This window comes from Mytilus californianus, unplaced genomic scaffold, assembly GCF_021869535.1.
Source record: "Mytilus californianus isolate M0D057914Y unplaced genomic scaffold, xbMytCali1.0.p SCAF_3, whole genome shotgun sequence".
NCBI classification, from domain to species: domain Eukaryota; kingdom Metazoa; phylum Mollusca; class Bivalvia; order Mytilida; family Mytilidae; genus Mytilus; species Mytilus californianus.
In genome coordinates, this window is record NW_026262679.1 from 44,705,673 (window position 1) to 44,849,851 (window position 144,179).

The 144,179-nt window shown below is 33.1% G+C and overlaps 1 protein-coding gene and 2 long non-coding RNA genes across 3 annotated transcripts; 2 read left to right on the forward strand and 1 right to left on the reverse strand.

Annotated features, from left to right (window-relative positions):
- Positions 1–30,123: 30,123 nt before the first annotated feature.
- Positions 30,124–35,280, reverse strand: LOC127734660 (uncharacterized). The gene is made up of 3 exons (XR_007997691.1): positions 34,976–35,280; positions 31,354–31,441; positions 30,124–30,352 (listed from the first exon to the last, which is right to left on the reverse strand). It is a non-coding gene; the product is annotated as an uncharacterized LOC127734660 (long non-coding RNA).
- Positions 35,281–40,324: 5,044 nt separating this feature from the next.
- Positions 40,325–48,239, forward strand: LOC127734659 (uncharacterized). The gene is made up of 3 exons (XR_007997690.1): positions 40,325–40,430; positions 46,958–47,063; positions 47,599–48,239. It is a non-coding gene; the product is annotated as an uncharacterized LOC127734659 (long non-coding RNA).
- Positions 48,240–54,106: 5,867 nt separating this feature from the next.
- Positions 54,107–74,677, forward strand: LOC127734657 (hydroxylysine kinase-like). The gene is made up of 6 exons (XM_052244650.1): positions 54,107–54,149; positions 65,749–66,054; positions 68,090–68,212; positions 70,250–70,380; positions 71,126–71,306; positions 74,186–74,677. Exons 2-6 carry the CDS (start codon positions 65,769–65,771, stop codon positions 74,656–74,658), a joined length of 1,194 nt encoding a protein of 397 aa, XP_052100610.1. The 5' UTR covers positions 54,107–54,149; positions 65,749–65,768; the 3' UTR covers positions 74,659–74,677.
- Positions 74,678–144,179: the final 69,502 nt, after the last annotated feature.

Below are 144,179 nucleotides of genomic sequence, written 5' to 3' on the forward strand. Positions count from 1 at the left end.
TTGGAATAATGAATTGAAGGACCTGTTCAAACTATCTTAGGTTCAAAGGTGATCATCGCAGGAAACTAACATTGAAAATGGAATTTAAGACGGCAGGAAAAACATTCGACAAGACACAGAGACAGGAAGAACGAAAATTCATGAAGGAACGTAGAGAAAAGATACAGACGCTGAATACATCGAACCCTAAAGAATTCTGGAATGAGATCAGGAAATTAGGACCTGGAAGGAAAAATACAATCATCGATAGCGTAGTGATGGATGATGGAACTTATTCTAACGACCCGAATGTAATCAGAGAAGAATACTCGGAACTATTCTCCGAAAACACTACAAACGTCGATAATGAGTTCATGGAGAGAATTAAGGCAATGAACAGTCAATGGGAGCTAGAATTCGAACAATTGCGAGTAAATGTAGACGATAATGAATCTCAACACATAAGTAGCATGGACGATGAGATTACGATAGAAGAAACAAAGCGTGCGATTCGAAGAGCGAAAAACGAGAAAGCTGTAGGACAACATTACGAATGAAATAATAAAGAACGATAAACTGCTAACGGTCCTACATCGCCTCTATCACACTTGTTTCACGCATGGAATAGTTCCGGACTACTGGGCCAAGAGTATCATTCATCCGCTGTTAAAGAAGGGAAAAGACTATAGAGATCCGTTAGGATATCGATGTATTAGCCTCATCTCAACAATAGCGAAAACGTACAGCAATATTCTTAACACTCGACTTCTTGAATATCTAGAGGACAATAGTTTGCTCAGCGAGGAACAGAATGGATTCCGGAAACTCCGATCATGCTTGGACCATATTTACAGTTTGTGCACTATTCTCCGAAATCGAAAACTGGCGAATAAAGACACTTTCCTTTGTTTCATCGATTTTCAAAAGGCGTTCGACTCCGTAGATCACAACCTACATTTTCACAAACTTTTGTCGATTGGAATTCATGGAAATATGTACAAGGCGATCAAGTCAACTTATGAAAAGCTTCAAGCAGCGATACGCTTAAACGGATCTCTAACAGACTGGTTTTCAGTAGAAGCAGGCGTCCGTCAAGGTGACAATATAGCACCAACCCTGTTCGCAGTGTTTGTTGACGATCTAGTGACGGAAATAAACCGCATTGGTAAAGGAATTAGCATTGGAATAGATTCATTAAGCTGTCTTCTCTACGCCGACGACATTGTACTGATCTCAGATACAGTAGATGGATTACAATCATTACTTCATTGTGTAACCGATTGGTCAAAGACATGGCGACTTAAAGTGAATACGGACAAAACGAAGATAATGCACGTGCGGAAAGCTTCTAAACCTGAGACTGATTACGCGCTCCAGCTAAACAATATGACTCTTGAAACAGTCTCGAAATACAGATATCTTGGACTTGTAATTAATGAACATTTGGATTATAAGGAAACAACAAACGAACTAGTTTTCAGTGGAAGCCGATCATTAGGTTCACTTGTGTCGAAATACTATGCAATGGATGGAATGGAAATATACGAAGATTTTTGACTCGACAGTTTTACCTATACTAGAGTATGGATCCGGTGTGTGGGGTCATAAATGTTACGATTCATTAGAAAGACTATAATATAGAGCTATACGTACCTTTCTCGGTGTAAGTCTTACAACGCCGATAACCGCAATCACAGGCGATATGGGATGGTATCCGATTCATCATAGAATTCAAGTCAATATTGTGCGTCTTTATTGTAGACTAGTTAAATTACCTGACACTAGAATATATCGTAAAGTATTCTTGTGGGATCAAAATATCTCTACCAGATATCGTGACACTTGGTTCAATCACGCAAAGAAACTGTTTGATTCATGCGGACTCAACGATGTACTTTTTCTAGAGAACCAACACATTGTAACGCCATACTTAGTCGATTCTGTGAAAATGCATTTAGAAGACGAACATAAACAATCTTGGTTAGACAATATTCAGCAAATGGCTAAACTTTTATGAAGATGTTAAAAATATTTACACCTTTTCAATTATAATGTTCTATATATTTGCTAGATAAAAAGAAGACAAAATTTAAACATTAATGTCATATTTGGTTTTATTGAAAAATCTCTAGTTGATGCCGTGTAACAAATGAAAGGGGACACACACTTTCATCCTTATATCACTTAGGGAATACAAGTACATGTACTTGCGTTGTTGTAGTAATAATAATAAGATTTATACTCTGGATTCATAGCAAACTTAAAATCCCTGTGATAATAAAATGCTTTCTTTCAAATTGTTTTTCATCAAATAATTCAAAGCCTATATGACACTAATCATCATTAAATTTCAAATTACTTTCCAAGGGCTTTTTCCTTACGTGTACAATTGGATAATATTTTCTAAGATATTTGTGACTTTCATCCTAATAATATCAAATATGTGTGACTTTTCTCGCATCATACATGTATATCATATATGGACACATTTTTTCCCGTTAATTCTCTGAATTTACTGAACAGTATTTTAAAAGAAATATTTCTTCTCTGCTACACGTTTTTGCATTTAAAACTCACATAATTTTTGGTTGAGAAATATCGGGTAACAAATAATAATAGGTTATTATAATTTATTATTTCTATAGAATTTGTAAAGATTAAAGAAAAAAATTAGAAGATGCACCTTAAATACTGTATTTTGAGTTCGATATATATATCTTGACTTGTCAATTCAATTCAATACTTTATTTACACTCAGCAAGGACGTATAACTAACATTATACGTCCTTGCACTCAGACACAAACTATGTGTTACATGAGGACAATACAATAAATGACAAATAGACAGGAAAATAGTAACAAAATTATACTATTAAAAGATCATAGAACTTATATATAATGTACATGTATCTTACTATATGAGAGTAGAAAGTTTCTTGATAAATATAGATAAATTATGCAAAAGCTGACAATGACATAAGGACAACATCTTTTGCATTTTCAGTACAGACGGGTATGTTGTATAATAATTCGGTATATTTTTTTCCGAAGTTCAATAATAGAAGTATTATTACATGCGTATAAATAATGATATTCAGCACCAACACATTCATTACATAAGGGACATATACGATCGGTTCTGGCGATGTTGTACCATCTGCCAGTTTCCAAATGAATTTTGAGATTGCATGTCCTCAGTTTCGAAATCCAGATTCTTTTATCCTCTGGAAGACGAAGTAAATAATTTTCAAGACCAAGCTGAGTTTTAAACAACTTATAATATTCGTCACGAGACGAATTATCAATATTACTAAACCACTTTTGAAGAAACTGGTCCTGAAGAATCTGTTTTATTACAGGTTTTATAGTTAAATAATCAATGTATTGGTTGAAAAACATATAACCTAATCCTGAGTTTTCAAATATAGATTTCACAAATGACACCCATTTAAATTTACAAATATCATCGCTATGTAATTTAAAAATAAGCTTATACATAGAGTTACTAAGTTTGTTTTCATTTTTAGCCATTCTACTCCAAAACTATCATACTCTTAATTTTACTTTTATTTCTAATGGAAACCTTCCTAGTTCTCCATATACCATACAATTTTTCTGATCCATACAATAATATAGGTTCTACAAGATTATCAGACAATTTTAGTTGTAAATCAATGGGTAAATGTAAATTTCTAATCTTTGTTTATGCAGCAAAAAGTGCTTTTTGCGATTGTTCCACAAGTTTTTTCTTTACACAAACAAATGACCCATTATAATTTAGCAAAAGACCAAGGTATATGTATAGCTATCTAAAATTTCAAGAGATGTACCATTAAGTTTAAAATCAAAATCAATTCTTGCTTTACTTTTTCTAAAAATCATCACTTTAGTTTTACCAATATTCACACTAAGTTTCCACATAGTACAATAATTTTCAAAAACTTTGAGAGCATTTTGCATTTCATCATAATTATCAGCAAAAATTATAGTGTCAACTGTATACAACAAAACAAAAATTTCTAAAAATACATGTAATTCATTATAACAGTTTTCTTTAATTAATTCTAGAGGCAAGACATTAAGATATCTGAAGTAGTCTTCTAAGTCATTTAAGAATATGGAAAACAAAAAAAGGGGAAAGTTTTTCACCCTGACGAACTCTAATCATACACGGGAAAAAAATCTGATCTCGTATTATTGTATTGAACACACGATTAAATATTATATTAGTATACATGTTATATATAACTTTGAAACATTTTCCTTTTATCTGGGGGGCATCTCATTCCATCATCACATCACAGTCACGTCTCGGTGCTTACAGCTGAAAGGACGTGCTGGATCAGCTCCTGATTACCCGTTGGCTACAACATGTTACGCTGCCCAGATGGTTCAACGACAAACTAGCTTATGATGTTACCTTACAAGTAGACCCGCGTTAGCGACACTCTGAAACCCATTGTGGATGGGTGAGTGTCACATGCTGCCCAGACGTCCGAGGGCTATGTGTATTTAGCTTCGTGCAGGTTGCAGTCATCTACTACAGAGTCAATGATTCATCTACCAACAACACATCGTCGTGGTTAGCGGGCTGCCCAGCTGATTAACCTGGCCATGAAAACAGCCGTTGTAGAGTATCGACTGTAAAGAAACAACAAAATAGTAAACAAACCAAAAACAACTCAGCAAAACCAAGATGGCGACCTATCAAAATGGCGTCTTCCACCTGTTCCTGACCCACTGCAGAAAATATTTTAATGCTCACCAAACGCCTTCGGGCACCGAACCGACCGTGCGAGGGATGTACATCCAGTCAAGGTCGTTAAACACTTCCAGTTAGTTTTATCTGGGTCTTTTTTTCACTTTGAAAATGATATGAGCCAGTCCATGCGAAAAGGTACAAAAAGTCCTTTTGATAAACTTTACAGGAAACGTTGTTAAAGTTCGTTAAAATATTTTTGAAAAAAGATTTTATCCGAAAACATTTATATTAATGTAAACATTCATAAACATGTCAAGTCTGTCCTGAATTTGTCAAATAAAACCGTTGCCCACTTTGATTGCACTGATATCTGTATTGTAAGCGAGAGACTTATCCCCACTGCTACCGTTGAAAAAAAGGGTAGGTTGGGGTGGTAATAGCTTAACGTAAAGGTTTAATCATGGTTCAACTTTATTCTAGTAGCTTTTATCAAGCCGAAGATCAATTTTATTCCAAACGGACGTCACTTTTCAGCAAGGTTTACTGTCGAGCGGGAGAAGTCAAGAGATGACAATATTCTATACTCAAGTCAACCCTTTGGGTTTGAACAAAAAAGGGGATAAGGGTAAATATTGATGATACAACAACCCAACGACACAGACAATCAAGACATTTAGAGTCAACATGTAGTCTTTTATAATGGAGAGATCCCTATACAGAATATCAAGCTCAAAACCGCTTCATGTATAAATAAATTAATTTAATATTATCTATCGTTAAAGATATCCCAACAGGCACAGAAATGTTTTGTATGGTTGAAAAGTTTTACCATTTCATTTTTTAATATCGATCAGTGGAAATCATAAAAGGTACATGTAATAAAAACTTTTTTTGTTTTTGCTCCTTAATGCCACTTGCTTAGTGGAGGAACCGCAAGTACAAATGTTGACGTCTTTGGTTTGACCCAGCCGGGGTTCGAACCCACGACCTCCCGCACTAGAAGCAAAAACACTATCACGAGAAATCCGAAGCGGTCAGAAGAATACAATATCATACCAAAAAGCTAAAGTGCAATAAACAATTCAATCTCATAGAACTCGCCCTTTTACTTAAGCCAGCAAAAAGTATTTAACCTATTGATATCATTGAAAACTTCACTTTAGTATCGATGGTCGACTTCAGAGTAGATTTCATGGACCAACGCTTTCTGCACACTAAGAACTCTTGCAGCAATTCTTTGAGGGATCCGTATGTGGCCAGCTGTTGAAAGGCTAAATTTCTGTCCTTTTCCAATATACCCTCATTTTCCAGTGGCATTCCAAATTTCATGTCAAACCTCACAGTCGACCTTCCATTTTTGCTATTGCAGGGCCTACCTATTGTATTTATAACTAGTGTGTTCTCGTTATGAACTTACAGGAAATATTTGCCACAGGACGTTAAACAAACAAAATAAATCTAACAACTTCATAAATAATTCCTTGTAAACAGTATACACGAAGACAAGATATTGTTCAATGCTATAAAGTAATATTTCCATGTGTATCATTCGATAATTATGGAAACTAAACGACCTTTTTTCAGTTATCTCTTTGAAAACCACTACATGAATTTTTTTTCTTTCGTTCTTAGATCTACTGTTTTATCACGGTCTATCATATATGATTGTGTCAATTTATTATAGAACTAAGGCATGTAAGAATAGATTTTTTAAGGGGTGATTGCTTAGTTAAGACGTGTAAAGGAAATGACGGATGACTAAAATAAAAGTGTTTATTTTCATGTAATATATTGTATTTCAATTTAAGAACGATTGTCAGTCTTACCAAAATATCTCATCTTTACCAGTTTTGTGTGAGCCACTAAAACCTACATTACTTGGTTCTAAATATATTACATTTAGGACTTTTCAATACAATTTTATTCATTGAAGTTAACAGGCACAGTTTTGAATTAAAACTAACAAACAAAACAATATTTATTAATCAATCGGACTGGACAAGAGAACATTTATTATTTTGCATTTGCATGTCACGTAGTATAGGCAAGGAACATAATTAAATCCAAAATGAACATTTATCTGACAATACATGATTGTAACAGGATGCTGTTACGAAGTCTCCCAAACGAAGCTCCCATAATTCGTAATTCCCAGGGTCGCCTGACATTGGACAAAGTCCAGTAAAGTTATATGCATTAGTGATGCCTGGGGACTAACCCTGTATATCATTCAAATCATCTTGGCATGACAAACCAGAATATATATGGTTTAGGGGTGGGGATCTCGACCATTTACAAGATACTAGAACATTGGGGGTGGGGGGAACCCCTGGGGACTGACCGTATACGTCATTCAAATGTTCGAGACATGATGAACAGGAAGTATATGGTTTAGGGGTGGGGATCTCTACCATTTACAAGATATTAGAACTTTCTCAAATGACAGGGGGTCGGGATGACCCCTGGGGACTAACCCTGTATATCATTCAAACCATCTTGGTATGACAAACCAGAATATATATGGTTTAGGGGTGGGGATCTTGACCACTTACAAGATATTAGAACTTTCTTAAATGGCAGGGGGTGGGGGTGACCCCTGGGGACTAACCCTGTATATCATTCAAACCATCTTTGCATGACAAACCAGAATATAAATGGTTTAGGGGTGGAGATCTTGACCACTTACAAGATATTAGAACTTTCTTAAATGGCAGGGGGTGGGGGTGACCCCTGGGGACTAACCCTGTATTTCATTTGATGTACTTTATCATGACAAACCAGAATATATATGGTTTAGGGGTGGGGATCTCGACCATTTACAAGATATTAGAACTTTCTAAAATGGCAGGGGGTCGGGATGACCCCTGGGGACTAACCCTGTATATCATTCAAACCATCTTGGTATGACAAACCAGAATATATATGGTTTAGGGGTGGGGATCTTGACCACTTATAAGATATTAGAACTTTCTTAAATGGCAGGGGGTGGGGGTGACCCCTGGGGACTAACCCTGTATTTCATTTGATGTGCTTTATCATGACAAACCAGAATATTTATGGTTTAGGGTTGGGGATCTCGGCAATTTACAAGATATTAGAATTTTCTCAAATGGCAGGGGGTCGGGATGACCCCTGGGGACTAACCCTGTATATCATTCAAACCAGCTTGGTATGACAAACCAGAATACATATGGTTTAGGGGTGGGGATTTTGACCACTTATAAAGATATTAGAACTTTCTCAAATGGCAGGGGGTGGGGTGACCCCTGGGAACTAACCCTGTATTTCATTTGATGTGCGTTATCATGACAAACCAGAATATATATGGTTTAGGGATGGGGATCTCTACCATTTACAAAATATTAGAACTTTTTCAAATGGCAGGGGGTCGGGATGACCCCTGGGGACTAACCCTGTATATCATTCAAACCATCTTGGTATGACAAATCAGAATATATATGGTTTAGGGGTGGGGATCTTGACCACTTATAAGATATTAGAACTTTCTTAAATGGCAGGGGGTGGGGGTGACCCCTGGGAGACTAACCCTGTATTTCATTTGATGTGCTTTATCATGACAAACCAGAATATATATGGTTTAGGGGTGGGGATCTCGACCATTTACAAGATATTAGAACTTTCTTTAATGGCAGGGGGTGGGGTGACCCCTGGGTACTAACCCTGTATTTCATTTAATGTACTTTATCATTTAGAACATTTTCAATTAAAAAAATTGTGTCTATCACAAACGGTTTTCAATTTAGAATCATTTGAAAATTTTTAAAAATAAAATCCCATAGGGTTCTATAATAAAACCCTCCTTTCTTTTTGCCCCTCAAAGTACCCCTTTATAAACCCCATTGCACAAACAAAACCCTGACTGCACCACTAGACATGTTAGTCTAACATATTGTGAAACCCTAAGTTAATCTGACAAGCGGTTTTGGAGAACGGGTGCGGACAAGTTCAAATTTAAAAGCGGCGGAAGAAGAAGAAGAAGAAGAAGAAGAAGAAGAAGAAGAAGAAGAAGAAGAAGAAGAAGAAGAAGAAGAAAAAAAAAAAAAATAATAATAATAAGAACTGAGCAAAACCAATAAGTCTTCCCAAACTTCGTTTGGGAGACTTAAATATTCTCAAAGATCCTAAGCATCTAGGTCTGTTTGATTAGAAGTTGTGATAAGATCTGTTTAAATAATTATTTAATTGTTGGAGGAAATTTACTAACTGTTTTCGTATGGTCTGGTCTTTATATGATTTCAAGATCGTAAATAACATGTATGAAATATTTGCCACTAAACGTTCAGGAAATATCAATAAAACAAATTCCATGCATGAAACGGAAATTACCGAAAATAGCCATTGGATATATTACATTAACGACAACTTTATATGATATTAAAATATCATGCATTTTGTCTAGTACGATTCACCAATTAGAATGAAATAATAATGATTTGATAAAAGTAAATCATTTCGGAATCGTTATGATATATATGAGCCTACAAGCCAACAATATAAGCTAAACAGTTTGTATTGTCTTAATATCTTTCCTATTGATTTGTGATGCTCGATATTCTAGACCACACAAACTAATGCATTGACAATCATAACAGTATTGTAAACGTTTGAAGTGCATGATGTAATTTTTATGGTATTATGTTCAATCAAATACAGAAACACTGGGACAAGCGAACCATAAATATATTTTGTAAAATACCAACAAAACTAAAAAAAAAACCGTCTTAGAGGACACAACTATCCAAATTTTATCCTTTGGGAGAAAAAAAAAATCCTATATGACAAATTTTATCCTAAGGTAGAACAAAAAATCCTACAGGACAAAATTTATCCTAAAGGAGAGGAAACAAATCCTATGGGAGAGAAAAACATCCCACAGGACAAAACAAATCCCTTAGGAAAAAAAATAATCCGAAGGGACATTTGTTTCTCAGAAAAAAGTCTTTCATGATAATCCTATAGGATAAAAAAAATCCCATCGGATTTAACACTTTTTTTGAAAATCCTACAGGATTTTAAATCCCGTAGGATATTAATTTTATCCCATAGGAGATAAATTCTCCTATAGGATAAAAAAAAATCCTGCAGGATATTACAAATATCCTATGGGATTATGACTTTATCCTATAGGATTTCTGAAAATCCTGTAGGATTTTAAAAAATCCTATGGGAGAAAATAATATCCTACAGGATTTTGTCACTGTTTTCACTCCAGTTGCCGAACCAGGCGAGCCACACCAAAAAATGTTTTGTATTGTTTTACCTATCCCCAGAGGTACATTATTGCCAAATTTAATGATTCTACCGTTACAAAAAGTGTGGTTCCAATTTGCACTCATGAGAAGTGCAAATTAATCCAAAAAAATGTTTACTGTAAAATCAGATAAATGAACACTTCTCGCATCATTTATTTCTTTCCGAAATATATAGTCCATTTATTATCGACTTAAACGTTTAAGGGACTGGTCATTTGTAACCTGAAGGGGGGGGGGGAATTAAGGGGGGCATGCAATTTTTCAATACTTCAAACTTCAAATGGGGGGGGGCATCGAAAAAAATTTACAAGATTTTAGCAATTCTGTATTTCAAACATGCAAAAATAGAGTTAATTTGATGAATACTCTAAATCAGATCTGATTGTTCAACAGAAGTGTCTAACACTTGATTCAGATATCATATTTATAATTATAGTATTATTATTTTGGTTTTAAACTTCATTTCAATGTTAAATATTTTATTCATTTTAGTCATGACCATTTTCTCATTGTTTGTTGGACATGAAGAATGACAATAATAGGGAATAATAGTTTGATGTCTTTGAGATTTTGTGGGTTTTTCGCAAAGTTTTTTTATATCATACCCTTTTCCATATAATAAAAACAATGATAATATTAATAGTTGTTTCCTTACATGATTAATCGCAAAACTCATAATTGAGCACATATTTGAATGGTTCAAGATGATATATAGGAGTCAAGGATGGCATTTTTGGTATGTCTTATTATAACATGAATAATTTTCCTTACTTGAAGCTTTATTTCCAATACTGATGCACTATTTTATTGAATAATAATAATAGAAATAGAAATTGTATGCATGTATGTTTTGTTGTAAAAAAAATTGTAAGGGGTTCCGCGGAACCCTGTGTCTCGCCTACGATTGCTCCTGTCAGTGTAAAAGTGTAATGTTGGTTTAAAAAGTGAGTCCATTTATCAAAATACAGAATGTTAAGAAAGATTCAAACGTTCTCTTTAGATGCTATTTCTTGGTCTTGAAGATTAGCTTCTGTCCAAGTTTTATAACAATCCATGAAGGTTAACAAACTTAACATGTCAAAAAAAAATCAATCCCAGACTGTCAGTAAATGTAAACTGTAAAACAAGTTGCTTTCTTTAAAAAAAGAAAGCAATACGTGAACCTAAGCCCGCTGACTGGTCACCAAAAGATTGTTGCTGAATTTGTGTTTGCTTTTGAATTGAAATGATTGACTGTGAATAGAAGAAGATACTGATGAAGTTAAAACTATCTTTATTAAAAATATGTAATAGTGTGTACGTTCTTGCACAAGTCAGTTGAAAGCAATGTTGGATAGGTGTGAATAGAAAAGTGTATATACAGCTACTATTTGAATATACATTTTAAAGCTTGACTATTTCATTTATTACTTGGGATTGTACATCATTTTTTTATAATCCTATTGCAAATCCCAGCTTCTACAAACCGGATGTATAATGCAAATTGCACAAACCAATCTCAATATAAATATAAGCACTCAGTTTGCTTTATAATCTGGATGCATTTATTTTATCTATCATCTTTATATTTTGTTTCCTGCATGGATGTCTTCATATTCTCAACTCGTTATTGAACTTGTCTGTACTCATGGTAGATGTTGTACAGATAGATTTAAAGTCCATTTTCCATGTTATGTGAAACCCTGTGGCATGCAACTTATAAGAAGGTTTCGTATATTTTTCTTGATAGTAACACACCAGCTTCATTTTGACCTCTTATATAGAGACTTATTTTGGTCTCATAAAACATCTCAAATTTTAAGGATTTCCTGATTTTACTTAAATCAATCCAAATATTCTACAGGGAAACTTGGTTTTGAAGAATATCTTTTTTTCAGAAGTTTTATGAATACCTGAACATACTCTCAAAAGAACCAATTTATATAAAAAGACATGTAGATATAAAAAGATACCAGGATTAACATGTTGTACGTCAGACGTAAGTTTAGCCTACAAAGAATCATCAGTGAAGCTCGAATAAAAATAGTAAAAAAGGCCAAATAAAGTACGACGTTAAGTAATCTATTCCTTGGGTAGACAATTTTTGGCTTTTCGAAAATGTCAAAGTTTATAAAAGGACAGGGACTCAAAAAAGAAAACAAAAGAGAAACAGCTAGAGGTAAGAATACCGTAAGCAATGATGACCGTGCTTGAAAGTCACATGGCAAGCTCTTATTGCCGTGTTCTGAATTTATATAAGAAAAGCGAAAATTCGCATTCGCGAGTGAAATTAATATTTATGCATGAACGTGGTATTTTTGCGCAAGAAATAGTAAATTGAAAGCATACGCACTTATACTCTGGATAAAAATACGCATTTGAGTCATCGCATATATCAATCTAATAGTTGAATTCGGATGTCAAACTACCTCAAGTGTTTTGACTTCGGATTCATTGACATTTATCCGGAATTTTTGTGAACGCAAACCGATAGTGTGCGTGTGAACAGGGTGGTGTATAATGTGAATAAATCGAGACGTGTAAGATAGCTGACCAACACAATGAATACAATTTTCAAACCGTACCATAGTACAAATATTTAGATGCTATAAGGTTGAACTAATAAAAGAAAAAAAAATAATTAACATTATGATAATTTTAATTAAATTTTGTTATGATTATTGTAAAATATTATTTACGTTTTTTGTGAGATGCAAGGATTTAAAATCCTTATGAATTGAAACCACGCAAGTATTTTTTCATTCACGACCGTTTAAAATTCAGATATTTAGCTAACTTTGAGCACGCATCCCTGCTCATTGGTACTCATACGTTACATATAATTTTCATAAATGTAATGACTGATCAAACCTGTGAGACATAATGCACGTATACATTTCAATTTTAATTATATTCTATAATTATTAGGAATAAATTCAGTCTCAGTTTTACCTTAACAATGAATATTCTCTTAGTCTGGTAGTATCTATTAATTAAATTAGATATTTTTTTACAGAAAAATTCTTTTGTTTGATTATCTTTCTGCATTCCGACCACTGTGTTTCCGACCTTAGATAAATATTGTTAACATAAATATCGTTTTCTTAATTTTCTTCATTCTTTCCGACATTTTCTCATGCTATAATTGAAATACTTAATATCAAATGATGAACGTTCAGAAATAATCAGTTTATTCTGGGTCATTGTATATCAATAAACTATTCCCAGGTTTATTAAATACAACACACAAAACGCGTAGAGGGACCGTCTGAAAGCATGAATTATATAATTACATTATCATTATACTTGATATTTAATAAATATTCACATTATTTTGTCAAAAGGCAAATAGGTTCTAACATATAAATGATTTTTAGAATGCAACCTAGTCTTTATTGTTTTACTTTCAAATCTACAAATGAACCGTTTGCCGGATTGTTGAAATATACATTGTCACGTTGTAGCTTATCCATAGAGGAACTGTATCAAAAACATAAATAACTACCTGTAAAAAAGATGGAAAATTTTCGAGACGTTCCGAGGATATCGAGTGGCCCATAGACACTTCCAAAACTCGCCAATATATAAGCGTGAACCCCTCAGGGGGTTCACGCAAAAAGTCCATCTTTCAGAAAAATACTGAAAATGAAAATATATTTTCAAAAGTGTGCTTCAGACATTATCTCTTAATCATAAAAAAGTTTCATAAAATTCTTTGAAGGTTTGACAAAGTATTTGATGTGACAAACTTTAACCCCAGACTGTATCCATTTGTTAAATGTAAAAAAACTAAGTCCATTTATCAGTATAATACGAAAAAATGAAAATAAATATTTTCAAAATTTGGCTCTGGATACTGTATTTTGGTCATGAACAAGCTTTTGTCTAAATTTCATTGACTTCCATGAAGGTTTGACAAAGTTATTGATGACACAAAAACTTTAACCTTAGACTGAATATGAATGTTAACTGTAAAAAAAACTAAGTCCATTTATCAGTAAAATACGGAAAAATGAAAATACATATTTTCAAAATTTTGCTCTGGATACTGTATTTTAGTCATAAATAAGCTTCTGTCCAAATTTCATCTAATTCCATGTAGGTTTGACAAAGTTATTGATGTCCAAAAAACCTTTAACAACAGACTGAACCTAAATGTTGACGCTGCCGACGCCGACGAAGAAATCTAGGATCGCTATGTCTTGCTTTTGCGAAACAAAATTCGCATGCTCGACAAAAAATTAAAAGTATTGAAACGTGTTTTGGGGAGGGGATGAAATTTTAATGTCTTTGGAAGGAGGTCTTGAATTTATTTTCCTTCTTCAAGGTCGGGACTTAAAAAGATAAGAGAAATTCAGATGTTTTCCCCCTCGGCTTTTACGGTAAGAGGATTTGAAACTGGATTTGATATAAGGAGCGTGGTGATACATTTTATCGAAATATGTAGAGAAAATCACACAAAATGCATATATACTCTTGATTATAAAGGATTACGAACTAACAATCTGATAGCGAGTTTATTACTCCAGTGACCGAGTCTGAAAAAAATTTACAAGATTTTAGCAATTCTGTATTTCAAACATGCAAAAATAGAGTTAATTTGATGAATACTCTAAATCAGTATCTGATTGTTCAACAGAAGTGTCTAACACTTGATTCAGATATCATATTTATAATTATAGTATTATTATTTTGGTTTTAAACTTCATTTCAATGTTAAATATTTTATTCATTTTAGTCATGACCATTTTCTCATTGTTTGTTGGACATGAAGAATGATAATAATAGGGAATAATAGTTTGCTGTCTTTCAGATTTTGTGGGTTTTTCGCAAAGTTTTTTTTATATCATACCCTTTTCCATATAATAAAAACAATGATAATATTAATAGTTGTTTCCTTACATGATTAATCGCAAAACTCATAATTGAGCACATATTTGAATGGTTCAAGATGATATATAGGAGTCAAGGATGGCATTTTTGGTATGTCTTATTATAACATGAATAATTTTCCTTACTTGAAGCTTTATTTCCAATACTGATGCACTATTTTATTGAATAATAATAATAGAAATAGAAATTGTATGCATGTATGTTTTGTTGTAAAAAAAATTGTAAGGGGTTCCGCGGAACCCTGTGTCTCGCCTACGATTGCTGCTGTCAGTGTAAAAGTGTAATGTTGGTTTAAAAAGTGAGTCCATTTATCAAAATACAGAATGTTAAGAAAGATTCAAGCGTTCTCTTTAGATGCTATTTCTTGGTCTTGAAGATTAGCTTCTGTCCAAGTTTTATAACAATCCATGAAGGTTAACAAACTTAACATGTCAAAAAAATCAATCCCAGACTGTCAGTAAATGTAAACTGTAAAACAAGTTGCTTTCTTTAAAAAAAGAAAGCAATACGTGAACCTAAGACCGCTGACTGGTCACCAAAAGATTGTTGCTGAATTTTTGTTTGCCTTTGAATTTAAATAATTGACTGTGAATAGAAGAAGATACTGATGAAGTTAAAACTATCTTTATTAAAAATATGTAATAGCGTTCGTTCTTGCACAAGTCAGTTGAAAGCAATGTTGGATAGGTGTGAATAGAAAAGTGTATATACAGCTACTATTTGAATATACATTTTAAAGCTTGACTATTTCATTTATTACTTGGGATTGTACATCATTTTTTTATAATCCTATTGCAAATCCCAGCTTCTACAAACCGGATGTATAATGCAAATTGCACAAACCAATCTCAATATAAATTTAAGCACTCAGTTTGCTTTATAATCTGGATGCATTTATTTTATCTATCATCTTTATATTTTGTTTCCTGCATGGATGTCTTCATATTCTCAACTCGTTATTGAACTTGTCTGTACTCATGGTAGATGTTGTACAGATAGATTTAAAGTCCATTTTCCATGTTATGTGAAACCCTGTGGCATGCAACTTATATAAGAAGGTTTCGTATATTTTTCTTGATAGTAACACACCAGCTTCATTTTGACCTCTTATATAGAGACTTATTTTGGTCTCATAAAACATCTCAAATTTTAAGGATTTCCTGATTTTACTTAAATCAATCCAAATATTCTACAGGGAAACTTGGTTTTGAAGAATATCTTATTTTCAGAAGTTTTATGAATACCTGAACATACTCTCAAAAGAACCAATTTATATAAAAAGACATGTAGATATAAAAAGATACCAGGATTAACATGTTGTACGTCAGACGCAAGTTTAGTCTACAAAGAATCATCAGTGACGCTCGAATAAAAATAGTTAAAAAGGCCAAATAAAGTACGACGTTTCAGTAATCTATTCCTTGGGTAGAAAATTTTTGGCTTTTCGAAAATGTCAAAGTTTATAAAAGGACAGTGACTCAAAAAAGAAAACAAAAGAGAAACAGCTAGAGGTAAGAATACCGTAAGCAATGATGACCGTGCTTGAAAGTCACATGGCAAGCTCTTATTGCCGTGTTCTGAATTTAGATAAGAAAAGCGAAAATTCGCATTCGCGAGTGAAATTAGTATTTATGCAGAACGTGGTATTTTTGGTCAAGAAATAGTAAATTGAAAGCATACGCACTTATACTCTGGATAAAAATACGCATTTGAGTCATCGCATATATCAATCTAATAGTTGAATTCGGATGTCAAACTACCTCAAGTGTTTTGACTTCGGATTCATTGACATTTATCCGGAATTTTTGTGAACGCAAACCGATAGTGTGCATGTGAACAGGATGATGTATAATGTGAATAAATCGAGACGTGTAAGATAGCTGACCAACACAATGAATACAATTTTCAAACCGTACCATAGTACAAATATTTAGATGCTATAAGGTTGAACTAATAAAAGAAAAAAAAATAATTAACATTATGATAATTTTAATTAAATTTTGTTATTACTATATATATATATAAAAATATTAATTTTCGCGAACCATTTAGGTCACGGAAATTCCATTTTTTGCCATCAGTAAGGAGAGTTGTACAAATAATGTGAATACACAAAACCCCGATCCAATTCATCTTTTGCTAAAAATATTTATCATTTTCTGTTTTATATCTCCTAACATGATTCCATTTTTCTCTTATTTCGATTAAAATATGCCAAAACCTACAGTAAAAATAGATGTATGCCCCAAATAAACATTCCCCGATTGGTTGAACTACTATGGCGTCAATGTAAAGCAACGCAAGCCTCGATGTAAAGCACACGCTTCCCAAGAGTAAGGAGAGTTGTACAAATAATGTGAATTCACAGACCCACGATCCAATTTATCTTTTGCTAAAAGTGTTCATCATTTTCGGTTTTGTATCAACCAACAACATTCCATTTTTCTATAATCCCGATTTAAACATGTCGAAACCTGCAGTAAAAATAGATGCATGTCCCAAGTAAACATTCCCCGATTGGTTGAAAAGCTGTGGCCTTGATCTAAAGAAACGCAAGCACACGCAAAAATTTCCGTTGATATGTTGAACTTCGACGTCAAGCATTAAGAGTAAGAATATATTTCGCGCCATAACAAGAAAATAATCTGTCACCAAATAAGTTTATCAGCATCTTTCTCAAATTTTCCAACAGAAAATAGCGTTAATTATAGAGAAATTTTGGTGAGTATTACTAATTAATGTTAAGGTTCTCCAGAGGTGGTTCTCTACACCTTCTTGGCGGTCAATGTAATCCCATTTATCAATTATCCCCGATGGCGATGACACCCAGTCAATTTGTGTCATGAGTGAAAATCTTATCTATTTGATGAAATAACTTCTTCATTAACTGTACATGCAAAGTTTTGAAGTTTTTGATAACCGTGTACATTCCCATTACATGTCCGCAAGATAAATGGGTTATGCATTTGTGAATTGTGCAAGTACAGTAATATTGTGTAATAATAATGGTGGAGGATAAAAATTGTGACGGTCAGTGCGTGATCACGTGACATTATTATTTGTAAACAAACGGGCTCCCCATGTAACACGTGTCGGAACTATCCATACAAGGTGCAATCAATCTTATATTTCACTATTTGATGATATTTCTGTGTCTGTTTGTAGGTTTTGCAGATCAGATGTCATAGTGTAGTTTCATAGACAAAAATATACCATGATTGTTCCTGTTCAGTAGTTGTGAATTTTTTTTATAGAATTAGAAGGTAAGTCTACATAGGACGTTGCGCACGATGTTGGTACTACTTAGCGTTACACGACGTTCCGCATAATGAAGCGATTTCGACGATTTCAAAGAACGTTTCAAGCGTTCAAGCTTATAATTGATGAGGTCAATTTACTGTTGTGAATTTGGTAACCGATTTCGGTTTGTCTGAAAATGCATAGTTTAACAAATAAAACTCAAAGTGGTCGTACACATATTTTTTTTAATGAATATTCATTTATAGGAGTTGTCAGTCTTTCCAGGCCATAATTGATCATTTTACTTTTGGCAGCAGTTCGCATTAATGAATCATACATTAATTTCCAAATTTATATAGATTTCTTTTTAATATAAATTAAGATTTTGAATTTATTTTCCCTTTTTATTGCATGTTTATACATACTCCTTTTGTTGCATTTCTTTCCGTTTCCGTTTCCTTTCTATATTTTATCATTTCCCGATGCTTTCTTTATCGCAAAATTTCTAGGTAGTTAAACATTTTGGATTCATGTTTTTCTCATTTCCGTATTTTTGTGGCATTATGCATATCCTTTGTTTTGTTATAATTGCCAGCAATGGTTTTTCTCTATTTTATTTTATTAACAAAAAAAATATGCATGTTGCTTTTGATGATTTAAAACTTGCAGATAGGCAACGTTCCTTGAATAAAACAAAGGTCATGAATGTGCTGAAAAAAAACTAAGATCTCGATATTTTTTTATATCAATCTCATTTGGTCAACATTTGAATTTAAACTTAAACTTTTCCTTTATCATGCATTGGTTATATCATAACTTATATTTTTATTTTCATTCGAATTAAACTGGAAACAAATAATTATGATATAAAATTAAAAACCCGAGCATGACATCAATTACGTTTTGCGAACGTTGGGACAAAACGGCTATACTTTTTGAAACGATCTAAAAATCTTGTTGCCTATCGAAAAAATGTTAAACACTATATTGTTTAAAAAGAAAAAGAAAAAAACTTTTACCGCCAAGTTTTATTTTCTGTGATCTAACTATGCTTATTTGATATGCAGCCGGTTAAAACCTCACTTGTAAAGAAAATACAGCGTTTTTTTTCGTTGGGACAAGATGGCTATACTTTTTGAAGTCATTGCAATAGAAACTATACGCATGGTTTCCGGCAAAAAAATATCATGAACCAGGAGAAAAGTAAAAAAACTTTCAAAATATCATAAATATTTTTCCTCTCAGCTTTTCCAATCTCACGATATAAATGCACAAACCCGATATATGCTTACCTTACATATGCTTGGACATTTTTCAGACCGTTTTCAAAAATAACATTTTCCGGTTTACGGTTTCAGTGATATTGATTTTGCTTTAACACGCGAATAACAATAACAATAGCAATACTCTTGTGAAGTTTTACGATGATCAAAAAAAAAATACCGTAGGAAAGAAACGGAACTCCGATCTTTTGCACACAAAATGTAACGTTGGACATTACGTTTTTGCGTAAAAATGGGATGATTAAGTGTTATAATTCTTGATATTTTAAATTTCGGTTCCTTTTTTTCTTTATTTTCAAGTCTAATGTAATAAACTCAACCAGAAATCACTATATTTTTATCGAACTGACCAGTCTACGTATTTATGTTCATGCTAATCTATAGCAAAATGGAATTCGTACCAACATCGTGCGCAACGTCATAAGTCATTATTTAAATTAAGTCTGAAAAAAATGACAACTCTCTGTGTAATTTTTCCCCAATTTTTGAAACATGCATAATTTAAAGAGCATTTGCTTCCCTTGAACCCTCTCCCCTACAAATTGCCTAAAACTCATACTCATAGTCCGATATTACTCTGATGTCCAACATCTGTTTTTGCGATTCCGGCATTTTAACTCTTTATTTTCAAATTGAACACACTCAGCCATTCAGCTTATTTGCATCATAAATGAACGAGGTGTTAGATTATGTTTTTTTTGGCTATTGAATAAGGGTCATTTTCATAAATCAGCTCTCATAATGCATTGCAAATTACTTTTTCTGTTGGTCATGTCACAATCTTTTAAAGTTAAAGTAAAAATGCCAGTATTGATGTGTCAATGTGAAAACTGTCCAAATATGAGAAAATAGCAGGTGGCAGGTCGATTAAATTTACTTAAATGAAGAGAAAAATAACTAATTGAGGCTCGATTTATAAAGATTATGTTTTCCTATTGAATAAGGGTCATTTGCATAAATCAGTTCCCATAATGTTGGTCATGTGACATTCTTATAAAGTGAAAGTTAAAATGAGGGTGGTAATGGGAGTACCTTCATGACGAATAACGGTAAAAAATCTTGCCAAATGACGTTAACGGTAATTTTTGGTGCATGATGATAAAATGAAGACTTTCTTCAAGACGATAAAAACGGTAATTTTTGGTGCATGACGATAAAATGAAGACTTTCTTCAAGACGATAAAAAAATCGACAGATTTTGACGAATCACGTTAATTTTTTGCCAAAAATAACGGTAACGATAATTATTTGAGACCTCTGACGAATTAAGATAAGGATATGTTGACGAATCACGGTAAAATGTTAACATATTTGACGCTAACGGTAGCCGAAAATGACCGTTAGACGCCTGACGGTAAAGGGCATTCATACCCTCTAACATGTCCGTATTGATGGCAGAGGCGGATTTAGGGGGGGGGCAGGGGGGCGGGCCCCCACTTTTGTGGGGAAAATTTGGTTGATTATATAGGGAATCACTGAAGCATGACTGGAGCAGGCCCCCTCTTAGGCAGTCAGTGGGCCCCCTCTTATGAAAATTTCTGGATCCGACACTGGATGGGTCAATGTGAAAACTGTCCAAATATGAGGAGATAACGGGTGGCAGGTTGATCAAACTTACTTAAATGAAGAGAAAAATGAATAAATTGAGGCTTAATTTATATGGATCCAGTCGCCTCCAGAAGCAACGAAGCAGCACATCCACTTTGGACGGGCAAATATCATCTATCTGATATGGGACCAGCTGAAGTCCCACTGCCCTAGCTGATGTCGCAAAACAGTCGTTGGAGGTTAGAGTAATCTCCGACTACAAGACTCAATTCCAATGACAAAAATGCCCTAATCTTAAATTGAAAGCATTGGAAAAGTAAACTGTAAATTATAATTTTGACAATGACCACAATTTGTTTTAGTTCAATGTACATGTAATAATATGCGGGATAATACATGAACTTAATATTGCTTCAAGGTTATACAGGTTTGTCAATGTAAATATAAAATAATTTGTTTGCTAACTTAGGGAGCTACCATTTGATTTTTAGGGGGGGGGGGGGGGGGGGTCTAGGATGAAATTTGAAAAAAAGGCAGGATGGGGCAATATGAAAAAAAAGGCAGGATGACAATTTATGTAAAAACAAGTCGGGATAAACTAATAGAAAAAAAGGCAGGACAAAAAAGAGTGAAAAATAAAAAGGCAGGACAGATTACATCTCGAACTAAAAAAAAAAAGGCAGGACAAAATTTTTCATCCTAGCCCTCCCTTATAGTGTTTCCTTCAGAGGGTGTTGGCCTGGAATGGTACCCTGCAGTTTTCATACGCCTGTTCATGAGAAATATTATGGTATGCCTTTGTCCGTCTGTCTGCCCGCCCTTATCTGTCTGTTTCTAGCATGTTGTTCACTAACTCAGTAATATTTTCACCAATTTGCATGAAACTCTGGTGAATTGATTATATCTACTGACGTGAACTCCCTTTTAGATTTTTAGGGATTTTATAATATACATTTTCAAAATGTGAGGTTTTATTCATTAAAAAAGGGGGATTTTCATGTTAACGCCCATTAACTCTAAAAATGCTTTGTTCACTAACTCTTCAACGCTTTCACCAATTTGCATGAAACTGTTGTGAATTGATTATTTTATAAATTTTAGGTTTCCCGTTTCAGAGTTATATGGGATTATATTCATGTATTGATGTGAGCTCCCTTTAGATAGTTTTGGAATTTTAGAATTTACATTATCCAGTTACAATGTAAGGGGTTTTATTCATTCAAAAAGGGGGATTTCCATGTTTTCGGACATTAACTCGAAAATGCTTTAAGCACTTGTCATTTGTCATGAAACTTTGGTTAATTGTTTATATATATCTATTGATGCAAGCTACCTTTCAATTTAATAAATTGTGGAATTTTATTCATATAAAAGGATGGCTTTCCCAGTTTGCAGATCAAATTCAAAAGTTTGTACTTGCACTTCTCTGGCATGTTTCAGTAAATGTGTAAATTATAACTGACATAACTAACTTTGACAATGACCACATATTTTTAAGTTCAATGTACATGAAATATACAAGGTAATGCATGTAGACTCGATACTGCTGCAAGGTTATACAGGGTTGTCAATGATAAAAAAAAAAATTTGTTTGCCAACTTAGTGTTTCCTTAAGAAGGTTTTGGTGTGGTATGACACCCTGTCATTTTTATACGCCCGTTTACGAGACGTACTATTGTATACCGTTGTCCGTCTGTCTGTCCGTCGTCAACATGTCGGACATTAACTCAAAACCGCTTTAACTAATTTGCATAAAACTTTGGTGAATTGTTTATATCTATTGACATGAGCTCCCTTTCGTTTTTTATAAATTTTAGATTTTACGTTTCTGACTAAAATTAGGTGGAGGTATGTTGACATAATCTTTCATTCAGTTTAATTGAAGTCTGGAGCTGGCATGTCAGTTAACTGCTAGTAGTCTGTTGTTATTTATGTATTATTGTCATTTTGTTTATTTTCTTTGGTTACATCTTCTGACATCAGACTCGGACTTCTCTTGAACTGAATTTTAATGTGCGTATTGTTATGCGTTTACTTTTCTACATTGGCTAGAGGTATAGGGGGAGGGTTGAGATCTCATAAACATGTTTAACCCCGCCGCATTTTTGCGCCTGTCCCAAGTCAGGAGCCTCTAGCCTTTGTTAGTCTTGTATTATTTTAAATTTTAGTTTCTTGTGTACAATTTGGAGTTTAGTATGGCGTTCATTATCACTGAACTAGTATATATATTTGTTTAGGGGCCAGCTGAAGGACGCCTCCGGTTGCGGGAATTTCTCGCTGCATTGAAGACCTGTTGGTGGCCTTCTGCTGTTGTCTGTTCTGTAGTCTGGTTGTTGTCTCTTTGACACATTCCCCATTTCCATTCTCAATTTTATCTTATTTCTGACACAGGGGTACTCAACCTATATCAATTTGTGCATGAAGCGATTGATAGTTGCTAGATACTGAATAATTTTACCACAATTTTTTTTAACCAGTGTATATACTTAAAATATGTTAATAAAGTTCATGTCTTTTTCAGGACTTCTGATCCAACCATGTAGTATGGCATGTTTGTGAGATATGGTTTTGAACAGTAGGATGTTCATGAAGGACCTGTAGTACAAAGTATATCACTGGATTGAGCTCATTGTCTAAGTGTATTATTAAAGTGCTTTGCTTTGAGCTCAGTTCATTGTTATGCAATTCATTCTTTGTGAAATAAAGATTTGACAGACAACTCTCATGTACAAGGAATTGTCAAAGTAGTATCCATTCTATGTACAATGTAAGTAATAGGGAGATAAAAGCATTTTATTTAGATTTGAACCAAACATTTTTTGTCCATTACCCAAACTGAAAAAAAAAAGCACAAATTCACCAAACAATGCTACTGGCGCTACTAGCAATATGATGCTAGGTTCTTTTGTTTCACTTTATTTTTATGCCCCCGCCGTAGCGGAGGGGGCATTACGTACGTATGTCCCAAAATTGGTTTCCGTTCTCTAACTTTAGTTTGCCTCAACCAAATGTTATGAAACTTATACACAATGCTTATTACCACAAAACACAGATCAAGTTTGAATTAAGTGGCGTCACTTAAACCGTTCTTGAGTTATGCTCCTTTATAAATGGAAAAATTACTAAATTTTTATTTTCTTCTAAATATCAAGTAATTTCAAAATTGGAGTTATCTTCCTTTGTCCATGATTATAGTTGAATCAACTACAATCAATGCTTTATACAATGCAATGTTTAATTTTGACTTCCACTGATAAAATACAGATCAAGTTGAATTTGGGTAGGGTCACTTTAACCATTATTGAGTTATGCCCCTTTATAAATCGAAAGATTGCTAAATTTTTAGTTTCCATTCTGTAACTTAAGTTTGCCCCAACCAAACATTATGAAACCTATACACAATATTCATTACCACAAAACTAAGATCAAGTACAAATTTTTTGTTTCCGTTTTCTAACTTTAGTTTGCCACAACCAAATGTTATGAAACTTATACACAATGCTTATTACTACATAATACAGATTAAGTACGAAATTTGGTGGCGACACTTTTACCATTCTTGAGTTATATCCCTTTATAAACATAAAAATTGCTGAATTTTTCGTTTCCGTTCTCTATCTTTAGTTTGTTTCAACCAAATGTTATAAAACTTATACACAACCGTTCTAGAGTTATGCGTGTTTACAAATAGAAAAATTGCTGAATTTTGAGTTTCTGTCCTCTTCTTAAGTTAGCCTCAACCAAATGTTATGAGACTTACACACAATGCTTATTACCACAAAACTCAGATCAAGTTCAAATTTGGGTAGCGTCACTTTTACCGTTTTTCAGTTATGTCCCTTTATAACTATATGATATGCAAGCGGGGGCATCATCTGTGTCCACATGTGGACACTATCCACATTGTTTTACATCTGTACTGCCTACTGGCGACTCAGTCCTGAGTGTAAATGGTCATTCAGTATGTTAAGAAAAAGACCAAAATTTATAAGGCCTATCTGGCCTAATTGATTTCTAAAATATATTTCATTGTACATGTTCAACATTTATCATTCATTTGTTTATTTCTTAATTTGTGTGAATTAACAGTAAATGCTAATTACTACACTTTCATACCATAACAAAACTGCCTTACTGTATTGGTATCACTTATATTTGTATCCATATAACAAAAAAAACTGAAAAGAGAATACTTTTGCAATAGCTTTTTCATATTGAATACTAAAACTTTTTAGATATTTAGACATATTAAGTAGATGTTTATAATATCCACCTGACATTTTATCATATGACTTCTGTAGTTAGTTATGAGTCTTTGAAGCATGCTCACAAAGGTTCTTTTGTTGATATCATTTTCATACTGGTCAAAACTTTTTTTTGCTTTGACCAGCTTTGGAGGATATATTTTCAAAGAATTATTAAAAAATAACACAGAAATTCACTTTCTAGCTCATCTAGCCCCAATCATCATGTCAGGCATTGTCATTACTAAAAAACATTAAATGTCTTCTAAACTGAGAAACAATTTCCACATTTAACCGAAATCTTTTACTTATGATACTGACAATCCCCCACAAAGTAATATAAATAGAACCATACAAATAGTAAGCAAATACATGTTCTCAGATACCATCTCCCATATAAAAAAAATCACATTAAGAAAAAAATGAACCTATTATGTGTTCCTCTCCTAGCTACAAAATGTATCCAAAATCAAAGATGTGGAACATATATATATTCTATCATAATCATTTGGTAATTAATGCAATTAGTATCTCTTCCATGCCCGTGTTGAACATAAAAAACTAAATATTACATAAACAACACCCCTAATGCTCATGTTGGTTGTCATTGTGCAACACAGTTAATACATAGAAAACATAAAACATAGAACTCCTTTTGTCATATAAAACACTGTCAAACATCCAATCATACTATCCACACTGATCTGTGTCCACACTTGTGATTATTGTAAAATATTAATTACGTTTTTTGTGAGATGCAAGGATTTAAAATCCTTATGAATTGAAACCACGCAAGTATTTTTTCATTCACGACCGTTTAAAATTCAGATATTTAGCTAACTTTGAGCACGCATCCCTGCTCATTGGTACTCATACGTTACATATAATTTTCATAAATGTAATGACTGATCAAACCTGTGAGACATAATGCACGTATACATTACAATTTTAATTATATTCTATAATTATTAGGAATAAATTCAGTCTCAGTTTTACCTTAACAATGAATATTCTCTTAGTATGGTAGTATCTATTAATTAAATTAGATATTTTTTTACAGAAAAATTCTTTTGTTTGATTATCTTTCTGCATTCCGACCACTATGTTTCCGACCTTAGATAAATATTGTTAACATAAATATCGTTTACTTAATTTTCTTCATTCTTTCCGACATTTTCTCATGCTATAATTGAAATAATTAATATCAAATATCAAATGATGAACGTTCGGAAATAATCAGTTTATTCTGGGTCATTGTATATCAATAAACTATTCCCAGGTTTATTAAATACAACACACACAACGCGTAGAGGGACCGTCTGAAAGCATGAATTATATAATTACATTATCATTATACTTGATATTTAATAAATATTCACATTATTTTGTCAAAAGGCAAATAGGTTCTAACATATAAATGATTTTTAGAATGCAACCTAGTCTTTATTGTTTTACTTTCAAATCTACAAATGAACCGTTTGCCGGATTGTTGAAATATACATTGTCACGTTGTAGCCTATCCATAGAGGAACCGTATCAAAAACATAAATAACTACCTGTAAAAAAGATGGAAAATTTTCGAGACGTTCCGAGGATATCGAGTGGCCCATAGACACTTCCAAAACTCGCCAATATATAAGCGTGAACCCCTCAGGGGGTTCACGCAAAAAGTCCATCTTTCAGAAAAATACTGAAAATGAAAATATATTTTCAAAAGTGTGCTTCAGACATTATCTCTTAATCATAAAAAAGTTTCATAAAATTCTTTGAAGGTTTGACAAAGTATTTGATGTGACAAACTTTAACCCCAGACTGTATCCATTTGTTAAATGTAAAAAAACTAAGTCCATTTATCAGTATAGAACGATAAAATGAAAATAAATATTTTCAAAATTTGGCTCTGGATACTGTATTTTGGTCATGAACAAGCTTTTGTCCAAATTTCATTGACTTCCATGAAGGTTTAACAAAGATATTGATGACACAAAAACTTTAACCTTAGACTGAATATGAATGTTAACTGTAAAAAAAACTAAGTCCATTTATCAGTAAAATACGGAAAAATGAAAATAAATATTTTCAAAATTTTGCTCTGGATACTGTATTTTAGTCATAAATAAGCTTCTGTCCAAATTTCATCCAATTCCATGTAGGTTTGACAAAGTTATTGATTTCCAAAAAAACTTTAACAACAGACTGAACCTAAATGTTCACGCCGCCGACGCCGACGAAGAAATATAGGATCGCTATGTCTTGCTTTTGCGAAACAAAATTCGCATGCTCGACAAAAAATTAAAAGTATTGAAACGTGTTGGGGGGAGGGGGTGAAATTTTAATGTCTTTGGAAGGAGGTCTTGAATTTATTTTCCTTCTTCAAGGTCGGGACTTAAAAAAATAAGAGAAATTCAGATGTTTCCCCCTCGGCTTTTACGGTAAGAGGATTTGAAACTGGATTTGATATAAGGAGCGTGGTGATACATTTTATCGAAATATGTAGAGAAAATCACACAAAATGCATATATACTCTTGATTATAAAGGATTACGAACTAACAGTCTGATAGCGAGTTTATTACTCTAGTGACCGAGTCTGAAAAGCTTCAAGATGACCCCCCTCTTGGTATGAGTTTACCACCTTATTATATTGCATAGACGTTGGGAGAGGTCGTTCACTTATTAAAGTTGAATACCAAATACATTTTTCAAGTAAAAGAGAAGCGGAAAATACCAAAAGGAGTAGAAAACAAACTGACAACGCCATCGCAAAAAAAGAACAAACAACCAAAAGACAAACAACATTCTACAAAACAAAACATAGAAAACCAAACACTGAACAACACCAACCCCATAAAAAAACCGTTATGATCTCAGAAGCTAAGAAGGACACCCGTCGTGTTGCTTATGTCGGTATATCACATTCGAGGAAAAGAGGATTGGAATGTGGTTACGACAATTGGAACATATCCGTCGTCATCTGTGGGACAGATATTCCATAACGGTCAACCAACTCGAGATGGCGTCCGTAAAATTTTCGAAAGGATGCCATCAACTTCACCACTTGGAAGCCTTGCTTTTATAGCTTCCTTTTTAAAGAATTCATCAAGATGGTCCTACTGCATTACTTGTAGGCAAAACAATTGGAAATTCAAACCATGTAAGTCATGTACTACATTTTATGCATGGATGCGGGGTATTTTATTTTATTCTACAGGCTAAACAGTTATACATGATATAAACAGATGTTTCAGTTAAAGAAAAGAAAAGAAAAAAAAATCGAAACTGGAAGTCTTTGTTGTGGTTTTAGAAATTAATAATTAGAACACAAATAAAGAGTTGCGACTCATTTCACCAAAACATTTTACAATTAATTTTGATCCCCTAAAATGTTCAAAAAAATATATTTCTTCAAATATTATTATGATTTTTTTTAAAGTTATCATCATAGTGCTATTATTAAAATAAATTAGAATCATTGTTTTAATGTAAAAGACGAACGAATGCGTTCAATAGAAGATAAACATAACTTACTAGGATTGTCCTAAGAACATTCTGATAAGGACAGGGCTTTCCGACTAAAGTCCAACCAGAGACAAAGGAAACACTTTGTTGTAACGAATACAAAGTAAGACATTCGTTTACAAGAGAAAGTGTCGAAATAGGTTCATAGTCATGCGCTGCAAAAATTACAGAGCTACTTAACGTGGTACAATACCGAGGGGGAACGTTCAGAACAGTCTCCGGGACAAGTTTGCACTTCCGCTGAGTGCAAAAGTTGTCACCTTAATTTTTGGAGTTAAGTCAAAATGAAGTTGATAACTTGGTTGGTATTGGTTCCCTGATATTTGTCCTAAAATATTTTGGCTCTAGCACCACTGTTGAAAAAGTTATGCCCCTTTTTTCAACAATTTCCTCAGAGGAAAAGTAGTTTTCCTCAAGGGAAATCAAATTTCCCTAAAGGAAAATGATTTTTCCTTAAGGGAAATTGTATTTTCCTCAAGGGAAAAAGATTTCCCTTAGGGAATTTGCTGCATTAATATTTCCTTTGAGGAAATTCTATTTCCTGTGAGGAAATTTGCGGCTTCAAATTTTCCTTTGAGGAAATTTTATTTCCTCTGAGGAAATTTGAGGCTTCAAATTTTCCTCTGAGGAAATTTGCAGCTTCAAATTTTCCTTGGAGGAAATACTTTTTCCTGTGAGGAAATTTTGTCAACTGCAATTTCCTTTGAGGAAATATTTAACAAACACTTTTCCTTGAGGGAAAATTCAATACCACAAATTTCCTCTAAGGAAAACATTGTTCTCCAAATTTCCTCTAAGGAAATTTCTGTACATCAACTTTCCCTGTAGGAAATGCTTTCTCCTATTTTTACTCATTGTAAATTTCTTCACTATACAAACAGTATGAACATAATGTTTACAAGACTTAATAAATGATACAAATGATATTTAAACTTTAATAAATTTTTGACTCAAAATTATCATGGCATACAAAAACAATATAGTGAGTCTGACTGTTTAGGTCAAGGTATTGTACATACTTTATATGACTTTAACTTTGATTTTTAAAATATTTTTTGTAGCAAAGTATTCTGTTTTCTTTGTTATTGTTTCAATTGTATACATTAATAAGCAACCATTTTGAATGTCATACCATTTGTGGAGTTCTTAAGAATGCGTTCATATTTGCAAATTAAATAATAAAATAAACACTTTTCTTGTAAATTTTAATTTTCCTCTGTTTCAGCTGCTGTGTACAGTTATTCAATTCACTACGTAAAAGTTCATAACATAAATTATTCCATTCACTAAACAATTTCCTTCAATTCTTAGAGAAAACATTTTTGCAATTTGTTCTTCGAAGATCTTCTTCAGTATATTTGATATGAGGGAGCGATGTAAATGAGTGGATAAAGCTGGTGTTCCTTTCAACAACAAAATACTATTTTTTTCTTCATTTCTCCCTTCTTTCGACGAATATATATAATATGTTGTTGCATTTATACAATTGTGTTTTTCTGCATCTATGATAGAACTCCATTTTGTTTATAGCCATTATCATGTGATTATGATGAAATTTCCTATTTCTTTTTTGCAGGAAAGCACACATTCCATTTCACATTAATCCAATTAGCGCACCATGTAGATAGATATCAAATTTCAGTTTCCTCTTCAGTATTGACCTATTGATCATGAAAACCAAGATGTCTGATCACCTATAAATACACAAAATAAACAAATAAAATGTTATAAATGGAGAGAGAAACAGCAATAAAAAAGCTTATTTTGTTATGTTATGAACATTTTAAGAATATTTCCTTTCTTACTTGCATGACTTGTGAGTTCTCTTAATTCCGTGCTTTTTGTCTATGGGTTTTTATATTACCCCGGTAGTTGATTTTGTGCATTTTATCAATCTTTCGAGTTGAGGCAATTGCAACGGTTATTTTTACAGTTTGTTCTTTATATGTTGAGCTGTTAAACCACTGTCCAAGGTTAAGGTAGGGTTGAGTGCTCACAAACCTGATTTTTTTTATTACATGTATTAGTTTTTATTGATTTTTAACTAGCTGTCAGTAGCTGTGAGTACTAACAGATCTTTGTGTCTTTTCATTAAGAGAAAGGTATAAATTTCCTGCTTAGTCCGGACTGTTTATTTTTTTGCAGGAAATCTACAGGTACGTCATTTGTTGTCTGGTGAAGAGTTGTCTTATTGGCAATCATGCCACATCTTCTTATTTTTATATAACCTTGCCATATTCTGATTGTGCCTGTCCCAAGTTCGGAGCCTGTAGTTTATTCTGACACTCAAATTTAGTGGTTGTAGTTGTTTCATATCTGTCATATTTATTTTTTTTTAATTTGTTTTGTTATAAACTAGGCAATTAGTTCTACAGTTGGGATTATTTCAATTTTTCGTCTGAGGGCCTTTTATAGCTGACTACTTTGACAATAGGGTATGGACTTTCTCATTATTGAAGGCCGTCACTGGCCTATAATTGCTTTCTTAGAGCCATGATCAATAGTTTTCATATTTAATATGCCACATCTTTTTATTTTTATAATAATCATGATAATCATCTTTCAAGGGCAATAACTTTTATAAAAGTGGCCTTATGAGTCTTATCGAGCATCACTGATAAGTGTTTTGTAGACGAAACGCGCGTCTGGTGTAAATACAAAATTTAATCCTGGTATCTATGATGAGTTTACTTACCATTTAGGTTTTGTTGACTTCTGCAAATTTTAAATTGCCTATCATTTCTGCTGTTTATAATTTCTCTGCATCTTCTATAGTTCTTGTCCTACACATAAAAAGAGTAAAAATTATTATTTAATGACATCTTGCATCAATAATTATTTTTCTGTTTAATGTATATATCAATACGTGTTTAATAAAAAGCTGTACCATGAGTGCTTGATAAGCTTGTTGCCCTTTTAGCTTGGGTTTATGCTTTAAATGAATTTTAATGATCAACTACATTATAGAAAAACTCTGAGCACTGCGCAACTAAGACCCCCCCCCCCCCCCTACAAAAAACAAAACTACAGGCTCTAAAGAGCCTGTGTCGCTCACCTGACTCTATTTGGGTTTTTGAAATCATATAAAAAAGATAAAAATCATAACAGATACTTTAATAATGATTGAGGCCATATTTGGTTTAATATTGTCCTACTCCGCTGGCGGCCGTCTTGGATGATGCATCAGCTACAGAGTAACAACACTTGGTCAACACCTCATAAGGAACATTCATGCTATGTTTGGTTTCATTCCATTCAGTGGTTCTCTAAAAGAAGACATTTGTATGTATTTCCTATAGGGTCCTATCTTAAACTAAGTCCCCCACTGCCGGCCATCTTGGATGATAGATCGGCAACAAAGTAACAACTCTTGGTCAGCACCTCATAAGGAATTCAGTGGTTCTCTAGAAGTTCAGAATGTAAAAAGTTAACAACGGCAATGGACGACGACGGACGCCAAGTGATGAGAAAAGCTCACTTGGCCTTTCGAGCCAGATGAGCTAATAAACTGCTTCGCTAAGCGCAGCTGGATACGCCCGCAGAGGTCCAACCCTGACAGTTGAGGCAAAAATGGACACAATATTCAAGCTTGATACAGGTCTGAATTTGGATTGTAATCAAATATTTGACATATTAAAGGTTTCTGAATAAATGTAGTCAAAGAACTTGAAATTGGTTATATGAATTGAATTTATATTCAATTAAAGATTTCTTGCTGTTGTGCAATACACTGTGCTGTTGCGCAATACTAAGTTAATCTGTTGTCAGACTATAAACAAATAAAGTTCAATTTCTTCTCAATGTCATATTTGAAATTTATGAAAATCAGTACGGAGATTACATCAATAGCTATAAATAATTCATGATAGTTTCATGAGAACTGATGAAAGCATTTTTGAGTTAATGTAGAAAAAATGGAAAATCCCCCCCTTTTTTAATGAATAAAACCCTATAACTCAGAAATATAAAATCTGAAATTTATAAAATTCTAAAGGGACCTTACATCAACAGATATAAACAATTCACCAAAGTTTCATGAGAACTGCTGAAAGCATTTTTTAGTTATTGTCTGAAAACTGGAAAATCCCCCTTTTTTTTTTAATAATACCCTGTAACTTGGAAATGTAAAATCTAAAATTCATAAAAATCAAAAGGGAGCTCATGTCAATAGATATGAACAATTCACCAAAATTTCTTGCAAGTTGGTGAAAGCATTCTTGAGTTATTGTTGGAAAACTGGAAAATCCCCCCCTTTTTTAATGAATAAAACCCCAAAACTCGGAAACGGTAAATCTGAAATTTATAAAAAATGAAAGGGAGCTCACGTCAATAGATATAAACAATTCAATAAAGTTTCATGCATATTGGTTAAAGCGTTTTTGAGTTAATGTCCGACATGTTGACGACGGACGGACGGACAGACGGTCAACGGTATACCATAATACGTCCTGTAAACGGGCGTATAAAAAAGGACATGCACACAGAGTGGTATTCATTGAAACAAAACATGAAAATAATTTGGCTCCATTTTAAGGGATATTGCAAGTGTATATACATTTTGTAAGTTTAAGGCCGTGATTTTTGAACAAATACAATTCTAAAACCTTCCAAAGTGTGAAAATGGACAATTTTAAACAATTTTCCAACAACTAAAATTCCATTACTCTGCATCTTATATAAAAATAAATAGGGGATGATACTCCGGCTTGCATATCATATAAAGTTATAAAGGAAGATAACTGAAGAACGGTAAAATTTATACTACTAAAATTATAACTTGATCTGATTTTGTGATAAAAAATATTGCGTTAAAGTTTAATAAAATTTGGTTGAGGCAAACTTAATTTAGAGGACGGAAACGTAAAATTCATCATTTTTTCCATCTGTAAAGGACATAACTCTAGAACAGACTGAGTCAGTAAAAGTGACACCACCAAAATTCAAACTGTTTTTTGTGGTAATAAGCATTGTGTGCAAGTTTCATAACATTTGGTTGAGGCAAACTAAAGTTAAAGATAGAGAGCCGGAAACCAAAAATTCAGCAATTTTTCCATTTGTAAAGGGGCATAACTCTAGAACGGTAACACTGACACCACCAAAATTCACACTTGATCTGAGTATTGTGGTAATAAGCTTTTGTAAAAGTTTTATAACATTTGGTTGAGGCAAACTAAATTAGAGAACAAAAACCAATGACTTTGGGACAGACGGACAGACGGACAGACGGTCAAGGGTTGACCCACTATCAAATGACTATGGGTCATAAAAATGTAAAGGGAGTTTATGTCAATATATAAAATCAATTCACCAAAGTTTCATAAAAATTGGTGAAAGCATTCTTGAGACTATCCAACGTCTCAATATACAATAAAAACTTAAATCAGATTTTTTTTTTTAAATTGAAAGGGAAATTATCATGATTATGTTAATTGGCAATATTAATAAATGCATGCAACAATTTCTGAAATTTACAGTATATAGGCTTTTAACCCCACCATATTTTTGCACCTGTCCCAAGTCAGGAGCCTATATGTGGCATTTGTCAGTTTTGTATGATTTTTAATTTTAGTTTCTTTTATATATTTCGGAGTTTAGTATGACGTCCATTATCACTGAACTAGTATACATTTTTGTTAAGGAGCCAGCTGAAGCACGCCTCAGGCTGTGGGATTTTCTCGCTGCATTGAAGTCACATTGGTGACCGACTGTTATCTGCTCTTTGGGCAGGTTGTTGTCTCTCTGACACATTCCCCATTTCTATTTTCAATTCTATTTTAAATTCAATTATAAATGTTAGGCTTCTTGTTGATTTGTTTTACATTTGTCATTTCGAGGCCTTTTATTATATTTACAGCTTTCTATATGCATAGGTGCTTGAGGACAGGATCCTGTTTTGCTCATTGTTGATGGTCGTACGGTTATCTATAGCTCAGCGAGGCAACATCACAACTGTTTCCAAGTTTGTGAAGTCAGAGGACTATATTCATCTTTCCGACTTTCAGATCATTTGTTGATTTTTCATGAATATGTACCATTCCAATATGAAATAGCTAAATCATGTATATATCTTAAAAAAAACCTTTAAACTAGGATACTCATTTGGGGAACTAATGATTTGTTGGTTTTTCCCTAGTCCAAATAATTATGACGTCTGGCAAGGCTATTTTTTTTTCTGGGACGCCTAAATAGCCTTGCAAGACGTCATAATTATTTGGACTAGGTTTTCCCCGCGATCGACATCGTCCTGTGGACGAAACGAGTTTGGCGCATTAACAAAAAGATCATGTCTGTAGTGACAAGTTAGTGTGTGTGCTTACCAATATTTGAATTTTATGAGCCTTCTTTTTGAATATTTTTTTCATTTTTTGGTACAATACTGACGTCGAGTGCTGTTGTTGTTGTGCTGTTTATTTTTTACAAAAGCGATCAAGTAATGCAGGGGAAGGAAACTTACTTAAAAGACCAAAATGAGTCGCAACTAATGGTACATAAATATTTTACTATGCAGTCAGTATCCTGATATACATGTATATACTCTTAGACTCATTTCACAGAAAAATCGTACAAGTGAAAATACTCGTTAGTCATGAACATTTTAGATCACTTAAAATTTAGATTTTATAACTTAAAAATTACGAAAGATGATAATTTGTCAAATAAGCCCTTGTAACCAGGTGCTGCATTTTTTAGCACGTGTCAAAAAACAGTTAAAAGTGCCGGGATCTGACAGAGCTTTCAAGAGCTATTTCTGTTACTGTGAGTTTATTATATATTTATCACAAAAAGCTAATGCTAATTTCTTTTCATTTAATATGGGTCTATATGAAGCCCCCCACCCCTCCTCCAGCTTATCTGATTAATTTACGATCACTCTGAGTAAAGAAAGTAAGTCACAATTGCTTATATAAGGTATTTTAAATTCTGGTTGATAGTTGTCTCATCACCAATCATACTACATCTCCTTATTTTTTTTACAATAAAGCTATATTTAGATGCGGTATAGTGAGTGATGAATGTGTAAACATGCAGCATGCTTGTAAATAATTGTTAAAATACAGCACAAAAGATGCATAATATATCAAACTCGAGTCAACGCCATGTCAAAAACTAAAAAAACAACGACCAAATGACAAATAGTCTATAAAAACAACTATAGCATACCAAAATATATAATTTGTAAAGACTTGCATGCAAATAGGCCTATACAGTAGCTCTATGTTCTTATAGATCTCATAACATTACGATTAAAAGTCAGATTATGTGTGTGTAAGTTTCAACGAGACACGTCCTAATCAGGTAAAATCCAAAATAACAATTTACAAATTCAGATCTACTGCCTGTTGTATATTGCTTACATGATTGCATATTGCCAAACGAATAAATATGTCTGGTACGGGATGGCGGCTTCGAAGCGGAGACAAAAAGACCCAGATAAATGAAAGTGTACTGAGAATTTTTGTTGTGGAGAATTTTTTTTTAAAGAACTAGATTCATATCTCAGAATTTGAATATAGCATCTCGTTTTCTTTAGATAAATTGTTAGCTATTACTGACTATAGTAATTATACCCCCTTATAAGTATTCGCAAAACATGAAGTTAATGATCAATGAATATGAAAACATTTTATAAAGTATAAATATTGGTAAACGGACAGCAAGTCATAGGACTATTATAGTTCGAATAAATTAGTTTACAATAACTGTTGAAAGGTTATGAGAAAAAACTCTGGATGAATTTATTTTTATTAGAATGATTTATTTTACAGTAAAGGCTTCATATTTTTAATCAGTTATTTGTAAAAGAAAGGTGACATGTTTAACACCATGGAGCCAGTTAATTAACAAATTACTGATGGATTTTTTTCTTTACAATCATTGATCATTATTAATATTTGAGAATAACTTTTGTTTACAATTCGTTTTCATAAATAATGGTTCAAGAAAAAAACTTTTTGAAAATTAGTCTGTTAGTTTCCAAAGAAAAAAATATCTTAAAAACTGAACTGTGAGTTTTCAATCGTTACGTTTTGTTATACGTTTTTAGTGTTAATCTCAGCAAAGACAAATTTGGTGATAAAAATCGATTTGTTGGTCTTTAAAAAAAAACATACGTCATAATGTAATCTTCATCTGGAGATATTCATTCCCTACTGTAAAATATTGAGTTTTTGGTTGATTAATGTCGGGTGTGTCTGACGTACCGAATAATATATGATAGGTACATGTAGGTCTTGTAATTGAAACCGCCCGTGATACGGTCGGAAAATTTCGACTGCCAACGAAAAAGGATGGACAGAAAATTGGCCTAATACCAGGCTACTTATAGTCCACTTGAAGAGTTGTTGCAAGGATTCAGCGTCCCCATTCGGACGTGTCTGAGCACAACCCAATGGACGATCCACTATCATTACTGCTAAGGATTTATTGCCGGTCAGAAGAAGACCTGTAACGACGCTATTTCTATAGTTACTCTAGTTCGCTAACGAATTCGCTTCTTGTTCCATTGAATATACAGGAAAGAGTTATCTAATATATATGTATATATATATATATATATATATATATACACGTCTAAATTGAAAACAACGTTCAAACCTATGATTGCGTTGGATAAAAACCGCAATTTTTATACGTGTGCATGTAAAACAAATTTCTTGGTAGAGGGGTCTAAATACAGCACAAACAACATTTTCCAAAAGACCAAAAAGTGAAAAAGTATATTTTAACAAAACGCATTTGACTAACAGATCGAACAACTAATGTTCTTAAACCCTGCTGACTGCCATTGGCTATTGCCAAATAAATTGATCACCAGATGTAAAAAATGGATCTTACATATTAATCAAATACCAAACAGAAAACAATAAACTTACGGAAAAGATGGTATACCGCAAACATGAGGTGCAAAAATTTGTACACCATATCAGGATTTCGACATTTAATGTCTCTTCAGTGATGTTAGGGATCGAAACGGTATTTGGAAGGCCATATAATATATATAGGGGAAAAAAATAAGACTGAAAATGCACCAAATATTTATATTCAATATGAATATTCACATTTTGTCTATTACAACAACAAGTTGTTCAAAAATTGTTGTAATAGACAAAATGTGAATATTCATATTGAATATAAATATTTGGTGCATTTTAAGCCTTATTTTTTTCCCTATTTTATGCACAGCATGGACAAAATTTAAAACTTTTTAATATATATATATATTTTTCTTGAACTACTATAAATAAAGTAGTTCATTTTAAAATGTATTCTTTAAAGGTTAAGAAAACAATAAGTTAAAATAGCTGGTACATACATGGCTTCATGGCTAATACCAAAAAGGTATAGCCAATTTCCCGTTTATTTTTTTTTCGTTGTTTGGTTCACATGTTCAAATTTAATAAATTGATGAATTTAATAATTTATTGATATCCTAAATCTTTGTTAATATATTTACTTCGGTAGAAAAGAAAGTGAATCTTCTCATCGGGACTTTAATTAATCTGCATATCTATTATCTATTTTGGGATTGAAAAAAATATCTTTAAAAAATGCGGTTTCGAGCCTATTTCTTCATTTTAATTTGGTTACACGTTCAGCAATAACTGATACAAATATGATATATTACCAATGATAAGGCCATATATTTGAAGCTGTTCAAAATTTTGTACATTATAGCTGGGACTATTATACTAAAAAAATAGTTAGTATAATAGTCCCAGATTATAGGTACGTGTATCAGATTGGACATTTTTTTTTATTGTTCTATATAAATAATCTTACTATAAGTTATCTCAGGTCTAAACAAAATGTTACTATGAGTTTTCTAATGAGTTTGGTTTGATAATTTTTTGTTTAATTCAGTTAAAAGTTTGCTTTTTTTACACGAGAAGGTCTGCTTAAAAGTTTATGATGATCTCTTTTTTTTTCAGCATAACAAACGGATACTCTTTAATGTACACTAGGTGGACTTTCCTCTATTCCGATGAAGGCAGTGCACGTCTTTCATTTAAAAGATTAAATCGTTGTTTTGCAACAGACGGCGGCACATCGGGCATTGACTTACCATTTTATAATTTGTAACAATTATGATTAACCATATATTTATGAGTTATAACAAAATTATTTTTTATACATCTTTATTTAAGATGATCGAGATTTGAGAATGATATGAAAATAATAAAATATATATTACAAAAAAAAAAGTTATCTCAGGTCTAGTTATCTAGTATAAAATATATTCACTGGAAATAAGCCCTTTAAAACACAAATCCCCGTTTACTCATTACGAAGTTTATTTGCTAGTGTTTTTTTAATCTTTTTTTTTAATGATTTTATTATATTATCTTTTTTGTGAAAATTTTGAGTGGTTGAACATGAAATGGACACCGATGCTACAAAGAAAATTTGTTTAATGTCATCTGTTGCAATATATACTAAGTATTACACGTGGACAGGATGTTCCCCAGAAAATTAAGGTATTCAAAATAAGTTATACACACCCCAAGGGTACACGCCACTGTCATATGGAAAATTACTGGGTCACCAGTAAACTGGTAATCAGCCATGCAACTAATCAGTTGACTGACCATGCAACTACAATTTAAAAAGTTTGTCGTTAGATCAAAATGAAATATTTATTTTAATTTAAAATTGAAGAACTAAAAGGATTTATCATAATTATGAAAGGAAATAATTCAACAAAATCGGATTATTTCCCAAAAGATTATATATGTTTTAAATTTTTTCCGGGGAAAATAGAAAACTGTATCAGAGACATATATATATAAAGGGTCCCATCAAGGATTTTATAGAAATCCTTGGTCTCATGAAATGGATCTCACACAGACATGCATAATTGAAATTTATACATTGATTGATTCTATGATTTCTTGAGAAATCAGAAGCGAAATATAACAAATATTTAGTTTTGATATTAAATTAAATTTACTTTTCCTCGCTATAATTCATTTGACATAACATTGAAGTGCACTCTCCCCCTCTTCAAGAATTGTATATTTATAAATCCTCGTCCTTTTTAAAATTACCACACTCTTTGTGATTACCGTTATGCTATTATGCTAACAGTAATTAACCCAGGACTTGATTTACATGTAATATCAGGGGCGATTCTAGCCAGGATAAAGGGGGTCTTAAAAAAAGACTCTTAATACATAGGCAGATCCAGGGGGGGGGGGGACGGGGCTGGCCCCCCCCCTTTGGTGGGAAAAATTTGGTTGATTATACAGTGAATCACTGAAGCATGACTGGAGCGGGTCCCCCTTAGATCAGTCATCCCCCCCCCCCCCCTTACAAAAAGTTCTGGATCCGCCACTGAAATATATGTCTCCATTAAATCAGAGACATATATGTCTCTGATTAAATGCAATGATCGTTCACAAAAAGGGGAATCAAACCCCCGGATCCCATCCCCCTTCGATCCGCCACTGATTGTGAATATAAAATATATAATTGTTACTTTTAAAAAAGTGATAGACTAGTACTAGCTCCGAGCACCTGTTTTGGGATATATACAGCTAATTAACCGTGAATAACTGCGAGATAATGAATAACACGTTGATAATTGTCTATTCTCTGCTAATTAATGTACCTGCAATTCACCCTGATTCATTTGTGAGACCACCGACACTAATAATATTACCTCAAAGTTAGTGGTTCTCCGTTACTGGGAACTTCATATCGGATCCGATCAATTTATTGGTTCCATTCCCCCTAGTAATAATGATCCATTTGCAGTGACGATGACAATCAAAGGTATACTCATTACTGTTGATTTTGCATGATAACATACATGTTATGTCAACTCACTTCTCCTTCCTACGGCATCAGAGAGAGAAAAAAAAGCCTTGCAATGCGTCATAATTATTTGGACTACTTCCATATGACTTTAAAAAAAACCAAACAATAGTTTATTTCACTGATTGTAGGTACGGAAAGTGATTTTTTTAAAATCAACTGATCTAAGAAAACTGTACCTCATTTTAAAGGCATTGTAAAGACATTTTCAAAACAGTTTAACTTTTATCAATACACATAATAACAACGAAGAAATAGCAAATTTTCAAAATGGTAATTTTTTACTCTTCTAGAAAAACTGTTTCCTCTCCTTAAAAAATAATAAAATAAATTTTTTTTAACATTTGGGTTATAGATTTGTTTATATTGCTTCTTTTACATCTTGTTAGTCAATTTCAATCCTCTATGTTAAGTTTTTTGGTTAAAATAGAAGCATAAAGCATGAAAATGTCAACCACTCTCATGAAATTCTATCGTCCAAAGTCACTTAAGATGACGATACCTTTATATATTCCTTTCTTCAGAACATCAGTCGGTATATTGAAAATGTAAAGTAAAACTTTAAAAACATTTGAATGTAAAGAAACAAAATATAAATGTGAATATTACCCTTTATATACAAATGATAGTCATGATAGTTATAGAATGTTCCTTTTCATTAACATTATTCTTATTCTTATATAACATGTATAGTGAATGCTTATAAATAAAAATAAACAACTACCTTCCAAAAATTATACTACAGGTCTAAAATACCTGTTGCACTGAAAAACAATGAAAATAAATATAACATTATTTTTATTTGAGAAATTTAAAAAAAAAATAATTATGTCAGATCACTGTAAATACTTGTATGTACAAAAGTAAAGTAAATTCATATCTGTATATCAGTTACAATATTTATACAGTGAAATCTGTAAACCAATCTCATTCACGACTGAAGTTCAAAATGCATTGAATCTGAGATGAAGGGACTTCAGAACATGGTTTCCGGTTTGGTTTAGACTAGTTTCACTGTATCAAGCATTAGTTGTTAGTAAGACTTTAGCTTCCCAGATATAATATAATTATTATTTCAGGATACATGTATATATTAAATTGCATGGTGTTCGCTAGTGTTTTTTTTTTCTCGACATGAAATTACTTCAATACTGATCAATACAGAAAGTGGTAAGCTCCAAGGTAAAACTTGATTAGTTCATGTATTCCTATACATGATCATGCTGAAATCATATTAAAAAATTGCACTTCCGGTGCAACTACAAGCAAAACGAATCTTGAACATGGTTTGAGACCTACCATTTCCGGTATTATCTCAAGTTTTTTGGCTCGATAATCCTCTAACAGTCTGTATGTGTAGATAGCTGTAGTTTACGTTACGTTCCCTTATTTAATTATACCCGTGTATTTAGAACATATATGTGGGGAAAATTTCAACAACTCAGTTATTGTGATCACACACACACACAAAAATATGTATACAAAAAATAATATCTTTATAGAGTGTACTGTTAAATACAGTCTGAAAAACCACATTATTCAGTATCCTTACTATCTCGTGTGCAATGGCAAATGGTTAAACTATCTTTAAATCGCAATAAATTGACTTTATAATGCAAAAAAAAAACTATTACGCTGATTTCCAATCAAAACTAAACCAAAAGTTGTCCATGCAAGGGAAATAACTATATAAACAAAAAGGAGGGTTATTTATAAAAATTAATTTTGATATGAACACAGCTATCTAGATTTATTTATTGGACATAATTATTTAATTAATACATTAAACTTAATAAAAAAAAAGTACATTTTATGGCTGTATAACGTTCCCTTGTATTTTTTTGAAACAAATGTAACTTTCAAACCCTTGTTTGTACCTCAAATATTTCATCGTATTCCCGAAAATTATAATATACAGAATCATGAATATTCATATGATATCTATCAAAAGCAATCAGAACCTTGTGAGACTTAACAAGTTAATAGAAGGCCGTAATCGGAGGTCATCCAAAGATTTTATTTTTACACACATCTGGGAACAATTATTTTGGGTAATTTGGAGTTATCTCCCATTGGTTTGCCATACCTACTGATTGAGATTGGACTGACGAGACATTTCAGCATGTGAAATCTTAATTGTTAGTCCAAGTACACAGTTATCATCCATTGATTTTCATTTTTTACAAAAAGATTTCCTAGTGTGGACCATGTATTACTTTAAAATTTATTTATTTATATTTTTTATGCATAAAAAGTAAGTACAATGAAGTAAGGGGATGAAATTATTTTATTTTAGTTTGAGAATCACTCATACTTCTTGTATGATGTCACCTTAGCCTACAAATTACCAAAAAGAAACACTTTTTTATTTCCTCTAGCTTATGTGTATGCCTTTTCATATACATGTAAAAATGTGTTACTGCCTATATATTGACCTTAAATGTTGTTCAGTCTTCCATGGCCTAATGGGACCTTGTTCTACTCATGTGGTATGCTATAAGCAGATAAGTAACTTTCTTTCCTTTTGAAATACAAATAATTTTTTAAATATACATGAAGAATTTTTATATTAGCCGCTTCCCCCCCCCCCCCCCCCCCCCCCCCTTAATTTTGAAATCTCTAATTTTAGGCATAGGCTCATATAAATTCGATTTTTGAAGAATTGAAATAAATCTGAGACAGCAAATGAGTATTGAGCTGCTTTACATTAAAATACATTATGTACATACATGTGACATACACAATTATATATAAATAGTTATAAAGACATTTAAAAAGCAATTTTTTGCAATATTTAAATTATGTAGGCCCAAATTTTGATAGTTAAACGTTAAACTTTAAACGGCAAAAAATTATCACCCAAAGTTCAAACTTATAGTCTTTAATGTATATATGCTATTGCCATGAAACTAGGTAAACTGTCTTATAATTCTCTAATCTTAGTTCATGCCAAGTTTGATTAAAATTAGTATTTCTACTCTATTAGGTCTCTAGTGTGGATATAGTGTATAACTTGCAAATTATTTTCATACTCCTTCCAAATTTATTGCGGATGAATAACATTTTTACCAGATATTCGGAATCCTCTGGTTTTATCCATGCAGTGCCATTAAAAAATTTTCCCGCAAACCCCTACTTTTCTTTTCATATTTTTATTACATAGTTTAAAAAGCCATATTTGAAAATCTTATAAAATCCTTGTTATTTTTCCATAGCTTTTGAAAGAAAAAGGTGCCAGTGTTAAGTGTATGAAAAATCTAGAGAGAATCACTTCCCGCCAAATTTTTAATGGCTTATATCTTAAAAACAAGCACACGGACCCTTCATTTTTTCTGTTTTTTTAGTTCCTTTATTCATATTCTTTTAAAAAGCTTGTTATTTTGAAACGGAGTAGCGAACATCCTTAAGGCCAAACAAAAATATATGTCTGTTTACGGTTACCCGACCGACCATCCTTTTGAGCGCCGACCCTAAGTCATTTTATTTCCGTCGTAAAAGCAAAAATTAACTGAACTCGTGTCAAAAATGTGTTGCCAATAATATAAATCAATTGCCTGATACATCCCAATGTTCACAATCATGAATATGACAGCTGTTATAAGGAAATTCGTGACTCATGTGATGAAATAAACACTTTGCCGCCATTTTTTCCCCAACCAATAACCAAGGGAAATAATCCAATCATTAAAATAACGGGTAAAATTGGCCAAGGATCAACTCAGACCACGACAAGACAAAACGGCATGCAAAAAATAAAATGAAAAAATAAAATAAAATGGAAATACCGACCTACCTAGCCTTTTTTTAAAATAAGTATGTAACCTTAAACAGAGATATATTTTGGGGCCTAAGTAGTGATTTGGTATAGTTTGAAAAAGTCAAATATTAGTATGTCTGTGAAGTTGTCAAACTAAATTAAAGACCCTTTGAACATAAAATTGTCCATATTTTGAGTTATAGCTTATAGATTTTTCTATTATGTTAATATGTCCTGTCCCAAAAGTAGTACACTACACTGTTAAAATCTCTTTTGGATAGAGCCAGCGCAATTTTTTAAATTTGCCTTTTTGCTCATTGTTCCGAAGGAACAGTGCGATTTTGCCATCACTTGGCGTCCGTCGTCGTCTGTCGTTGTTTTTCGTCAACCATTGGCGTCCGTCGGGTGTAAACTATTTCATACATCTTCTCCTCTACTGAACCAATTCCTACCAAACTTAAGCTGAATGATCTTTAGGGTATTTACAATAAAGTTTGTGTTTTGTTACATGGTTGTCATGGCTAAATATGAACATAGGGGTAAATGCAGTTTTTGGCTTTTATCTCAAAACCCAAAGCATTTAGAGCAAATCTGACACAGAGTTAATTGTTCATTAGGTATTCAAGGTTCTATCAGCCCTGAAATTTTCTGATGAATGTAATAACCCATTGTCATGATTGTTGGGTTGCTGTCACTTAATTGGTAATTTCAAGAAATATTTGCAGTTTTTGGTTATTATCTTTAATATTATTAATGATAAAGATAAACTGTAAACAGCAAAAATGTTCAGCAAAGTAAGATCTACAGATAAGTTTCTATAACCAAAATTGTCAATGGACCTCTTAAGGAGTTAAATTGCACTTTAACGACAATTTTACACAATTTGTTTATCATGTTTTCTAACTTTAAAAAATCTTCTCCTCTGAAACTATTGAACCAATTCCAACCAAACTGAGGCTGAATGATCCTTAGGGTATTTAGAATAAAGCTTGTGTTTTATTTTCTGTTTCATCAATAAACATGGCTGCCATGTCTAAAAATAGAACATAGGGGTAAAATGCAGTTTTTGGATTATATCTCAAACACTAAAGCATTTAGAGCAAATCTTATGTGAGGTAAAATTGTTCATTATGTCAAGTTCTATCAGCCATTAAATTTTTTAGATGAATCTTACAATCCATTGTTGGGTTGCTGCCACTAGATGGGTAATTTTAAGGAAACTGCAGTTTTTATTTTGTGGTCAAAATATTGGTATGACGTTGACGTTGGCGGCGTCATTGTCGTCCAAAGACACATTGGTTTTCACACTCTAACTTTAGTTGAAGTTAATGGATCTCGATGAAATTTTACCTCAAGATTCAATACCACAAAAGGAAGGTTGGGATTGATTTGGGGGGTTATGGTACCAACAGTTAAGGAATTAGGGGCCAAAAATAAGCATTTTTGTAACTTCTGGACATAACTTGTGTGTTAGTGTATGGATCTTTCTGACATTGTACCACAAGATTCCATATCACAAAGGGAATGCTGGGATTGATTTTGGGGGTAATTGCCTCAAAATTTTAGGAATTAGGGGCCAAAAAAAAACGGGTAAAAAACAAGCATTTTTCTAGTTTCATGACAATAACTTGTGTGTAAGTGTATTGATCTTTCTGAAATTGTACTACAAGGTTCCATATCACAAAGGGAAAGCTGGAATTGATTTTGGGGGTAATTGCCCAAAATGTTTAGGAATAAGGGGCCAAAAATAAGCAATTTTCTAGTTTCCAGACAATAACTTGTGTTCAAGTGTATGGATCTCTCTGAAATTGTACTGCAAGGTACCATACCACAAAGGGAAGGCTGGGATTGATTTTGGGGGTAATTGCCTCAAAATTTTAGGAATTAGGCCAAAAAACAAGCATTTTGCTAGTTTTAGGACAATAACTTGTGTGTAAGTGTATGGATCTTTATGAAATTGTACTACAAGGTTCCATATCACAGGGGGAAAGCTGGGATTGAGTTTGGGGGTAATTGCCCTAAACGTTTAGGAATTTGGGGCCAAAAAGGGGCCAAAAAACAAGCATTTTTCTTGTTTCCAGACAAAACTTTGTGTTCAAGTGTATGGATCTCTCTGAAATTGTACTGCAAGGTACCGTACCACATAGGGAAGGCTGGGATTGAGTTTGGGGTTGATGAATCATAAGGGGGTTCAAAAAATTTGGGGGGATTTTTTTTACTTTTTTTCCTTTTGTTTTCTTTAAAATTTTCCATTTTAAATTGGTTATTTCTGATTTAAATATAAAAGCAAATAATAATGATACGGTTTGAATAGGTAAATTAGAAATTTTTAAGTTCTTAGACCACATTCATTTTGTGAGCCTCTTGTTTTAATTGCTTCTGTAAGTAATATATTAATTTGAAATTTTGACGACAGACACATACAGATTATACTGTTAACAATATTTCAGAGTTTAATGTTGTCAAGCACACAAATCATAGAAGAATAGTTAATCACGTCATTGTTGTCCATTGAAAAATTAGTATGAACACGATGAGGGAATGTTTGTTTGTTAAACTATTGACCGTGGTTATGTCTTTGAAACTGTTGACTGGCAAATAGTCTGTGAAATGAAATAGCACAAATATTTCATTCTTTTTTATATCATGGTATATAGAAAAACACATTCTGATGTATAATAATAGTTATAGTGACTGTCATTAAATTATAGTTTTTACCTTTTTTAAGTTTAGGGCAAGAAATATAGAAGATAAAGAAAAATATAAACAATTACAACTGTACAGTAGAAATGATCGGCAAAACAAGATAAACAGAAGACAACAAGGCCTAAATGGTAAGACCACTTCTATATAATAAAAGTGATTGCCCTTGAATGATGACTATTATAAAAATAAGAAGATGTGGTATGATAAATGAGTTATCTATCCACCAGAGTTCAATGAAGTGGATGCAAGCAATTAAAGACCAATGACGGCCTTCGATAATGAGAATACCCATACCTTATAAGTCAGCCAATAAAGACCCCAATCATGAAAAGATTTAAACAATCCAAATTAGTTCAAAGCCAATAACAAGTAATAAAAAAATCATGTCTGTGAGCACTCCACCTAACCATAATCTAGGACAGTGGTTCAAATAGCACAACATATGAACAAACTGTTGCAAGTGGCTCAACTCATTATCACTGCAAGGCACTAAAACGACTGATATTAAGTCGTGGACACAAAGCACTGAAATAACAGAACTCATAACCATGATTAGTAGGAATATCAAATTTAAGTTTCTCAAAATGTTCATATTAAACATGATAAAATAAGCTTATTTCATATTGCTGTTTTTTTCTCAATTTATATTTTGTGTATTTATAGGTGCAGAGACTTCTTGGTTTTCATGATCATCAACAGATCAATACAGAAGAGGAAACTTAAGGTTAATACTTTTCTACATTGTGTGCTAATTGGATTAATGTGAAATGAAATGTGTGCTTACCTGGAAAAAGAAAATAGGAAATTTCTACAAAATGGCTGTAAACAAAATGGAGTACAATCATAGATGCACAAGAACACAATTGTGTAATTGCAACAACCTACACTGAAGGATTAGGGAGAAATGTAGAAAAAATAGTATTTTTTTGTCGAAATAAACACCTGCTTTATCCATTCATGAACATAGCTCTGTCATATCAACTATATAGAGGAAGATGTTTGAAGAACAAATTGCAAAAATGTATTCTCTACCAATTGAAGGAAGATGTCTGGTGGATGGAATTATTTATGCACTGAACTGTTTTGTAGGGGATTGAATAATTGTACGCAGCAGAAAAGTTAAATTAACATGAAAAGTGGTTATTTTATTGAATCCGCAAATATGAGCACAATATTAATAACATCACAAATAGTATGATATTCATAGCGTTTTGCTTATTATTGTATTGTCTCAAACAGCTAGCCTATTGTTTTTGTATGTCATGTTACTCATCAGTGAACATTTTATTAAAGTTTTAATTATCTTTTGTATCAATTATTCAGTCTCAGGAAAAAATATATTCATACTGTTTTTACTGTTATGAAATTTTCATAGAGGAAAATTGAATAAGAGAAATTTCCATAGAGGAAATTTGGAGAACAATGTTTTCCTTAGAGGAAATTTGTGGTCTTGAATTTTCCCTCAAGGAAAAGTGTTTGTCAAAAATTTCCTCACAGGAAATTGCTGTTGACAAAATTTCCTCACAGGAAAAAGTATTTCCTCAAAGGAAAATTTGAAGCCGCAAATTCCCTCACAGGAAAAAGTATTTCCTCAGAGGAAAATTTGAAGCCTCAAATTTCCTCAGAGGAAATTGAATTTCCTCAAAGGAAAATTTGAAGCCGCAAATTTCCTCACAGGAAATAGAATTTCCTCAAAGGAAATATTAATGCAGCAAATTCCCTAAGGGAAATCTTTTTCCCTTGAGGAAAATACAATTTCCCTTAAGGAAAAATCTTTTTCCTCCAGGGAAATTTGATTTCCCTTGAGGAAAACTACTTTTCCTCTGAGGAAATTGTTGAAAAAAGGGGCATAACTTTTTCAACAGTGGTGCTAGAGCCAAATTTTTTTAGGACAAATATCAGGGAACCAATACCAACCAAGTTATCAACTTCATTTTGACTTAACTCCAAAAATTAAGGTGACAACTTTTGCACTCAGCGGAAGTGCAAACTTGTCCCGGAGACTGTTCCTCTGACAAATAAGGATAATTTGACAAACCACAATATAAATTGAATCAAGTTGTCGTTAATGATAGTCGAAAATTAACATTTTGTGCCTGACGGTAAAAGGCATTTCAACCATCTTGAAAGATTTCTAGGATCACTTATTAAAACACGGGCCAGTATATGTAAAGACGAGTATATATCTGCTTTATATTTTCATTGCATTGAAAGATAATTGTCGTTTTATTTTTCTAATTGATCTCGTTAGAAAAACATCATAGGAGTTAGTCTTTGTTTTGAACCGACGGTTTATATTTACACTTTGAAACGACCCAAGATTTAAATGCTACCTGTAAGTGCAATTGTAATCCTAATCGTAGGTGTATGACAGTTTCCGCAAATGTCTATTAATAAAATACTATTATAATATAATATTTGATGTCTTTTGATAATAGTACTAATAAATGTAGTGTAATACGATTGGGAAAATTAATCAATGGTTAAAAAGATAAAGGTGCTCTTGGAATTACTGAAAATTAGGGGACAATGTTTTCACGTTGTACATATATATGCCTATATGCAGCATATACCCCGTTAGTACGGCGGCTTTGTGAAAAATTGTGCACATCCTGCTACAAGCATGAAATTTGGCATAGACCTTCCTCAACTATTACTCTTTTATATCAGATAGGGAGGCATTTGAAAAAAATTATCACTTCCGGTAAAATCCAAAATGGCGGACATCATACTTAAATCAGCCCAATATCAATGGCTAGTATGTGAAAAGGTGTTATTATCAAGCTACTATCATAATATTTGGTACAAACCTTTGTTATGTACTACTTTTGGATATATTATATAGATTAGATGTCTTCAAAAAACCCTATTTCCGGTAAAATCCAACATGGCGGACATTGTACTAAAATAAGCTTATTTTTAGGGAGGGTAATTGAAATGTGTTTTAAAGTATAATGCTTCTATCATTATATTGTGCAGTAAACCTTTCTTTGGTGCTTCTCATGGATAAAATTTATAGGACATATGTCTTTAAAACCCCTACTTCTGGTGATATCCAATATGGCGGACATAGAAATATCAAATTTTTATTTTAATATTAATTTTTTTTCAAAATGTAAAGAAAATGGTTTTTTTTTGTGCTGGTCATTTAATTTTTGGCTTTAAGTTATCCTCAAAACCACTAATCCTATTCAACTGTAAATGTTTAAATACAAAGGTAACACTTCCGGTATAAAAAACCAATATGGCGTAAATTTCAAAGATGAGTCCTCAATCCATATCTTCGATGTAGAGTTTTGGGTAGATTGATTAAAACATAATAAAATCACTTAAGTACTAAAACATCTTTTGAATTACTAATTTATGGCCGCAAATACATGTTTATTCACAACCGGAGAGCTGATTTTCCACATTTACAAAGACCGTGATATTTTTTTTACATCCAATGTACAAGCTCCTGATAAGATGAAGAGGCCTCACAAAGAGTTGTCCAAAAGGGTTCCCATGGATTATATTTTTCCCTTCACCATTCATAAGCGTCTGGACTAGTTAGCATTGGAACCAATTCAAAGCTTGTTACTCATTCACACCCGCCATGGCATATTGCACGTTTTACATGCTGAAAAAGACTAGACCGAGTCGTGGGAATAGCCTCAATAAGTCTTTCCTCTTCCAAAAACACATGTTTTCTTGCTTCGTTAACCCCATCTAATAAATTTGTTCGATTTTACAACAAAACCACGTATCGTTTTATCAATGACATTATCAAATCCATATCTGGTGATGTTGGCTGATCAATCATCATTCTAAATGATAAAGTCACATCTTCAAACGCCATCCATGTCACCAACGCAGTTCCTTTTCCAGCAAACGTGTAATCTCTTAATGCTTACTGTATTTGGAAGGTCATGGATGGATATATATCTAAAGCTTTTCCCACTTCCAAATGCAAGCCAAAGTTCGTCTGCTCCTATGTCACGGAATAGCGAAACAGCAATGACAACAACATCAGTATCGACTGTTCGAGTCATGACTCAGTCAAGTCTGTGTTTCACTGCATCAGACACATGCATCTTGATTCTAGTGTGAGCCTCTTCATGCGAACATGGTGCTAAACTTGAAACATCATCATGTGGTGGATAACACAGAACATCCTCAGCATTTGTTGCTACAACTACCTTTTCCTCAAAATCTATTGAGCAATCTGCTGTGAATGAAAACTAAAAAGTTCTTTCTTATTGTCGTCATCTCTCAGAAAACTTTGCCAATTTTGAGGAATTTGTTTTGACCCTGGATTCGCCTGTGTATTCCCTTTCCCCTAAATGTAGCTCTTGCTTTTTGTAGCAGCCTGTAAACTACCGGTATTGTCTATGTACGCATCCGAGACTACATCCACTGTTGTTACAGTTTCAAGGTGTTTCATAACGAGTATGCTGATAGGGTATTATGTCCTTACCTTACCTTAAAACTGTTACAGGAGTGGACGAAGTCTTGGATGCGTATGGTAGTTGTAGCAACAAATGCTCAGGATATTCTATCTTATACACCACGTGAAGTATTTCAAGTTTAGCACCATGTTCGCATTAAGAGGCTGACACTAGAATCATGGTGCATGTGTCTGATGCAGTGAAACACGAACCTCAAACGAGTCATGATTCGAACAGTTGTTACTGATGATGCTGTCATTACTATTTCGCTATTCCGTGACATAGGGGTAGACGAACTATGGATTGTGTTTGGGAGGGCAAAAAGCTTTGGATAAATATCTATCAATGACCTTTCAAATGCTTTACGCAATGAGTGATCACACAGACTTATTGTGATCTATGCCTTAACCGGTTGTGATACGGTTCTATGTTCGCTTGAAAAGGAAAAAAAGACTGCGTGGGAGACATTGATGGCATTTGAAGATGTGACTTTAACATAAGGAATGATGATTGATCAGCCTAAATCAACGGGGTATAACTGTAAGATCGCACAAACTTATCAGATGGGGTTAACATGGTTAACGAAGCAAGAAAATAACTATTTGCGCAAAAGGAAAGGCTAATTGAGGCTATTCCCTCAACTTGGTCTAGTCTTTTCCAGCATGTTAAACGTGCAATATACTAAGGCAGGTGTTAAGGGGGACGAGCTTGGAATTGGCTCTTATGCTACCCAGTCCAGGCGCTAATGGATGGCGAAGGGACAAAGAGGATCACTTTAAAAAAACTCCTTCTGAGGCCTCATCATTTTATCAAAAGCTTGTACATTGTGGATGTAAGAAAGGATGCCGTGGTCGTTGTTAATGTGGAAAATCGGGTCTCCCGTGCACTGCTTTGTGTGCATGTGGTGGTGACTGTGAATAAACATGTATTTTTTACCAAATAGTAGTAATTTTAAAAATGTTTTATTACTTTTATTAGTGATTTTATTTTGTTTTAATCAATCTATCCAAAACTCTACATCGAAGATATGGATTGAGGACTCATCTTTAATATTTTTTTACCGGAAGTGTTAACTTTGTATTTAAACATTTACAACAGAATAGAATTAGTGGTTTTGAGGATAACTTAAAGCCAAAAGTTTAAGGAACAGCACAAAAAAAAAACATTTTCTTTACATTTTGAAAAAAGTTGAATATTAAAGTAAAAATTTGATATTTCTATGTCCGCCATTTTGGATATTACCGGAAGTAAAGGTTTTAAAGACATATGTCTTATACATTGTATCCATGAGAAGCACCAAAGAAAGGTTCCTGCACAATGTGATGATAGTAGCAATACGTTAAAACACATTTCAATTACCCTCCCTAAAAATAAGCTTATTTTATTACAATGTCCGCCATGTTGGATTTTACCGGAAGTAGGGTTTTTGAAGACATCTAATCTATATAATATATCCAAAAGTAGTACATAACAAAGGTTTGTACCAAATATTATGATAGTAGCATGATAATAACACCTTTTCACATACTAGCCATCGATATTGGCCTGATTTAGGTAGGATGTCCGCCATTTTGGATTTTACCGGAAGTGAGACATTTTTTTTCAAATGCCTCCCTATCTGAAATAAAAGAGTAATAGTTGAGAAATGTCTATGCCAAATTTCATGCTTATAGTAGGATGTACACAATTCGTCTAAAATATGCTTGTAGCCGCTGCACTAATAATCAATTATTCGATGTCACTCTCTTCCTGATCAATACTAACAACTATTTATTACATGTACATCTATAACCTTTGTACCGTTAGATGAATTCAGCTTTACATGAACACATGTATATTCATTTACTGATAATTTCATGGTTATTCATTTAACCGACAATGTATGTTGACATTATCAACGTTCTTAATTTCAATACAATATATTAGTATGTAATAACATAATAGTCAAATAACACTCTCAAAGCACGAAAAGGCCGAGTGTAAAAAAAAATGTGTTTTTTTTTTTTAGATACAATTTAAAAGTAAAACATTTCTGATCAACCTGAGACCATCTTAAGACATATTTTTTGATGTCCCAACTTTACGATTAATTGTAGGATTTAAATTAACTTGAGACACTTTCAAACTTATCAGTTAGTCCTAAGATATATCTTAAGACCATAAGACCATCTTAAGATATGTGATAGTCCTAAGATATTATATCTGGTTTATTTTTTATTTTTTTGGGGGGGGGGGGGGTTAACATTTTTTACTATTATCTTGACCTCAATAAATGAGATGATTGTGCTAATGAGGGAAAAAATTTTAACAAACTCTAAATTCTGGTCTGAAAATAAATAGTTTGTTAAAAAAAGAAGATTTTTTTTTTTATTTAAAACAAAAGCGCGAGAACATAATTATATATAGGTAGCATATTTTTGACAGGTGAACGATTCAGACTGTTAACAGCCTTTAGTATTTGTTCAAGCTTTTTAAAATATTTTTTATTGTAAGGGAGATGTGAATTTAGGTTTTGTTTTCGTGTTATTTTGTTGTTGCTATTTGGGTTTTTATGGTAGTTTTATTTGGGATATGATTTCAGACAGTTCACATGTCAATCATTATTTTGATAAATGCCATGATGTGTCAATCTTTTTTATGTTTTAAATTAGAATTCGATAATATACATGTATATAGTGTGTATAATCATAAATCAAACAACTGATAAGACGATATTTGTTCTCGCGTATTTAATACGATTATCTCTTTAACCAACAGGCTTTTGAAGGTCGCTTTGTCAAACGACAGGTAAGTGGTCACTAATATACACTATACAGATATTTATTTAATTTGTAAAAACAAAATACCGTAAAACATGCTCATAGGTTTTGTTTTTGTTGTTAATTATTAAAAACCGATACATGTAACATAAGAGAAAAGACATTTTTATCGATAAAACTTCCCGATTTTATGTTTGACTCCAAAACGTGTCCTTAAGATGAAGTGTGAAATCCTCCAGAATATCGATAATACTACTGTTGAGGTTTCTTCTGTCGCAAAAAGTTGAACTACTTATTCAAATCGACGTATGTAAGATTGATAAATAATCTGTCGCAGTCATGATTGGGGAATAATGTATAACAAAACTATGCAAGAAAAAAATATTCTGGTTTAGGTGTAGTTAAAAAAAACATGAATCAAAAATTGCTTGAAAAATCCCAAACATTACAAGAAATACTTTACACCATACTTACATACCTGTCCTAAGTCAGGACCCTGTTTCAGTGGTTGTCGTTTGTTTATGTGGTTCTTTAGTGTTTCTCGTTTCTCGTTTTTCATATAGATTAGAACGTTGGTTTTCCTGATTGAATTGTTTTACACTAGTCATTTTGGGGCCCTTGATAGCTTGCTGTTCGATGTGAGCCAAGGCTCCGTGTTGAAGGCCGTACTTTGACCTATAATTGTTTACTTTTTACACATTGTGACTTGGATGGAGAGTTGTCTCATTGGCACTCATATCCCATCTTCTTATTTCTATCTACTGACTTGCTTTATTTTGAACTTAAAAGATGTTCTTTGGTTTTTCAGTCAATAAGATTGAGAGCAACAATCAACGCGTTGTTCTTTTAAATAAATATAATTAATGCATCTACATATACAATCACCCAATGTCTGTCTACTCACATTAAAGGTACTTTAAATTGTACTGTGTATGCTGACAAAGATGCACATATGCCTTTTAACTAAACCCGATGCTGAAAAGATAATTAATAAGGGATTGCTGTCTCATGAAAATCCAATAATATTAATAGCATTAAAAATAATGTGTGTAAACTCTGTCACTTGTTAGTCTATGAAATTGTGATTATTTAGTTTAATTTCTAGATTTATATATAATCAAGAAAAACAATATTATTTTCCGTTTCTTTATAGTATTTGTACCAGTTTTCTTTACGGCTAGTGATTTCATAAGAATACACATACCTTTAACCGCCTGAACATTACAAAATACCTTCTTATTCGACTTGGTAAGAAAAAAAAAATATTTTCGTTTAACTGTAGTTGAAAAAAAATGTGTCCATCTGATGAAATAAATTTCAAAATCAGCTATAAAAAAAAAACATATACCCCCTTTTTTTAATTTGAACTTTATAATTATTTGTCATATCTTGTTCAAATTTTCTTATGCAATTATCTTTGATTTAACGGATTTCGTATCTACATTGTGTATATGTCATATGTCACTGACAGTTTTTAACAGATTTATCTTAATAATAGACAATAACTGCTTAATCTTTGTTGTTATACAATATCTCCTTATTTTTATTTTTATACAAAAAAAAAAAACAATAAGGAGATATGGTATGATTGTCAATGAGACAACTACCTACTTCTTAAAAATAAGGGGACCTCGGTGGCCGAGTTGTCTAAGTAGTTTATCTACAGTATCACTCGCCTGTCAACACTGAGGTTGTGTTCGAACCCCGCAAGTGGCCGGTGCCTTCGATTTCGCTCTTAATTGAATAGGATTACCAGTTTACCTGCCGAAAGTCGATGGTGCTCTCTGGTTTTATCCACCAATAAAGATTGGCCGAAACGATATGGAGGAACACCACTTATTCATCGCCCCATTGTTTTCTATGTTAAATTCCTCAATTTCAAGCAGTCACAAGTTCAAATAATGTGTCAGTCATTGCATGTCAAAGCAACACCTTATGGTGTCTTGCACTGAAAAAATTAAAATGCCTTTAATTGCATATAAGAGAGTACTGGTTCCCGGAACTTGGGAAGTACCAAAACAGGTACTTCAGATCTCAGATACAGGGAAAATGTACCTCCCTTTTAAATTTCCTACAATTTTTTTAATATCAAAATTATAAAGTCAAAAGGGGTTCTACAAGGATCACCAGTCATTCAGCTTTCATTGCATCTTAATATTCTTGTTGGACGTTTGTTAAATTTTATGCCGACTTGGCTCTTTCACTTGATTATTAAAGTTACATGTAGTAGTCTGGGCCCGTATGCATAAAACATCTTAACCTAAGTGTTCCTTAAAATTAGTTTTTACTATTCTTAAGTTGTATGCATAAAAATATGTAATAAAATATATACCTTCATGTGCTACTTTTAGAGATAAATGGGATCGCATTTTTTTACATTTACTCAAAATTATTTTAGATTCTTTGACATATCTGTATTTTGGACAGACATATATATATATTTATATATAATTCGTCTAAATAACAGCCCAACAATGTTAGATCTGTAAATTTGCGTTAGCAAATTTTTTGTTCTTCCCTGGCCGGGATTCAAACTCATGCAAAATCTGTTGTAGAGTCGTCACTGGTTCAGACGTACTTATATAAATATATAGAAATTTGTTTTGCATGCACACGTATACAAATTGCGGTTTTTATCCAACGCAATCATAGGTTTGAACGTTGTTTTCAATTTAGACTTGTTTATATTTTTTCTTTTGGGCTTGTATTATATTTGCCTTCGGGTTTATATGATCCGTTCATCCTATTTTGACTCCTCAAAATTCAAGAATCTATCCTAAATTGAGGTAAATTGTATGGCTTTCCAAATACCGTTTCGATTCCTAACATCACTGAAGAGACATTAATTGTCGAAATCAGGATATGGTGTACAAAAACCTTTGCACCTTTTGTTTGCGGTATATCATCTTTTCCGCAAGTTTATTGTTTTCTGTTTAGTATTAAATTTATAATTAAGATCCATTTATTACATCGGTGATCCGTTTATTTGGCAATCGCCAATGGCAGTCAGCAGGGTTTAAGAACATTTGTTGTTCGACCTGTTAGTTAAATGCGTTTTGTTAAAATATACTTTTTCACTTTTTTGGTCTTTTGGAAAATGTTGTTTGTGCTGTATTTAGACCCCTCTAACAAGAAATTTGTTTTAATCCCGCCACATTTTTGCGCCTGTCATAAGTCCAGAGCCTCTGGCTTTTGTTAGTCTTGTATGTTTTTTTAATTTAAGTTCATTTATATGTTTTGGAGTTCAGTGTGACGTCCATTTTCACTGAACTAGTACACAATTTTATTTAGGGGCCAGCTGAGGACCACCTTCGGGTGCGGGATTTTCTCGCTGCATTGAAGACCCATTGGTGGCCTTCGGCTGTTGTCTGCTCTTTGGTCGGGTTGTTGTCTCTTTGACATATTCCCCATTTCCATTCTCAATTTTATTTGCATGCACACGTATAAAAATTGCGGTTTTTATCCAACGCAATCATAGGTTTGAACGTTGTTTTCAATTTAGACTTGTATATATATAACAAATTTGCGAAAGCAAATTTACAGATCTATCATTGTTGGGCTGATGTTTAGACGAGTTGTATATATATATACAACACAGAATGTTGTATACCTTTTTCAGTGTCGATGTGGCATGCAGTATATTGGCGAGGCAGAACAGCCATTCAACAATCATAGACCACAATGAGGGTTGGTCAAGGGCCGAAAGACTTGTTCGGGAAAGGTTTTGGATAAGAAAGCTAAGGACAGTTTCCCCAAAGGGCATAAATGAAAAAACATAGAATGAGTCACTTATTTTCCCTACCATCACTCATTTTCCTGACATCATTTGTTTCCAGTTATACTCCGGCTTCCTTACTTGACTCTTACTGTTTTAAGATTCTTTTGGAATTTTTTGAATTTTACTAGTTTAAATACCAGGGTTCTTTTCATTTGGTAGGGACTCGATGATGTACAAGGACGCATCCACGTCCAATTTTTTAACCTTAGCCCAAATTTACTATTATTTTTTCTTTTCATTATAAAACTGCTATTTATTTGGGATGATAAATACGCAGCCTCTGTTTGACATATTTTACCAGCTTATATCGATCAGTGCTGTTTTTTTAGGAATGTATTTACACGCAGTTGTTGTAACATCTTAACTGACGTCATTTTGGAATTTTAGAGTTGTGCCAGTTCATATCTCTAATTACTATTTTCATTTTAGGCATGTCTTTGAGTCGTTTTTTGGAAATTTAAAAAAATTATTAGCGTCTCTACATATGATGTTCGGGTGAAACTGTCTCACTTTTTTTATTGTATAGAATTCAAGATTGCTATAGTTTAATAATTAGAATACTAGTAGATTGATCTGATTCATTTTACATCGTGCTCATACTGATGAAGGTGAAGGATATCTGTTATCCGAAAAATTTATAGTTACATTTGTTCGTTTATTGTCATTTTTTGATGATGTTATACCCTTTTAGACTGGTTATATATTATATTTTGTAGTGTACTGTATCATATTTATATGATCCATTTATCGTTGGCTATTATTCAGTCATTTTATATATATATATATATATAAAAACGCCTAAAAAGTGTACACAACAACACCAATAACAAAAAAAGGAACTATAAATGTAATTATTTATAAATATTTCGGATAACAGATATCCTTCATCAGTAAATATGATTGTGATGTTGAATGAATCATATATCAGTCTACTTAGATTAAACTATAACAATCTTGAAATTTATACAATAAAAAAGTCAAACCGAACATCAGGTAAGACGCTTGCACAATTCTAAATATGTGTTAAACACGACATAGGTTATATGACTAATTACAAAAGAGAGTTCAAATATATGCTTTAAATAAAAATAATAATGTGCGATATGAACTAGCACAATTCTAAAGCTTTAACGGTGACGACAGTTATGATGTTACAAGAACGATTGCGTCAATAAGAATTCCAAATAAACAGCACTGAACGATCTAAATTTGTAAATATTTCAAATTTGACAACGGTAGAGTAGTTACAACAGAGTCTGCGTATTTAAACATCGCAAACAAACGGCCGTTAAAATATGATAATAAAATTTGACTAAGGTTAACTAGTTGAACGTGGCTTGGTACTTATACATCCCTCAAAAAATTAAGCAATTTAAATTGGTATATTCAACAGATTTTAGAGATGAGTAAGGTAAAGAAATAGACACAGAGACTGTAATAATAAGCAATATAACCCAAATGTGAAGCACTGCATGGAGTAGAACTACATCTTTTCATTTATCCCATTTGGTGCCAAAGTTGTTAATTTTCTTATCCAAAATCTTTCCCGAGTGAGTCTATCCTCCCTAGACCAAGCAGAGTTGTGATCAATGATTGTAATGGTCAGTCGATTGAGATCTGCCTTAGTGTGGCCAGGGGATCTCAAATGTCGACTGAGAGGGAGGTCTGGCTTGCATTGGTAGTCGCTACGATGACCGTGTTGCAAGCCAGACCTCCCTCTCAGTCGACATTTGAGATCCCCTGGCCACACTAAGGCAGATCTCAATCGACTGACCATTACAATCATTGATCACAACTCTGCTTGGTCTAGGGAGGATAGACTCACTCGGGAAAGATTTTGGATAAGAAAATTAACAACTTTGGCACCAAATGGGATAAATGAAAAGATGTAGTTCTACTCCATGCAGTGCTTCATATTTGGGTTATATTGCTTATTATTACAGTCTCTGTGTCTATTTCTTTACCTTACTCATCTCTAAAATCTGTTGAATATACCAATTTAAATTGCTTAATTTTTTGAGGGATGTATAAGTACCAAGCCACGTTCAACTAGTTAACCTTAGTCAAATTTTATTATCATATTTTAACGGCCGTTTGTTTGCGATGTTTAAATACGCAGACTCTGTTGTAACTACTCTACCGTTGTCAAATTTGAAATATTTACAAATTTAGATCGTTCAGTGCTGTTTATTTGGAATTCTTATTGACGCAATCGTTCTTGTAACATCATAACTGTCGTCACCGTTAAAGCTTTAGAATTGTGCTAGTTCATATCGCACATTATTATTTTTATTTAAAGCATATATTTGAACTCTCTTTTGTAATTAGTCATATAACCTATGTCGTGTTTAACACATATTTAGAATTGTGCAAGCGTCTTACCTGATGTTCGGTTTGACTTTTTTATTGTATAAATTTCAAGATTGTTATAGTTTAATCTAAGTAGACTGATATATGATTCATTCAACATCACAATCATATTTACTGATGAAGGATATCTGTTATCCGAAATATTTATAAATAATTACATTTATAGTTCCTTTTTTTGTTATTGGTGTTGTTGTGTACACTTTTTAGGCGTTTATATAATTTATTTATTGTGTACATGTATCGTTACTCGTAACGATCCAGCGCCCTCGTGGGAAAAATCGTTGACTATTATTCAGACGTTTTATATATATATATATATATATATATATATAGATTGCCTAACAATGTAATTTTAACACACTATTTAGTATGTAAATATAAGAATGTTTAAAATATTTACAAAATGATGAAAATAAACGCAATATTTCGCTAGACTAACTAGCTTTATCAAGCGTGCATCTATCCAGGTGAAATCGGATGTAGATGATAAGAAACTTTTGCAGCTCAATGTATATGTTGCACTTGAATTTAACTGCCTTGAAAATAATACATAATTTGGATGAAGTACAAGATTTTTACAAAATTGGTAGTTGAAGTTAGCAACGTCCATTGGCCAATATTACAGGATAAAAAGGACGATGCTGTGTACTAAATTATTCTTTATCTTTCCTGTATCTTTTCTCATCTTTTTCGTTAAGACCATCAGGTTCTAAAGTGTGGAGTTGGTGGATCCAAAAATTTTCTCTTCTCCTTCTCGCCGTGGTGTCCCACTCGGTGTTGACTTCTATGATTTGGAAGGTAACATTATCAAAAGAATGTTTCGTTGAACGAAGATGTCTTGTGAGAGGACAGTTTTTGTTGGTTTTGTACCATGAACGATGGTTATTGAGCCGAATATTAAATTTGTCCATTGTTTCTCCCACATACTGAATGCCACATGTGTCACATGTTAATATATAAATTGAGTTCTCCGTTTTACAGTTGGAATTTGAGTAGATGGTATAATTTTGTTTAGTAACGGAGCTGATGAAAGAACTGCTTGTATTGGCAGCTTTACAACACAAGCAGTTCCTTCGACCACATTGTTTGTAGCAACCGGGAGATGGAGTAGGCTGCTTTGCTAATACAGATGTCACTAATTTGTCACGGATGTTTTTAGGTCTTCTGAAGGCCATGACTGGTGGTGAGGAAAATACTTTTTTAAGATTTGAATCATTTTCTATAATTTTCCAATGCTTCTGAACAATGGAAGACACATTTTTAAAATCAGGATGGTAAGTGAGTACAAGGGGTGTTCTGTTAGCTGCTTTATTCTTATCTTTGTACTCTAGAAGTTCTTGGCGACTAGTTTTGTTTGCTCTTTCGAAAGCGCTATCAATGATGTTGTTATTGTATCCTCGAACAACTATATGTTTACGTAGTTGTCCAAGTCTAGCATTTTGCGTATTTTCAGTAGAGCATATTCTCTTGATTCGCAATGCCTGGCTGAATGGGATGCCACGGGAGCAGTGTTTAGGATGGCAACTCTTAGGAGAAAGGAATTGATGTTTGTCCGTTTGTTTGGTATGAAGGTCCGTTATAATGGTTCCGTTCTTGATGTAACTCGTAGAGTCGAGGAATATCCTCTTTTATAAATCCTCAACAATTAATTTTAAAAGAGGAATGCATACTTTTGATTTGATAATTTCAAATCCGATAAAATGCTTTTATCCTGTAATATTGGCCAATGGACGTTGCTAACTTCAACTACCAATTTTGTAAAAATCTTGAACTTCATCCAAATTATGTATTATTTTCAAGGCAGCTAAATTCAAGTGCAACATATACATTGAGCTGCAAAAGTTTCTTATCATCTACATCCGATTTCACCTGGATAGATGCACGCTTGATAAAGCTAGTTAGTCTAGCGAAATATTGCGTTTATTTTCATCATTTTGTAAATATTTTAAACATTCTTATATTTACATACTAAATAGTGTGTTAAAATTACATTGTTAGGCAATCTATAATTTTATTTGTGTAATTGAATTAATCTCTGTACTGATTAATCCACACTCCCATAGATTTGTATGTCATGTGCTGCTATTTATAGGCACTTATATATATATATATATATATATATATATATATATATTTTTTTTTTAAAAGATTTGGAATATCTTCTTTACATAAGTATGCTCTAATTTTGTGTATCAATTCTTTGGAAATAATTCATTTTTATTAAATGTTTATGATTTAAGAAAAAAAAACAAAGCGTAGTAGTCAGTCGAGAACTAACTTAATTTTACGTTAGCAACGTCATTATCTCCCCTGTAACTGTGTCGTATGCCTTTATAAGTGTCCTCTTTACTAAGGAAATCGTAAATCGGAACCTTTCTCTTATTAATGTTTGAAATGTGTTAGCTCATCGCGTGTAATCATCTGTGCAAAAGTTTGTTTTGATTATTTACATTGATTGAACAATGAATACTTACTTTTAAAACGAACTTGTGTTGAATTACAATGGTGGTGTGCAATTGAATTAAATACAAGAAGAATGTGTCTGAGGACACGAATGCCCCCGCTCAAGTTTTGCAATTTTCCAAGTTAAAAAGGGGCATTACTCTAGAACAGTAAAAGACTCACTGCCCAAATTCGAAATCTGTCTGGGTGTTGTAATTGTTGGAAACACTCTGTTCTACATGGTCTTTATATTTGTCAGTTTATCTTCAAATTATCTCTTTCTGGCTTCGTAAAGCACGTTTTCCACGTGCAGGATACTGGAGTTGTCAATATCAGGAAAGTTTTTCTTACAGCTGAACTAGCTCAATCAGACAACAATGCGCAGCTTTCGCGTATCTCTTCAACTTTAAATACCCACCCACCCCCCCCCCCCCTTTTTCCCCCTAAAAAAACGTGACTTGTTATTCGAAATATGGTCGCTAAGGTCTTTTATCGACCGACAGTAAAACCCTTGCCAAAGTGGTGCATCCGTTTGGATGTGCGGGGTGTACAAGTTCGCAACCGCGTCCGCTCAGAAAATGGTCGTTAAATCCGATGCATTGTGTAAAGAGAGTGCCATTCTCTTTGCACGATAAGAACCTTTGCAATAACTCCTTGAAGGGTCCGTAGGTGGCCTGTTGCAAGGCGAAATCTCTGTCCCTATCAAATATACCCTCATTTTCCAGTGGAATACCAAATTTCCCCGATCTTCATCCCAGACGGCCTTTATTAGAGGACCTAGATATTGTATTTATTGTTAATTTGTTCTCATCCTGAACAAGCATGAAATATTTGCCACTACACGTAAAGCAACCAACAATCAATCAATCAATCATTGGATTGCCTGACACCTAGATTATTGGTATTTAACACAACTGTCCTTGGTTCTTCTGTCCCGTATAGTATATCCACAAATGTTGGCTACCTTCTAACAAATACTCAGTAGCATAGTCAATGAATTTGCCGTTATCAATGCTTAGGGTTGTACTTGCCATGACTTAAAACTGTATGACCAGACGGTTCATTTATAGATCTAGCTAGAATTAGGCGGGCGTCGTCTTCAGTTATAGAATAAGGCGGACGTCTTACCACGTGCACTGCACAATTGCGCCCTATTTATGTACATTTAGGAAGAACACTTTATCTATACTATTAAATGAGAAGACCTCATTTTGTGTGTCGCTTCTCTTCCTTTCACAATAAATTAATCATCATGCCTCTGTGTCCTATAGGTACCATGCATAGTCGCATTTGTCATCCTCGCTTTTAATTATTTAGTTTGGGTTATTTTGGGAGGAAAACGAAAATAAGGGCGTCCGGATATTGTTTCCGTAATCGGACGAACTTTTAAGTCATAGACAAGACTTCCGATTAGGACTGTTTTTACACATAATTTTCATAAGTACTTGAGGAGAGGACAATTATTTTCGCGTTTTTCTGTATACTATGATCATACATATACTATGAATAAAGTGTATTTGCTATTTACTATCAATTCCAAGTTTACTATCCACGGCGGTCACTGATATATTATATTGAGAGCCGTGGATAGTAAACTTGGCGTGGATTGATAGTAAATAGCAAATACACTTTATTTATAGTATATGTATGTACATAGTATACAGAAAAGCGCGAAAATAATTGAAAATTAAAAGAAAAAAAAATAACGGACTTTGGAAAAAAGGGGGAGGGCTAAACAAATTGTCCTGTCCCCAAGTACCTATGACTTTTGATACCTTTCCTGAAATTCTCCAGTCACAAAATCTTTTACAAAAATTCATCCTACAAAAGTTTACATACTTTCAACCACGCTCTAAATGCCCGCGATTTCGCGGGTGTGTTCTAGTTTTAATTTGATTTTATTTTGGTAGACACAGACATAAGCAATACATATATCGAGGCTATACACCAATCAGGCTATGTCACGTACTGAAAGTACTTAAATTAACCGTCTGGTGATTCCAAAGACCCAGTTTTCAACTCTAACAATACAGGATGATTATTATTTTTTTTAATATACTTTCTTGTCACTTCTCTCAAGGATTTGTATAGTAAGATCCGTGTTATGAGGGAGGAGTATGAAATAGAAAATTATGTTTGGACTGCCTATTAGGCGGGATAAGTTGAGGTCATTCGGGTAAAAATGCAAATTCATTCTAGGAACTGTGTATTTGTACTGCAATCGTAAAAGTTTATAAATTGCACCAGAACCATTTTAAACTTCTTATTTCAAGCATAACATTTGATAAATATGGACTGTAATACTTTCATAACGTTTATCTAGATGTTTAGGCGATGCAAAATCCGCCATTAATCAAGGCACGCTGAGCATCTTCGAAATGCACCATGGGTAATCACACAAAATCTCGCGCTGCGTAAGACATTATAATACAGTCTATGCAAAAGTCCACGAGATTCCAATCCTTCTAACTATACAAATCCTTGCTTCTCTTTAAATCAATTAAAAAGGTTTTAGGATTATTTTCGCATATTTCCGAAGATTTTACAAAGTAAACTCATAAATGATTAAAATGACTAAAAACTGCAATTCAAATAGATTTTTGAAAATAATGAGTAATTATTCAAAAATTGTCGAGAAGGAATTTCTTATCCTAATGCATACCAAAATTCTATTGAAAGTAATTGAACTAATTGCCTTTTACATTTAACGTTATATTTTTCTTTATTTAATTGAAAAAGCCATGCCCCTCCCCAGAAAATAGAAAATAAAATTGCGTGCAGATTTTCATAAGATAAGTAGCTATATGCATACGGGCCTTGGTTACTTCAGCAATAATTTTTGATAAATATATAAAAATAGAAATACGGTAAGCAATTGTATTTTTGAATATAACAAGACAAGTATTTCTATCACAAGTATGAAACCACAACATAAAAAGTAGGGTATACGTCTTGACACGTGACCTGTCACTGTCCCGCTAGTGTAGCATGAACAAAAAACCCGCTTACTATTAGTTCATATCTTGACTTTTCACAGGTATCGAAAATTGTTCAAGAATGTCATCACCTACCAATGGAATACTTAACGGAAATGTTGATGTAGAAAAAAGAGATCCATCGGAGATTAAACCCGTTATTCCACAGTCTTTTATCAAGGACATTGTGCATCGCCTTTATGGAATGGAAATCATAGATTTCATAGAATTGAACAGTTACGATGACAGGAATTATCATATACATGTAGACACAGACATAAGCAATACATATATCGAGGCTATACACCCATCAGGCTATGTACTGAAAGTACTTAACTCTGGTGATTCCAAAGACCCAGCTATAATAGGTAAGGTAGTATTGAATTAAGTGCTTCTGTACTAATGTGTACAACACGTGTTATTATTTTACTGGCTACATGTATGACTATGTCTGAGGCAAAAGGAACGCGTGGGTGCTAAAATGTTTACTGGATACATGGATATTCATGCGCGATACACATGGATGAAATTTCCGGGTTCAAAGAAAGTCGAAATTGATGGAAAAAGTAACAATATAATGTTCGGATTGAGAATTATAAAGATTGACCACAATTTTATAGAGGTTATACGTGTGTTAACTGGACTTACTCAATGGAAATGGAAAGAAATGATCAAATCAAAATTAAAGGAAAAGAAACCTGATAATTAAAGATACACATTTAAAATACTAGAAACAACATTAAAATATATCATAATTCTACATGTCTGTATAACCTGTTTACCTTGTTCATTGCCAAGAATCTGTCCGGTTTAAGGGAGATAACCCAATTTGAAAACAATTATTTGTATCGACAAGGACAATAACCCGTCCTCGCTCCATATGGGGTCACTTACTAATTTCACATATGCGATAAGACGCACAATTAAGGGGTTAAACACCCGCTGGTCTGTAAAGATAACTTCAGTGAAAACCAATTCCAGATGTTATCGATAAAATAATTTTAATTCATGTTTTCTGTATTTTGGTGCAGTTTGTAAAATTAATTGAAGGCCGCAGTTCCTATTCGATCTTTGTTGAAACATGGGACTACTGAATTAATGTATTAGTCCAAGTTGAATCATTTAAACGGCGCGAGGTGTTTTACCCAAATTGGTAAATGAAAAACGCATATAAATAAAACTTTATATTATTATTCAAAAATGAATTGAGCATCAAACTGACTGAAATGTAATTGAAATCTTAGTTCAACTATTTCACATATAATTGGCCGAAAAGCCATGGTCTTACGGTTCTTTTGTTATTTATATAAAACGGGTTTCTCAAGAATTCGGAATGGCTGTCATTTTATTTAATTTTAAACATCCATTGAGAGTCATGTCATAATTATTGAATTTAACAGTATACATTGAGTGAGGATAACAGCACCATTCCTCGAGTTAAATGAACTGTTGTCGGTTAATGTCTGTCATATTTGTTTTGTCGTAAATTGTTTTGTTATAAATAAGGTCGTTAGTTTTCTCAATTGAATAGTTTCATATTTTTCATGTTGGGGCCTTTTATAGCCGACTATACGGTATGCATTTTTCTCATTGTTGAAGGCCGTAAGGTTGCCTATAATTGATTACGTCCACTTCATTTGAACTTTGGTGGATAGTTGTCTTATTGGCAATCATACCACATCTCTTTATTTTTATATGTATGTTGGATGTGTACTGGTAGATAATTTAACTTTAGATCGGTACTTTAGATCTTTTGTCTTCTGTAGATAGTTTTTTTTTTAATTTCGTGCCCATCTGACAAGGAAACCTTTTCTAACAAATTCAACAGTTTGGTCTTGTCTTGTGCTTTTATACCACTGCCCCAAATCAGTGGGATTAAGATAGATTTGAGCACTCACAAACATGTTTAACCCCGCCGCATGCCACGGTTTATATTTCTGTTTTAAGTCAGGAACAAATTACTTGTAAATATGTGGTTGTCGTTTCTTGCTGTCTTAAATATTTATTTTCTTGTTGTTATTGTTTTAGCATAAACCAATTTGTTGAGCTCATTGATGAAGGCCGTACAGTAACTTATAATTGCTTTTAACCACGTTCTTTGGTCTATGGTGACAAGTTGTCTCATTGCCAATTTTACCACATCGTCTTATTTTGTAAATTATTGTATTTACTTCTAAGTTAAACCAGAGACATATATATATATATATATATGTGGCTCTGGTTTAAACCATTATTTATGAAGGAACGGGGGTTTAAAGCTTTTCATACATTATGATAGCCAATTTATTCAGTTAAAGCTTACAGAACCCTCTATTATCTTGTGAATTTTGTGGGTCGAGGGTAGGTCATCTCGTGGATATTTACCTAATATGCATTTTTAACTGAATTTGTTTTGTTGGACAGAAGCCCAACATCAACTATTTCATCATTTGCATAGAAAAGGTCTGCCTGTACAAGAACCAGTGCGCAACATTCACGGACAAACATGCGCAGTAGAAATGGTACCAGATGAAAAGAATCCAGATCGTTAGTATATTTTAAGTGCAAAACTCACTCAGAAATGTATAACTAGTTTTGAAATATCATTATTGTTTTCAACTTTAAAGACTTTAGAGTATACCGAAGCGACCGTGTATGAAGGGAATCAAAATGTCATGAAAATCAAAAATTACACAAAGACAACTATATATAACTAAACAATCATACTTACAAGACAACAAAAGAAATAACTGAAACTATGCATGAACAATGCAAACTCTCGTATGTTAAATCAGGAGTTACAACATTTTTTTCAGAAGGGTAGGTGTATCTGCGACATTGCCCGGTAGCAAAATGCCTGTAATTGTAACATCCGGAGGCAATTTAAACCGCTAAGACAACGGACTGGGGAACACCAGAAATGCATATTTCCAGGCATTTATGAAAGATTTAATTGGTAATGATCTGTTGAATGCTTGCTCAACGATCAATGTCAAATGTTAAATTCATATTCAGGACAAGAACAAATAAATAGTTAATGAAATCAGTTATATCTAGTGAGTCGAGCGGAATAAAGAGTGGTAAATTTGGAGTGCCATTTGGAAACGATGGTATGCCGGATAAGGGCAAATATTTTACCTTAAAACATGGAATACAACAGATCACTCATTGAGTTGTTACAAGGGTTGTTAAACGTGCAGAGAGCGTGGCGCTGCTCTCTCCACACGAGTCATCGGATTTAACGTCCGTAGACAGACCGGACGTGGCTGAGTATTTATTATACATCCTAGACAGCTAAACAGAAACAGACGCCATCTGTAATACGCTTAAAAAGTACAAAACAATTTTGTCAATACAGAGTATGATGATCTATAATGTTAAATGAATCCTGTCAATCCATTCTGATTTTCTAAAAAAATGCTATTTGTTTAGGAAAATCAGAATAGATTGATGTTGAGAGATAATACTGTATTTAAATTATTACTAGAATTCAGTAATATTGATTTGAATGCACCATATAATGTTTCATTGAGTTTTAATGCCTCTTTTTAGCCACTTTGCATTTAAAAATCACAAAATTTATTAACGGACGGTTTAAGAAAGGTTTGTTATACATCATGTCAGTACCGAAGTACTGACTACTGATGGTACCCTCGATGACTGATAGTCCACCAGCAGAGTTATCGACCCAGTGCTGTGAAAATTGAAAACAACACTTGTTCATTATTATTGTATTAATTAATGGGTGTTTTTATTTATTATGGCCCTGTTATATGTCCAAGGTCTGTTATAATGGTCGAGGAAGTCTGTATGGCACGAGGCAACGCCGAGGGACATTACAGCCTCCGATGTCATTATTACTGACCGATGACAAATAACAGGGTAAATTTGAAAACACCCATTTTTTATCACTTTTATTAACCAAACCGTCAATGTGAAATATTTAACCAAACCAAATCAGTTTTTTTTTGAGAAATTCTATATAAATAATAATACCAATTTTTAAATGCAATATCAAAAAGAAACTTTTAAAGTGATGTGATGGAATAACATGTAAATGTAAATATAGTTTTATTGTTGTCCTATTCAAAGTAATTTATGGCATACAAATTACAAAATTTCATTCTGGATTTTAAAACTCAAAATTAAATAAATTGATAGACATCATAGAATGTATTATGTAATTATTAACTTGACAACTGGGTCAAATAAGATAAGTCGTGATTCTTGGGAACTTTCAATTTCTTGTTGTTTCTTTTCCCCAGAAATGTATTTGAATTGATAACAACTGAAAATCCGTAATATCCCTGATTATTCATAATGGCCCTGTTTTTTTTTTTTTTTTTTCATAATGTCCCTGTTTATTCATAATAGCCCTGTTTATTCCTAATGGTCCTGTATTTAAAATGTCCTGTTATTCTGTAATGGACCAGTTTTGCTTTTAACAATAAAGGGGCAGTTTGATACATAATGACCTAAACTGGTTAATAAATTGATCTTATCATACATGTACCTGGTAAAAATGTTATTGGTACAAACAAATGTATTCAATTTTGTGTTTTGATTAATATCATATTTTTTCAGGTACATACGGTCCATACGTTTTCCACATGTTAAACTACATTGAAGGAGATGTCGTTTGTAAGAAACCATACTTACCTACTACTCTATACAATATAGGTGTTTTTGCTGGAAAGATGCACAACGCTCTACAGGTACATTTTAAAGATTTTATTTTGATAGCAGTCTTTATTTGGATCAAATATATCGCGTAAATATTTATACTGTCCTATAAAAAGCAGTTTGAATATCAGCAATAGCGTTTCCTTTTAAACACATATGTATCTTATGTGCCTTGTGTGAATAGAGAGTTCATTAAAAGAATTGATTTGAAGTGTCTAGTGTTAATACAAAGTTCATTGTAGTATTTGATGTGCCTAGAAAGTTCATTGTAGTATCTGATGTGCCTTGTGTTAATAGAAAGTTCATTGAAAGAATTGATTTGAAGTGTCTTGTGTTAATACAAAGTTCATTGTAGTATTTGATGTGCCTAGAAAGTTCATTGTAGGATCTGATGTGCCTTGTGTTAATAGAAAGTTCATTGAAAGAATTGATTTGAAGTGTCTTGTGTTAATACAAAGTTCATTGCAGGATTTGATGTGCCTAGAAAGTTCATTGTAAGATCTGATGTGCCTTGTGTTAATAGAAAGTTCATTGAAAGAATTGAATTGAAGTGTCTTGTGTTAATACAAAGTTCATTGTAGGATTTGATGTGCCTAGAAAGTTTATTGTAGGATCTGATGTGTCTTGTGTTAATAGAAAGTTCATTGAAAGGATTTGAAGTGTCTTGTATTAATACAAAGTTCATTGTAGGATTTGATGTGCCTAGAAAGTTCATTGTAAAATCTGATGTGCCTTGTGTTAATAGAAAGTTCATTGAAAGGATTTATCTTTTTGTAGGGATTTGAAAACAAGTACTTCAGGAACAAATCCAGAGGCTTTATTTGGAGTCTTACAGAAATGACGGGACTGTTGGAATACACTTTTGCCGTAAAGGATAAAGATAATCTTGATCTTGTTAATAAAGTGATCGAAACCTTTCAAGAAGAAGTAAAACCTAACTATACAAAAATAACAGAAGGTAATAAAGGTCGAAAAATCTTGTCGGGAAACGAAAATTGCACGATAAAGAGAGACCAAAGATACCGAAGGGCTATTCAAACTCATTAGTCGAAAACAAACTGACAATGCCATGGCAAAAAACGAAAAGACGTACACAAAATACAACAAAGAAAACTAAAGACCGAGCAACACGAACCCCACCTAAAACGAAAACGACGAAAAGACGTACACAAAACACAACAAAGAAAACTAAAGACTGAGCAAAAGGAACCCCACCAAAAACGAAAACGACGAAAAGACTTACAGAAAACACAACAAAGAAAACTAAAGACTGAGCAACACGAACCCCCATCAAAAACGAAAACGACGAAAAGACTTACAGAAAACACAACAAAGAAAACTAAAGGCTGAGCAACACGAACCACACCAAAAACGAAAACTACGAAAAGACTTACACAAAACACAACAAAGAAAACTAAAGACTGAGCAACACGAACCCCACCAAAAACGAAAACGACGAAAAGACTTACAGAAAACACAACAAAGAAAACTAAAGACTGAGCAACACGAACCCCATCAAAAACGAAAACGACGAAAAGACGTACACAAAACACAACAAAGAAAACTAAAGACTGAGCAACACGAACCCCCATCAAAAACGAAAACGACGAAAAGACTTACAGAAAACACAACAAAGAAAACTAAAGGCTGAGCAACACGAACCACACCAAAAACGAAAACTACGAAAAGACTTACACAAAACACAACAAAGAAAACTAAAGACTGAGCAACACGAACCCCACCAAAAACGAAAACGACGAAAAGACTTACAGAAAACACAACAAAGAAAACTAAAGACTGAGCAACACGAACCCCATCAAAAACGAAAACGACGAAAAGACGTACACAAAACACAACAAAGAAAACTAAAGACTGAGCAACACGAACCCCACCAAAAGTCGGCGGTGAAGACGTCATCAGTTCTAAAAGAAATGTTATGCATTACTCCCCTAGACATTTTTTTAAAATACTAATGAAGTGGTATCTATGAACATTAGGGAGCATTGCATACACGTACGTCGAATTAAGAGACGTCTTGGTCTTTATGTAAGCATATAACTATTTAGTAAAAGTGAACGTGATACAAAAAAAACATCAATAAATGTGTGTTTTACTTTGATATGCTGATTATTTCCTAGTGTGATATGCTGATTATTTCCTAGTGGGATTGTGAGAATTCACCCAACATATCTTGTTTTCCAATTAGAGATGCAAATAATAGTGTCAATTCTTTTAGATTGGTTGTTTAATTATTTGTGTTACGTTGACGATGAATAAATTTAAATTGAACAAACAAAATCACATCCCTTCCTTATAAGCGCAGTGTATTAAATGCGCAGCGTTTATACAGATTATAATACCCTGTAGAGCAAGAGAAGCAAAATAAACGAAGGGTGAATTCTATGAACTCGTGATAAGAGTAAAATTATAAGAGCAATTTTGTATGATTTCACGGAACAGGTAAGATATCTGTTTACTATCAGGTACATTGTCAGTGGGAGACATTCCAATCAGTAAAATCACTATGTATTATTCAAACTATTTAAACAAAATCAGAAAGTCCAGCAAAAATTTTACCCTTGCATGACAGTAGATGTCTTTTATTTGTTTCGTTGTGTTTCCTTTTATGCATAGCTTCGAATTTTTCAACATTGTACGATTAGGACCCAATGTCGTATGGTTTTCACGATTACCCGATCGTTTTCTTTGTAAATCCATGTTAAAATGCTATATGTGTTATATTGAAATTTTTTCTTTGGAAATTTGTTGTTATACATGTTACGTCAAAGTACCCAAATTGCACCCATTTAGCAAAAATAGCAGAAGAAATCTTACAAGATTTCGTAGAGACTAAACAATTTGTATTTTTATGCTTCGACATTATGCACGTCTTTCAAAATAGCTAAATATATTTAAATATACACAAAACGTTCACAGTATATATCAATGTTCAGATGAAGTGTTTACTGGAAAATGTCAAATCTACGGAAACGTCGCCATGCGACGCCCACAAAAAAATCAACAAATGAGCAATTAAAATATGTTACAGGTATCTATTTCTTAAAAAAGGAATAGTAAGCATGGACTATTGTTAAATTGTTCTAAATATTTGGAGAAACAAAACAAAACATCCGTTATTCGATTTTTACGGATATGAATTTAAGCATGGAAGTAATTTGGGTACTCCTTATTACAGAATCACCATGAGATCGTTTGGAGGTCGGATCAAACCCATTTTCTATGATTCAATATGGAAACAAAATTAAATTGGTGGAACTATATATTAGATAAGGATACATCTACAAAATAAACACAGAATGGAAACTTATGTGTGGGTCATAAGTAAACGTAGGTGAACAAACTCAAAATAGGTGAAAATTTGGATACCCTCACGTTACATGTAGTAACATTTGTCTATTACAATTGATTGTTATATGAAAATTCTGCCGTTGACATTTTGGTTGTTGATATAGTAAAATCTTGCTTAAAACAAAATTTCATATGGCTATTAATAGTAATGATTTGTTTCTAAATTATGACAAATTGAACTCATTGCACTTAGTTAATCAATAACTTCTCACATAACGCTGTTACGAGAGTTAAATCATTTTTGATTATTTTCGTTGTTCAGCAAATTAAAATTCGTACCAATAATTAAAGTGGAAACTTCTTTTCTGCATAAGTGAAAATGGGCTTCACTCTGGAGGACAGTTTTTGTATTGTAGGAGCAGGTACATGTATATTTAGTCAAATGATATAATAGCTAATTAATAATACATGTATTTTTATAGGTATGACGTATACTATAAACCCATATTCTTGTCTTATTCACTATAGGGTATATTCACGGAGACATAAATGAACAAAATATACTTGTGAGAGAAATTACAGAAAAACAGAAGACAACAAGCGGTGAAAGTTGTCCATGTGACGTCACTGCATTTATTGATTTTGCTGATGCGACATATTCCTATAGAGTTTTCGACGTTGCCATTATGGTTGCCTATTTGTCCATCGATTGCAAAGAATTCGACCAGTTAGACGTTGGTGGTCACGTGCTTGCAGGATATTTTACCGAATTGAAATTAAATGCTGAAGAAATGGATGTGATGAGAATCTGTATATGCTGCAGACTAGTTCAATCATTGGTTATGGGAGCATACAGTTATCATATGACGCCAAGTAATACTTATGTTCTTCAGACAGCAAAACGAGGCTGGCCATTGCTTTGGAAATTCTGGAAAACTCCCAAAATTGACCTTCTAAACAGATGGGATGAAATAATTAATGATTATAAAAATAGCAAATAAATAGATTTTTCCTTTTCGATGTCTGATTATTTTACCTTTTTTATTGCTTAAAACTTACAGCGAATTTCTGGTACAAAATCTGCATGCACGAGCAGCATGTACTCATTTATATAAGTTAGTTAATGAAGCTGTTTCGGCAAGTGTAATTTTAGCCTTTTTATACTCTATGTAATGCACATAAACAGGTAAAAAGATCACACGGGTACTGAAAATTGGAGTAATCCCTCAGGTTACTTTCAAACTGTATGTGAACAATGGATTAAAAATCATCAGGAACGCTCAAAGCCAAACATTTGAAATCCGAGGGATGTATAAGTACCGAAACAGTTGAAGAGCTATATGACAAAAATAAACAAAACAAATAGCCAAATTCATCTAAGGTCAACTTTGCCTGAGGGAGTTGAAACCTTAGTTTCTTTATAATTTCAAAATTTATAAACGGACAATTTTAGAAAGGTTTGTTATAAATCATGTCAGTACCGAAGTACTGCACGACTACTGAGCTGATGATACCCTCGGGGACTAATAGTCCACCAGCAGAGGTATCGACCCAGTGATGTAAAAAATTGAAAACAACACGTTTAATAAATTAAGCGACCCCATTGTTGGTAGTTATTAATCTCTGCTTTTTTAAATTTAATCCCTTCATGATTTTGGGAGAAGTACTACATATCATTCAACTTGTTCAAGCTCTGAATATGCATGAAATGTTTTCAACTCCAGAGGGAACCAAAAATCAATATGATTTTAAATTGTTGAATGTAGTTTTTTGCTTTATGAAAAATAACCCGACCAAAGAGCAGAAAACAGCACACGGCAAACAATGGGCCTTTAACACAGCGAGAAAATCCCGCACCCGGATGCGGGCTTCGGCTGGCCCCTAAACAATAATGTTTATTAGTTCAGCGAAAATGGACGTCACATTAAGCTCCGAAACATAAATGAACCAAAATTACAAAAACATACACGATTAACAAAGGCCAGCGGTTCCTGACTTGGGACAGGCGCAAGAATGCGCGCGGGGTCAAACATGTTTTGTGAGATCTCAACCCGCCCCCTATACCTCTAGCCAATTTGGAAAAAAACAAACACACAGCAATACGCACAGTAAAATTCAGTTTAAAAGAAGTCTGGAGTCCGATGTTAGAATAGGTAACTGAAGAAACTAAGCAAAATGGCCATAATCAACACAAATTAACAAGGAATACTAGCACTTAGTGACATGCCAGCTCGAGACCTCAATTAAACTGATTGAAAGATTATCATCATCATATGAAAATCAAGCACAATCCCTCCCGTTAGGGGTTTAGTATCATACCATCATAAAATATACGAGAAGAACATAACCAGTATCATGCCAACAACTTGTTTTAGAATAAATGTAGCCTGTATAAGTAAAGGGTGATTAGACACCAATTTAGTATAGGTATTGTTCAATATAATGACATACTGACTCCCCCTTTTCTAAAAGAAGATTTACCAATATGCTGGAAACCTCTGTGAATTGTAATCGTAAGCACTACCAGCAGTAAAAAGCCGGTAAAAGTTATTTCTTAAATTTAAACTGAATTATAGAGAGATGAAAGCTACACAAACAAAAATATGTGTCCAAAGAACCCATGCCATGCTCGTCTTATTACATTTCCATGTGCAGTTAACCACGAAACTTGGTCAAAAGCATGATTTGGCATTAATTCTGAAATGTACAAATCGTAAGGAACATGTGAACTAAGTGATCACAATTGCACGGTGAACTAACTTAACAAAAAGAATTTAACCCGATCCGCACACTCACATTTCCATGTCCAATGAACAGCGAAATCTGGATAAAAACTCTAATTTGAAATATATTTGAAAAGTACTAAATTTCAAGTTAAAGTGATTACATGTCAACTTCATGGTTAACTAACTTAACCGAAAACTTAAATCTGATACAAATGGACGAACCCATAGACTATGAGACTATCAAATGCGAGACATAAAAGCTTAATATTTAAAATTAAAACATGCATTACGGTATCTGTTTCCCAAGCGTTTGACGTCCCCGCATGATACTTTCTCCTATGAAACCAAAGACCAAAGTTTTGAAATGAAAAAGAATATAAAATAAATATGATCACGAAAACACTAAACCTCTAAATTCGAACAACCAACTTACTAGCAGTATGATACATATGTCAATAAGTCAACTGGAAAGCTTTTAAGGTGGTACCTAACACTACAGGGAGATAACTCAAGTAAAAGGGAGTAAAATCAGCTAAACGTTTTAATTACGTTGTGTTGTAAAGGGAATATTAAGCTTCTCAATGATCAAAGTTAGTGTTTGTCAAACTGCTATATAACCAGTCTAATTTTTCTGATAAATTGGTTGGTTCAAATTTTTTGAAATTTTTATATTTTTGTCAAAGGGTCAAAGTAAATACTTTGTCAAAATTTTATGAAAATTAAACGAGCCAAATTAATTTTAGTGAAGGTGTTGGGTACCACCTTAAGATGCTTATGGAATGCAAAGTTATTCCGCTTTTATCGGTGTTGGCAGAAGTCAGGATATAACAGTTTCTTCGATCAAGGCATTTTCCAAGATTATATGAGATACTCTTATCAATATTTCTAGACACTAAAAATTTAATAAAAAGAATTTACGGCAGGAATTATTTAAATTTTTATTTTATGCAGTTTTATTTGTTTTATTACATGTGAAAATCATCGTCTAGCCATGTGTTGGATAAATGGATTAAGGAATCTATGCCCACCAGAATTGTTGGGCAAGCATCATATCTTTGAACTTGTTAACGCTCTACATGTGCATGAATATTTGCCTCAAGACATGAAGGAACCAAACATCTATATAATTCTAAATTGTTGATTGTAGTTGTTTTGCTTCATGAAAAAGCCTGCATGAATAAAGGTAAATATTTATGCCAATTTAGCATTGATATTGTTTCTATCCAAGAAGATTAACCCACACGGGACCCGCTACTCAGCTCTGTGAAAAAAAAGTAAAATAACAAAAATACCGAACTCCAAGGGAAATTGATGACATTAGCACTGCCAACACTACAGAGCGGGTAAAAATTATGATGAATAAAAGAATATCCGTTCACTTTAAACTGAATTCAACTTCTGAATTTTGACCATTCAGTCTGATTTTTATTCATATTTTAACCTTTTTGATTCCTTTTAAATATTAAAGCCCAATTTATTTAACTTATTTTGTATCACTGTTATATTTTCCTAAGTTAAAGTGTCAAAACTAAAAAAAATCAAAATGATGGTGTTATTTTGATGCTAGCACTCAATATGCTTTCTTCACTTCTGTGCATGACCTATGCAATGCCAAACTATTTTAAGTTATATGGTTTGCAGCAGTCCATCGGGAAGACTCCAGTGAAAAAAATTGTCTGGGGTTAAATTGGTACACATACCTTCATCAATTCTGAGTGGTAATGTTTGTAAAAAAAATATTACAATATAAAGTAGATATTTGGTGGTATTTTTTTATATTTTACATTTGGCAATTCTATTTTGAATAATAAACCCATTTTATTTTGTTTCCATTTGCACTTTGTTTGTTTAATATCCTATTACTTCTCTAGTTTAATTAGCTTTATATTTTTTTCTTATTTTGTTTCCTTAAAAAATATTCATCGCGATGAAATAAAGGGTACTAACTCATTGTAATTCAACAACACAACACTATGTGGCTTCTAGCTTATAGTTAAGATAGTTAAACCAGCTCACCACGTGTAATCGGTGAAGCGTTAGAATATAAACATAACATTAAGACGCAATATAAAACGATTAAGACTTCTGTTTGGACCTCCCTCAAAACTTTTTACGGATATACATTCCTAATATTGAACAACACTGCAATATGCACAAAGTACCAGTAAATTAAAACTCGCTCAAAAGAAAGCAACAAACAACAAACAAAAACAAAAACAAAACAATAAAAAAACATAAACGAAGAATATGAAAAGCCCTTCTCATTTCAGTCACAAAATGTGGGATAATACTGATGTTCATTTTCCCCATCTCAGATGTACATCTAATTAGATGCATATAAACTGTACAATAGTAAAGATGTATATAAACTATAAATTTTCACTTCGTACTATGAACATCACAATTATTTATTTTCTAAAAATATTTCCTTTCTCTATTTGAACTGTACACGTATACCTAACAACAAAATTATTTTCATTTACCTGTGTTTAAAGTAATTGCAAATGGCTGATATTTTTGTTCGAGCATATTGTTTTCTTAAATTGTAAATGGCTGATATTTTTGTTCGAGCATATTGTTTTTCTTAAATTGTTTAACATTTCACAGCGGTATAACATGTTACTTTTATTATTCTTCCCTTAGTTTATTTATTTTGTATTTACATTGTATCATAGATCAAATTTATTTGTTCAGTGTATGTTCACTGGTGTTAATATGTCCTTTGATTGAGTTAAGCCATTTCAGTTGATATTTTATAGTGTGTCTTTCTATGTTGTGATGTTACACTATTGTTTCAGATAAGGGTGAAGTTTTGGTACCATTTAAACGTTTAAACCCGCTGCAATTGTTTGCACCTGTCCTTAGTCAGGAATCTGATTTTCAGAAGTTGTCGTTTGTTGATGTGGTTCATAAGTGTTTCTCGTTTCTCGTTTTTTATATAGATTAGAACGTTGGTTTTGCCGTTTGAATGATTTTACACTAGTAATTTTTGGGGCCCTTTATAGCTGTTCGGTGTGAGCCAAGGCTCCGTGTTGAAGACCGTACTTTGACCTATAATGGTTTACTTTTATAAATTTTGACTTGGATGAAGAGTTGTCTCATTGGCACTCATACCACATCTTCTTATATCTAGATATACAGTTTATATACATTTTCACGTATGTACATTTTATATGCATCTCAACGGATCTATATTTTATATACAGCTTTACAGTTAAAATGTATCTTACTAAATGTGAATCAAGATTGCTTATACTAAATTAAAGTAGAAAAAAATAATAAATGCCCTAGTAATAAGTCGTATCTAGATTTCGGTGAACTTCAATCTGACTGGAGAAACGTGAACATAAGCCCGAAATTTAAAAAGTAAAATAGACATACAGCTGCAAATTATCGCCCAGTATCGCTTACATTTATTTCCTCTAAACGTCTTGAACATATACTGTCAAAACATATCCTAAACCACCTAGAGAAACACAATATACTTACCTCACTTCAACAAGGCTTCCTTAGTGGCCATTCCTGTGGAAGTCAGCTTTTAATTGCCATGCAGGACATCATGAAATCGTATACTTGACTTTAGCAAGAAATTCGACACTGCCGCATCGAAAATTACTCCACAAATTGAAAAAAAGTACGAAATTGATGGTAATTCAAATGCATGGTTTTAATCGTTCCATCAGCAAGTCGTCAGCAAGTCGTTGTTGAAAGAGACTTTTCGTCATCTCGTACCGTCAACTTGGGGTGCCCCCAAGGAACCGTCTTTGGACCCAGCTTTTTTTGTGCCACATACATGACTTACTGTTCTGTATAAAATCACTAGAACGTTGGATAAAGGGACAATAGACACGAGGAAAAATATAGCATAGTATTACGTGAACACTTAAGTAAACCCTTTTGCAACTCCTTTAGCCTAGGTTGACATTCAACGTTCTTGCGGATGCATGCATCGGCCTTTGTAGCTTAATGATCATAAATGTATTATATATGTGACTTTTGGTGTCGATCATACTTGATAAAAATTATCCCAAAACCACGTGTCGTGAGCACGGATATCGCATAATAACATGTGTTTTTCTATAAGGATACGGTACCGTTTTGTTTTGGTACTGACCTGTCATTGTATCTAAATGATTCAATTCAGTTCATCGTGTAACTGTACTGAAACCAAGTGAACACTCCTTCATGCAAAGTTGTTCACAGTTTTTGACTGGTCTGTTTTGGCATTTTTGTTTTTTATGTTCTTTTATGGTTTATGATTTGGCTTTTCTAACTTTTGGTACAAGAGTACCTGACAAATATCGGTGTCGTACTTGTCAACACTGACAGTGCGAGTTCGAACCCCTCTGACATGGTACGCTCGACTCCGACTAAATAGATTGCCATTTTTCCTGCCGAAGTTTGGTTATTCTCTGTGGTACTCAGGTTTCACCCACCAATAACAAATGACCAACATAATATAACCAAGAGTATTGAAAGTGGCGTTAAACACTAACACTCTATCAATCAATCGGTGTTATATTTTTACTGTGGTTCTTATATTCCCATACCAAAATTATTTTGTCTCAGCCAACTTAATAGAAACTATATAAAAAGTCAAGTTTCGGAATATAATATTATGTATAACAATAAGGATTTTACAATAGATATCGTTGTGGATAATGTAACATGGAAACATCGGTCAAGTAGTTTAATGAGTGTGTTGTAGGACAAACTTTGGAACTAATTAAGATAAATGAAAAACATGAGAAAATCGTTATTTCTTTCATCCTGTTTTCCTAAAAAAGAAAGATGTAGTGTATACGCCAATTATACAGCAATTAAAAATGAAAATACCTTCTTAAGAATTCAAATCGTACTTGTAACTATAATGCCTGCAGAATTTAAAGGGAATAGCATTTAAAGGTTAAACTGCTTGTTATCCTTCAATTTTTTAAATTGATTTTGATGTTTTATATATTTCCATTTCCAAATTGACAACAAAGGAATAAATGTCTGGCTACTGGAAAGAATAGTTTAAGCAACATCAACTGGACTGTTGTTACGATGTAAAAAAAAATACGTTCAAGCTCAATGTTTAATTGCAGGATAAGAACAATATTCGTATAGTGTAGGAAAATATAAGATATATTTGTACGAGCTTTAAAATCAGAGAGAAAAGCGAGGCTTGTCGAGCTTTTTTTCTGTTACGTAGCGGGTACAGACAAATAATATATTTTCCTACACTGTAAGAATATTGTTTTTATTCTGCAATTCAATTTAACATTTACCTATATCGTATAGTTTTTTTTTACATCCCACTCGTTGAATTTGTTTGAATGAAGTCGACATGACTTAAACGCGGACCACGATGAGAACCCCAAACTGAACTGTGATGTGAACAGTAATTTAAACATAACCGTTCGCTCGCAACAGAAGCAGGATACCAGGATACTATGAACATATACTAAGCTTTATCGTTCGGTGTTCTGTACAACTGTATATTTATAGGTCGATTGCAAGATATAAGTCTTTATTTGCATGGATAATTTTATGTACATGTAAACTCGTCTTTCGTTCTTGTTCTTTACTGCTTACTAACATTTTATTTGATTCATTCCTTTGTTAAAACATTGTATTCTTAAACTATAAGATTTTATGAAAACTAGAGGTTCAAAAAATGATACCCCTTCACCTCCCTTGCAAATCCACGACTTTCTACGGGAAACTCCGAAAATAATTCGGACAAAAACAAAAATGAGGTACATAATAGCAATTTAAGGATCAGATTATTAAAAATTTTCATTTCAATAATTCAAAATGGGTATCCTCCCTTTGCAAGATAAACGAACGGACCCCCCCCCCCCCAAACGATATAAAGCCTGCTTCCGAAAGCGTAGTATGTAAAGAATTTCATTTCATATTTCCTTCACTAAACGAGCTTGAGACTTGTTTAATTGTTTATTTTATACACATCCCAGATTTTACTTTAACAGTTTCCAATATCACCTAACGTACTAGGTAACCTTTAAAACTTGCAGGTCTTTGCTTTTATTAAAATGTTTCCAATATCATTTCAAACTAAATTTTCATGAAGTGTACTCTTATTCATTCATGCCTTCATTAAACTTTATCGTAGTTTGGCGTACAACGGTCGTATTTATTCATTCTCCTTAATCTATCACTTTCCACTGCGTTCAATAGTGCATGTTTATTAAATGAAAAATGAAGGGATAGACAATTCCAAGTCAGCAAAACAGAAAAAGTCAATTAATAATAATATTGTACTGTCATAGAACGCTAAATCAGAATATAAATATGTTACTAAAAGTGGGAAATAGACGTAACGACTAATCCATAAAGTACCAATCCTAGAGTTGTCAGAAAACAAATCCTTACAAAGTCAGTTAAAGAGAATAACTGCACAAAAAACAAAATTACTACGATCATGAATCGACATCTAGAAATAGTCCTATGTGACTCTTATAGATATTAAATTAAAGAAAGTATTAGTTGTAATTAGTAGATCAGTGAACCATATATCATTATGGAAATGAGAATATTACACAGAACAACTGAAAAACTCGTGTTTGAGATACAAAAATAAAGGTAAGCTAGACTACAGAAATTCGAATGAGATATCCTTCCTAGGTTAGAGTATTTATCAAATAGTTTTAATTGATAAACACATATGTAAACATGTTGCTCGATTATTGAAGACAAATTTACTATGGGTGATCAGACTTCTATTCAGTAATCCCAGAACATTCATGGTATAGAACACAAATTGGTGAAACTGATTCAGCTTTGAAATTATTATGGAACACCAGGATTTTCTCCTCAGAAAGGGCAATTCATTATTGAATAGTTCCACTTGTGATACCCATCGAGTTGATTGGTATATGTAAACCTTCGGTAAAATTTAATATGACCAACACCCATGTTCTTAAATTCCTCTTCATAAATTTGAACGTTACAATCGTAAAGGATTCAATCTACGAAGATACAATGAAAGTGCAAGAAAAGAAGCAATTTCGGCAACGAATGCAACAAATACATTGTCAAATAAATCTGTGTAAACCTAGAATATAATATATGTCGTATTGAGATTTTGTCATTCAATACTTGAAACATGAAATTATTCTATCATACGGTTAAATATCACATTACAATTAAACACGAAAAAGTATGTGGGCTATTAAGGATTTGAAACATTATTGTATATAGGAGAAACGCCGTATATTCTTTGCATTCAGACCACCACTTATAGCGTAAACGTCATAGAAAGTATTGAGAATTGAAGTCTTATAATGCTTAGTTGTAAAGTTCGTTTATTAGGAAACTATGATTACTTTATTCCATTAATTCATCAGCGTATCCCACACACATTTTATCTGAAACTCAGTGTAATTCTTACATAAGAGAATCCAAGTGTTGAACTCTGTGTGAAAACATGGTATTACTAAGTTTGGCACACATAGAATGGAAAGTTTCGGATGCTAAAATTTGGAGCCATTTCACAGCTTTAACATAGTAAACCATACAGATCAATTTAAAGAGTTAAGCTTAAAAAAAGGTTTTGATTGATTTAGTGTTGCTTGATTAATGTCTATAGTGGCAAATATTTCATGCATATTCAGGACGATGATAAAAAAATAAATGAAAAAGGGTTAGACATTTTGTACCAATTCAATTACAAATGGAAAAGACCCTAGGGACATAGTTTTCAGAAAGAATGAATGGCATCACTAAAACAATTATTTTTGCAAAGGCTTACTACAATTTAGTTAATCAGAACTCCCTCTGTTTATTTGCATTTGAATGAAGCCTTATTGGAAAACAAAATTTTGATCCGAGTGCTATTATAGATCAGTTTATTTTAGATTACTAGTGATTGAAGAAACATTCGAAGTTTAGCTGCTGATCTTTCATTTAGTTATTTTGCAATTTTTATTAAGAACAAACCAAAATGTGAACAAAGAAAGTGGTTTGACACTCACATTACATTATGATGCAATTATGGCATTAAAGAGAAATCAAAGACTACATGTATGTTAAAATTCAAACAAAAAAAAAAATCATAGTTATTTCAAACATTTACAGTAAGTAATATTACACAATAATTAATGAAACCTTATCTTGTGTAGTCGAGATAAAACATTCCATTTAAAACAGTGTGCATTGGCGAGTAGCTTTCTTATATACTGAACTGTAGATTAGTATCTTAAAGTAAAGGTTTACAAGGAATATTTGTTCTTGAAACTGCTGACAAAATTTTGTATTTTATAAAGACACATCTTTTATTTTAACCGGATTTTCTGACCTATTAAAACCAGGTTTAACTTATTAATTTGTGGAAGTTAGGCGGGTGCTGGCGCCGGCAACTCGTCAATACGTTCGGCAGTGCGGGATGTATAAATACACGGCCACGTCCGCTCTGATTCCTCGTGTAGAGGGAGTGCCACATTCTCCAAACGATAAAGAACCCTTGCAACAAATCTTAGGTGACCGGATACTAGGCAAAATTTAAAAATGCAATGATATCTTGAAGTCTACATGCAAATCTGAAATTTAATGCTCCTTAATTTGTGGAACTAAATCAGGTTGCAAGAAACCCAGAACTGGAAATAAAAAATTAAAAAAATTAGATAAAATGTACGTAAAAATTATGAAATTCTACGATGTTATGGCTTTATTAAAGCATCCTCGTCACACCAGTAAACTAATTAATAAATGGACTTTTCTACGATTAACCAACAGCCTGCCTCCTTAATAATCCGAATGACGCCAGTGTGTTGGAAGTAACATTTTTATGGTTAAATTTTGATTTGCAAGGCAGTCTTATTGGTGTTTGCCTATTTCTCTTTTCACTCATTTCAGATAAAAATCAAAAATAAAGATGTGATGCTATTGTGGTCCAAGATTCTCTGACGTCTGTCCTTGCAGGGGTCAGACATTAGAGTAATCTCGGACTAGTGTTATTGTAACTATGGATCACATTGATAGAAGGTAACATCATGTAGACACCGTTTAGCTTCACCAAACTAAATATCAATTAACAACCTATTGAGTCAGACTAGTATAGATATCTTAAATAATGTTGAACTAGCGTGCAAGACACTTTCTTTTATAACAAGAAACAAATAAGTGACAATGACATCTACCGGACTACTTTTCATCAATCATTTCCTGCGAAGTTATACAATAAATATCGTGATGTGCCAAGTGGTTGTCTTAATGTCAATTCCGATTCCTATTGATACACGAACGACTTTATAAGGTTTAGTCAATACTTTATTTAGCAATATAAATAGACGTTTTCTGTGAAATGTCATAGATCTGAACTAGGTAATTATATATTGAGTTCGTACATCTGACCTTAAAACATTATAAGTTTTCATTGTAAGTAGTCAAGACCAAAACTTTATAAAGTGAAAGTATGCAGTTTGCATTTTGTTTAGCAACATACTGTCAATTTTCTAATTAAAGTAATTTTTATAACTGTATTAATGCTGAGGATGACAATGTCTATTGAAGTTTTGGAAAAATTACGATTCTTTGAGGGTCCTTTTGTTACCATTGACAGTTTTCCACCTACTTTATAAGCGACATTACAGCATAACAAACGACAATCCATGCCATTCAGAACAACCAAAGACTTAAATCCAACTAATCAACAAACAATACTGAGCACAAAAATTTATTCAGTATTGATTCAAGTGATAGCACTGGCTCCGGAATGGAGCATATCCTATCCAGTATAGCTGTCACAAAGCTCAGTTAGCACAGGAAGAAATTTGTAAGAACAAGGGCCTTTAGAAACAAAATTAAAATTCAATTTGCGAACTCCAAAGCTAGGAAAAGTAAAACGACTAATTAGGCTTTTTAATGTACAATAGCTTATTAATAATGATCAGATGGAGTTCACATAAAAGCCGACAGAAAGTAAAAAAGTATAAAAATGCTTTTTCGTCATATTCAAAGCTAAATGGATCTGGGACTCGATATCATCTTTCCAGATGTAAAATAACCAAAAAACAGATTTGAAATTTTGATTTGCATTTCGATTTGGTTTCACTTTTTATTTACATACATCAATCCCATAGGAACACAAGTACTGTGTTCGCTAAAACATATCTGACATAGGGTACTTACTTTCTAACTATATTTGATAAAAGTGTACTATACGGAAATGTTATCAAGAAAGTAAAGACAAATATTCCAGAGCTTGTGTTTTCTATCTAGTTTTCTTGACAAAGGTTTATTGCTTACATGTAAGCTTTTGAACGGCAAAGTTGAAGTCCTTCCTTCAAAGTTTTACAGACGCCATCATGATTTGGTAGACCACAATGGAATATCTATGTCACAGATAACCACGCATATGTTCCAATTGCTTTAGTCATTATCCCGTCCTCTTTTCATCGATTGTTACATCAGTGAGTTTTTAATTGCCATGAGCAACACGACGAGTGTCACTAGAGGAGCAGGATCTGCATTTCATTCCGGAGCACCTGAGATCACCTTCAATTTTAGATGGGTTATTTGATTTTCTGTGTAGTATATTGTACTTCTTGGCAATGGTGCTGTCAGCTGTTTTATCTTCGACTTATGATTTTGGCTTGTCCCCTTGGTATCGTGTGTCTCTGATATTAAATACACTACGCTTATTTGGCGAATCTTATGCAAACATCTGACATAAAAACATCAAACTGTAGGAATACTAATTGTTTTCATAGATAACATATTTCACATGTACTTGTGACATGTTACAATCATTTTCCAACGAAAACTTCCTTTTTTCAGTAATAAAACGTACAAACAAAAACACTAATTGGACATAAAAAAAGCCATCAGTTTCTTCCTCGGTTATATTAATGTTAGTACTTTCGGAGATGAAATATACCAATTGGGATTAACTGTGTCCTTATTCAAGGTTTTTCTTTGTTTACTGTTATGAAACACATATTTAATTAAATCTTACGAAACAACACTAGATAGAAATTTTTAACAACACTCGCACATATTTATACGAAATATTATCTGTAAACAGTCGATTTTTTGGAAAATGCGAATGTATATTTTCAACCTCAACTCACTCTTACTAAATCCAACGTTGTTAGCAAAAGCCTGAAACATCTATACTTGTCTATAAAAACGAAAAAATAGAGATTGTTTTAGAATATTCTTACTTAGGACTGCTGATTAAATCAAATGGTAATCTCAGCCATAGTACAGCTGAATTATAACAAAATAGGCAAAAAAGGTTTTGTTTTCTATTAAATCATATACTAATTCTCTTGGCAATCTTCCTATCAGAGGAGTGTCAAATAACTTATTTGATGCCTTAGTGAGACCTATATTGACTTATAATTCTGAAATAACATATTTAGATTCATATATAACATATTTCAAAGCTAAAAAAAGAGCTTTGGTTTCTGGAAAAAATGTGGACCCATTTAATTTTATTGACAAGACTTCAGTAGAAAACTTACATCTTGGTTATTGCAAGTTTACCCTTGGCACTAACAAGAGCGCCTCAAATTTTGGTACAAGGAATGAATTGGGAAGACTGCCTATTGAATGTCATATAAAAACCCAAACCATTATGTATTTAGCAAGGCTTTTCACCTCAAATTTGAATCCTTTATTACATGAATCTTTTCAATTAACTAAAACTTTGGATTCTAGTGGGACCTATTCATGGTTCACTTTTGCAAAAGATATTCTTTTTGAAACCAACATTGATATAAATAGACTGAAAACCTGTGATAAATTATAACAATTAAAAAATATTAAAAACTATATTACACCCCAAATAAACTCATATTACAACAACCTGTTGATTGATAAGTTGAGTATTATTGATGATAAAAGTAAAGTAAATTTTGAGTTTAGAAAATTAATTACAAAACTTAGAATCAGTGTTCATTCATTATTAATTGAAAAAGGAAGGCATTTTAAATTCCTCGCGAAGAGAGACTTTGCAAAAAATGCAAAGTACTAGATGATGAGAAACATTTCTTAATAAATTGATCTCACAATTCTAATATTAGATTAGCATATTTTAATTGCATTATCATAGAAGATAATTCATTTGCTAATCTCACTGACGATGACAAAGTTATATATATACTTAACCCATCAACACCAACACAAGTGAATAAACTAGGATTCTTTATCAAAAAGTCAATAGAACTGAGGACGGGGGACCATTTAATATTTACTTGAACCTGTATATGCAATAAACTATTGAATTGTTATTAGTGAATTTTCTCGTTGTAATCGAGTTGCAAAATTTGACCAACGAAAAAAACTTTTGTTATCAATTGCTATAATTCTCCCTTACTTGATGATGATAATATTCTGTTGGCTCATCCTTATGAAATGTACGTTGTTCAATTCGTTCGTTACGCGCGGTTTTACGGTTACGTCTAAAATTGCGATGAACGCAACTAGTCAAAACTATTCTTTGACCGCAGAGATATTATAGATTTTATAGTTTTGTCAATTGTCATTAAATGTAATCACAAATATAAAGATCTGAAGATTTTATTCGAAAGTTGTACAGTATATATTAAGGCAACTGTCCTTCCTTCCTCACATCCGAAACAATTGGTTTCAAGATGATAATTAAACTACCGCTTGACCAAATCTTTTGAAATTTTCACACTATGTCATGGACCTTAAAATACAGATCAGGATTGACTTTATCTTACTGCGGTAATTCTTTGACACGGCAATGTTAATAATTGTTTTGTCCCCTTGGTACATTCTCCCCTTTTTACTGGTTCTTTGTTTTTGAGTGAGCAAACGGCAATAATTCATGTGCTTAAGGATTATGTTGTGTCAATGCTACTGAGCATATGTAAATTTTATGGAAAATCCGCACCCTTTCCAACTGCACCTTAAAATATGAAAATTCGGCACTTAAACAAAAAAGAATTACTGCATACAATTGCTAGCAAGGATTTTCTTAAAACAAGTTTTTAAATATGGATATTGATTTAAAATAAGCATACAAATATGAACAACAAAAACGACAGCATTTCAAGGACAAACAAGTGATTAATCTTTTTCAAAAACTCCTGTTATAAATTATGTGGGTTTTCTGCAAAAATCTTCCTTGAAGTTGCCATGAAATTCTAATTTTCCATTAAATGCATTGAAACAGAAAATATTATTTCTGTGAATGATGTTGAACCTCGTGATATTTGAACAAAATGACATGTCTATTTTATCCATTTTCATAACTGTTTTAACACTATTGCACTTTGAAATTCCATAATACACAGATAAGGGGTCATAAACCTTATAAAAATATCCATGTTAATTTACTATTTGTGAAATCTGAACATCAGATGGCGGTCTAATCAAAACACTTGACTGACATTGATCATAAATTTAAAGATGTATGTCTCGGTAAACAATATCAATCAGTTTTGCAATACAGTTGCACTGGTATTTCTCACTACAATTTGCAAAACCTAATCGTTGCTTAGAAAGAAGTATATAATGACAATTATATTTAAATTAGGCTGATTGTTTACGTTGACGTTATTTATGCACATGTACATAATGTACTTTGTCTTTTGTTTATATTTGACGGTAGTATACTGAAATATAAAAAGACTATGTATAATTAAACAACATAGAAGAGAAAATTCCAGTGAACAGAATGAGACGAGTTCGACATTATGCGTTCATCACATTTTTGTTAAGGGGCCAGCTGAAGCCCGCCTCCGGGTGCTGGATTTTCTCGCTGTGTTGAAGACCCATTGGTGGCCTTGGGCTGTTTTCTGCTCTTTGGTCGGGTTGTTGTCTCTTGGGCACATTCCCCATTTCCATTCTCAATTTTATCACCTGTTATACGATTCAAAAGTCATACCTCCTTAGTATGTGTCGAAGCAAATACTAGTAACAACAAATGGTACTATAGATATAAAATAGACATATTCAATCTATGACTACCGTTGAATTATTTGAAGTATGTTACGAAACTGCCATACAGTAACCTAAACCATTCCGTGATGGCGGCAGTAGAACTTGTAAATAATTTCAGTCGTTTTCCCCCGTTTCTTGAAAGTTTTTAAAGAGCATATTTTTAGTTAAAAGTGTACTTCTGTTCATTTTATATTCTGTGGTGAGCTCCTCCCATGATAAAATGCTCTGGAATGTGCTGAGTAATGATTGATCAACTATTGTTTGCTTAACGTCCAGAAACAAATATACATGTATATTCAATGGATAGGTTTGCCAAGTTGATCGACTAGGATGAAGGGCAGAAATTATGATTGACATCGGAAAGAGAGTATATGTTGGACAGAAGGAATTTTGCCTTTTAACAGGTCACATTCTGATCCCTATAAGAGTTGTTGCAATGGTTCTTTAACTTACAGAGAGCGTGGCACTCCATCTCACGAGGAACAGGATTTAACGTCCCCATTACGACCGAACGTGGCTGCGTATTTATACATCCCGCACAGCCGAAAAACGTATTAACAAAAATACCGAACTCGTAGGTAAATTTAAAAATAGGGAAGTCCATTAAACCTGACAAAAATTACGTTGATTATGATCCAGCAGCCAAAACTGTGTTAACATACATCACAACTGACTTAAAAATAAATCTGATAAAGACGTCAAGAAAATATTTTTAGTAGTTGATAGTACATACAGAATATTAAAACATTTTTAGGTCCATCTTGGTCAAAAAGCTCCTCAACTGTTTCGGTTCTTATACACCCTTGGCTTTCAAATATTCGGATTTGAGCGTTCCTGATGACGGTAAATCTAGAAAAGCGCTTCGGACGCAAGAAATTAATAACGTGTTCTTTTCATCTTTTACAGCACTGGGTCGATACCTCTGCTGATTGACTATCATTCCCCGAGGGTATCATCAGCTCAGTAGTCAGTACTTCGGTACTGACATGATTTATAACAAACTTTTCTAAAATTGTCCGTTAATAAATTTTGAAATTATAAAGACTCTGAGGTCTCAACTCCCTCAGGCAAAGTTGACCTTAGATGGATTTGGCTATTTTTTTAGGTCCTTTTTGGACAAATTGCTTCTCAACTTTTACGGTTCTGATACATCCTTGGCTTTCACATATTAGGATTTTAGCGTTCCTGGTGAAGGTAAATCCAGAAAAACGCTTCTGACGCAATAAATTTATAACATGTTGTTTTCAATTTTTTCATATACACTTTCCCAATAATTTGGATCCAGCAGCCACATCTGTACATCACAGACATACAAACACAATTGATTTAAAAATACAAACAAACAAACAAATAAATCTGACAAAGATGCCAAGAAAAAAATGGCCGGGTTTCAAAATGATATTTATCGTGCATTTTACTGCAGGATAGTAGAAGTCCAGTAGACAATGTTTCCATGCCGAATTCTACCCTTGGACTAATTTACAATTGATCCAAATGACAAGTTTTGCAAAATTGGTCGACTGTGATGAAGGGCGGGACATTTTGTTAGTGGCAGAAATTTTGCCTGTCATCCAGCCACCTACGGACTCATGACAAAACTGTTGCAAAGGTTCTTTAACTTGCAGTGAGTAAGTGTAATTTCTCTATACGATTCATTGGATTTAACTACCCTATCCGACAAGACGCTGTTGCGTACTTATGCATCCCGCAGAGCCAAACGTTGACAGGTTGCAGGGAAGTCATATTCCTCATACGGAGAAACTGGGACCAAGTTCAATGTCCGAATGAAGATAGTTAACTATGTTATTATTTAAAAAAAATATATCTTATTGTGTCGTCCACAGGGTCAATATAAAGAAAAATGATTTCTACATGAACCGGACTTAGTATCCCTGATTTCAAGGTCACTTGAATAAATAAGCTGCAAGTATTCACTACAATAATAGGTTAAAGTCCCAAATGGACGGGTTGCAATATCTGTGACTAATCAATGTTAAATGTGTTTGGAGACTCTAAGATAGCATCATCATTTTATCTACACGTTCCCTATTTAGATGATTTCCTCTCTCTAAATAATTCTAGGTTTGGTGACCATGTTGAACGCATCTATCCATTCGAACTTGAAATAAAGGATACAGATAATCTAGTTAAGTCTACCACTTTTCTCGACTTACATTTAGAAAAGAATAATGAGTGTCGGCTGAGAACAAAATTTTGGACAAAAGAGATATTTCGGCTACCCAATTGTAACTTTCCATTTGTATGTAGCAACATTCCAACAGCACCTGCATACGGACTATATATATTCCAGTTGATACTGTATGCCAGAGCTTGTGTTTCCTATCAAGATTTCCTTGATAAATATATACAATATATACAATGAAGCTATTAAACCAAGGGTATCAAGTGGTGGTGAAATTGAAGTCATCCCTTCGAAAATTTTACGGACGCCATCACGAGTTGTCTGATCGTTGTAGCATATTAGTATCTGTTTCACTGATGACGACGGATATATTTCAACTGTCGTAACCACAATCCCGTCGAATGTGACATAACCGATTTTGTACTTACATTAACAACATGATGGGTGCAACACGTGGAGTAGGATCTGCTTATCTTTCCGGAGCACCTGAGATGACTCCCGTTTTTTAGCGGTGTTAGCAAAGCCTAGTTTTCTATGTTGTGTTTTGTAGACTATTGTGTTTTTTTTTTTGTCTATTTGCAATGGCGTTGTCAGTTAGTCTACGATTTATGAGTTTGATTACCCATTTGGTATCTTCCGCCTCTCTTTTGTCAAGCTGCTGGCCAAGTATGATGTTATTTGTATAATAGAACCTGAGAAAAGCGTGACGGGAATATTTGTTGAACGAACGGAGGGATACAGTTAATGCAATATAGCCCGAACTATTAGAGATAGGTATAATTAATATTAGATGTCACATAAAAGTACATATATCTTTATTGAGATTTAGTGTGCAAACATATAATAAGAGGCAAAGTCAGCAAGACAGTGACAGGAAATGGCTGACATCAATTTAGCAGAGCCTCAATTTATATATCTATCGTAGCTAGTACTATCTAAGAGTGTTTATAATTGAATAATAGTCTATATAAATTGAGTTAGTGGTTTGAAATTGGATGTTGGATGTTGAATGTGGTTTACGGTCTGCATCATTATTGGATAATTATTATGACTTTTATTAAACATGATTGAAGCATTAGTTGTAAAATATTCTACAGTATGGGATTAAAAACGCAGCAATGATAACGGAAGTGACACGTTATTAAGATATAAATGGATATCCAATATATAACAAAGGCTTAATCCTCTTCCGGAAACAAGGTTGCTGAAGCCATTAGCAAAGTTAAGAATCATTTCGTGATAAAATCGTACAAGCGATGAACTATACTGAACAAAGAACCAAAAACAGTTTCATTTTATATAACTCAAATTGGGTACATTAATTGTGTCAGTAGGAGTAAATATAAAATGTTAAGTTGAAAGGTACGGGATGAAATAATTTTTCTCTTAAGTGTTCGATATTCTTTAAGTGCAACATCCTGTATTTCCTGTCGTGATTTTTGCTGCTAACTAGGAACCTGCTTCTCTAATGGTTTCTCTATTTTAAGGATGTTAAAGTCATTACTACTTTTTTCTATGATTGTCAAAAAAAGATATGATGACCATTCTGGAATATCTATGTCTGAAATAACCAGATATTTCCTGTTTATCGTAGTCTCGCTATGAACTTATTGTCGGATAAGACTATGCATGATTAACCCGACGTGTACCGAACGGAGAACATAAACTACTATCTTCGGAAGATTGTGATCACTCAGGTACTGTATATCAGGTTTGTACTACTGAATATATTTTCAGTGTCTTTTCTTATTTGTTGGATTTTTTCCCTTTATCGATTATTTTCCTATCGGTCGTTTAGAATTTTTGGTTTCTGATAACATCTTGTACTCTTTTTTAAGGTAATTGCATTCTTAATCCTTTTCAACTGTTTGGTTTATGTTATTTTTATCATTCTTGTGCGTGCTATAAGAAACATGGTTCTTCTATCTGAAAAAAAGAGACAATTTTCAAGATAACAATAAAATGCGACTCCATCTATGGTAGATGCTTGACGAAACCGCGATAACACAGAAATCTTAATATTCGTAATGTCAGCCGATAAAATAAGTAGTTACTTCCATTTTTCCTATGTCAATCTATTGGGATAACCGTTACGGTAGATGTTTTCCACAAGAATCGACTGAAAAATACCTATATTCTAGCTATCTATTTACTCGAGACTAAATTTTCATTAACGATGGTTACAACTTTGAACTGAATATTCTGTGTTCTGAAATTACCTGCACACTTAATCGTAGACATAAATCTGTTAAAACTTTTATACTTATTTAAAAACATCATAATTGGTGATAACTTCAAATACGAAGAGCTTAATGAATTGAGTAAGAGAACCCATGGTTAATGTAGACGAAGAGGTAAGAATCCATTAGCACTTCTGGTTGACCATGAATTGAATTACGTTTTCTTAACAGATTTTGTTCGGGTGTGAATTCTTGACCAATTTTTAGCATCTTCTAATAGTTTTATTTTCTGAAAAGTCTTACGTTAAGTTAAAATTATATAGCTAATTACTTATAAAATCATTTATGAGAAATGTTTGTATAGTGTTTTAAACTTCCAATATAGAGTTGCCCGAACCTTGTGTTTGTGTAATCCCCTTGATACAATTTCTTTTTTCTGCTTTATGCTACCTAGCTATACAAGTGTACATGCTTTTCCTATGCTTCGTAACCTGTTGCCATGGACATGTAGATGTGTAAGTGCCAACTGACCACATATACTCTTTTTGATGTCAATAAAATATATTTCAAAGGAACAAGATTATACGATCATACCACATCTTCTTATTTCTATAAAGATTATACGATATAAAGCAGTATCAGCACCAGTAACAAATCTAAAGACAAAATAAGTCTTAACAATTACATGTATAGTGATACACAACATATCGTTACAAACGGTGTCTAACTTTTGAGTGTTCAAAAAGGGGAAGTCAATAAAAACTGACAAAATCAAACATAAGACTTTATCAACCAATGAAACGAAATAAAAACTGTCATATTCCTGATTTGTACAGGCATTTTCCGAAGAAAATGGTAAGTTGAACCTGGTTTATAGCTAGCTAAACCTCTTATTTGTATGACAGTTGTTTATCGTTCCGTTATATTGAAAAAATCGAGTGAGCAGCCCAAACAGACAGTTATTCGGATCCAGTAGCCAAAACTGTGTAAACATACATCACAGACATACAACAAAACTGACTAAAAAATTCAAACAAACAGACCAATAAATCTAACAAAGACGCCAACTAAAAACTTGTCGTAGTTGATCATAAAATTTGACAAAGACGCCAACAAAAAAGTGTACAGTATATAGTATACGCTTTCTTGATACGCTTTGATAGAGTACAAATTAAGTTAAATAAAAATACAATGGACAACAAAATGAAAACAACACTGAAAAAACCTCTTGTGTCCGAATCGCAACTCTGGAGTAACCTGCACCAGGAATGCACAAAGCTAAAAAACCGATAGCTGGATGCATAAATACCGAGTCACGTCAAGAGTCGTACGACCAAAAGAAAAATAAAAGCGCAGAGACAAATAATGGGAATATTGTAAAGTAAATAAAAAGATACTCAAGTTCAGCACATAGAATCTTTAACTGAAGACCATCTTGTATTATTTGTGAAGTAGACACTAAATATTCATCTTTCAGGTCATTGTACTTTCCGATGAACTTTTTTAGTAAAAAGACGCGGCCGCTCTTTGACAAAACCCTGGCTCATAATTTTTTGCTCAAATACCGATGACGTTTTACAAAGTCTGAGTAGCAGCTTCAAGCTCTTGGATATCGTATGAGTTGAGAAATACATACTCCATACGATGGTGAAGTTGGTATATATTGCTGCCAAGGTAGGGGAAAATTTATAATTTCAAAATTGAAATCGTCTGGTTGTCATAGATTCTTGTACTGAGATGACCGCTTTGGTCAAATTCGAGGTTTGTGTCTAGAAATTAGGCAGAGGAAGCTGTACCTAGGGGTTATTTAATCCCTTGTTCAGGAGGATATATCAATGACACTCAATCAGAAAAGTTTGGATTTTTAATGGAAAGAACATCATCAATATACCGTATACACTACCAACAATTTGCCTAACGTTTACATGTACATTAAATGCCGCTATATAAACAGTACTTTTAGGAAACATAACACATCTGTACATTAAATGCCGTTATATAAACAGTACTTTCAGGAAACATAAATAATCAGGACTTTATAAGCCGCTATATAAACAGTACTTTTAGGAAACACCACTAATCAGTACATTAAATGCCGCTATATAAACAGTACTTTTAGGAAACATAACTAATCAGTACATTTCTTACCCATACATTTTCAGTACATTAATTTATATATCATTTTTAGTAATGTTGAGAAAAAGTTGTTTACAGTACTGAAAATTTCAGTCATTTTTCAGTACTGAAAATTTCAGTCACTTTTCAGTACTGAAGAAATCTGTCATTTTTCGGTACTGAAAATTTCAGTCTTTTTTCAGTACTGTAAATTTCAGTCATTTTTCAGTACTGAAAATTTCAGTCATTTTTCAGTACAGAAAATTTCAGTCGTCTTTCAGTACAGAAAATTTCAGTCATTTTTCAGTACTGTAAATTTCAGTCATTTTTCAGTACTGAAAATTTCAGTCATTTTACTTTTCTGAACATTCAGTCATTTTTAAGTACTGAAAGTTGTAGTCATATTCAAGACCTAATTAAAAAAATCTCGGTTATGCTATCACAAATACCATAAGCCCCAAGGGTGAGTAGGGAATAGAAATATGGTCACTTGGTCTTCTTCCGACCGGCAGTAAAACGCTTGCCAAAGTTGGGCGTCCGTTTGGCTGTGCGGGATGTATCAAGTTTGCAGCTACGTCCTGTCCGAATGGTGAGGTAAATCCGATACCTCGTGTAAAGAGAGTGCCAAGCTCTTTGCACGTTTAGGACCCTTGCAACAACTCTTCGAGGGGTCCGTAGGTAGCCTGTTGCAAGGCAAAATTTCTGTCCCTATCCAATATACTATCATTTTCCAGTGACAGTCGAAATTCTCCCGACCAACATCCCGGTGGGCCTCTATAATTACAAGACCTACCTGTTGTATTTATTGTTAACTTGTTCTCATCCTGAACATGCATGAAATATTTGCCACTGGACGTTTAGCAACCAACAATCAATCAATCATCAACAAATATCATAAGTTGGTTTGGGATAAATACAAGTATTTTATTTTAAAACTCCATCGCTATATGTATTCTTTCATTTCAACCCATTAATGCATTGAAGATGGTTTTTTTTATGAACTATATGGCCACATTCTTTATGTGCCTGTTTCAAGCCATGACTTCTCATTTTTGATTGTCGTTGTTTGTTGTATGTCATAAATGATGTTATTCAATGTTTTTGACCTAGATCAGTGCCGGTTTTTTTTTATTCTTACGATTAATTTCGCTAGTTATTAAGTAGACTTTTACAGCTTTCCGTGCGCTATGATATTTTCATTGTTGATTTGTGTGAAAGACGGAAAAGGAGCTGTCATAAAGACAGTCAAATTCAATCACATAAGCAACAAATACAAAACCATCAGACAGAGGTCACCAATACAGTTCTTCAATGTTTAGCAGTCTACACCATACATGAAGCTCTGAATGGCTCCGACAAAAACAAAGATGTTATCTAGCTGTACAGCACAATGTCAGAATATCGTTTATTCAACTAAATGTATAACTACACAAAGACATATCTATGACATGACTTTGTCCGACTTGGGACAGAGGTGCATATAAATGTGGCGGGTTAACCCGATTTTGTCGACGTCTGACGTTGGACATTATGGTTATATATAGTATTCTTGTTCTGTTGTTCTTGTTCTGATAGTTGGCAAGCATACCACATCTCCTTGTTTTTATAATACAAATAAACATGTAGGTTATATATGCAGTCGTCCATATTAAAACTGTTGCTCTTTAAGCAACAATGCATGGTCATAGCTATTTTTGACTAGGTACTTTCTTGGAGCACTTACATTGCAATGAAGTCTTTAATAAAGTTCACGTTTCTCCTATAGATAGAAAACATTCTTCTGATACCATGACAGTTTGTTATCAGTAATAATTTTAAAGTAATTTAAAAGAATATGCACACATTTCAAGATCTTTTTTATAACATAAACCTTGGACAAAGTCAAGAGCCTGTAGTCTAGTGGTTGTGGTTTCTTCATTTCGGTCATATTTGTTGTTTGTAAATTGTTTTGTTATAAATTAGGCAGTTAGTTTTCTCATATGAATTGTTTCATATTCATATTTTACATGTTTAAACGTTTTATAGCGACTTTACGGTATGGGTTTTCACTCACTTAATCAAGGCCGTACAGTCGACTATAATTGCTTATATCTACTTAATTGAACTTTGGTGAATAGTTATCTCACGGGCAATTATAACCACATTTCCTTATATATTTTTTTATTGTAATAGACCTATTTGGCATGTTTGGGAGTTTCAACGTCTGCAAAAATAATGCTTTAGAATATAGCAAAGTGCTCTCGACCAATGAAATTGTAGGATTGGATGCCTCTTAATTGTGAAGAATGAATGTAAATCATGACATTATGTTCTTAGTAACAGATTATCCTATTATTTTGGTCTATTTACTGTTCAAAACAAAGAGTTTCTATAAATGAGTTACAACTGCCCCGAAGCACATTTATCAGATTGGAAGGATTTATCACACAGTGATTTAAACTCAGACTAAAAGTTGAATTGTGAAACAAACAAAAATCTCAAATTAAGTTGAAGTTTACTGGTGCAGTAAAATTGGTACCGTGAATGTTATTATGAAAATATTAATAACTTCAAATTACTAAAAAAATTAAACAATACCAAAGCAAAGCAAAAAAAGAAAAAATCTTTCAGATAAAAAAATAACCTAAATATTCAGCTTTCTAAAACTCTGATTACTTGATCAGTGGTTGGGAAGAATAGTTATTTCCAATATTCCGATAAAAAAAAAAACAGGAATTTAATTTTGAACATATTAAAAACTTTTTAAGGCATTATTTTTGAACATTTCCCTGAAATAATGAAATATTATTTGATGTAAAAAGCCGGACCAAAATATTGGCTGTGAAATAAAATTGAGTTGTAACTCAAATGTATTAATTGATTTAAACTGTAAATAAAAAAAGGATAATTCCTCACTAAAATATTACATGATTTACATTCATACTCACAATCAAGAAACATATCCAATTCCTACCTTTTCTTTGTTTTGTTGTGTCACCTAATATCTATAACGCTTTTTTTTTTTTAAATATTTCCCAAATGATATGAAAGTCCTTACATCACTAAAACTAATCCATAAATGACATACCCAAAAAGGAAGTCATGCATCAATTATAAACATTGCACTGACAATGAAACTAATTCTTGAATAGATCATTTGAGCCTTGAGCACTTTACAATATTCTAAGTTTGTAAGAGAATGATAATCCCTTACTTCATGATAAGAACTCGCTAAGGCTCGTACTTAATCATGAAGAAAGGGATTATCATTCTCTTACATATACTTAGATTAGTTTGTATTTCAGATAGCTCGCTATCGGTTTAAACCAGAAACCAGCAATACCAACATTGATATTTTCTATTCAACGGCAAGAAATTAGAACCTTAACTTTGCTTCTTTTTGTTCTTTGTGTGGTTTTAATATTGCATAAGAATTTCGACAGCAGTAGATTTTGAATGAAAAGCTGGACTAATGTTTAGGGTAGTAAGGCAGAATCCAATTAAACTACATAATGTAAATATAAAAGGAAATATTAGTTAAATCCCCATGAAACAGTAACCCTTCTACCAAAGATATTTCAGTCTATTACTATATGAAGTCTAATTCGGTTTTCTTCATCTTTAACGTCACAACTAAAAGAGTGTTCAATTGCAAAAAACGGCAACTTTTTGTCCTTGACCTAAAGCACTTAAATCCAAAGCGGTTGGTGTAAAAGAATTATTTAAAATACAGACAAATTTTCTACCTATGAAATTAAGGTGAATCGAGCTATCACATGCATTTGTTTTTAATGTGAAATGAACACGAATCGAGCCTTCGCATGAATTTAACAGTAACTTAACATATTTTAGATAATATTAATGCTTATCTAGCATACCTTCTATCTTTTATAATACATAAAATTAGAAAATAGATATCTCTTCTTTTTGGTAGTGAGCATGTGTTCATACTACCATTCTATATTTCTATCTTGTTGTTCATATTTCTTGGTCCTCAACAATAAAAGTCAGTCCTGTAAACTCTAACCAATAATGTCTAAAATATAACATATAAGATGCAACAAGAATGCTCAAGCTGAAATGTCTCGCCTGCTTTTCTATTCATGAATTATTTTATGCTGATAGTCCTTAGGACAAAGTTTTAGTACAAGTGTCACATAAACCTCACATTGTCAAAGATCCATGAAAATGAAATCAAGGTGAGATAAACAAATTTAAGCCAGAAAGACATGTATAGCTGACAATCATTACACACACCTAATATAGTTTTGCTATTGCTTATCTTATACAAGAAACAGACAAAACCATGAAAATTAAATATTGACCAATGAACCATGAAAAAATAAGATCAAGGTGACTCGTCAGATGAACCCTGCCAGACAGACATGCACACCTTAAAATCATTTCATACACTAGATATAGTTGATCTATTGCTTATAGTAATAGACAAAAAACAAAATTTTAACATTGAACTGTGCAAATTAGACAAATAATAGTACACAAGACACAACATAGAAAACTAATGACTAAGCAACACGAACCCCACCAAAAACTGGGTTTGATCTCAGGTGCTCCGGAAGGGTAGGCAGATCCTGCTCCACATGTAGCACCCATCGTGTTGCTCATGTTATTAAAAACCCGGTAAATAGTCTAATTCTGTAGGTCACATAATAGGTAAGTGAGAAATTCACATAACAAAAATAGAAACTTGTTTTCGAGCAGTCACTTGACCATGAAAATGAGGTCAAGGCCAACAGACATATGACAGACCTTCGTAATATAAGCCATCTGTACACAAGGTATGAAGCCTCCAGTTCAAGTCAATTACCATCTAAAATATAAAGCACAATACAAATAGTTTACGCCGAAGGATTGTTATCTGTATGTTTCGCATGTCGCAGGAGCGACAATAAAGCAAGAAGACAAGCAAATGTGTCACATGTGTAGAATTTCATGTACATCGATGATTCGCATCCTGGATTATAGTTGTATTATTGTTGATCAATTTTGAAACAAATTACCTATGGAAAAAAGAGTCTTACTTGCAAAAGACAGAAATGAAAGATGTTAATCCTTTTATGAAAAATTTGTTAATCTACTAATTAACTTGATATTCTAAAAATAGTTTTATTCAAATGCCTGTAGACAGTACCAAGGTAGGAACCTTCCCATTGGTTGTCTCGTGTCAAAAATACATAATAAAAAAATATATGTTTTTTGGAAAATTCTTTGTTGATTTAGTTTTTATTTATTTTATTCACAATGGAGAGCATGCTACATGTATGAAGTATACGAACTGCATGTTTCCCTTTTGATATTTGTTTGGTGTTTTTATCGATGGGTTGCTGTCGGATTCATAGGCGTTTGGTTTTTTTTTTTGGAAGGGGGGGGGGGGACAGGGACCCAGTCCCCTTTATGGAGCTACATAAATGGTTAATGCATAAACTTTCTACATGTCCCACAACATGGAATGGACTCAAAGTTTGTAAAAATTCTTGTTATTTCAATGTTTTGTACTTATTTCATTTAAAACTAAATTTTCTATTTTGAGACTTTATCTGTAATGTTCATACAATAATTTTAATTTGAATTGTATAATATTCTGAAAGAGCTTGTGGTTGAGAGAAATATACACTCATGACAAGTTATTACAGGTTCTTTTGATCTCTTAAATACACCACTGTATGTCTCTTACATTGAAGCAATCATTTGTATGTTATATCCTTGTAAGATGTTGATTCAATGATAAAATCCTGTTATGCATAAACCGCATTAGACTCTTGGAATTCTTCATACTGTTGCTGCCATCTAAAAATAAAATTCAGGGTACAATTTTTGTAAAATAATCATCAAATACTACCTTACCAATCAGGGTTCTCACTAAGGAATTTTTAAAGATGAGTACACAGATTTCGCATTTTTGAGATGTGCAAGGGTGAGATTAAGAAATTTTATTGACTTATAATTTATCATTGCAGAAGTTTATACCAATTACACACTTATATTAGATCTATGAATATTTTTTGTTATTGGTATAACATTGATTTTATTATCAATACATTAAAACCATAGTTAAAGGGGCACTAGCTGTCAAATTCATGTTCACCGATTTGACTCAAATTCTCATATTTGATTTATAACAATGTAAAACATTTATCTATATTATAAAAAGTTTAAAATAAACAATATACCGGGCATGGGCTCGATAATATGTAGCTTCGTTTCGTGTGTATTTCAGTCTAATTAACTGTCGAGTTGACCTCCGAACACCTCCGATTGCCATATAAGCGATATAAACATAAATATAGATATAAATAGATATCAGACTCGTGCATTTGGATTTTTCTAGGTCTGTTTAATTTCATATTATAGATAAAAAATATATGTTAATCATAGTTTTTACCTGTATAAGAATGATTTTTTTGTGGATCGAATCAGTCAATCAAATGATTTACCCTTGTTTCACTTTCAATGTTGACATTCTTTTCATTTAAATAATTGAACACGCACAAAGCATGCGGTATCCATCTCTAGCTAAGGGGTTAAATTGAAGTATACACATATATATCAATTTGTTTAGGGGCCAGCTGAAGGACGCCTCCGGGTGCGGGAGTTTCTCGCTGCATTGAAGACCCATTGGTGGCCGTCGGCTGTTGTCTGCTCTATGGTCGGGTTGTTGTCTCTTTGACACATTCCCCATTTCCATTCTCAATTTTACATATATATTTTTTTTAAATTCTGTACTTTAATACTGATAAATATACTCACTTTTTAAGTCAACATCCCACTTTTACACTAACAGCAGCAATTGCAGGTGAGATACAGTGTTCTGTGGATCCCCTAACAAATTTTTCAATCCAGATATCCCAATGATGATTTATTGTTCCCAAGTTTGGTAAAATAATTTGGCTCATTAGTATATCAGAGGAGAACAGTTTACAATTTTTGATAAGTTAACGGACAATGATAACGGACAAAAACTTATGAATATCTCTTTTAGCCCTTTGGGCCAAGTGGGCTAAAAAATATGACAAACATTTCTTTTAAATGGTTTTTTATAAATGTAATACCTTCTTGTATGACAAAGGAATTGTGTCACTAAGGTGGAAATTTGGTCCCAAATTAAGTGCAAGTTTTGAAGTTACCATCTTTGACCTTAAATTTGACCTAACATTGTAACTTACATACATGTGCTCTTTTGGTCGTGTTGTTGTCTCTTTGATATATTCGTCCATTTTCATTCTCAATTTTATGTACATGCAGGTTTAAAGACTGGTGTGCAGGATAAAAGTCAGTTTACATTTGTTGAGTTACAATACCAACAATAACAAAGCATGAAGAAATTGGTATATTTTGTAAAATTTCTTTTATTTCCTTGTTTTGCATCAACTTTGATATGTATGTAAACGTATTTTGAACATTTAATCTGGATTGAAAATAATTAAAAGTAAAACAACTTTAATTTTATATTTGGTGGAATTCTGTAAAAAGTATAAGTAAAGAATTAGCTTCTCTTATTTGCTGTTATTTGGCTGCAGTCAATGTTATAAAGAAAGTTCTGGATCACGAAAGGAATTCTGCAAAAAGATAGCATTTTTTTCGTTCTTGTGAAATATGTGCATATATTATCATGTAATTATGACATCATATCATTATATATGAGCTGCATAGGATTAGAAATCGACCTAATGCAAATGCGTGTTTACATGCATGGATATAAGAAGTTATCCCCGGCTTAGTATATTTCTAGGATTCTGATTGGTTAACGCACGTCGTTACAAAGCCCATAGCCCCTGGGTGTTGCTAACCCATATCCCCTAACGTTGCTACCCATTACATCGAGGAATTTCACGCGCGTTTTCCTTAGTTCCATGGTTGTTCCTTATGAAATATCGAATTCTGTAGATTTTCCATGATGTCTGTATAATTAAATATTTAATCCACTAATGATTTTATCTTATTATATCGATTATTTGCACTCATTTTAGTAAATGCATCACTATGCAGCCACATTGTCAATGAATGGTACTACTGACCTAGCTATGCAAATGACCCACGTTGACGTCACACCGTTTATGATGTAACTCTCACAACATTGCGCGCCAAATTCGACCCATTTCAGTTTCTCTGTCTCTAGTTTAAAAACGTCTTATATTTGTCTACCTGTAGGGTTCTACCAAAGGTAGTACCCTACACCCCGTTAAAAATATGTCAAATTCCCAAATTTCAATAAAAGATATTTAAAAAATGAAAAAAAACGTTGCTTTCACGTTTAACTTTGTGGTCGAATTTCTCTAAAAATCGCCAGATTTAGACTAAAACCGGGGATAAATTCGTTATCTACGTTTATATCCGTAGATATGGATATTTTAACACCCTTCAGTACCCTGTACACCCTTCGGCTGCGCCTCAGGGTGTACTTGGATACTTCAGGGTATTGAAATATCCATATCTACGGATATGAACGTAGATAACTTATAATGTGGTATGAGTTCAAATGAGACAACTCTCCATCCATAGACCATTATAGGTCAAAGTACATGTGTACATGTATAAGATTTTTGATTGATTTTGGAACCTTTAAATAGGAAATGAAAGATGAATTTTAGTCTGTTTTGTATCAACTCAATATTTAAACAGTTACAGACTTTGCAAAAAAGATTGTTTCAACCCAAAATAGGTTAACAGATGTCAGTGACGAATCCAGAAATTTTCATAAGGGGGGGGGGGGGGGGGGGGGGGTTATTGACAGCCCTAAGAGGGGGCCCATTCCAGTCAAGCTTCAGTGGTTCCCTAAATAATCAACCAAATTTTTCCCAATATTACCTTCATATTAGAAAAAATTTTGAACGTCACACAAAAAAGCAATGTGTGCATGATTGAAGTCTATAAGTAAAATGTAACAAAATCTCAAATAGCGATAAGGGGACGACCATTGGTCAAATATTTTGGCACCTATTTAGTTGGAAATAGATAAATATAGATTCTTACATTGATACCAGTGGATTATCGGATTTATCCAATCGAGATAGTTAAATTATCAATTTTAAAGTCCGAGCCTCGGCGAGGACTTTAAAATTTATAATTTAACTATCGAGATTGGATAAATCCGATAATCCACGAGTAACTATGTAAGAATCTGTTTCTCTAATGATTAAAAAATAAATTTTCCTTTTTTGCTAAACTAAAATCACCTTCGAGTGCCTTCCACTTTCCATAAACTTGTCAATTTCATTAACACCTGTTAGCATATTTTGATTCATCCAGTGAGCTGAGAAAGGTTATGACCCTTAAACTCATCCAATCATCTTCTGAGATCACTGGCAACCACACGTTGATTATATTTGTTTATACAATGGGTTCGGAAAGGGATAAATTTCCATAGAATTAGAGAAACTTGACTTATCACACTTGAAAATATATATTACATGAATTCTGACCATAAATAATGAAACGTTCAATCTTTTTTCACTCGCTCTGCATGCCAAATGTACAAAGCATGGACATGTATACAATTACATAAATATTGTCTGTTGCAGTTGACCGTAAATAAAAGGGCTTAAAATCAAAAGTCAGATTTTCTTTGACTATGTTTCTTCATAGCATTTTTCTTTTTACTGCTCTTAACATAACAATTTACATGTTAATTTGGGGGAGACGCATGTAGCCTATGGTGTTAGAAAAGAGTTAAAGAATAAAAAAAAAAAAAAAAAAATGAGATTTTTTAAAATTAATTTTTCACGTTTGTAAATGCTACATATTTGTAATGTTTATTGTATATTTGTGTTATTTTGTAGCAGTCCATTTGTTTGGATTTTATACTTTTATATATCTTATATCGTATATAAGACACAGGACCCAACCTCTCTACCTTTTTATGCTATTTTATTTTCATGTATTTATAAATTCACCCATCTGAAATTGTTTTTGTATGAATGAATTACAACGATTATAAATGACATACTTGAACACTCAGGGTTTTTTTTTCTGTGATATAACAACATAAGCATTGTGACATAAGAATTAGATGGGGAAGTGTACTAATTCTAAAGTTGTTCATATCTTGGCCTGGTTGGTTCGCAGTGGAATCTCAACCTAAAAAGTTGGGTACAGAGTTGAGACGTCCGGTTGGAGTTTGAATAACACCTCCCGTTCATATATTCTAATGCAATTCTTGTGTATCAATGGCTCTGATTGGATGACGACAAGCGTAAAATTCTCTATCTCCCTGTCTGTAACTAAGAAAGCCGACATTTTGAATTCCGGAATATATTGACATGTAATTTCTCAAATAATAAGCAAATAAACTCACATTTGGACCTACAAATCTTCTTTTCATCCAATTTCATTACATTTTGAAGCGGACAAGAAGCCAGAAAACGCCCGGTGTTTACGTTTGATGCCGAAAGCACACCTATGACGTCACCTAAGTTTAGGCGCAAAAGAAGATAACATCATTTCGCGGAATTTTCGTTTAATGAAAATTTTACACTGAAATAATGACTAAAATTGAATAATTTGTTTATTTTGCATTAGAATAGATATAACTGTATTGTATTTGACGCTTTGCGGACGTCCATCGGTAGTTTTACTGTCGCAAATACCCGTTTACATGTCTCCGCTACGCGTCGCCAGGTAAACTAAATTTGCGACAGTAAAACTACCGATGGACGTCCGCAAAGCGTCAAATACAATACAGTTATCTCTAAATTGATTAATGTGAAAGTCCCTACCCATTTACATATATATTGAATAAGAAAATCAAAACCCATTTATACACATGTATATTTCCAAGCTACCTGTTTAAATTAGGTAATCAAATAAGTTTATTTTCCTTTTTTTTAATTAACTTCAATAAAGTCTATTTCGACCCTCTGCTAAATGACATTGATGCTCCCTCCACCCTTTTCCGTGGACTGATAAGAGTTGAAAGAAATGATTTTGCCCAACATGCCCAGAGCATGAGGAAAATTAATTCTCTGCAACTCAAAATGCAGGAACTAAATTGTGTACAAAGTAAAAATGTAACTTTGCTGCAGTAAAATATAAGCATGCGTAGCAACAGATCAAAATGAATATATCTATTCGTAAAAAATTCCCCCACACCCCCAAAAAAACATCAAATAGTTGTCCTCTTAAAACTAAACAACCCTGACCATGGCAACCATAAAGAACCCTTGTAGTAAAGTAACAGAATACATGACAATTGACCCGGAGACAAGTCGGACCGAGTCCAATCGGAAAGTCTAAAAAGACAACTCGGACCGTCAATAAGACAACTCGGACCACCAATAAGTAAACTCGGACCATCTATAAAGACAACTCAAAGATTTATTATTCAAAGAGGATTTGAACTATATAAATTATTAAATGATAAATTTTAGATGGCAACATCATTTCAGCATAATACTGAATTCGCAAAACATAATAAAAATAAATATTGTATTACGTGGATACAATTTTTTATTAATTTTTTATTAATTTATTATTGATGCATAACATAAGTCTAGGGGTTAAATTAGCTTTATCTTATGCCCCCGCCATAGCAGAGGGGGCATTAAGTTTTACCATTGTCCGTCCGTACGTCGTTCCGTACGTCCCGAAGTTGGTTTCCATTCTCTAACTTAAGTTTGCCTCAACCAAATGTTATGAAACGTATACACAATGCTTATTACCACAAAACACAGATCAAGTTTGAATTATGGTGGCGTCACTTTAACTGTTCTAGAGTTATGTCCCTTCACAATCGGAAGAATTGCTGAATTTTTCGTTTCCGTTCTCTTACTTTAGATTGCCTCAACCAAATGTTATGAAACTTACACACAATGCTTTATATCACAAAAACACAGATCAAGTTAGAATTTTGGTGGCGTCACTTTAACCGTTCTAGAGTTATGCTCCTTTACAATTGGAAAAATGGCTGAATTTTTCGTTTCCATTTGCCTCAATCAAATGTTATGAAACTTATACACAATGCTTATTAACACAAAACACAGATCAAGATAGAATTTTGGTGGGGTCACCTTAACCGTTCAAGAGTAATGCCCCAAATATTTTTTTAAAAAAGCTGATTTTTTTTCGTTTCTGTTCTCTAAGTTTAGTTTGCCTCGACCAAATGTTATGAAACTTATACACAATGCTAAAGACAACAAAATACAGATCAAGTTTGAATTTTAGTGGCGTCATTCTACCCATTTTACAGTTATGCTCCTTTACAAATGAAAAATATGAGAATTTTTTGTTTCCATTCTTTAACTTAAGTTTAAATTGCCTAAACCAAATGGTATGTAACTTATACACAATACTTATTACGACAAAACTCGGATCAAGTACAAACTTAGGTAGTATCACTTTAATTGTTCCTCAGTAATGTCCTTTTATAACTTTATATGATATGCAAGCGGGGGCATCATCAGTGTCCCATGGACACATTACCTATTTATCTAAATTTTTTTCAAGTAACAGATAGAATTTATAGAACAGACAATGGGTAGTGGCAAATATTTCATGTATATTTTGAACACAGAGAAGATTGCCCCGGCACCCTTTGCCAAAAAAAAAAACCTTCTTTTTCTTCTATGTGCCCGCCTTCAGACTCCATGTTTTGAATTGTAGTTTCACTTTCCATATTCGGTATTTATTCTTATGTAAGCTCCACGTTGCAAAAATCATCACGTGATTCCGGAATTTATTATCTTGGAGTTAGGCTATTTCTTTCTTTTCGGGCGGGGACTCCAAGCAGACAACATGCATGTGTATAACGGCACTGTAGAATTTCTCGATAAATAAAGAAAGTTGCCGGTCCGGCACATGAAAAGATCGGTTAGAAAGCAAGGTTTTAATTTTAATTCGAGGGTTGAAAAAAGAGGGGATGTTTGCATACTTTCAACGGAGGCAATTTCATGACAAAATTGAACTATACTGGCTGCTAAAAGCGAATAATTATTTAACTATTTCACTTTCATTAATGATTGAACAAAAAAAAAATCATATTCTAGATTTTTTATATACCTCGTAGCTAGTGCCCTTTAATTAATCTGTTAATTAAAGTATTCATTTTGTCATTATAATTAAATTGAACAACAATCAGTAATGTAACAAAACAAAAAAAAAAGAGAATCTATCGAAACATTGCAAAAAATATTTTCTCATACAGCTTTCAAACAACAGAAATAACAAGCATCTGTGAGTATTGCATGGCAATATATAGTCCCCTACCGGTTAAAAACTTGATCTTTAAACTACATTGAATATAACAAATATCAAGTCAATATCTTCAAGCATAACGAAAAAGGTGAAGAAATTATTTAAGTGAATTTTCTGTCCAAGGGCCATAACTCTGCACAAAATCATCCGACCGGAACAAAATTCAAACTTGATCTGTAACTTGTCATGATAAAACAATACACCAAATGTGAAATTAATATCTTGAAGCATGAAGAAAAAAAGAGTTGAACGCTGATGTGCTGGACTGACTGACAGACAGACAGACAGACAGACAGATCGGCGGAGTGCAAACCTAAAGTCCCAAAAATACTTTGGAACACTAGTATTCAACTGTTGATATAGACGTCTCTTCATGTTCGGACCTAGGGCGTGTTCTATTTTGGTCTCTTCTGTATATCTCCAGAATGTCTTCTAGTGAATAGTTCAAAATAATGAATCAGGACCTATTCAGGAGATATTCTGATAGAGAAGTTACAAAACAACAATACAATTTGCCGTCGAATATAGCACATTTTTTTTTATGTTAGATTACATAAACGAAGTTTGCGATAATTTATTAGAAAATTTAGTTACGCCAGTTCATTTGGTAGACAAGACTTTAATAGTGTTCTCTGTTTTGGCATTGATGTAATTATATAAGTGTAAAGACAAAAAAATGGTTGGAAGAAATCGCTGTGTACGTGATATTGTTTCTTAATGTTTTTCTAACTTAATAAAGATAAACAAATACGGCTTAAAGCTCAGACTATTTATCTTTTTGAAATAATCTGAAACTATACAAAAAAATGTCAATATTTTACTGGTATATATATGACCGAAAAGGACATCTTTCCTTTAGAAATTGTATATAAAAGATATTGCAGAGTTCTCAAAATCTTAATTCCCTGTTGGTCCTTGAAGAAAAATCTACTGGTCAAAACCTTCGGACCACCACTTTTCCAGAACCTTGATCGTACAAATGTATATGTTTTCAAGGTACAAGTATACAAGGTAATGGCGTTTTCCACACTGTTTATGACTAAATCCGTTTGTTGTGTATGTAATGATTGACAGAGGCGGATTTTGGGGGCGGGGTGCCCAATCCCCTTTTGTGGGAAAAATTTGGTTGATTATATAGGGAATTACTGAAGCATGATTAGAGCGAGTTTCCTCTTGCCCCACCCCTCTTATGAACATTTCTTGATCCGCCACTGATTGATACTTTAGTCTGGAAGATCATGATTTATATGTTGGTTTTAATTGGCTTCTAACAAGTTTTCAGTTACTACAAATACTCTTATTTCGGTGTTTCACGTTTATCATCTTTAGTTAATGTTAGTTGTTGTTGTGTCTCGTACCGATCTTTTGGGTTAATCCAATTGCAACTGACTTTTACACGTTGTTTTTATGTTGTACTATTACACCACTGTCTACGTTTAGGGATGGGTTGAGCGCTCACAGACATGTTGAATCCTGCCACATTATCATGAGCCTGTAGTTTAGGGGTTATTGTTTGTTCATATCTGTCGACTCATATTTGATTTTTTTAGAATGGGTTTGTTATATATCGTTAGGCCGTTAGTTTATTTCGTTTTAATTGTTTCACATTTTTTATGTCGGGGCCTTTTATAACTGATATACTGTATGGGTATTTGTTATTTTTGAAGGCCGCACGGTTGGTTATAATTGTTAACGCTACTTCATTGAACTCCGGTTGATAGTTGCCTAATTGGCAATCATACCACATCTCCTTACTTGTGTTTTGATATTCTATACATGACTTTTAATTTCGCGTCTTGTCTAAACATGTATGAAATATTAGTCGCTGGACGTTAAAAACAAACAAACAACAATCAATCAATTTAAACTCGTGTTAAATAAGGAGAAAATCATTTGATTTTTTTGGGAAAAGGGGGGGGGGGGGGGGCAGGAGGATTTTGAATACGAATATGGTGGCCTGGTAAGAGCTGGAAAAAATAAGCATGCTTAGCGACAAGTTAAAAATTTTAAATGAATAAAAAATTCCGCAGAAGATCCTCCTGCCCAATTCCCCTCCTTAGAATATCAAAAGGTCGTACCCTTACCGTGTTATTATCCGTGTGTTTTTATTATTTATCCAGCTAGTTGTCCTTATAGTGTCCTACTAAGGTTGCCATACCATAAACACGTTTATCACACATCTCATATTTTATCATTTCTGCATCTATAAATCTATTATTGTCATTTAGACTAAGCGACGCGATGTTTGTTATGTGTCTCTGCCGTCTAAACTAGGGCGTGTTTTATTGGTCTCTTCTGCACATCTCCAGAATGTCTTCTGGTGAAGAGTCCAAAAAAATGAATCTGGACCTCTTCTGGAGATATTCTACGGAAGATCAATAAAACAAAAATTCAATTTGCCGTCGAATATAGCAGATTTTTGTTATGTTGGATGACATAAATGAAGTTTACGATGATTTTATAGAAAATTAAAATACGTCCGATAGACATGACTGTAAAAGTGTGCTCTGTTCGTGACATTTTTCTTTGTTCTTTCCTCTAACTTAATTTTGCTAGGCAAATCTGGCTTAAACCCCCACTATTTGATTTTAAAGAATAATCTTAAACTGCACAAAAATTCGTCAATGTTTGTCTCGAATATGATCAAAAAGGACATCTTGTCTATCCAATTTTTTTAAAGTAACCAAACTGGATTATTTTTGTATCAAGCAAAGATATCGGAAAGTTCTCGAAATCATTTTTCTCTGGTGGTCCTTGAAGAAAATCTTCTGGTCCTAACTATTGTTTCTATTGCAAAATTTCGATGGTCAAAACCTTCGGACCACCACTTTTCAAAAATTTTCATTGTATATGTATCAATATGCAAGTATACAATGTATACTGGCCAGACATTTCTCAGACTGTTTTTTTTAAATTTTTTATTTTTAATAAATCCGTTGGTTGTGTACTGATTGATACTTCAGTCTGGGAGAACAAGATTTATTTCAATATAAGTTGTTATTAGCTTTGAACAAACTTCCAGTAATTGCAAATACTCTTATTTCGGTGCTTTGTGTCTATTGTCTTAATGTAAGTTTTTTTTTGTGTGTCTCGTACCGATCTTTTGAGTTAATCTAATTGCAATTGATTTGTGCAGGTTGTTCTTATATTGTACTGTTACACCACTGTCCCAGCTTCGGGAAGGGTTGAGCGCTCACAAACATGTTCTTGTACTGTTATACCACTGTCCCAGGTTAGGGGGCGGGTTGGGCCGGATCTCGCTTACATGTTTAACCCCGCCACATTCTGTATGTATGTGCCTGTCCCAAGTCAGGAGCCTGTAATTTAATGGTTGTCGTTTGTTGCTGTGTTACATATTTGTTTTTCGTTCATTTTTTTGTACATTAATCAGACCGTTAGTTTTCTCGTTTGAATTGTTTTACATTTGTGATTGCGGGGCCTTTTATATCTGACTATGCGGTATGGGCTTTGCTTATTGTTGAAGGCCGTACGGTGACCTTTAGCTGTTAATTGCTGTGTCATTTGGTCTCTTGTCTCATTGGCAATCTTCGTTTTTATATCAACCCTGCCATATTCTTTGTGTGCCTATCCCAAGTCAGGAGCCTATAGTTTAGTGGTTGTCGTTGGTTCATGCCTCGACTCATATTTGATATTTTGTAAATTATTTTGTTATGTATAATTAGGCCGTTATAGTTTTTTCGTTTGAATTGTTTCTCACACTTTTCACGTCGGGCCTTTTATAGACGACTTTTAATACAGTATCGGGTTTTGTCATTGTTGAAGGCCTTAATTACGGTTGCCTATAATTTCTTACATCCACTTCATATTTGAACTCCGGTGGATAGTTGCCTCATTATCAATCATACATATCTTCGTTTTTATATTATATACCCGACTTTTAAACTCGTGTTTTCCTGAACCGAGTCCTGAACAGGCATGACATATTTGTCACTGGGCGTTAAAAATTAGCAACAAACAATCAATCAATTTAAACTTGTGTTAAATAAGAAGAAAAACCATTTGATATTTATTCATTTATTGGGGTGGGGGACAGGAGGATTTCATATATGAATATGGTTGCCTGGTAAGAGCTGAAAAATAGGCATAATTAGCGACAGATTAAAAAAAGTTAATAATGCCCTCTTCCCTTTCCCATCCTTCATCTATAAATTTAAACTGACCACCACGGAATAGTCCAACTTAGTGTTGAAAGTAGCGTTTAACACCAATCAATCAAAATCCCTTCCCTAGAATATCAAATAGTCGTCCCTGAACTGTTATTGTCCGTGTAGTTCTTATATTTATCCAGCTTATCGTCCCACAGGGATGTCCTACTAAGACTGTTATACCATAAAAACGTTTATAACACAGCTCACATTCTAATATATCTGCATTCATAAATTTATTAATGTCATTTAGACTAAACGACGCCATGTTTGTTATGTGCCTCTGCCGTCTAAACTACCTATCAAAAAAGAAGAGGTGGAAGAGAGCCAGAAGATCTTCCCTATTCAAAAAAACAGAAGTGGACCTCTTCTGGCTCACTACCGAAGAACAAAAAAACACGCCCCTACATATTAAAAAAGAAGAGGAAGAAGAATGCCAGAAGATCTTCCCAATGCCAAAAAAAAAAAAAAAAACAGAAACGGACCTCTTCTGGCTCACTACCGAAGAACAAAAAAACACGCTCCTAGTTGACGTTATAATTTTATATATACTCAACATGCTCAAAATTGGAATAAAAAAAGTATCAATTTAGATACTTCTCTTCAGACTCTTTATTTTTCCTTAAATCATTTATTTCTTCCAAAGTCTAATTTTATACCTTAACTTAGTCTGAGTTGTCATTATAGATGGTCCGAGTTGTCTTTTTGTGAGACGGTCCGAGTTGTCCCAGAGCGGACTTGTCTTGCACGCAACTAAAATGCCCCAAGTTTGAACACCATATTAAATTTCATGACCACCATACCATACTAACCAAATGAAATGTGAACTACTTTTCGTAACTTTACCTTAAAGAATCCTGGTCCTGAGTAGATTTTGAAGTTGTCGTCAGCAAAAGATTAAAACACCGTTCTATTGCGGGCTTCCGTTGTCGTTGATTTCTATATTTTGTGCAATGTCAATTTCATCATGGAACACTTTCTCCACAATCAGGGGTTCATTAGGGGATAAAAATAAGTTTGATATTTATGTTATTATTATATAATAGTTACGATTTAAAAAGCTATCAATGTATTAATTTAAGTTGCAGTATAAAAACAATATTAGGTCAAAGATATAAACTTTTTTGTATTCGGCACAAAACTGGGGAAGGGCTCAATAAAACCTCGCCCCCCCCCCATTTCTCAGCCTCATACAAACATTTTATATTTTTTCTGACATTGACCTTATATTGTATGTGTAGAAGAACTTAAACTCAGCTTAACTTAAAGATGACAAAAAGTTTAAGTACTGAAAAATGACTGAAATTTTCAGTACTGAAAAATGACTAAAATATTCAGTACTGTGAAATGACTGAAATTTACAGTACTGTAAAATGACTGAAATTTTCAGTACTGAAAAATGACTAAAATTTTCAGTAATGAAAAATGAATGAAATTTTCAGTACTGAAAAGTGACTGAAATTTTCAGTACTGAAAAATGACCGAAATTTTCAGTACTGAAAACAATTTTTTCTCAACATTACTAAAAATGATATATAAATAAATGTACTGATTAGTGATGTTTCCTAAAAGTACTTTTTATATAGCGGCATTTAATGTACTGATTAGCGATGTTTCCTAAAAGTACTGTAAATATAGCGGCATTTAATGTACTGATTATTTATGTTTCCTGAAAGTACTGTTTATATAACGGCATTTAATGTACTGAATAGTTATGTTTCCTAAAAGTACTATTTATATAGCGGCATTTAATGTACATGTAAACGTTAGGCAAATTGTTGGTAGTGTACCTGTATGTGACATTAAATGATCTAGCTTCTTTGATTTTCTTGTTTTTTACAAGTGTCTGAAGGAACTCAGACTCGTATAAAAATTAAGAAAAGGTTGGACAGGAGAGGTGCACAATTGGTTCCAATCGGAATACCGACAACTTGCTGGAAAATTCTATCTCCAAATTCAACAAATATGTTGTCAATGAGAAACTCCAGCATACTGATCACTTGTTCTTCGGTGAATCATGTTTTATTTTCGGGTTCATTTTTATCAAAATATTATAAAATTATATCCAAAAAGACAAACAACGTGTAAAATAGTAAATCGTGAATTAAAGTTTGTAAAAACAGGAAAGACACGAGAACATCGTGAGTATTTGAATTATCATGCTTTAATAATTGTAAATAAGCTTATTGAATATATATATGATAATCTTCGTTTAAATTTTGAATTATCAACACTTTTCCAACATCTTAGAAAACCATTTAGCTCGATTCAGATTATCATTACTTGTATAAACAAATTCGTTTTCAGCATCAAAGTTTATTATTTAGTACAAACTACACCACGGACACGACAGAGAGCACTTTATTTTCGAAAAGTAGCGTGTACTTGATTATAGAAATAATATACAATCTTGGCTGCATAATATTTATATGGACGTGACTGCAACAATTATTACAAAAATGTTGATTGATTATCTCGAGTAGGTATAGGTATGTACGTAAAACCTTACGCAAAATGTTGACTGTAAAACGTAATAATGAAGAATATATTGTATGTCATGTTGTTTTGGAACCCTTACTTCACATCCACACTGTGTCAGAATCATGTAAATTGAAGAAAGACATGCGGAATTCTTCCTCAAAGTACCCCCACATCACAAGACTTATATTATTGTAATAAACTACACTAGGACTGACGACATCAATGTTAAAAAAAACAAATCTAGAAATTGCATCAAGTTCGTTTAAAAAAGTCAAGGTCAAATGTTCAATAAACTATTATGCTACTGATAGCACACGAAAAATGGATCAAATCACCTCACGTCCTGTATTTGAAATACCGTGACTATTAACATTTGACTTTTTACTTTATACAATAAAGTAAAATAGGAAATTTAAGCATTTTTCTTTTTTCTATATTGACTAACAGTTTAAGCATGATTGCCAGTTATCTCGTGTAGCATTCATAAAGAGGATGAACGTGTTTCCTGTACAACTTGTCTTTGCAACTTAAATTACAAACATAATGAGACATTGCTGCACAATTACAACTAACGCACATAATTACAAAGTTCATGTTTTAATATTGGATTTATTTGGATCCGTCATTAGCATTGATAATGGAATTTTACGTCCGTCTCATAACCATGCTGTAAATTCAGAATATAGTGTGTGTGCATTAGTTATTGAAAGTCTGTGATAAAAAGTTAAATAACAAAAATACCGAACTCCAAAGAAAATTCAAAACGGAAAGTCCTTTATCAAATGGCAAAATCAAAAGCTCAAACACATCAAACGAATGGAAAACAACTGTCATATTCCTGACTTGGTATAGACATTTCCTTATGTAGAAAATGGTAGATTAAACCTGGTGTTATAGCTAGCTTAACCTCTCGCTTGTATGGCAGTCATAATTTTAACATAACATACAGTTATAAACATATTTATTTTTTTTTTTGCTAAATAAAAAGTAGCTAATATGTAAGGCTCATTCATTATTGATTGTTGACTGTTTAAGATCCAGTGGCAAATACATCATGCATGTTCAGGACGAAAACAAATTAACAATGCATACAATTATAGGTACTAGGTCTGGTAAACGGGGTTGACCGGGATGAAGGGCTAGAAATTTTGTCTAAGACACTGAAAATGAAGACAAAATGGATAGGGATTGTAATTAAATCTTAAAACAGGCCAACTACGGACCCCTCAAAGATTTGTTCCACGGGTTCTTCATGTGCTCTCTCTACACGAGGCATCGGATTTAACGTCATAATTCTGACCGGACATGGCTGCTGATTTATACATCCCGGACAACCAAACGGACGCCTCACACTGTCAAGGTTTTTACTGGAGGTCGGAAGAAAAATCCAAGTGACCATATTACTATTCCCTATTTTGGGTAAATCACAAGACACATTCAAGATAATAGAAGCAACAAACAATATATCAAACAAGTAGTTTGTGAAAAGAATATTGACTGGGGAGCAGGGAAGAATATACTTTAGAGGCAACCAAAATCATATAAGTCGATACTTTAGAGGCAATCAAAACCATACATATAAGTCGGAGAAAGACAGACAACACCATGCTCACAATTAAAAGACGAAAAGCAAACAATAGTTTATGAAACACTACACAGAAAAATAATGATTAGGCAACACGAGTCCAATCAAAACTCGAGGGATGAACTCGTGTACCCCGGAAGGGTAAGCATTCCCTGCTAAACTTGTGGCACCAGTCGTGTTGCAAAGTACAAGAGGAAATCTAGAAATACATGGCAATCCGTGATTTCATTAACGAGTCATTAGGGCGTGCTGGGAAGCGATCTTTTAAAAAATTAGGGAAATATTGACATAAGAATAAATTAGTATGGTTAAGGGAAAACATTATATAAATAACACATAGCTGAGAGGGTGATAGAGCAGATTGTTCCCCCGAGAAAACATTGTTAACCGCGGCGAAGTCAAGGTTGACAATGCATTTTCGAGGGGTAACAATATGCTCTATCACCCTTTTAGCTACTAGTATGTGTCATTTACTTTATTATACTGAATGTTCTCTGTTATTTACTGTCTGTTAAATTTCACGTCTTGTACATAACAGTCATCCCTGTTTAGTAAAGCGCACAAATGATCAAGCGTCTCCGTGAAGGGTAATAGAGTATTTACCATGGGATAGAGTAAATTGTCTACCTCGTATTAACCAATCACAATCCCATATTTTGACATGAAGTATTATAATGTACATTGTTACATGTCACCATTGGATCCTTGTTGAGTTTATACAAGCGTTTTTCAGTGTGCAAATAGTGTGACATGCCTCCTGCACTTGGCATAGGGTTACACACCACCATTCTGATTGATTGTGGCTGCGTATTTGTACATCCCTCACAGCTAAGCGGACGATCCCTAAACATGGATGAAGACATGATTATTCCAAAGAACCATACTGTATATTTAAACCCCAGTTACATTAGGATATATTTAGATTAATGCATGTTCTGTGCCAGTTGTAGTAGAATACTACTTGCCATTGGTTCCTTATATACGTATTTACACAGCTTTCCAGATGAAGGTGAATCCAGCAGAGAGCTTCGGACGCGCGAAATTTATAACCTGTTATTTTTATCTGTAAAATATAAATTAATGCATTTTCTGTGCCAATTGTAGTAGAATATTACATCTAAAGGTGATATAGCTCTTTACATTTTAAGTATTTATACATTCCTGGCTATCAATATTCATCTTTGCGCGTTCCTGATGAGGGCAGACCCAGAAGAGCGCTTCAGACGCACAAACTTCATGACGTGTTATTTTCATTTACAAAAACTAGAATTCGTGTTTTATTTACTTATATTGCGGTGATTGTCTTGTCGCATTTTAGCATCAATAAACATATTGATATTTCCAAGTTAATACGATATTCTATAGTACGTTATCATTCATGATTGGCTTGATAGAGGGTTGCTGCTTACAATGAAGCTTTTGAATCAAGGGTCCCTAGTGGTAAAGTTGAAGTCATCCCTTCAAATTGTTTTACGGGCAACTCTCATTCTTAATGTTTTTGGTCGAGTATCTGCAACATGATCGTTGTTCCAACTGAAAAAGTTAATGATGTTTGAAGTAAAGAAGCTGCGATTGCCAAATTCACGAACATTCATGCTATAAGACAGGAACCTTAGGAAAATCGTTTTATAGGAAATATTATGATGAAACTAAATTGTCAGACTTGAAGATAATTCCTTTCAAAGATGACAGAAAAGGTGTGTGGAGATTACATTCAGAAAATTGTATACGGGATATTTTCTTCGTTCTATTATTGTGTTAATACAAAAGGAGAGAACAACGAATTTGATAATTTCTAAATCTCCCCTTTCGTGCGTGATGCAGGGGTAAATGTAGGATTCCCACTTTTGCTGTGAATTCCGAGTTTTTTAGTTAAACTTTCCAAATAATGATGTTTTCATGTAAAAACAACATTGCTAGAGGCTTTTTCTGCGTGAACAGCAACATATTTGTTGAGAAGAGAGAATACATCATCCATAATCTCGAACTTCTTAAAAGTTTAAAACCTTGTGTGCTCATTGTTTGTCGTATATTTTGTATGCGCTTTTGAATTCATTATTCCTTGTATATTTTAAACATTTACTGTTTAGTCCATTTTTGGTAATGTCCTATTGGCGTAGCTCGGTATTTATACATACCGACATTGTGTTAATATGCTATGGTAATTTTTTGTATTCTTGTCTTTCATTTTTGCTTATGTATTTTGTCTATAGAGTGTCTATATGCCATTTTGTGTTTTTTTTTACATAGTTGTTTGTTTTTATAGTGATTAAAATTATAACACAATGTTGAATGCTGTACCCCAATTTTTGACATTTCTACATATTATGTCTGTTTGTTTTGTTCACACATTGTTGTCAATATAATGGAACGCTATGCGACTTTCATACAAGTAAGAGGTTTAGTTAGATATAATACCAGGTTTAATCCACCGTTTTCTACATAAGGGAATGCCTGTAGGAATATGACAGTTATTTTCCATTCGTGTGATGTGTTTGAGCTTTTGATTTTGTCATTTATAAGGGACTTTCAATTTTCAATTTTCCTTGGAGTTCGTTATTTTTGTTATTTGACTATTCATAATAAATGCCAAAAGGTTTTTTAACAGAAGATAACTAACCACTCATAGACACGATGTGAAATGCAGGTGGTGTATATTTCCCATTACCGTGACTCCATCAGAACAGAGGTGTTTAATAATTCTTATTTGTTAATATCACTACTTATAGACAAGACAAAATACGAAAACTATTAAAAGTCATTGCATCCAAAATGAATCGCTCATCGCAATTCTGAAATCCGTACATTCAAAAGTAGACTTGTCGGCGTTATCCTGGACGGGAGATACTTAAGAGTTAGATTCGTTCCATTAATCCCCAGCAGTCTATTATTTACCACCTCCACCGCTTCTTCTATCATCTCGGCAATTAATGGCTTCATAAAAAGAAAGTTGGCCTTTGGTGTGGTATGTTTCGTAGCCACCAATTCCTCATACTCACGAGTCACCGATAAACGACTCTTTGAATGGTGGGTATTCCCCTATAGGTAGTTATGGTGTTGAATTAACTAAGGAGCTGACTTTTCTTGACGAATTTCTTCCGTGTGTGCGACTTGAAGCTTTCAAGAGATGTGCCAGAGTTTGGTTTTTTTTTATTATCATTTTTCTTTTAATATTTGGGGAATAGTTTGTTCTTTTCTACTCTCATAAACTTTTACTTTAAAGCCAAATTTATTCTATAAACCTGAATACGGCTATTGCCAGTAATTTTTTCTTATTAGTTACAGAGTTAATGGATATCGCGGTTTCATGAGTTCTGATTCTGTGGTATTAGGTGATTTTGACCTGATTCAGCGATTCGAAGTATGTTTGCAATTTAATAATGTGAATTAAAAATTTCTTTGACTCGTTTTGTCGCGATATGTTATAAATTTAGTCAGTACAAACCTTTGTTATGACATATGGTCCTTTCAAGTGTGGTTTCGCTTTTGGCTTAGACCTTTTCTTGCATTAAAAGACACAAACGTCATCGCCGACACGATGTTGTCGTGTGTGTGTGTGTGCTTTATTGTCGTTTTTGTCGATCACTTGCTTGTCTCATTTTCCCTCTTGCCTCTTCATGTATGTCCATGGTACGAACTGGAAATCCTTGATAATATAGTATTCGTTTTTCGAGTTTTCGTCTGTCTCCTCATTTTTGGGGTAAGGATTATAAACAAGATCAGCTGAGAGTACAATTTCTCATCTGAATAAGAATTAATGGCGGAAACCCTGTCATATCATGCTCTGACAATATGTAAGCTATTAGAGCTTACTGTAAATGCTCATCTCAGTCTTTCTGATCTTCAACTGTTTCGGTTCTTATACATCCTTTGCTTTCAAATATTTGGCTTTGAACGTTCCTGATGAAGGTAAATCCAGAAAAGCGCTTCGGACGCATGAAATTATTTAACGTGTTGTTTTCATTTGTTATGTACTTACCTTATGTATTCCCTTAAGTTCTTTATAGACACTTTTCCATTCCGTCACTAAGAATCCGATTATAGTGGTTGTTCTCGTCATGTCGAGCAGTAATCGGATTCTTAGTTCCCGAGGTAATGTTGACTCAAAATGAGTTTCTCTATCCTTGTGCATATGCTTTGGAACCTAAAAGCGTGTCAAGTTGATCAAAGGCAAAGTTGGCAAAGGACCAAGAATGTCGATTGCGACACGTTCTAATGGTGCATCCAACTGGTATTGCTTCATATGTCCTCGATAGTGTGTGTGAGGTTTTTTTCTTATTGGCGACATTATGCGCTGTATGAGAAAGTCTTTGTAGCCTCAGTAGAACTTTCTCGGGACTCTAGCTAGGGTTCTATGGTGTCTGAAATATTTGGCTGTTGGATCCTCCAGCAACGTTTTCGTTTCCTCTTTATGCAAACAGATAGTTAAATGCTAGTGAGTATTTTTGTCTCTTTCTTAAAACTCCCTTTTCCCATTTTACTTGTTTCCATTGTGCTCTAAAAACTTTCAAAACTGTCCTTTGAAATGCAAATTCTTTCCATTTTAACATTTCTGTCCAACTCGCTTTCATCCTCAATAAATATTATATCTGTCCTTTTGTTTTGCATTTGAAATATCATGGGGGCTTCTGCTTTGCACCCACTCAAGGCAATAGCACCTATAAAGTAAGACAGATGTTGAACTGCATGAAGCGATTATGGGGGTATTAAATTGGTGCAATATAGTATTAAAATTACATGATTAACACGGAAACACTGATATTACAATAAAAACCTTCTATAAATTAAGATATTCATGGTTTTCTATTTTTAAAAGGGGTTTTGAAGTTAAAAGAGCTAGAGAACAATATAAAAAAAAAGAAACTTGATACAGTTGATACTTGAGTTGTTATAAAACATAAACACATCGAGAGAGAGAAAAAATGAGCTTTTGAATTCTAGGAACACGATCTTTAACTAATGTGATGTGTAGAGACATTAATTTATACACTTTTCGAATGAAAACGTTTATCCTGTACTGATTAAGATAATCATACATTCATTGAACTATTCTTTAAAATACAATTATTAATCATATGAAGAGCAACTGTCTATAAAATTGCTAGTAGTAATGTCTGATAGAACAGTAGCCTCCCTTGAGATATCAACTCAGATTGCTTCTGGACCTGATAATGTCAATAATGATAATCATCTGTTATGTTTACTCTTAATTGCTTTTTCCATACAGCGGCATCAGTATCTATTTAATGCATTGTATGTCGGGAGGCATGTTTAAAATCTAGTAAATCTTTGTCCTAGAAGAGATTAAACTTGATAAAAACGTCATAGGTTATAGATCATTAATCGATTTGATCTAATATTTGTGATATCTAATATTTGTGATGAAAACCTTAAGCTCTAAATCACGACTTATCTGGAAAGAACGTCACTTGAGAGTCGATAAGATACCGTCTGTATGAATAATGCATATAAAACAATGAAATGAAATTATGCCATTTTCAACATGTTTATGACAGTGATATTACAGTTGATGTTATTGCACTAAAGTATCCAGATTATATCATCCTATTATCTTAGAAATAAAAATAAGTTATTTATTTAAAGGATCGGAGATTTTCACTAGTTTTGCAATCTCAGTGACAACAAAATGGCTGTTATCATACCTCCGCCTTTTTAAGAAACTTTCTGAGATTTGTCGTCAACACTTAATTCCCTGAAAGAAATATATCATTAAGATATGTACTTGTTGTATATCTGTAGTGTTGACGGTGCTCCTGACTTGGGACGTGCAAATAAGTACACTTATTTGTTGCGGAGTTAAAATAGGGTTTTTAGCACTCAAGTCCACCTTTAAATCTATGAAAATCAAAAGGTACATATAAAAACGTACAATAGCGATTAAAGCAGCGTTATAATATATATGAACAACACATCCTAGTAAAGAAATACAATACTACATACTATAGTAACAAAGAACGGTCGAAGATCCTGGTCGCAAGCTCAAAGTGCATACTATCTATCTCCGTGTATTTTCTTATCCAATCTTTTCAAGAAAAACTGCGCTCTCTAAATTCTAACACAACTAGGTTGAATAATTTCAGATTTTGTACTTCTACCGTGCTGAAATATAGTGGAAAGTTGTAAGAAACAAACTGTCCATCTTTTGATGATTTTTCTACTTTTTGCCATGATGATTCGGAAACCTAAAACTAAATTTACATATGTCTGTTCTAATCTTAATATTAGCAAGCACACAACAGTTATTTCTCAAGTTTTTTGTGAAATCTTGAATAATGATTTATCATATCAGATTTATGACTGTCAAACTGTCTAAAATGTCTTCTGGCAAGAGAAAATTTCTCTCGAAAATGTTTAAATACTGTTAAGTGTAGGTAAAGCTCCAACGAAAAGGGATATTTTGAAATGTGGCATTGTAGTTTAATATCAACCACTGTAATACCACCTGTTGCTGATGATTTTTCTAATGATATATTATATTATTAAAATGTACTGACATCTTATGGACTTCCATATTACACTTCATTCTAATTTCTTTGATAATTGGCTCATTTTGATGGTGCAGTAAAAAGGTGTTCCTTTCAATTTTGTTACCTTAAATACCTCCACCCTATACACCACAACCCTGGCAATGGGTGGTCTTACTGTGGTTGATATTAAACTACAATGCCACATTTCAAAATATCCACATTTCAAAATATCATTACCTCTGAGGTTGTCCGTAGACAAAAATGACAACAAATTCAAGATCATGCATAAAGGAAAAAAATACCAAGGTGGCAATCAAAAACAATAAGTCGAGGATACACAGACAATATCATGGCTAAATAAAAATTACGAAAATATGAACAATAGTGCATAAAGCACTACACAGAAAACTAAAGATTGAGCAACACTTACGCAATTGAATACCAGGGATGAAATCAGTTCTTGTTCCAATAGTAGCACTCGTCGTGTTGCTCTTGAAAAGTAAACTTCGGTTGTAAGTCACATTCAATTATGTCACGAATAAAAAAAGGGGGAACGGGATTATAGAACATACCCGTGATTGTCTGTCACACATATCTTCCGTAACGGTCAACAAAATCATTATGGCGTCTGAAAAAGTTTTCGAAGTATTAGGTTGCCAGCCGATCTTCACTATGAATTTCTTAATGTCAGTCAAGACATTATGCAGACATTGTATCTATGTTATCTTTATTAAAAAAAATTCAATAGGAATGATGCGGCCAAAAATATCGTCAAACATTGGTTTATTCAGCGAGACGACATCATCTGCAAAGCGGAACGTAAAGTTTTAGGATGCTCATTCATTTTTCATGAGAAAGTGATGTTAGAACTCTGCCTCGTTCGAATAACGGTACAATTTGACAAGAAGAAGAGTACAGAGGAATATAGATATATTTTATATAAAAGCAGCAGATCAAGATTTATAACGTTAGATGACTTTAAAACAACTAGCAACATAGAAAAAAAAAAACACACTCGTATGTATGAATAAGAATATAATGCACATGCATAACTCACGTTTTCATCAATTTAAATGCAATATGAATAAAAGCACATTTTTCACGACGAGCTGTTTTACAAAATGTGCTATTTGGTGATATCTGTTATCGTCTTTCCGTATTAGTATTACATCACTTGCTTTCCTATCGTTTGAACCTTACAAAATTTACATTTCTTATGTTTAAAATTTTTGTCCAACATTGATTGAAATATATTTTAATTGAAAAATAACTAAACAATAGTAATCTTCCCTTTATTTTTCAATATAATGGATTGATATAAAAAAAAAAACCACACACATGCACAGGACAAAACTTAAGGACCTAAAGAACCTGAGTCGCTTACCTAAATCTATCTGCATATCAAACAAGGTTCACTATCCAACACCGTAGACCACTATATTATGCATGACTAAACTACCCTTTTTGTTCTGAACATTTTGTTTTCTTGATTACTTTCTACAAAATATATCTTTTTTCCATAACAAAAACAAACAAAAAACGGGTAAAAATCCTCAAGGCATAAATCCTGTAGGAACTTGAGTAACAATTTCTGCTTTGTTCACCTATTTGTTGATAGTGTATCAGTGATTATTTGTTCTGTTTACGTTTTCACTCTATCTTCTATAGTTTTTTTTTCCTAAAATGCGCAAAAAATGGTAAAAAAAACATCTTAAAGGCAATTACTCATATACGGGGTTGACTGACAATTTCGGCTATGTTGAGGTATTTTTAAATCTTGCTTTGTTGATCATTGTTGCTTTTACATTTCTTTTCATTTATTGTAGTTTTAAAAATGGAGACAAAAGAGTAAAAAATTGGTAAAAAAATCTTCATTTAAGGGCAATAACTCTAAATATAATATATTGGTTATTTCGGTCATTTGACTTAATTGTAGATATTGTGCTGCTGGTCATTTTTTCCATTTAAAGTTTATATCTATCTATATTTTTTTCTTTTTTGCCATGGCGTTGTCAGTTTAATTTCGACTTATGAGTTTGAATGTATCTCTATTACAGTAAACATATAAAGCAAAAATGCAAAACATTGGTATAAATTGTCATATACGGGCAATAAATCGACCAATTTGACTTATTTGTAGTTCAATAGCTCGGCCAGTTTGACTTATTTGTAGATCTTTCCGTGCTGATAAATAAAGCTATTCAAGTTTCTCTCTAGAGATAATAAACAAAAAGGAAAACAATGGTTAAATGCATGATTTAAGGCCAATAACTCCAATATAATCCTGTTAAATTCTATCCGTGTAGGTTTTCAAGATAATAGACAAAACTTGCATTTTACTTCTTATGGTCTATTTTTAGCTTTTTTGGTTAGTAGGCGTGATCATAAGACACATTTGTAAACCAGATGCGCAGTGATAATTATGGCCACGTTTGGTTCCAGTTGTCTTATTAGTTTCAGAGGAGATAACAAAATGTTGCAAAAGTTAACGGACGAGGATGAACGGCTAGTGATGAGAATACTTGAACCCTCCGGTAGGATGAGTTATAAAGGGGGGAAAACGGGAATAAACAAACATTCTTTTAATAGAATAAAGTTCTTTTACAAAAAAAGCACAATAAAAGATGCCAAAATTTATATAATGTCCTTTGATTAGAATATATATAATTAAAGACTACCACAATCAGACCAATCTAATCGATATGTAATTCTATCATTAATATGCCTCCTACTAAACTACAAGTATATATCGCATTTATCAGAAAGCAATCAACGCAAGTTTTCAGCACTTAATTTGTATTAATAATTGACTGATCATTGTTTCTTTACAATGGATGTCCCACTAAATGACATTATCGCTAAAGCAATTTCCTGCTTCCTGGAAATTAGTTTTTTTGTGATTTCGTTTACAAGTTTCTAGTATGCTTAATTAATGAACCTATTAAATTGGCATTACATAGTGTAAATATTTCCCAGTCTGCTGCAGATTTATAGAAATCATTTTGCCTGATGAACATTTTATGTGTAAAATACAACTACGACAATAGTACGACGATGTTAATGAAGAGGAGGACGAAGACAAAGATATTCTTCATCATCACCATCATCGTCTTCCTATTTTTTTTAATAAAAAAAAAACAAATTTCCATTCATATGTTTTTATTTATTCCTTTGTTAGCTTTTTTTCAAAATTCGCACATCAAAATTCGGTTACTATTATAGATTGGTTTATCATTACAATGTTTCAAATTACTAAAATACTTGCGACATTTTAACTCTATCATAGTTTCTGTACATTCATAAACATCCTTTTGACAATATTATCCCGCGTTGTGTGTCATGTAGCAAAGGGCTCTGTCTATCTGTCCGTCGCATTTTTTTGTTAACACGATAACTTGAGCAAAAAGTAAACCGAATAACCGATATGAAACGTTCTTTTGCGTAAAAGTAATTAGAATGATGATATGGAATAATTAGAAGAGACTGGACAGAGGGTAGGTCGGAAATCTTAGATATTGTAAAATACATGGGTGTTACGGATTTGGTTCTTGTTTACACAATAACTTGAATTTGCATGACGGGTACAATAAGGTCTTTGATGATTATTTAGTTATATCAAATTATACAAGTGTACAGTGTTGAGTGTATCATTGCTGAAAAAAACAGGGATTTTAGAATTTCCTTATTTACACACTAACACGAGTTTAAATGATTTCATTTCAATAGTTATTGAAAGTTAACAAGCTAATATTTATGATGGGTTGTATCCGAATTTGGATTCTAGTTTTGGGAAATATCCTGAAAAACTCACAAACATATATATTTTGTATAAATATCTTGTTGTATTCGGTTATACATATCAAATCATACTTTTTGACTATCGCCAGGACAGCGAACAAATATGCACAAGTTTGTTGTTGTTTATTTTCTAGATACATGTAGTTTATTCCCACAAAACCATACGTCTTTCCCCGAAGAAATTTTTCAGAAATCAAACCATTTGTATTTGTGCCATTTTGTGCACTACGTTACCAGTTCTCGATAGTTGTTAAAAGTATAGTGTGGAGGGCATGTTTGACATTAGTAGTGGATGCACATAGAGTAAAACGAGGAACACACGAATTAACATATGATTTGCCACTACAAATGACCCAGTTTGATTTTTTTTCTATAAATTTCTGAAAAACATGCAGTTATTGATACGCAAGGAATTATCACTTTTGAAAAAGTATGTGCCATGTTAAGTTCTGATCAGTTTTTCATAACAAACCAACTGCTGTGTCATAAAACTTGTTGTAGATAGTTAATTGTCACAGTCATAATTAGGGCATATACATTTTTTAACTTTACAGTAACAGGTGAGTAGTACCGTAGGTATGTTCAGTCATCACATGTATCACATTGAGCCCACTTAACAATTGTTAGAAAAATGCAGCGTCTTGAAGAATCGTTGTTTGCATATGCATGACAGAATTTCAACCCCATCATATATCAACAGAATATATGATAGAACAGCTGTACTAAATCCAGTGCATCTCATATATTTCCAGATGTTGATGGTCTTTGATTCAACTTTGTCTCTGGTTTTTGTGTCTATTCTATAGCTGATTTACTTTTCATTTTGTTCCTTTCTTATCTTTGCTGGTATGTTTTATTCTCGGTTGCCTCGCACTCCTTGTTGTATTGGAAATTTGTCACTTATTTCACCTCTCCATTTTATTTTTGAGGACATGTCTGTATATAAATCTTTAACTATGAACCAAAGTTTTGTCATACAATTCATCTAATAGAATGATGTGAGAAGCCACGTCAAAAACAGTTTAACTATCTACCGCTATCATATATAATGGTTTTAAATGACATTTTTAGTAATACAAGGTAATAAGAAATATTCGAACAGTATTGTGATTGTTAGTGTGACTGTTATTCCCTTTTAACTTTCTACTAAGATTGAGCATTTCAACTTTTTTTAATACTGGGAGGGTATTTATGAAGAACAGTGGTATTCGTTTTGTATGTTTGATTTGGTTATAGATAGCGGTGAAAATTGGTGTAATGATATTTCCAGCAGTTTTGAGATGTTCTGAAGAGATGCCATATTTATGCATAGCTTTGCCTGAGTTAACTTTTCCTATAGCGTCAAAAATTTCAATTTCTCATAGTGGTTCTGGTTTAGTGTTCATGTTTTTATATATAAGCTCAATGGTTTTAGTTCTTTCCGTACTCAATTCCAGAAATGTATTTTCATAAATGTTATCGTTTGGCAAAAATAGGTCTTCCATTTACTGTCCAAAGCGTCTCTTTTGGTTTTTCGGATTAAAAATATCACAGTCAGATCCTTTAATATCGAGGTTGTTTAGGTTTTTAAATGGCCTCTATTTCTATTGATAAGTTGGTAAAACTTCTCTCTTTTGACGGATTATCCATAATTTCCGAGTATATGTTTTGTCGGTCTTCATATTTTTCTTTTCTCATCTGTTTTCTGAGCTCTCTTTGAGATTTTATTTTCGATGTTTTGGAGTTATCATTTGGTTTTCCTTTGTCAACCCATTCGTTCTGTTTTGTGTTAGCTTTCTTTATCAAGGGAAGAATAAACGGAGAAGCTTTTCTTCAGCAGATATTGATGTTGTTAAAGCGGATTTTAAATTTGTAAATTCATGTTGGTATCAACGTTATGCCACTATTCTTCGTAGAATGTTCCATTTTTATGGAGATGGTAGACTTCTTGTTAAGATTGATTTTTATATTTGAACTGACGCAAGTGTCGCTGGATATGTTGACAAGATCCATTTCATGTGTTTTATATTGATCCAGAAGTTCACTTTGGGTTGATAAAATGTAATCAATTTAGAGAATGCGATTTACCATTGTGATGAAAAAATAGACTTGTAGTTTCAAGATGAAGATCTAGAATAAATTTCTTAAATTTTTCATCATGCATGCCTACCCTTCCGGAGCACATGAGATCACCCCCAGTTTTTGGTGGGGTTCGTGTTGCTTAGTCTTTAGTTTTCTATGTTGTGTTATCTGTACTAATATTTGTCTGTTTGTCTTTTTATTTTTGGCCATGGCGTCGTCAGTTTGTTTTCGATCTATGAGTTTGACTGTCCCTCTGGTATCTTTCGTCCCTCTTTTGTATGATCTACAGGCTAGAAGCGTGGAATAATATTCTCTTGCGATAAAAAAAAACATTATGTGTATCAATGACTTATACTATGATTTTGAAAATAATATCAAGGCAGTCTGAATATTCATATATGGAGTGGATTGAAGGATTATGTGTTGGTAAATAGGTACAGATGATGCAGAATTTTGTTGCTGTATTCATTTCAATAGCGACAATTCTTTCATTTCCATCATTTAACTTTTTCACTAGATGTGAAATATTTGTAGTCCGTGATATTGAAACCCCTCCTTTTCCTCTAGTTAGATTTATAGACGAAATGTTATCAACAGAATCAACACTGTGAACAGTGTGAATGAATGTTTAATCGGTAGATATTGGTCTTGTTGGTCATGTTGTTGGAAGCTGTAGAGCTTATGTTCTTGAAGGCATATAATATCAAACTTTTCACAAAGGCCATTTAGATATTTACTGTTTGATTTGACCCCTTCAATATTGCATGTTGCTACTGTGAGAGACGAGACTGATTTTCTAGGTGGAGTGATGCTTGTAATGGCGGTTCTTGATGGATTTGAGCATGGTGCTACATTTCTCCTGAGTAGTTGTTGATGAGATCACATTCAAATTTGTTTTGTCCATGTCAAAGGATATATCCTGGTGTAACTGTGTTGGTGGAGGTGGACATTTGGGCTTATTGTCTATCTAATTTTGCTTCTTGTTGGTTATGGCTGTACATGTGCTGCTGTTTTCGTCTCTATTTTCCCCAGCCTTTCACGTAATAGGATCTGCTATCTTTTTAACATGCTCTACTAGTTTTGTTTCATTCCCTTGGTAATAATGGAACTAGACCAGACTTCACAGTGTTAATGTGGATTCTACCGTCAAGTCGAACTATAATTGTTGTCATGGGAACTCTATGAACTGGTGTGCACAATCCTTAAATGCTTGGTAAGTATCATGAAGCTTTATTGATGAGTACTACCTATGGATCTACACTATAACGTATAGAACTGAAACAAAAATTAATTTCGATCAAATTTTACTGCTATATGTTAATTTATTAAATCAAATATCAAATTAATTAATCAAAATTGAAAGGACAATAACTAGTACACTCTCAAAAGTTTGATTGAAATAAAATCTTTTCATAATAATTTTTCTGGCTCCACTTTTTTCGATTACTAAAAAATTAAGATATGACCTCAATGGTGTTTCATAGTTTTTTCTAAGCAACGTCACACACATATTTCTTGTATATACTTGACCTTCTTTTTAAGTTGAAGCTAAGTTTTGCTAGCATTTCAAAACGTGAATTTTATGAACGAGAGCGTGGGATTGAGGTTGTTTTTAGAAGAAGAAAAAGAAGTTTATTATGGGAACTTATTTTGTTTGTCATATCATAACGTTTTAATAGACTCGGTACTATTCTAATTTTAGTATTTTTAATAATTGCTGTCTATTGCTGATCTATACATACCTTAAGGGTTTGGTTTAATCACCTGGTTGCTGGCTCATTAGCATTTACCAAAAAAATCCTTTCATTCATATTATACATCTTACATGCTTGGCTTTCAAAAGTTTGGGTTTGACGCGTTTCTGATGAAGGTAATTCTAGAAAAGCGCTTCTGACGCACGAAATTACATTGATTTTAATTTGATATTCGTTGTGAAATGTAAACATTTGACGCATGCAGGACCTCACCGACTTGTATTGGTTCTAACAATTGAGATACATGAAACATGAGTGTTTACTAAATCAAAGGTAGTGGCGTTTGCACGGGCAATGCTTAGAGCATTTTATATAAAACAAAAAAAATTTCACGATAGGATTGTCTATTTGATATATCATTTCATCCTTATCCTTCGGCATTGCTCTTGAAAGATCTTTTAAAATAATTTACTTCATATAACGAATGTTAAATAATACCCCTATTAAATTGCTCTAAAAACATTGATGACTTCTGTATTTGGATAGCGCTTCTATTCAGTCAAAGACTAATCAATGTGAAAATTGATCGAAATGAAAATAAGTCAAAATTGATCGAAATTGAAATAAGTCTAATGGTCCATTTTAGGTTAAAAGTTGTAGGTGGTAGTTAATTTAATCGGCATATCAGTCAACATCAAAGAATTTTGAGAAATACTCTTTCATTTCTATCACCATAATAATGAAAAACTAAAAGTATATATTTAGATTGTATAGTCATGTGTAGCAGGAATTCTATGACATTAAGATAACGGTAATGGGCTATTCTTTCTAAAGATAATATGTCATGTATGATAAACCATCATGTCGCCAAGGTTCTAGGGTAGTTGACAAAGTTAAATAGTTTAATTTGAATTATTATTTATTATTTCTAAATCAAGAAATGATAATTCTTGTCGAGATAAGTTTTGGATTGTTCATTTTCTTAAATTCAGTCAATATAAAACATCAGACAGATAACAAATAACCAGGTAAATCAATTCCTTCATGTGTCGTTTATTCAGATTTTTTTATTTATCTTATTGCAGAAATTTTCTCTTAAAAAAGGGGGTTGATCTTCTTTTAGTTTCAATTTGTATCATACACAAAAATAAAACAATTATCTTTGTGCAGTTGAATTATAACTACTTATGGTTGTTACATTCAAAAAACCGAAAGAGAATTCCAAAGCGAACAAAATTTACTTTGTAAGTATACCAGGTAGTTGAAGATATTTCAAAGTTTTCTATTATTTGTTTTTCCATTTTTATTTTATTTCGTATACTTGTTTCTATAGAAAACAAATGTAAAATTTGTTACGTCTTTGTCTTTTTCAAGTTCTTCTGAGTAGCTAAATTGTCCCTCTCCTCTTTCATTATCTCGTATTTTTAGTCTTGAGTTACACTCTTTGTGTTAGAATTTTTTAATACATTTAAAATTTTCAAAACCATTTTACTTTTACTTTCCTGCCCCAGACAACTTTGATATATAAGAACAGTTCCTAATTTCTAGGATATTTATTCCCCGCAGCATCACATGTCTAAATGGGTATATTGAAATAGTAGAAAATAGTTTATAAAGACATACTCCTGAAATTGGAATTTGAATTTTTGCAAATTGACTTCTATATATGTCACATATAATACATGCATTTATATTATCGTTTTCATTGGTCAACAAACATATTTTTGAGTCATTACGATTTTATTAATCGATTTTTTTCAATACGATTGGCGTTCGGTTACTCTCAGACTGCAAACTGCTTTGCTGCGTTCTGATACCTGTACAATATTTAGTTACGATTTATTTTATTTCCAATACTTTTGAACACACAACTGCCCAAGCAATATTTTAATGAAGAACGACTGAAATCGGCACAACATAAGTATTACGGTCACATTCACGAAGTGGTTGACCAATACGATGTCTCAACTCACAAGGGACTTGTTTTCGTGGTATACAATCTTTTGATACTAGAATAGTCGCCATTTCTGTAAATTTACAGATGTATTCCCTATTGTGATTTACATTTTGACTGAGTGTAGATTCGCATGGTGGGTGGTGCATGCATAGCAAGAGACACTTACACTGATGACGCACACTTTCTTGCTTCTTTTGGAGCTCATGCGATACCCTTAGGATTTGTTTTTTATTTTGATAAGTATAGTCTATATTGATCTACGCATTTAAACATCTGTAATCTAAAGCGACATGTTTTTGTGGTCTTAGATCTTTAGATACAAGAATAGGTGTCTAATCTGTAAAGTTAGATTGTCTCCTACTTATGTGTTCTCTGTAGTTAAATTTTGATTGAGTATAGATTCGCATAGCAGATAATGCCCACAAAGCAGCAAACGGTGACCCGTTCAACGCACCCGGTCTCTTTTGTTTTAGGATTCATGTGATTACCTCAGAGGTTGTATTTTCATAAGGGATTTACGCAATTTGAACATCTGTAAATTTAGATTGTCTCCTACTTATGTGTTCTCTATTGTGACATTTCGATTGAGTATGGATTTGCATGACAAATGATGCGCACATAGCAGCAGACGTTTACTCGTTCGACACACCCGATCCCTTTTCATTTTAGGGTTCATATGATTACCTCAGGTGTTGTTTCTTATCTTGATTTGTATTTTCTTTAGAGATTTTATACGCGATTTGAATCTTTACTTCGCTTGCATAGTGCGTCATGCTTTTTATTCTCTGTAAGTGTCCTTTTTCCTAAAATTGGAAACGGAGGCAAACATAAATAATTTTATTCCGGAACATAAAAAATACATACTACACGCTATATACGATTAGTTTGCTTTTCTCAAATATTGATTCGTAAAGAACTTGTGATGCTTGGTATTTCAAGTCGCACGAGATTACCTACTAGTCCACAATTGGTGTTTATCAAACAAGCATCCCATATCATCCATTATATTTTGTCTTTTAAACAAGGTTTCCATTAGTTGTATTATTAATATGTCGCTGGTGTGTTTGAATTATCTGTTAATTTGCTACTTTATTTGCAGTCACATTCTATATGGCTACGTCTATACTCAGTCAGACGACATCATATGGACATGTCATACAGTGATATCGACAGGTCTCCTTTTATCTAAAAGGAAATGATTTTAAAACATTTATATATTTATTGTGATAATCTTCTATTTTTGTTTATGGAGAAAAAATCATATCTTTATTTCTAAGAATGATCAATCAATTATTTTGGTCAAAGTTCTGTGAAAGACAACAAAACGTGCCTTTTATTTATTATATTGCAAATTTTAGACATACTTATTGACCGACAATTGTCTTTAAGATACCGATTAGCCTATTCAATTCTACAGCTACATTTCATCATTGTTTATTAAATTGAATTTCTAATCCGGCGATGCCATACATTTCCTGTATGGTTGTGATTCGTTTCCGCCGCCGTCATTGCGGGATGATGTAAAGATCATTTTACACCACATGGGTCGATACAATCAGTGCAAGAACCCTATCAAATACAATTTGTAATGAATTGGAGAATCTTGTCCTTCTCAGTCGTCCAAACTGAGCATCGGTAAGAAAACATAGAAACTTACAAAAAAAAAAAAAAATAGAGTATTCCTGAATGATCTTGATCCATCTTACGAAGTGACATTCAACAGATAAAGATAGAACTTCTTAAATATCATTTTCCATTTCAGTTGACATTAGCGAAATTATTTAACAGTATAAAAGTTAACGTACACGCAAACTCAAAACAATTCTAACCTTTGAGTTTTCCATTGGTTTTAACATTATATACCGGTACACTGCTATGTTAGAACCGCCCCACTATATCAGAGTTCATCAGAAAAGGTCGGAAAGTAAGACTTAAACTAGTACAATCAATAATATCGCCAATTCGTATGACTGTATGTAGTTTCATTTGACAAAATGTTGACTTCTTGTAAAACAAAATGAAAAAAAGAGATTAAAGCTTAAAGCATTTCATATCTATACTACTAAAATAACGAGGTCCAATTTGTTAGCCGGCATGACGTAAAAACGAAGAATCATAGAATTCAACTTTATATATAATTGATATAGGACAATGGTGTTGATTAAAAATTACCCCATTCCAGGCCCTTTTGTTTTCCACATAATTAATACTGTAACGAAATGTGGGTCCCCTGAAATGGAACTTGTTTCCCCTAAAATTGTGTGATGACGTTGTTTAAATCTTACCGATAATTGACTTTTCTTATTATATATTTCTTGTATAACTATGTTTAAACATTGATAACTCTAAAACTTTTTATCATTCTTGCCTATGTTTTTACATAGGAACACCTGTGCATTGTGTACTTAAAATGACGTACAATGACGTCATTACCTATTTTGGTAATCACCAGTTCCGGTTTTGGTAATTTAGGTATTTTCCGAAATGGTAAATGGTAAACCAAATCGGTAAATTGGTTTACCTAAGTATAAATACGGCGGAGAATACAGATAAGTCTTCAGCACGATTTTACCCTGGGCAAGTAACACACGTTAATTCCATGCTATTTTGATATACGTACAGATACCATGTACCAGAGTCGACCAAGTAGTTAACCAGATAGCCAACACTATTACAATGTCCGAGGAGACGACGTCCGTATAATGTGGGTTTGTTAATTCCTTTCCAAGTTGCATTTAGAGAATAACTTCTCGAGAGAAACTTTATCTTTTGGCATTGAATTTAATTTACCATTTGCCGATTACCAAACTACAATTAGTAAACTTTCTGGGTATATTTTTTTCCGCTATCCATTTTCTTTAATGCACGATAAAAGGTTAATAAAGTATTTATCTGTAAGTCTAAAAAACTGTTAAGTTATTTAATATTTATATGTATTGTTGATATTTAATACATCTTAAAGTTAATATAAGTTGAGTTTTATTTAACGAGTCTGTTATTCTTACAAACATCGAGAGTTACCATACAAAAACCTATACTCCAATCTACCCTTTTATATCAGAGTCATTACCTTACCAGAGGAACCAAACCTTACCAGTGTGTATTCAGAATACCAGAGTACCACATAGTACCACGATACCAGAGTACCACATAGTACCACGATACCAGAGTCCACGCTACCCAATAAGAGTCACCAGATATAACTTTTATTTTTTTATATACTCGTTCATTCTAACATAACACATTCTTATAGCAACGCACTAAGGGATAAACATTTATAGTTTTACACTAAGGCCCGACCGCTCGGTTTTCGTTACAGTGGTGGCAGCGGTGGGATGTACCTACATTTCAAGTTATATTCTTTAAATAAGTGTAATTATATTCAAGATAAGGAATAAATAAATATAAATAAAATGGATAGCGCGGAAAATAAATTTGAAACACCTAGGTTAACTGCCCAGGGTAGACCAGTGCTCCCCCGATCTCGGTCCTGTGAAATTTTCCATGATCTGACGCCGACCGGAGAGATAGGCATAAGAGTGAACCAAGATCAATGGCCCTCACAAGAGAATACGAATAGATACGAAAAGGATGGTATACATCATACTGACAATAGGCCATTGTCAGGGGATCTATCACCATCAAGGAAAGTGGCCATTGACCAAGCGAAAAACCCGGAAGTTTCAAATAGGGCAACGGTTGTGCATTTGAAAAAAAATGCAGCGCGTACGGTAAAACAGAATTTTGGTGAAGAGTCAAGGACTCTTTTGGACCATGCTGCCAGAGGGTCTAGGTATGGGTTTTGGAGTCAGAAAGCAAGGGATACTGCTGAGGGAGACTCCGGGAATACAAGACGAGGCGCGACGTCTTGTGAATCCGATGCCCGACGGGGTAGATGGGATTCGGGAGATTTACCTAGGACTTTGGACCGGGGCGTACCCCATAATCAGGGGGCAACGTACCAAGCATTACCTTTGACGTCCCGCGGACGATTCAGAGTGGGGGTTAACGGGACCGACCATGAACACCGTACTGATGAAATGACCAGTAATACAAATTATGCTGGCATTAGCAATGAACAAAATTTTGAGCGTGATTATGATTTAAACTTACAAAATACAAAATATTACAAAAAGAAATCAGCACTTTATGATGGTGAAAGTAATTGGGAAGACTATTTAGTTCAGTTTGAATTAATTGAAGCAATTAACAAATGGTCTGACATAGAGAAAGCTTTAGAACTAGCTACTAGCTTAAGAGGTACCGCCCAAAGTATTTTAACCGATTTAAGACCAGAGATGCGGACCAATTTTATACAACTGACAGCCGCCTTAGCGTCTCGTTTTCAACCAGAAAACCAAGCAGAAATGTACAGGGCGCAAATGAAAAATAAAATACGCGGACGCACGGAACAAATACCTGAGTTAGGCCAAAACATAAAACATCTAGTAAGATTAGCGTATCCATCAGCTCCGATAGAGATTAAAGAACAATTAGCATGCGATTGTTTTATTGATTCCCTAAATGATGTTGACATGGAATGGGCTATTTTCCAGGCCAAAGCAAAAAGTATTAATAACGCTATTCAAATAGCTCTTGAATATGAAGCATTCCAAAATGACAGACGTAAACACGGCACTAAGCTAGTTTGTGCTGTAAATGAAAATGATAATTTTGATCTAAATAGGAAAACTTATTTGTCTGAACAAGTGGATGACATTTCAGGTCGTCTTGCAAAAATAGAAAATAATAGAAAAAAATAAGAAAACTTTTTCTTGTTACCATTGTGGGGTTTCCGGTAATTAAAAGGGAATGTCTCCTATTGAATAACCGATCCCAAAGGTTAGAAGGTAACAGAAATAAAAACTTAATTCCAAGAAAAATGGCAGACCAAATGTCTGGTCGGGGAAACTATTAGTGGCTGAAACTGAGGACCAAGTTTCAGCCGAAACTAAATATGATTTTGAAGAATCCAATAATTTTGAAAAATTGAATCAGATAAATATTTTCTGAAAGAATATATGTACATTTTGTAATTGTCACTGTTATGACATGAAATTGAATTGTTTGATTGGTCCACTGTTAGTGTCCTTAACTCATCCATGTATAATATCATGTCCAAGAGTGTAAAGCCAGTGTTGTCCAATGCACGTAGTGGTTTTCGCATGGCTAATGGAAGTGTAGTTATGTCGATGGGGACTGCTGAATTACCAACGCAGTCGGATAATAAAATTGTGTATCACCGTCTCATTGTTGCAGACATAGATATACTTGTACCAAGGATTATTTAGTTTGATTTTTAAAGATAAAAGTCCATATATATTGTATAAGGGAAAGAGTATTTTTTTCAAATTGACGTTTAATTTATTTCAGACTTTTATTAATATTGCTTACATTTATTGAATGTTTAAATATGTAACTTATTTTCAGGAAATTCAATTGTACAATTGTCTTTTATGAACATTCGTCCCGCTGAGAATATTTGATGGTACTCTATAAACATTCGTCAAAATACACAGAATAAGTTCTGATGTAAGAACATTCATCACGCGAAGAAGATGTGTTAGTGCTTTATGAACATTCGTCAAGTGAAAAAGATATATATGTCGGTGCTCTATAAACTAAAACATTCGTCAAAATAAACAGAACTTGTGTTTTATGAACAATCTTTATGAGAAGAAGCGATGTTCGATGTTAGTGCTATATGAACATTTACAAGACTAAAGGATCATAAAGAACAGTGCGGAATTCAAGCTTTTCGTGGAGACGTATATGAACAATGAACATTCCAAAGATTAATTAAATTTGATTAAATAATGTTTTATAATGTTGAATATGTATGTTGGAGAATATTTTAATGAATGATATTGGAGAACTTGTTTTAAATTTTAGGAAATGCCTATTCATGTTTGGGGACAAACATTATTTTTCAAAGGTGGGGAGAGTGTAACGAAATGTGGGTCCCCTGAAATGGAACTTGTTTCCCCTAAAATTGTGTGATGACGTTGTTTAAATCTTACCGATAATTGACTTTTCTTATTATATATTTCTTGTATAACTATGTTTAAACATTGATAACTCTAAAACTTTTTATCATTCTTGCCTATGTTTTTACATAGGAACACCTGTGCATTGTGTACTTAAAATGACGTACAATGACGTCATTACCTATTTTGGTAATCACCAGTTCCGGTTTTGGTAATTTAGGTATTTTCCGAAATGGTAAATGGTAAACCAAATCGGTAAATTGGTTTACCTAAGTATAAATACGGCGGAGAATACAGATAAGTCTTCAGCACGATTTTACCCTGGGCAAGTAACACACGTTAATTCCATGCTATTTTGATATACGTACAGATACCATGTACCAGAGTCGACCAAGTAGTTAACCAGATAGCCAACACTATTACAATGTCCGAGGAGACGACGTCCGTATAATGTGGGTTTGTTAATTCCTTTCCAAGTTGCATTTAGAGAATAACTTCTCGAGAGAAACTTTATCTTTTGGCATTGAATTTAATTTACCATTTGCCGATTACCAAACTACAATTAGTAAACTTTCTGGGTATATTTTTTTCCGCTATCCATTTTCTTTAATGCACGATAAAAGGTTAATAAAGTATTTATCTGTAAGTCTAAAAAACTGTTAAGTTATTTAATATTTATATGTATTGTTGATATTTAATACATCTTAAAGTTAATATAAGTTGAGTTTTATTTAACGAGTCTGTTATTCTTACAAACATCGAGAGTTACCATACAAAAACCTATACTCCAATCTACCCTTTTATATCAGAGTCATTACCTTACCAGAGGAACCAAACCTTACCAGTGTGTATTCAGAATACCAGAGTACCACATAGTACCACGATACCAGAGTACCACATAGTACCACGATACCAGAGTCCACGCTACCCAATAAGAGTCACCAGATATAACTTTTATTTTTTTATATACTCGTTCATTCTAACATAACACATTCTTATAGCAACGCACTAAGGGATAAACATTTATAGTTTTACACTAAGGCCCGACCGCTCGGTTTTCGTTACAATACTACCAATTCGGTACCGATACGAATACTATATGTCACAATTACCTGTTACCTAATCTGTACGTTCCGCCTCTATCAGGCGCACCACCAAACGGTACTATACACATGGGTTATAATCACACCTGAACTTCGTCATTATACAGGGATTGACACTACTAAATTCAATCATTATCCAAACAAATATATCTACGAGTAACTTCCGGTTGTAGTAAGAAAACCAGGACTGGTTCCAACAAAAGAATTTGAAAGCAGAGAAAACCGTGCGCCTTATAATCAGCATGACTTTATCAAATGACAATACGAATACTGAAAATCTAGGCTAAAATGAGGCGTTAGTACTTTAACTCAGTCACGGACATGCTATGTCGCGGGTGTGTTCTAGTTAGAAATTAAGATAACACTTGTGTTGTCTATTAGACATAAAAACCTTTATATCCTTAACCTTTCGGCATTGTTCTTAAGTGATCATTAGATTTGTTATTTTAAAAATGATTTACTTCATATGACCGAGACTCATTCATTTCGCTATTAGATTGTCCTATAAGCCTTGACTGCAGTGTTTGGATACTGCGTCTCATCAGTCAAAAGGAAAATCATTGCAAAAACTGATCGAAATGAACATTAGGCTATTAATGAATCCATTTAGTTCAATGTTGTAGGTGGTTATTGATTTAATTAGCGTATCAGTCAAAAGTCAAAGATTTTTGAGAGAAAAACCTTTTGATTTCAATCTCCATAATGAAGGCTAAAGATTTTATTAATATACATTTGCTGAAAAAATATTTTGCATGAGTTTAATGAAAAAAGTAAAATAACAAAAATACCGAACTCCGAGGAAAATTCAAAACGGAAAGTCCCTAATCAAATGGCAAAATCAAAAGCTGAAACACATCAAACGAATGGATAACAACTGTCATATTCCTGACTTGGTACAGGCATTTTCTTATGTAGAAAATGGTGGATTAAACCTGGTTTTATAGCTAGCTAAACCTCTCACCTGTATGACAGTCGCATACAATTCCATTATATTGACAACGATGGGTGAACAAAACAAACAGACAACTTTGTGTTATAAACTTAATCACTATAAAAATCAACAAACGTGTCAACAAAGAAACACAAAAAGCCATATAGACAAAGCACATTAGCAAAAATGAAAGACAAGAATACAAAAAAATTACCAAAGCACAATAACACAATGACGGGATGTATAAGTACCGAGAAACGTCAAAAGGACATCACCAAAAATAGACTAAACAGTAAAAGTAATATTCACAAAGACAAATAAAAGACTACTATAACAAGTTTTTAAGATGATAAACAACATCAGTACCCAGAATCTATACTTCAAGACCATCGTGTATTATTTGTGAAGTTGATATGGAATTATGATGTTTTAAAAACAAGAGAATGGCAACAACACTGCATGAACAACAGATAAATCAATTCCTTCATGTGTTCAAATGTTCAGATTATTCCATTTATATTTTAGTGTAGATTGCTTTTCTGAAAAAAAAGAGGGATAAATATTATTTTAATAGTTCCAATTTAACACAAAAATAATACTAAAATTTATGTGTAGTTGTAATACTACTACTTTTGGTTTTTAATATTGTATCACAAAATGTAGAAGAACATCCAAAAACCGAAAGAGAATTCCAAAGCGAAATACTTTTTACTATACCATGTAGTTTAAAAAACTTTACACTTTTTTTTATTATTCAGCCAACCATAATATTTGTCTTTACAATTTGTTTATTGCATCTTCTTGTTTCTAGAATAAAAAAAACGTCAAAGCTGTTACGTCTATGGATTTTTCCAGTTCTCTTGAGTAGCAAAATTCTTCCTCCTTTTCTTTCATTATTTCGTATTTTAAGTCTTGAGTTACATTTTTGTGTGTGCAATTTATGGACGCATACTTTTAAAAATTTCGAAACCATTCAAACGTTTACTCCTGACCCAGATTTAACTTTGAAAATAAAAATGCGTTCCTAATTTATTTAGAATATTCCAAACAGCATCTGATCTCTAAACGGTTATATTAAATAAGTAGAAAATTATTTTAAAAGACCTATTCTTGAAATTGAAATATGATTTTTATGTAACTTCTATATATGTCACATTAAATATATGCATGTATATTATGGTTTACATTGGTAAAAAAGTTAACAATAATTTTTTTTCAATCATTACGATTTTTTTTTATCAATCTTGTTAATTAAGTTGCTTAATTACAGTTACTCTCGGACTGTTTTTGCTGCATTTGGAGATGAAATACATGTACAATATTCGGTTTTGATTTATTTGATTTATATAATTTATCCGACACAAAAACTGCTACCGCAGTATTATTAGAAAGAACAACTGAAACGGACACTAAATAAGTTTTAAATGTTCTATACCAAATCAGGAATATGGCAGTTGTTTTCAAATAGTCCGTTTCTATGTATGTTGGCGTTTGTTTTTGTTGCAGTTCAGTGTTTCTGGTGTTCCGTTGTTTTCCTCTTATAGTTGATGTGTTTTCCTCGGTTTTAGTTTGTTACCCGGATTTGATTTCTCTTAATCGATTTATGACTTTTGAACAGCGGTATACTACTGTTGCCTTTATTTACGGTCATCATCATGAATTGGTTGACCGATAGGATGTTTCTGTGTCTCAAATCACAAGTAATATTGCGGTATAAGATCTTTAATTACCAGAAACGTCGTCTTATTATAACGTAATTTGTTTATAACTGGTAAATATTAAGTCAGGGATTTCATTACCATAAATTAGTTAAAACCTACATCCTGTCGATACGTATAATGTTTACTTATATGTTGACATTGCAGAAAGTCATGCATTCCTCAGACTGTTTATGACGTCTTTACACTATACTCGTTGGATGTGAACTGATTGATACTTTAGTCTTGGGAGAAAATGATTCATTTATTAGTTGCCTATGGCTTTGATTTTTTATTATTAATTG

Coding starts and splice junctions, on each gene's coding strand:
- LOC127734657 (XM_052244650.1), top strand. CDS start 65,769: ATGTCATCACCTACCAATGGAATACTTAACGGAAATGTTGATGTAGAA. Junction 68,213..70,249: donor AGATGAAAAGAATCCAGATC/GTTAGTATATTT, acceptor ATATTTTTTCAG/GTACATACGGTCCATACGTT. Junction 70,381..71,125: donor AGATGCACAACGCTCTACAG/GTACATTTTAAA, acceptor ATCTTTTTGTAG/GGATTTGAAAACAAGTACTT.